The sequence below is a fragment of the Coregonus lavaretus genome, assembly GCF_964263955.1.
Source record: "Coregonus lavaretus genome assembly, chromosome: 15".
NCBI lineage: Eukaryota > Metazoa > Chordata > Actinopteri > Salmoniformes > Salmonidae > Coregonus > Coregonus lavaretus.
The window spans coordinates 46,716,079-46,860,257 of record NC_140002.1 but is presented as its reverse complement, the minus strand read 5'-3'; the positions used below and the strand labels follow the sequence as shown (position 1 = coordinate 46,860,257).

Here is a 144,179-nt window from a genome sequence, read left to right as displayed (position 1 = left end):
CTACCAATAGTGTGTTAACACACTAAACAGATCATTCGTGTCCGTGTCTGGTTCCTTTCATAACGCAGCAATAATTAAATGTTGGCTAGCTAGCACAAATATATTGTATTTAGCTGCTACAGTACAGTTAGCTGGTCGTGTTGGCTAGCTAGCAATGGCTACTGTGTTGACTTTGTTTGAAAAACGGCTAGCTAGCTAGCTTCGTGCTACACCCGGCACCGCCGAATACAATGCTAACCTACAATAACTACCCACAACAGCCCACGATGCCTAACTATGACACCATAGCTAACTAGCATGCTAGCATCCAATAACACACAGTTTAGCACCAATACTTGATAACAACAGCGCCGGGAAGATGGCTGCCGTTTTACAGCCCTCTAACCAATTGTACTATTATGTGTGTTTTTCCGCGTTATTTGTAATTTATTTTGTACATAATGTTTCTGCCATCGTCTCTTATAACCAAAAAGAGCTTCTGGATATCAGGACAGCGATTACTCACCTCGCATTGGACGAAGATTTTTTCTTCAACGAGGCGGTCGCGAAGGATATCCTACAGACACCCGACAAGGCCCAGATCCCCGTCATTCGCGTGAGGAAGAGACGGAGATATCGCGGACGCAGATCCGGGTGCCTTGTAAGGATCCGACGGCGAGCGAGTAAACTGCCTCTCCCATCAATCCTACTAGCCAACGTTCAATCTTTTGAGAATAAAATGGACGAGTTAAGATTACGGTTATCCTACCAACGGGACATTAAAAACTGTAATATCTTATGTTTCACGGAGTCGTGGCTGAACGACAACAATGATAACATTCAGCTAGCAGGCTATACGCTACATCGGCAGGACAGAACGTCTGACTCTGGTAAGACAAGGGGCGGCGGTCTGTGTATATTTGTAAACAACAGCTGGTGCACAAAATCAAATACTAAGGAAGTCTCGAGGTTTTGCTCGCCTGAGGTAGAGTATCTTATGATAAGCTGTAGACCACACTATTTACCAAGAGAGTTTTCATCTATATTTTTCATAGCTGTCTATTTACCACCACAAACCAATGCTGGCATTAAGATTGCTCTGAATGAGTTGTACAAGGCCATTAATCAACAGGAAAACGCTCATCCAGATGCAGCGCTCCTAGTGGCCGGGGACTTTAATGCAGGGAAACTTAAATCCGTTCTACCTAATTTCTACCAGCATGTTACATGTGCAACCAGAGGGAAAAAAACTCTAGACCACCTTTACTCCACACACAGAGACGCATACAAAGCTCTCCCTCGCCCTCCATTTGGCAAATCTGACCATAACTCTATCCTCCTGATTCCTGCTTATAAGCAAAAACTGAAGCAGGAAGCACCAGTGATTCGGTTAATAAAAAAGTGGTCAGATGACGTAGATGCTAAGCTACAGGACTGTTTTGCTAGCACAGACTGGAACATGTTCCGGGATTCTTCAGACAGCATTGAGGAGTACACCACATCAGTCACTGGCTTCATCAATAAGTGCATCGATGATGTCGTCCCCACAGTGACCGTACGTACATACCCCAACCAGAAGCCATGGATTACAGGAAACATCCGCACTGAGCTAAAGGGTAGAGCTGCCGCTTTCAAGGAACGGGACTCTAACCCGGACGCTTATAAGAAATCCCGCTATGCCCTCCGACGAACCATCAAACAGGCAAAGAGTCAATACAGGTCTAAGATTGAATCATACTACACTGGCTCTGACGCTCGTCGGATGTGGCAGGGCTTGAAAACTATTACAGACTACAAAGGGAAGCACAGCCGCGAGCTGCCCAGTGACACAAGCCTACCAGACAAGCTAAACCACTTCTATGCTCGCTTCGAGGCAAGCAACACTGAAGCATGCATAAGAGCACCAGCTGTTCCGGATGACTATGTGATCACGCTCTCCGTAGCCGATGTGAGTAAGACTTTTAAGCAGGTCAACATTCACAAGGCCGCAGGGCCAGACGGATTACCAGGACGTGTACTCCGAGCATGTGCTGACCAACTGGCAAGTGTCTTCACTGACATTTTCAACATGTCCCTGACTGAGTCTGTAATACCAACATGTTTCAAGCAGACCACCATAGTCCCCGTGCCCAAGAACTCTAAGATAACCTGCCTAAATGACTACCGACCCGTAGCACTGACGTCTGTAGCCATGAAGTGCTTTGAAAGACTGGTCATGGCTCACATCAACAGCATAATCCCAGAAACCCTAGACCCACTCCAATTTGCATACCGCCCCAACAGATCCACAGATGATGCAATCTCTATCGCACTCCACACTGCCCTTTCCCACCTGGACAAGAGGAACACCTACGTGAGAATGCTATTCATTGACTACAGCTCAGCATTCAACACCATAGTGCCCTCTAAGCTCATCACTAAGCTAAGGATCCTGGGACTAAACACCTCCCTCTGCAACTGGATCCTGGACTTCCTGACGGGCCGCCCCCAGGTGGTAAGGGTAGGTAACAACACATCTGCCACACTGATCCTCAACACGGGGGCCCCTCAGGGGTGCGTGCTCAGTCCCCTCCTGTACTCTCTGTTCACCCATGACTGCATGGCCAGGCACGACTCCAACACCATCATTAAGTTTGCCGACGACACAACAGTGGTAGGCCTGATCACCGACAACGATGAGACAGCCTATAGGGAGGAGGTCAGAGATCTGGCCGTGTGGTGCCAGGACAACAACCTCTCCCTCAATGTGACCAAGACAAAGGAGATGATTGTGGACTACAGGAAAAAAAAGAGGACTGAGCACGCCCCCATTCTCATCGACGGGGCTGTAGTGGAACAGGTTGAGAGCTTCAAGTTCCTTGGTGTCCACATCACCAACGAACTATCATGGTCCAAACACACCAAGACAGTCGTGAAGAGGGCACGACAAAGCCTATTCCCCCTCAGGAGACTAAAAAGATTTGGCATGGGTCCTCAGATCCTCAAAAAATTCTACAGCTGCACCATCGAGAGCATCCTGACTGGTTGCATCACCGCCTGGTATGGCAACTGCTTGGCCTCTGACCGCAAGGCACTACAGAGGGTAGTGCGTACGGCCCTGTACATCACTGGGGCAAAGCTCCCTGCCATTCAGGACCTCTATACCAGGCGGTGTCAGAGGAAGGCCCTCAAAATTGTCAAAGACTCCAAGTCTAGGTCCAAAAGGCTTCTCAACAGCTTCTACCCCCAAGCCATAAGACTCCTGAACAGCTAATCATGGCTACCCGGACTATTTGCACTGCCCCCCCACCCCATCCTTTTTACGCTGCTGCTACTCTGTTAAGTATTTATGCATAGTCACTTTAACTCTACCCACATGTACATATTACCTCAACTACCTCAACTAGCCGGTGCCCCCGCACATTGACTCTGCAACGGTACCCCCCTGTATATATAGCCTCCCTACTGTCACTTTATTTTACTGTATATATAGCCTCCCTACTGTCACTTTATTTTACTTCTGCTCTTTTTTTCTCAACACTTTTTTTGTTGTTGTTTTATTCTTACTTTTTTTGTTTAAAATAAATGCACTGTTGGTTAAGGGCTGTAAGTAAGCATTTCACTGTAATGTCTTCACCTGTTGTATTCGGCGCATGTGACCAATAAAATTTGATTTGATTTGATTTGATTTGAACAAACTACCAATAGTGTGTTAACACACTAAACAGATAATTCGTGTCCGTGTCTAGTTCCTTTCATAACGCAGCAATAATTAAACGTTGGCTAGCTAGCACAAATATATTGTATTTAGCTGCTACAGTACAGTTAGCTGGTCGTGTTGGCTAGCTAGCAATGGCTACTGTGTTGACTTTGTTTGAAAAACGGCTAGCTAGCTAGCTTCGTGCTACACCCGGCACCGCCGAATACAATGCTAACCTACAATAACTACCCACAACAGCCCACGATGCCTAACTATGACGCCATAGCTAACTAGCATGCTAGCATCCAATAACACACAGTTTAGCACCAATACTTGGTTACAACAAACTACCAATAGTGTGTTAACACACTAAACAGATAATTCGTGTCCGTGTCTAGTTCCTTTCATAACGCAGCAATAATTAAACGTTGGCTAGCTAGCACAAATATATTGTATTTAGCTGCTACAGTACAGTTAGCTGGTCGTGTTGGCTAGCTAGCAATGGCTACTGTGTTGACTTTGTTTGAAAAACGGCTAGCTAGCTAGCTTCGTGCTACACCCGGCACCGCCGAATACAATGCTAACCTACAATAACTACCCACAACAGCCCACGATGCCTAACTATGACGCCATAGCTAACTAGCATGCTAGCATCCAATAACACACAGTTTAGCACCAATACTTGGTTACAACAAACTACCAATAGTGTGTTAACACACTAAACAGATAATTCGCGTCCGTGTCTAGTTCCTTTCATAACGCAGCAATAATTAAACGTTGGCTAGCTAGCACAAATATATTGTATTTAGCTGCTACAGTACAGTTAGCTGGTCGTGTTGGCTAGCTAGCAATGGCTACTGTGTTGACTTTGTTTGAAAAACGGCTAGCTAGCTAGCTTCGTGCTACACCCGGCACCGCCGAATACAATGCTAACCTACAATAACTACCCACAACAGCCCACGATGCCTACCTACAATACCTAACTACAATCTAAATACATAATTAAGCCTTACTCGACAAAGCCCAAGCTATGTATAAAGCCAAACTTACCCGACGCCAGCTGACTGGGTGGCAGACAAGAAGACATTTGTCTTCTGCATTCAGTATGTGTAATTAAGTACAGTAGCTACTAACTACCTAACGTTGATGCCTCAGATAATGAGGTTAGAAAAACAGCTGAATGGTAGGTAGCTAGCTGGCTTAATTACAGGTACTCTTAAGCGTGAAATAGCATTGGAAACAACTATCCACCGTTGCTAAACGTTACCAGTAGCTACCCGCTAGCTAGCTAGCCTCGTGCTTCGCCGGGCTCCGCCGTATACAATACTTACCTACAATAATTACCTACAAAAACCTACAATAACTACCTAAATAAACTACCTACAATACCTAACTACAACTACCTACCTACAATCTAAATACATGGTTTAAGCTTTACTCAACACCATATAAGAAGCCAAGCTTACCTCCTGCTAGAGAAAACACAACCTCTCCCGACCACTAGTAGACCACACATTTTTAGATATGACAGAGTTGGCAGAGGAGGGGGTGTCACCATATACAATGCATTCGGAAAGTATTCAGATCCCTTTATTATTTCCACATTTTGTTACGTTACAGCCTTATTCTAAAATTGATTAAATAAATGTTTTTCCTCATCAATCTACACACAATACCCCATGATGACAAAGCGAAAACAAGTTTTTAGACATGTTTGCAAAAACAGAAATACCTAATTTACATAAGTGTTCAGACTTTGCTATGAGACTCGAAATTGAGTTCAGGTGCATCCTTTTTCCATTAATAGTCCTTGAGATATTTCTACAACTTGATTGGAGTCCACATGTGGTCAATTCAATTGATTGGACATGATTTGGAAAGGCACACACCTGTCTATATAAGGTCCCACAGTCGACAGTGTATGTCAGAGCAAATACCAAACCATGAGGTCGAAGGAATTGTCCGTAAAGCTCTTAGACAGGATGGTGTCAGTGCACAGATCTGGGGAAGGGTACCAAAAACTTTGTGCAGCATTGAAGGTCCCCAAGAACACAGTGGCCTCCATCATTCTTAAATGGAAGAAGTTTTGAAACACCAAGATTCTTCCTGGAGCTGGCCGCCCAGCCAAACAAAGCAATCGGGGGAGAAGGGCCTTGGTCAGGGAGGTGACCAAGAACCCGATGGTCACTCTAACCGAGCTCTAGAGTTCCTCTGTGGAGATGGGAGAACCTTCCAGAAGGACAACCATCTCTGCAGCACCACCAATCAGGCCTTTATAGTAGAGTGGCTAGACGAAAGCCACTCCTCAGTAAAATACACATGACAGACCACTTGGACTTTGCCAAAAGGCACCTAAAGGACTCTCAGACCATGAGAAACAAGATTCTCTGTTTAGATGAAACCAAGATGGAACTCTGTGGCCTGAATGCCAAGTGTCACTTCTGGAGGAAATCCTTGATGAAAACCTGCTCCAGGGCGCTCAGGACCTCAGACTGGGCCAAAGGTTCACCTACCAACAGGAGAACAACATTAAGCACACAGCAAAGACAACGCTGGAGTGGCTTTGGGCTAAGTCTCTGAATGTCCCTGAGTGGCCCGGCCAGAGCACGGACTTGAACCCGATCGAACATGTCTGGAGAGACCTGAAAATAGCTGTGCAGCAATGCTCCCCATCCAACCTGACAGAACTTGAGAGGATCTGCAGAGAAGAATGGGAGAAACTCCCCAAATACAGGTGTGTCAAGCTTGTAGTGTCATACCCAAGACGACTTGAGGGTGTAATCGCTGCCAAAGTTGCTTCAACAAAGTACAGAGTAAAGGGTATGAATACCTACAGTACCAGTCAAAAGTTTGGACACACCTACTCATTCTAGGGTTTTTCTTTATTTGTACTATTTTTTACTTTGAAGAATAGTAGTGAAGACATCAAAGCTATGAAATAACAGATATGGAATCATGTAGTAACCAATAAAGTGTTAAACAAATCAAAATATATTTTATATTTGAGATTCATCAAAGTAGCTACCCTTTGCCTTGATGACAGCTTTGCACACTCTTGGCATTCTCTCAACCAGCTTCACCTGGAATGCTTTCCCAATCATTGATGCCAACAATTTTGTTGTTAGATTTATCAACTTCTCAGACTACCCTAGCAACATTTTATTTTCAAACAGCACCTAGCAACAAATTTTGCTACTTTAAAAAATGTATTTGGAACTTTTAGCAACTTTTGAAAAGTGACTCAAACTGTCACGCCCTGACCTCGAGAACTCTAGTTAGTTTGGTCAGGGTGTGCATGTTTAGTTCTATGTTGTTGTATATCTATGTTTAGAGTCTAGTTGTTATACTTCTATGTTTGGCCGGGTATGATTCCCAATCAGAGGCAGCTGTCGCTCGTTGTCTCTGATTGGGGATCATACTTAAGCAGCCTGGTTGCAGTCCTTGTTTGTGGGATCTTGTTCCGTGTAGGCTGGTTTCGTGTATAGCCCATAGGACTTCACGGTTTTGTTGAGTTTGTTATTTTGTCTAGTGTTTATCCAGTTTAATAAACATGTTCGTATACCATGCTGCACCTTGGTCTGACCCGTTCTTCAACGATCGTGACAGAAGATCCCACCAAACAATGGACCAAGCAGCGTGTCCGGGAGAAGCAGACACCTTGGACACAATTTGGGACGAGTTTTTGGACATGGGAGGAGATTTTGGCAGGTAAAGGACCCTGGGCGAAGGAGGAGGCCCAGGCAGGAGAGGAACACAGAAGGCGCCGGCCGAGGAGGAAGCCCGAGAGACAGCCCCAAGATTTTTTTTTGGGGGGGCTAAAATGGTGGTCTGTGATCGATAGAGAAGAGCCCCGACCACTGCACTCGTGGGGGCTCAAGGAGGAGTCCTCACTGGAGGAGGACTGGGCGCGGAGAGTAAAAGACTGGTACAGTCGGAGATCTATAACGACAGTTCCCAGTCCGGTACACCTCGTGATCTTGTTCCATGTAGGCTGGTTTCGTGTATAGCCCATAGGACTTCACGGTTTCGTTGAGTTTGTTATTTTGTCTAGTGTTTATCCAGTTTAATAAACATGTTCGCATACCACGCTGCACCTTGGTCTGACTACTTAATCAACGATCGTGACACAAACACACAAAAACGATTTTCTCTGTCACACACTCAGTCACAACACAGGTGCCTGGATGCAAAAGTGCATTGTGAGTGATGTCAGCAGCAGGCGCTCAACTCGTGCACAGGCAGCAGCAGGCCAGCCAAGCAGCATAACAACCTGGAGAGAGCTGGAGAGAGATGCCTAGCGCACACATCATTATTTGAGTTAAGTTGCTTATTCAATAAGATAGCATATATACCTTGTTATTAGCTTGTACCTATAATTGTTGATCAGTTTGGTAGCATGTTAACTAACTACCAATACACTGCTTAAAACTATAATTGTTCAGAATGTTTAGGTTTACTAATTAATAAGAAAAGAAATAAAATGTAATTGTTCAATAATGTGTAACATGTAATTGTTCAATAATTAAATGTGTGTTTTAAAAAGAAAAATATCTGATCATATAAAATGTGTTGTGTTTGTATTACTTTTACAAATAAAAATATGTGATAATAAACAAACAAATCTAAACTAACAAATGTCAAATCATATTTGTCGCCGAGATGGCCAGTCAATTTGAGTAACGTTATTGTGTATTTTACGTAATGACACAGTTTTACATTATTATGTAATGACGTCATCACACAGTGACATCACAACGTCATTTAGCAAATTTTAGCAACAAATCGACCTGCCTCTAGCAACTTCCCTTGAAAATTAGTTGGCAACACTGTTTCCAATAGTCTTGAAGGAGTTCCCACATATGCTGAGCACATGTTGGCTGCATTTCCTTCACTCTGCGGTCCGACTCATCAAAAACCATCTCAATTGGGTTGAGGTCGGGGGATTGTGTATGCCAGGTCATCTGATGCAGCACTCCATCACTCTCCTTCTTGGTAAAATAGACCTTACACAGCCTGGAGGTGTGTTGAGTCATTGTCCTGTTGAAAAACAAATGATAGTCCCACTAAGCCCGAACCAGATGGAATGGCGTTTTGCTGCAGAATGCTGTGGTAGCCATGCTGGTTAATTGTGCCTTGAATTCTAAATAAATCACAGACAGTGTCACCAGCAAAGCACCCCCACACCATAACACCTCCTCCTCCATGCTTTACGGTGGGAACAACACATGCGGAGATCATCCACTCACCCACACCTCATCTAACAAAGACACAGTGTTTGGAACCAAATATCTCCAATTTGGACTCCAGACCAAAGGACAAATTTCCACGGGTCTAATGTCCATCTCTCGTGTTTCTTGGCCCAAGTAGGTCTCTTCTTCTTATTGGTTTCCTTTAGTAGTGGTTTCTTTGCAACAATTCGACCATGATGGCCTGATTCACACAGTCCCCTCTGAACAGTTGATGTTGAGATGTGTCTGTGACTTGAACTCTGTGAAGCATTTATTTGGGCTGCAATTTCTGAGGCTGGTAACTCTAATGAACTTATCCTCTGCAGCAGAGGTGACTTTGGGTCTTCCATTCCTGTGACGGTCCTCATGAGAGACAGTTTCATCATAGCGCTTGATGGTTTTTGCGACTGCGCTTGAAGAAACGTTCAAAGTTCTTGACATTTTCCGTACTGACTGACCTTCATGTCTTAAAGTTTCTCTTTGGTTATTTGAGCTGTTCTTGCCATGATATGGACTTGGTCTTTTACCAAATAGGGCTATCTTCTGATTGGCTCAAACGCATTAAGAAGTAAAGTAATTCCACAAATTAACTTTTAAGAAGGCACACCTGTTAATTGAAATGCACTCCAGGTAAATACCTCATGAAGCTGGTTGAGAGAATGCCAAGAGTTTGCAAAGCTGTCATCAAGGCAAGGGGTGGCTTTTTGAAGAATCTCAAATATAAAATATATTTAGATTTGTTTCAAACTTGTTTGGTTACTACATGTTTCCATATGTGTTATTTCATAGTTTTGACGTCTTCACTATTATTCTACAATGTAAAAAATTGTAAAAATAAAGAAAAACCCTTGAATGAGTAGGTGTGTCCAAACTTTTGACTGGTACTGTAGATATTCATACCCTTTACTCTGTACTTTGTTGAAGCACCTTTGTCAGCGATTACAGCCTCAAGTCATCTTGGGTATGACGCTACAAGCTTGGCACACTTGTATTTGGGGAGTTTCTCCCATTCTTCTCTGCAGATCCTCTCAAGCTCTGTCAGGTTGGATGGGGAGCGGTTTAGGTTACTTTCCTAAAACAATAATAGTTCACCTCACGGTTCAGCTGCCGGAGATTTGAGCACTAAATGTATCATGGCATTGCATGCATAGGCCTATAGGCTTAGGGGTCCACTGTATGACATAAATATGTTATTAAATATATATCTTTATGCAAAATATTCAAATCGAAAATGTACGAATTACCCTCCAACTGAATGTCTATATCTGTATAGCATACGCAGTAGCCATTTGTCACGTTCGTTGATGAACGGGACGGACCAAGGCGCAGCGTGATATGCGTACATGTTTATTTTAATGAATAAACAACCGACAAAACAATAAACAAACAAAACGTGAAGTCCAAGGTAGAACACAAAACATACCTACACGGAACAAGATCCCACAACCCACTAGTGCCAATAGGCTGCCTAAGTATGGTCCCAAATCAGAGACAACGAGCTACAGCTGCCTCTGATTGGGAACCACACCGGCCAACATAGATCTACACATAATAGAAACCCAACATAGAAATACACAACATAGAACATACACACCCTGACTCAACATATACGAGTCCCCAGAGTCAGGGCGTGACAGTACCCCCCCCACCCAAAGGTGCGGACTCCGACCGCACAACATAAACATAACAGGGTAGGGGCCGGGTGGGCATTCCGCCTCGGAGGCTGATCCGGCTCCAGGCGTGACAACCACCGATTCTCCGCCTCCCTGTTGCGCCCCTGGTCTGGTCTGGACCTCTGCGCGCTGCTTGCCCTCTCCTTCCTCCCACGAAGTACCAAGCCCTGTCTGGACCCTGGTGTGAGAGACCACGAACCTGGAGAGGGGCTGACGTCTGGGTCTGGACTAGAACTGCTGACTGGAGCTGGACCCGACGACGGTGGAGTGAACTGCTCTGGCTCCGGAGTGGATCTGCTGACCGGAGCTGGACTGGACCCCGGTGGAGCGGATTGCTCTGGCTCCGGAGTGGAGCAGCTAACCGGAGCTGGATCAGGCACCGGTGGAGCGGACTGCTCTGGCTCCGGAGTGGAGCAGCTGACCGGTGCCGGACCAGGCACCGGTGGAACAGGCACGGGCCGTGCCGGACTGGACACACGCACCACTGGCTTGGTGCGAGGAGCAGGAACAGGCCGGACCGGGCTGGCGACGCGCACCACTGGCTTGGTGCGGGGAGCAGGAACGGGCCGTACCGGACTGGCGACGCACACCACTGGCCTGGTGCGGGGAGCAGGAACAGGCCGGGCCGGGCTGGCGACGCGCACCACTGGCTTGGTGCGAGGACAGGAACAGGCCGGGCCGGGATGGCGACGCGCACCACTGGTTTGGTGCGAGGGACAGGAACAGGCCGGACCGGGCTGGCGACGCGCACCACTGGCTTGGTGCGAGGGGCAGGAACAGGCCGGGCCGGGCTGGAGCAGGAACGGGCCGGACCGGACTGCGAAGGCGGACTGGAGGTCTGGAGCGGAGAGCTGGCACAACCTGTCCTGGCTGGCTGCCCACTTTCGCACTACACGTGCGGGGCGCTGGCACAGGACGCACTGGGCTGTGCACGCGCACTGGCGATACAGCTCGTAGAACTGCCGCAGGATATGCGGGACCGAGGAGGCGTACTGGAGACCAGGAGCGTTGAGCCGGCACACCCCGTCCTGGCTGGATGACCATCTTCGCACGGCACATGCGTGGTGCTAGCACAGGACGCACTGGGCTGTGCACGCGTACTGGCGATACAGTACGTAGCTCCGCATAACACGGAGCCTGCCCAGTCACACGCCTCCTCGCGTGAGTACGGGGAGTTGGCTCTGCTCTAACACTAGGCTGCGCCAACCACCCTTTTAGCCCCTCCCAAAAATGTTATTGGGGCTGTCTCTCTGGGTTCTTCCTCGGCCGGCGCCTTCCGCGTTGCCGCTGCTCCTCTCTATACCGCGCCTCCACTGTCTCCTCCCAAGGACAGCGATCCATCCCGGCCTGAATCTCCTCCCAAGTCCAGGATCCCTTACCGTCCAGGATCTCCTCCCAGGTCCAGGCTGTCTGCTCCTGGACACGCTGCTTGGTCCTCGTTTAGTGGGATCTTCTGTCACGTTCGCTTACAGACGGGTCAGACCAAGGCGCAGCGTGATATGCGTACATGTTTATTTTAATTAATAAACAACCAACAAAACAATAAACAAACGAAACGTGAAGTCCAAGGTAGAACACAAAACTTACCTACACGGAACAAGATCCCACAACCCACTAGTGCCAATAGGCTGCCTAAGTATGTCCCCAATCAGAGACAACGAGCTAGAGCTGCCTCTGATTGGGAACCACACCGGCCAACATAGATCTACACATAATAGAAACCCAACATAGAAATACACAACATATAACATACACACCCTGACTCAAAATATACGAGTCCCCAGAGTCAGGGCGTGACACCATTTGACATAAAGAAATGCATGTCGGTGTTGTTGCATGCCACCAACATCAGCTCTCTAATATATATATACATACAGTATCTCACAAAAGTGAGTACACCCCTCACATTTTTGTAAATATTTGAGTATATCTTTTCATGTGACAACACTGAAGAAATGACACTTTGCTACAATGTAGAGTAGTGAATGTTGTCCCCTCAAAATAACTCAACACACAGCCATTAATGTCTAAACCGCTGGCAACAAAAGTGAGTACACCCCTAAGTGAAAATGTCCAAATTGGTCCAAATTAGCCATTTTCACTCCCCGGTGTCATGTGACTCGTTAGTGTTACAAGGTCTCAGGTGTGAATGGGGAGCAGGTGGTTAAATTTGGTGTCATTTGTCTCACACCCCCTCATACTGGTCACTGGAAGTTCAACATGGCACCTCATGGCAAAGAACTCTCTGAGGATCTGAAAAAAAGAATTGTTGCTCTACATAAAGATGGCCTGGGCTATAAGAAGATTGCCAAACCCTGAAACTGAGCTGCAGCACGGTGGCTAAGACCATACAGCGGTTTAACAGGACAGGTTCCACTCAGAACAGGCCTCGCCATGGTCGACCAAATAAGTTGAGTGCACGTGCTCAGCGTCATATCCAGAGGTTGTCTTTGGGAAATAGACGTATGAGTGCTGCCAGCATTGCTGCAGCGGTTGAAGGGGTGGGGGGTCAGCCTGTCAGTGCTCAGACCATACGCCGCACACTGCATCAAATTGGTCTGCATGGTCGTCCCAGAAGGAAGCCTCTTCTAAAGATGATGCACAAGAAAGCTCGCAAACAGTTTGCTGAAGACAAGCAGACTAAGGACATGGATTACTGGAACCATGTCCTGTGGTCTGATGAGACCAAGATAAACTTATTTGGTTCAGATGGTGTCAAGCGTGTGTGGCGGCAACCAGCTGAGGAGTAGAAAGACAAGTGTGTCTTGCCTACAGTCAAACATGATGGTGGGAGTGTCATGGTCTGGGGCTGCATGAGTGCTGCTGACACTGGGGAGCTACAGTTCATTGAGGGAACCATGAATGCCAACATGTACTGTGACATACTGAAGCAGAGCATGATCCCCTCCCTTCGGAGACTGGGCCGCAGGACAGTATTCCAACATGATAACGACCCCAAACACACCTCCAAGACGACCACTGCCTTGCTAAAGAAGCTGAGGGTAAAGGTGATGGACTGGCCAAGCATGTCTCCAGACGTAAACCCTATTGAGCATCTGTGGGGCATCCTCAAACGGAAGGTGGAGGAGTGCAAGGTCTCTAACATCCACCAGCTCTGTGATGTCGTCATGGAGGAGTGGAAGAGGACTCCAGTGGCAATCTGTGAAGCTCTGGTGAACTCCATGCCCAAGAGGGTTAAGGCAGTGCTGGAAAATGATGGTGGCCACACAAAATATTGACACTTTGGGCCCAATTTGGACATTTTCACTTAGGGGTGTACTCACTTTTGTTGCCAGCGATTTAGACATTAATGGCTGTGTGTTGTGTTATTTTGAGGGGACAGCAAATTCTTCTTCAGTGTTGTCACATGAAAAGATATACTCAAATATTTACAAAAATGTGAGTGGTGTACTCACTTTTGTGAGATACTGTATATATTAGCCTATATAAATAAAGAGAAGCTTAGGCCTAACCCTAGAGAGATAGAGACAACAACACCGACATGCATTTCTTTATGTCAAATGGCTACTGCGTGTGCTATACAGATATAGACATACAGATGGAGGGTAATTTGTACATGTTTTATTTGAATATTTTGCATAAAGATAAGCATTACATTGTTAGATTATAGTAGTAACTCTGGTAGGCCTGAAACAGTTCAAGTTCAACTGTCGGAGTCAGTTGGAGCGCCTTCATATCGTAGGCCTGCAGTAGCTAAAGCTTAATAATAGCCACACCATACCAAACCTTCACAAACGTTTCTAAACTTTATTAGGGTAATATGAAAAGTACGTCCAGCCTTTGTTTATAGGGAAAACACGAGCAGAAGAGTGAATGTAAACCAGGGAAAAAATGCACTACCCTCCCCAGGGCCCAATTAAAAACCACACAGCCTTCCCCAAAGCAAAAAAAAAAGTTTGACAACCTTCCCATATTTTGGAACAGTTTGGAACTCGGTAGTGAGTGTTGCAACCGAGGACAGACGGGCTACGCGCTTCAGCGGTCCTGTTCTGTGAGCTTGTGTGGCCTACCACTTTGCGGCTGAGCCGTTGTTGCGCCTAGACGTTTCCACTTCACAATAACAGCAGAAATTTGACGAACTGACTAGTTGGAAAGGTGGCATCCTATGACGGTGCCACGTTGACAGTCACTGAGCTCTTCAGTCAGGCCATTCTACTGCCAATGTTTGTTTATGGAGATTGCATGGCTGTGTGCTCGATTTTATACACCTGTCAGCAACGGGTGTGGCTGAAATAGCCAAATCCACAATTTGAAGGGGTGTCCACATAATTTTGCATATATAGTGTATCATCATTCCATGCTCAGCTATTATGGCACATTTACTTGGTCCTACAGAATGTCTTATTAAGGGGCGGTTTACCGGACAGATTAAGCCTAATCCTGCACTAAAAAGCACTCTCAATGGAGATTCTCCATTTAGTTTTATTTTTAGTCCAGGACTAGGCTAAATCTGTGCCCGTGAAACCGCCCCAAAGACCTGGGTAACCATATCAATCACAGTCAACTGATATTTGCCTAAAAGGCTAACATGGTTGTGACTGGTCATAATGTGTCACTGATGGATGACTTGAGTGGTGACCACCTTGTCCACACCTGTGGAAGGGGAAAAATGCTTTGCATGTCAGCTCTCTAAGAGACCTCTGCATAGTGGTCCAAAGACACCAGACAGACACACCAAGAGGGGAGTCCTCAGTCCGCAGATAGAACCAGAGAGAGACCGGATCAATTCAACATATCAGCCAGACAATGGCTGTTTCTGACAGGGCTGTTTCTACCTTCTCCAGACCGTCCTCATCAATACCACTTTTTTACCGAGCTCAAGACTTTGACCCAAGCGCAGAGCTACTGCAGAGAGAAGTACACTGACCTGTCCACTATAGACAAAATGGAGTATATGGACAAACTGTTGATGGATGAAAACTTCAGAGTTTATAATAAATAGTGTCTGGATAGGGCTGTATGATGATGTTGACAGCTGGAGGTTGTCTCTCAAATACTGCAACTACTACAGTGAGGGAGAGGCTGAGTTTAGAAACTGGTGCGATGGTCAACCTGGTGCGATGGTCAACCTGGCACGGTTTTGAGCACTGTGCGACCATAACAGAATGTGGTCATGGAAAGTGGTTTGATAGAAGACTGACTGACCTTCATGTCTTAAAGTGATGTTTCTCTTTGCTTATTTGAGCTGTTCTTGCCATAATATGGACTTGGTCTTTTACCAAATAGGGCTATCTTCTGATTAGCTCCAACGCATTAAGAAGTAAAGTAATTCCACAAATTAACTTTTAAGAAGGCACACCCGTTAATTGAAATGCATTCCAGGTAAATACCTCATGAAGCTGGTTGAGAGAATGCCAAGAGTTTGCAAAGCTGTCATCAAGGCAAGGGGTGGCTGTTTGAAGAATCTCAAATATAAAATATATTTAGATTTGTTTCAAACTTGTTTGGTTACTACATGATTCCATATGTGTTATTTCATAGTTTTGACGTCTTCACTATTATTCTACAATGTAGAAAATAGTAAAAATAAAGAAAAACCCTTGAATGAGTAGGTGTGTCCTAACTTTTGACTGGTACTGTAAGTATTCAGACCCTTTACTCAGTACTTTGTTGACGCACCTTTGGCAGCGATTACAGCCTCAAGTCGTCTTGGGTATGACGCTACAAGCTTGGCACACTTGTAACTTTTTTTCATTTGGGAAAGTATCTTTTTCAAATGTATTTTATTTTATTCCATGATATTGTTGTTAAAAATGTATTTGCGTTGACTGTGATTATTGCATGGGAATATAAGAGCATCTGCTAGGCTAAATTAACAATCTAGGCTTGCATAGCTCGCCGCATGATCCTCAAACCAAAGACTGGCCAAAATCGTGTTTATAAAACTAAATTCAAAGGCACTTTAGAATGACTGTACAGCATAATAAGGCATATTTAATTTCATTATTTTATTCTAAGTAATTTTAGAAAAAATGTGTGCATTCGTTTTCAAGGGGTGACAGACAAATTGAGATTTTTTTTTCCAGAAAATCACATTGTAGGATTTTTAATGAATTTATTTGCAAATTATGGTGGAAAATAAGTATTTAGTCAATAACAAACAAGCAAGATTTCTGGCTCTCACAGACCTGTAACTTCTTCTTTAAGAGGCTCCTCTGTCCTCCACTCGTTACCTGTATTAATGGCACCTGTTTGAACTTGTTATCAGTATAAAAGACACCTGTCCACAACCTCAACCAGTCACACTCCAAACTCCACTATGGCCAAGACCAAAGAGCTGTCAAAGGACACCAGAAACAAAATTGTAGACCTGCACCAGGCTGGGAAGACTGAATCTGCAATAGGTAAGCAGCTTGGTTTGAAGAAATCAACTGTGGGAGCAATTATTAGGAAATGGAAGACAAGCAAGACCACTGATAGTCTCCCTCGATCTGGGGCTCCACGCAAGATCTCTAGGCTTTGTTACTTTGGTCCCAGCTCTCTGCAGGTCATTCACTAGGTCCCCCTGTGTGGTTCTGGGATTTTTGCTCACCGTTCTTGTGATCATTTTGACCCCACGGGGGGACCTAGTGAATGACCTGCAGAGAGCTGGGACCAAAGTAACAAAGCCTACCATCAGTAACACACTACGCCGCCAGGGACTCAAATCCTGCAGTGCCAGACGTGTCCCCCTGCTTAAGCCAGTACATGTCCAGGCCCGTCTGAAGTTTGCTAGAGTGCATATGGGTGATCCAGAAGAGGATTGGGAGAATGTCATATGGTCAGATGAAACTTTTTGGTAAAAACTCAACTCGTCGTGTTTGGAGGACAAAGAATGCTGAGTTGCATCCAAAGAACACCATACCTACTGCGAAGCATGGGGGTGGAAACATCATGCTTTGGGGCTGTTTTTCTGCAAAGGGACCTGGACGGCTGATCCGTGTAAAGGAAAGAATGAATGGGGCCATGTATCGTGAGATTTTGAGTGAAAACCTCCTTCCATCAGCAAGGGCATTGAAGATGAAACGTGGCTGTGTCATGAGCCTCTCACTCCACCGGGTTACCACCTTAATTTTCTTCCACTCTGCTCACCACTCTCTCTACTCAGCCTAACTAGCTCCACCTGTCCCTGCTCTGCTCTGCTCTAATTACTCTGCCAGCTGCGCTGCATTACCCACTACCTCTCCCAGTATTTAAGGCCCTGTCTTTCAGCTCTCCGGTGTCAGATCGTCTGCAAAGCTCACTCCCGGAACCTGTTTGCTCGCGCTTCTGGCTCACCCTGGTTTTGTGACCCCGGACCTGCCTGATTTTTGGATACTCTTCTGCCCCAGGAGATCCAGACCTGCTTCTGCCATTACGACTCCTGACTACTCTTCAATCCCGGTAACTCTGACCAGCCTTCTGCCTTGCTACTACGTATTTTGGATTTCCCTTGAACTGTACTGCTGCCTTGTTTCATTCCGCCCTGTTGTGTCTGTGTCTCCCCCCCCCAGGACTTCTGGACCACCCACCACCGGCTTCATAGGACGCATCGCTGCCACTGGGGGAGGCACAGACCCAGCACATTGGACGGGATCCCTGTTACCCCTGGAGCCTTCATTCACTCCCTACTTCCCTTTTCCCTTAAGTTTTAATAAACTTTCTGGTGTGACGCAATTGTGGTCCTCTGGTCGTCTGTCTGAACCGTGACAGTACGATCTGACCATTATGGACTCAGCGCACACTTTTCCCGACATGGAAACCGATGAGCATGAGCAGCAGTTCCAGCAGCAGCAACAACAACTCGCCATGATCATTCAACTCCTCACCAACCTTACCCCAGCCAGTCTGCCCACCAGCCCTGCCCCCGAGTTACCTGCCCCGGTCATTGCAGCCGCTGCTCCGGAACCCAAGATTGGAAACCCCGAGCGGTTCAACGGCGATTCAACCCAGGTCCGGCCATTCCTGACTAGCTGCCGACTTCAGTTCTCCTTGCAGCCAAGGACCTTCGCCACGGAGGGGGCTAAAGTTGGGTATGCCATCACTCACCTGACGGGCCGAGCTCGACTCTGGGGAACAGCAGAGTTCGAACGTCAAACCCCCGCATGTGCAACCTTCGACCTGTTTGCTGAGGAGATGCTGAGGGTGTTTGACCTGGATTCACCAACCGCAGAGGCGTCTCGTGAACTGTTCAGTATTCGACAAGGCAGACGTACAGTCGCAGACCATTCCATCGACTTCCGAACCCTGGCTAGACGAAGTTCTTGGAACACACCATCGTTGGTGGACGCGTTCTTCCATAGTTTGGCTGACTATATCAAGGACGAGTTGGTCTCCCATGAACTGCCTTCCACTCTTGATGAAGCCATCGCACTGACTGTCAGGATCGACAGAAGGATACAGACCCGTCGTCGTGAGAGGGGGCGCCAAGGTCCACCTACTACCGGCATTCGGAGAGATCCGACTGGGCTCCTGTCATCTACTGCCACTCACCCAGGTCAGCTTGATCAGTCTGAGCCTATGGAGATTGGGCGAGCCTCTCTCACTCCTGCAGAGCGCCAGCGCCGCTTCACTTCAAACCTCTGCCTCTATTGTGGAGGTGATGGACATCGTGTGGTAACCTGCCCTTTAAAGGGCCGAAGCTCACCGGGCATAGGGGGAGTCCGGTTGAGTTCAATGACCATCCAGTCCTCCGACCGCAAACCCCTGCTGCAAGTTCACCTCCGCCTCTCTGACTCAACTCACACCCTGGCTGCTCTGGTGGATTCTGGCGCCGAAGCCAACATAATGGACATCAAGCTGGCACGCCAACTGGGACTGGAGAACCTCCGTTTGACACCTCCTATTCCTGCCCGGGCACTGGACGGACACTTACTCGGATCGGTCACTCATGTCACGGCCCCGGTCTCGATGGGTCTGTCCGGAAACCATCAAGAAACTATCCAGTTTCACCTGCTCCCCTCTCCAGGCCAACCCCTCATCCTGGGTTACCCATGGCTCCGCCGGCACAACCCTCAGCTCGACTGGGTGACCGGGGTGATCAGGGAGTGGGGAGAGGACTGCCACCGAACCTGCCTGCTTGCTGCCGCACTACCCCCTCGGCCAGTACCTACTAACTCCGCTCCTGACCTCTCCAATGTCCCAGAATGCTACCATGGTCTCAGAGAGGTGTTTAACAAAGCAAGAGCCACATCTCTGCCCCCTCACCGACCGTACGACTGTGCCATCGACCTCCTCCCTGGAACAGCCCCTCCAAAGGGTCGTCTTTATTCGTTGTCTGCTCCTGAAAGAAAGTCCATGGAGGACTACATCAATGGCTCTCTGTCCGCAGGATTAATCCGTTCATCTTCATCTCCTGCTGGTGCTGGCTTCTTCTTTGTGGGGAAGAAGGACGGATCTCTTCGCCCCTGCATCGACTACAGGGGACTCAACGACATCACAGTGAAAAACCGTTACCCTCTGCCTCTGCTCACCTCTGCTTTTGAGTTGCTCCAGGGAGCCACTGTTTTTACCAAGTTGGATCTCAGAAACGCTTACCACCTAGTGCGGATCCGGGAGGGAGATGAATGGAAAACCGCATTCAATACACCAACAGGCCACTACGAGTATCTGGTTATGCCTTTTGGTCTCACCAATGCTCCTGCTGTGTTCCAGGCTCTAGTGAATGATGTACTGCGGGACATGTTAAACAAGTTTGTCTTCGTTTACCTGGATGACATCTTAATCTACTCCAGAAACCTGTCTGAACACACCCGCCATGTCCAGCAAGTCCTTCATCGTCTTCTGGAGAATTCCCTCTACGCCAAGGCAGAGAAATGTGAGTTTCACGTCAAGACAGTGGCCTTCCTGGGGTACATAGTGGCAGAGGGAAGTATCCAAATGGATCCTGCCAAAGTATCAGCAGTCACTTCATGGCCAGTTCCGGAGAACAGAAAGAAGCTGCAACAGTTTCTGGGGTTTGCTAACTTCTATAGAAAGTTTATCCGGAACTACAGTACCGTTGCTGCCCCTCTCACTGCTCTAACCAGCACCAAGCAACCCTTCACCTGGACCCCAGCAGCCGACAAAGCCTTCAGTACCCTCAAGGTGAGGTTCACCTCCGCTCCCATCCTCCAGATGCCTGATGTGGACCGGCAATTCATTGTGGAGGTGGACGCCTCGGATGTGGGAGTTGGTGCTGTGATTTCTCAGTGGGCTGCGGAGGATAGGAAGCTCCATCCCTGTGCCTTTTTCTCACGTCGGTTGTCCCCCTCTGAGTGCAATTACGACATAGGGAACCGTGAGCTGCTGGCTGTGAAGCTTGCCTTGGAGGAGTGGCGTCACTGGCTGGAGGGGTCCACCATTCCATTTCTCGTTTGGACCGATCATAAGAACTTGGAGTACATCCGCACGGCCAAACGGTTGAACTCCAGGCAGTCCCGCTGGGCCCTGTTCTTCACCAGGTTTAATTTCACTCTGTCATACCGGCCTGGATCACGCAACACCAAGCCAGACGCCCTCTCCCGTCAATTCCAGAAGGATGACACCCCCTCCAAGGACCCTGTGTCGATTCTGCCAAGTCCCTGCATCGTTGCAGCTCTGACCTGGGCTGTTGAGGAACAGGTGCTGGAGGCTCTCCGTAACCAGCCAGGTCCCAGCACTTGCCCAGCTGACCGCCTTTTTGTCCCCGAAGACCTGAGGTCCCAGGTCGTTCAGTGGGGACATGACTCCCGCCTAGCTTGTCACCCTGGCTCCACCCGCACTTACAACCTGCTCGCCCAGAGGTTCTGGTGGCCCTCTCTGAGGAAGGATGTACGGGAATTCGTCCAAGCCTGCCCCATCTGCAACCAACACAAGTCGTCCTGCCAGCCCCCAGCCGGATTGCTGCAGCCCCTGCCTGTGCCCAGACGTCCCTGGTCTCACATCGCCCTTGACTTTGTCACGGGGCTGCCCCCTTCAAGTGGCATGACCGTCATTCTCACCATAGTTGACCGTTTCAGCAAGATGGCACACTTCATTCCCCTCCCCAAGCTCCCAACCGCCAAGGAGACCGCCCAGGTGGTCCTGGAACACGTCTTCCGGATCCACGGACTGCCAAAGGATGTAGTTTCTGACCGTGGTCCACAATTCTCCTCCGCTTTTTGGAAGGAGTTCTGTCACCTGCTGGGAGCCACAGTCAGTCTGACTTCCGGATTCCATCCCCAATCCAATGGGCAGTCAGAGCGGGCTAATCAGGAGCTCGAGAAGGCACTGCGATGCATGACTTCACGCAACCCCCACTCCTGGTCGCAGCAATTGACATGGGTGGAGTACGCACACAATTCTCTGACCTGCTCTGCCATCGGTATGTCCCCTTTCCAATGTGTTTATGGATACCAGCCTCCTCTATTTGCCAGCCAGGAAGAGGAGGTTACTTGCCCATCTGCACTTGCTTTTGCCCGTCGATGTCGCCGCACCTGGTCACAAGCCCGAGCCACACTCCTCAGATCCGTTGCCAGCTACACTACCGGGGCCAACCGTCGGAGAATTCCTGCTCCCACCTACCATGTTGGTCAAAGGGTGTGGTTGTCATCGAAGAACCTGCCACTCAGGGTGGAGTCGCAGAAGCTGGCACCTCGGTTCATTGGCCCATTCCCTATCATAAGAGTGATTAGCCCAACTGCTGTCCGGCTCCAACTGCCTAATTCCCTGAGGGTGCACCCCACTTTCCATGTGTCTAAGATTAAGCCCATCCATGAGAGTCCGCTGGTCCCTGCTGCGCCTTGTCCTCCTCCTCCACGGCTCGTCGATGGTGGTCTGGTTTACACCGTCCGCCGCCTGCTTCGGTCCAGACGGAGGGGTAGGGGTCTCCAGTACCTCATTGACTGGGAGGGCTATGGACCTGAGGAGAGGACCTGGGTGCCAGCTAGTCGGATTGTGGATAGGACTCTCATCACCGCTTTCCACCAACGGCATCCTGATCAACCTGCAATCCGTAGGGGCCGCCCCAGAGGGGTCCCTAACCGTCCTGCCCGCTCGGCTTCCTGTCCTGTGCCTGATCCTGTCTCGGGACCTGTCCCATCTCCCGACCACGGCCCTCCGGCTTCCTCCGAGGATGAGGACGTTCACTCGGACCGTTCGGAGGAGTTCTAGCCCTCCTCCGGCTCCCCTCCTCCCGCCCGGCGTGGTGTTGCTCTTGGGACTTCTGGGGCCGTCCCTTGGGGGGGGGGTTCTGTCATGAGCCTCTCACTCCACCGGGTTACCACCTTAATTTTCTTCCACTCTGCTCACCACTCTCTCTACTCAGCCTAACTAGCTCCACCTGTCCCTGCTCTGCTCTGCTCTAATTACTCTGCCAGCTGCGCTGCATTACCCACTACCTCTCCCAGTATTTAAGGCCCTGTCTTTCAGCTCTCCGGTGTCAGATCGTCTGCAAAGCTCACTCCCGGAACCTGTTTGCTCGCGCTTCTGGCTCACCCTGGTTTTGTGACCCCGGACCTGCCTGATTTTTGGATACTCTTCTGCCCCAGGAGATCCAGACCTGCTTCTGCCATTACGACTCCTGACTACTCTTCAATCCCGGTAACTCTGACCAGCCTTCTGCCTTGCTACTACGTATTTTGGATTTCCCTTGAACTGTACTGCTGCCTTGTTTCATTCCGCCCTGTTGTGTCTGTGTCTCCCCCCCCCAGGACTTCTGGACCACCCACCACCGGCTTCATAGGACGCATCGCTGCCACTGGGGGAGGCACAGACCCAGCACATTGGACGGGATCCCTGTTACCCCTGGAGCCTTCATTCACTCCCTACTTCCCTTTTCCCTTAAGTTTTAATAAACTTTCTGGTGTGACGCAATTGTGGTCCTCTGGTCGTCTGTCTGAACCGTGACAGGCTGGGTCTTTCAGCATTACAATGATCCCAAACACACCGCCCGGGCAACGAAGGAGTGGCTTCGTAAGAAGCATTTCAAGGTCCTGGAGTGGCCTAGCCAGTCTCCAGATCTCAACCCCATAGAAAATCTTTGGAGGGAGTTGAAAGTCTGTGTTGCCCAGCGACAGCCCCAAAACATCACTGCTCTAGAGGAGATCTGCATGGAGGAATGGGCCAAAATACCAGCAACAGTGTGTGAAAACCTTGTGAAGACTTACAGAAAACATTTGACCTGTGTCATTGCCAACAAAGGGTTTATAACAAAGTATTGAGAAACTTTTGTTATTGACCAAATACTTATTTTCCACCATAATTTGCAAATAAATTCATTAAAAATCCTACAATGTGATTTTCTGGAGAAAAAAAATCTCATTTTGTCTGTCATAGTTGACGTGTACCTATGATGAGAATTACAGGCCTTTCTCATCTTTTTAAGTGGGAGAACTTGCACAATTGGTGGCTGACTAAATACTTTTTTTCCCCACTGTATGTCCGGCCATATATATGTTTGACCCACTTTCTGAACCAGGGAAAGTGAAGCCCCCAGCGCACATTGACTGCCACTGGTCTATTCTCTATGTCCATTAAATCTCTATGTCGATTTTGTTATTTTATTACACAAGTATTTTAATTTTTCAGATATCCATAATTTGAACAGGCCAGCATCCTTCTAATTGATTTAAAAAATACACAATATATTGGTTTACATTTCCAGTGAATGTATAGATGCAGAGAACTATTATGTATGTTTTATTATAGTTCCATTAGAGAATAGTTTAATACTAATAGTAGAGATGCGTGTGTGGGAAAAAGCAATGAGACTCTTTTGACCCTTGTCCCTGTGAGAGAAGCTGTACAAATAGCCCAAATTAGGTCATAATCACTTCCCACTACAACATGACTTAGCCTAAAGGTTCAAGTTCAAGCCTAAAAGCACTATATATCCTAGGAAACGCCATACAAAAAAAATGCAAAAATGATTGAAACTACAACATAATCTGTGTGTCAGTATTGCCTGTGAGAAGCAGTCATTTCATTCAATTCAGAAAGTAAACCGAAAATTGTACGAAAAATGCTTTTCTCCCACTACCAACATCTAATTAAAACAAGCACTACAATGAAATAGTACCCTTCGCAATGGTTCTCTGCATCTATACATTGAAATTAACCCCCAACTCTGGTGTGGAGGTCAGAAAGTGGACTGCTCTATAACTGTCCCTGTATTCTCCTCCCTGAATTATGCTGGCTCTCGTTCCACTCTCCCTCCCCTCCCTGTCCCTTTGTTGATCAGCAATGGGTTACATACCAGGATTATATAACGCACCGCCTCCATATTGACTGGCAGTACAGTGTGCAGCTCACTACCGAACAGTGTAGAGCGCAACCAGCAAAAAATATATCTCTATAAAAGGACAGCAGGCTACTGTAGCTAACTGTATTCCACACACAGAATTCCTCACACAGCAGCAGCAGTGTTCTAAGTCAAGCCATGCCACCAGTAAAGCTTGAGGTCTCAGGTAAGGTTATTCTCCTTTTCTTTAAAGGTTAAACCTATATATTTGTATTCTCTTCATCTATAGCCTACAGCTGCATATTACTGTTGTATCCTAGGCTACAGTTGAATATGACCGTTTTTACATAGGCCTATTACTGTTGTTTCAAAGTCTACATATTATTGCATATTATAGCTGCATGTGACTGTTGTTTCCCTCTGTGTGGGTGTGTTTCCTGTCCCTACTGAAAACAGATGGCATATAGAAATATAGCTACACCAGCAGTCTGGAATAGCCTGTTTGACTGAACGATAAGACATGTTGGTCATAGAGGCTATAGTAACGGCTGCTGGCTGTACTGTAGGTTTACTTCTTGTTTGCAATGGGAGTATATTGTGCCTTCAGAAAGTATGACTTCTTCCACATTTTGTTGTTTTACAGCCTGAATTTTTTATTTATTAAATTGAGATTTTGTGTCTCTGGCCTACACACAATACCCCACAATGTCAAAGTGGAATTATGTTTTTCAAATTGGTTTTTTATTCATTAAAAACTAAAAGCTGAAATGTCTTGAGTCAATAAGTATTCAACCCCATTGTTATGGCAAGCCTAAATAAGTTTAGGAGTAAAACATGTGATTAACAAGTCACATTATAAGTTGCATGGACTCATTCTGTGTGCAATAATAGTTTTTAACATGATTTCTGAATGACGAACTCATCTCTGTACCCCACACATACAATGATCTGTAAGATCCCTCAGTCGAGCAGTGAATTCAAAACACAGATTCAACCACAAAGACCAGGGAGGTTTTCCAATGCCTTGCAAATCAGGGCACCTGGTGGTAGAAGGGTATGAATAAAAAAAGCAGACCTTGAATATTCCTTTGAGCATGGTGAAGTTATTACTTAAACTTTGGATGGTGTATCAAAACACCTAGTCACTACAAAGATATAGGCGTCCTTCCTATCTCAGTTGCTGAGAGGATGGAAACCGCTCAGGGATTTCACCATGAGGCCAATGGTGACTTTAACACAGTTACAGAGTTTAATGGCTGTGATAGGAGAAAACTGAGGATAGATCAACAACATTGTAGTTACTCCACAATACTAACCTAATTGACAGAGTGAAAAGAAGGAAGCCTGTACAAAATAAAAAAATATTCCAAAACATGCATCCTGTTTGCAACAAGGCACTAAAGTAATACTGCATAAAATGTGGCAAAGCAAAGCAATTGTCCTAAATACAAAGTATTTTGTTTGGGGCAAATCCAATAAAAAACATTACTGAGTAGCATTCTCCATATTTTCAAGCATAGTGATGGCTGCATCATGTTATGGGTATGCTTGCAAAGGCAAAATCCTAGAGGAAAACCTGGTTCAGTCTGCTTTCCACCAGACACTGGGAGATTAATTCAACAGGACAATAGCCTAAAACACAAGTCCAAATCTACAATGGAGTTGCTTACCAAGAAGACAGCGAATGTTCCTGAGTGGCCGAGTTACAGTTTTTACCTCAATCTGCTTGAAAATCTATGGCAAGACTTGAAAATGGCTGTCTGGCAATGACCAACAACCACCTTGGGCAAATATTGTACAATCCAGGTTTGTAAACCTCTTAGAGACGTACCCAGAAAGACTCACAATTGTAAACGCTGCCAAATGTGATTCTAACATGTATTCACTCAGGGGTGTGAATAATTATGTAAATGAGATATATCTGTATTTCATTTTCAATACATTTGCACAACATCTGTTTTCACTTTGTCATTATGGGGTAGTATGTGTAGATGTGTGAGAAAAAAATATATTTAATCCATTTTGAATTCAGGCTGTTACTCAACAGAATGTGGAATAAGTCAAGGGGTATGAATACTTTCTGAAGGCACTGTATATGTTGTAAACACTGTCTCAGTGTATGCTTTAATGCAGAAACATCTGTTCATAAAATAGAATATAGGGATGTGTACATTATTAGAATATAGGGATGTGTACGTTATTGGAATATTGGAATATCAAAATGGACATTGGTATTCGGATACTTGTGTGAGTATTCATTTTTGTGCAAAAATAGTTGTGTTCTGTGGGTGTCACCGAGTAGGCTGATACTCCATATCCTATTTCATAGCTTACGCTGTAAAGTCCAATTTGTATGTTCAATACGTAAAATAGGCTAAATGCTAAATGTGGTTCATTTCGCACTGGTTTTTTGATTCCCACAATAAGAGCTAAGATGCTAATATTTGTGTAAATGCTACATAGCTGTGTTTTGTGGGTGTCACTGAGTAGGCTGAAACACCATTTCATTTTCCACAAGCACATGGAGTAGCCAGCCAAATAGAAAAAGTAGCCAGCCAGGATCCCCATGGCAGGGGTTAAACTTTTTTTTCCGAACAAGCTCTATTTTGGCACACAAAAAAAATCAGCATCTCTACTTTCGCAAAAAAGGTAGTTGTATAATTAAGAACAGTATCCTGCAGGATTCAATAGTTGGAATTGTAAGAGTTGTTGCCCTGTCCCTTTCACTGCGATCGTCATTCTAATGGAATCCAGAAAGAACAAAACCCTGTCCTCAAACATTTACCTCAAATGGTGCAAATTTATGGGCAAAGACTCAAAACATCCACATCAAATTCAATGTTTTTCTTGATCAAATAACATAGAAAACAAGCACTTCTTGTGCAGTATTATTTTACCATCCTTACAAACCACTTAATATAAATGTACATTACTGTATTGTACATATTCTGGTCATCTAGGTTTGTACCTGTAGACTTTCCATCCCCATGAAGAAAAACAACGCACAATACAGTAATTGAGTACATTGAGACATCAAGTGGTTTGTGATAATGTGATGTGATGTGAAGATGTGGCTCAGTTGGTAGAGCATGGTGCTTACAATGCTAGGGTTGTGGGTTCAATTTCCACGGGAGACCAGTACAAAATTATGAAAATGTATGCACTTATTACTGTAAATTGCTCTGGATGAGAGTGTCTACTAAAATACAAGTTACAAATGCTGGTAAACACTCAAATGGAAATACACTTAGTTAAACAATTTTCACAAAAGTAGTGCACTGGGCCTTTAATAGTGCTGTATTAGCAGATCAATATAGACATCTGTAGCATGGGCAATTCTAATGCTTTGATTCCATCCGAACGAAATATATAGCAAAATTATGGAATCATTTATTGAGTTTACCTCCCAGATTGGATGCATTTGCTGTGGTATTGAATGTACAATTTAAATGACTGAAAATGTATGAATTTAGTGTATTGTTAGTTTTTTGGGGTTTTGTCTAGGCCAGGGTTTCCCCAAGGGGTGCACGTTTAGGTTTTTGCCCAAGCACTACACAGCTGATTCAAATAATAAACTAATCATCAAGCTTTGATAATCTGAATCAGCTGTGCAGTGTTACGGCAAAAACCAAAATGTGCACCCCTAGGAGTCCCGAGTTTGGGAAACGCTGGTCTAGGCCTATATGATCAGGACTATTTTCTAAGTAAGAGAATATTTAATTATTTTGTTTTACATTTAACCTGTCTTCTCTTGAGATTAAAGTAAGATATGAATTGCCACAATTGTTTGTTTTTCAAATTATGTATTTTATAAAAAAATAAATTAAGTAAATAGCCCAAATTATCTTGAAGAAATTAATTAAAGGTTACAAAACACATTTTGTAATGGGCACTTATTCAAATGTAAAAATGGGTCTCTAAAATAAACAGAACAGATGCTCAATTAAGTTCTGGGTCCATACCTGTTAAGACAAGATAGAACCACATCAGTTAAATTAGTGAAAGACATTCTGTTTGTGAATTGCAGTATGTCATTTTATTTTGTATTACTTGTTTAACAACAATAATTTTTTTAAGAATCTTGTAAGAGTGCTGATTTCAAGATTCCTTTTGAGGCATTTTCAGCTATCAGCAATACAGGTATGAGTGAACTTTGAAGCAGGTGTTAATCATATGATTTGCTAAACAGAAAGCAGCAGTTGACTACTCCATTGTCAACACTGATTAATTCGGTAGACCTATATCAATATCTTTGAAAGTACTTTATCATTAGCTTTTAAAACAATTACATCTGTTTTCTTTCATCATACAGTGAGGGGAAAAAACTATTTGATCCCCTGCTGATTTTGTACGTTTGCCCACTGACAAAGAAATTATTAGTCTATAATTTTAATGGTAGGTTTATTTGAACAGTGAGAGACAGAATAACAACAAAAAAATCCAGAAAAACGCATGTCAAAAATGTTAGAAATTGATTTGCAATTTAATGAGGGAAATAAGTATTTGACCCCTCTGCAAAACATGACTTAGTACTAGGTGGCAAAACCCTTGTTGGCAATCACAGAGGTCGGACGTTTCTTGTAGTTGGCCACCAGGTTTGCACACATCTCAGGAGGGATTTTGTACCACTCCTCTTTGCAGAACTTCTCCAAGTCATAAAGGTTTCGAGGCTGACGTCTGGCAACTCGAACCTTCAGCTCCCTCCACAGATTTTCTATGGGATTAAGGTCTGGAGACTAGCTAGGCCACTCCAGGACCTTAATGTGCCTCTTCTTGAGCCACTCATTTGTTGCCTTGGCCGTGTGTTTTGGGTCATTGTCATGCTGGAAAACCCATCCACGACCCATTTTCAATGCCCTGGCTGAGGGAACGAGGTTCTCACCCAAGATTTGATGGTACATGGCCCCGTCCATCGTCCCTTTGATGCGGTGAAGTTGTCCTGTCCCCTTAGCAGAAAAACACCCCCAAAGCATAATGTTTCCACCTCCATGTTTGACGGTGGGGATGGTGTTCTTGGGGTCATAGGCAGCATTCCTCCTCCAAACACGGCGAGTTGATTTGATGCCAAAGTGCTCGATTTTGGTCTCATCTGACCACAACACTTTCACCCAGTTTTCCTCTGAATCATTCAGATGTTCATTGGTAAACTTCAGACGGGCATGTATATGTGCTTTCTAGAGGAGGGGGACCTTGCGGGCGCTGCAGGATTTCAGTCCTTCATGGCGTAGTGTGTTACCAATTGTTTTCTTGGTGACTATGGTCCCAGCTGCCTTGAGATCATTGACAAGATCCTCCCGTGTAGTTCTGGGCTGATTCCTCACTATTCGCATGATCATTGCAACTCCAGAAGGTGAGATCTTGCATGGAGCCCCAGGCCGAGGGAGATTGACAGTTATTTTGTGTTTTTTCCATTTGCGAATAATCGCACCAACTGTTGTCACCTTCTCACCAAGCTGCTTGGCGATGGTCTTGTAGCCCATTCCAGCCTTGTGTAGGTCTACAATCTTGTCCCTTACATCCTTGGAGAGCTCTTTGGTCTTGGCCATGGTGGAGAGTTTGTAATCTGATTGATTGATTGCTTCTGTGGACAGGTGTCTTTTATACAGGTAACAAACTGAGATTAGGAGCACTCCCTTTAAGAGTGTGCTCCTAATCTCAGCTCGTTACCTGTATAAAAGACACCTGAGAGCCAGAAATCTTTCTGATTGAGAGGGGGTCAAATACTTACTTCCCTCATTAAAATGCAAATCAATTTATAACATTTTTGACATGCGTTTTTCTCGATTTTTTTTTGTTAATTTGTCTCTCACTGTTCAAATAAACCTACCATTAAAATTATAGACTGATCATTTCTTTGTCAGTGGGCAAACGTACAATATCAGCAGGGGATCAAATACTTTTTTCCCTCACTGTATGTTGGACCAGAGTGAGACTATAGATCAACTAGCCTACCTATTGTTCCTGCAGTGAGGAGGATTAACCATCTTCATTGAATGTTTTCATAAATTATCAGCAGATAATGGGCTCTCTTACCGATGCAATTCGGTAGATTACTTACGAGTCACTCACTTTAACGTCACTAACCAGGTTACCCTCCAACCTTTTGATTTAAGTAAAGTACATGTCGGATAAAAACAAATCCATGACACTCCTGATGGAAAAACAACATTTTTCTGTAAACTTTCCAAATGTAGACAAAACAAAATACGCAAAGTGGGATCTTTTTGTGTTGGTAAAGTTAATTAAGTTAAAGTGGAAAAACAATCACTCAATATCTCACTCTCTCTCTCTTTCTCACTTAATTTGTTCAAAAATGTTCAACTATTGTCTTTCTCTCTCTTTGAGTCAACTACTTACCACATGTTATGCACTACAGTGCTAGCTAGCTCTAGCTTTGCTTTCAGTACTAGATTCATTCTCTGATCCTTTGATTGGGTGGACAACATTTACATTTTAGTCATTTTGCAGACGCTCTTATCCAGAGCGACTTACAGTTAGTGAATACATTTTTTTTTTATACTTGCCCCCGTGGGAAACGAACCCACAACCCTGGCATTGCAAACACCATGCTCTATCAACTGAGCTACATCCCTGCCGGCCATTCCCTCCCCTACCCTGGACGACGCTGGGCCAATTGTGCGCCGCCCATGAGTCTCCCGGTCGCGGCCGGCTGCGACAGAGCCTGGATCTGAACCAGGATCTCTAGTGGCACAGTTAACACTGCGATGCAGTGCCTTAGACCACTGCGCCACTCAGGAGACATCATGTCAGTTCATGCTGCAAGAGCTCTGATAGGTTGGAGGACATCCTCCGGAAGTTTCATAATTAGTGTAAGCCTATGGAAGGGGGTGAGAACCATGAGCCTCCTAGGTTTTGTATTGAAGTCAATGTACCCAGAGGTGGACGGAAGCTAGCTGTCCCCTGGCTACGCCGTGGTGCTACCCTACAGAGTGCTGTTGAGGCTACTGTAAACCTTCATTGCAAAACAGTGTGTTTTAATCAATTATTTGGTGACGTGAATATATTTAGTATAGTTTTATTAAAAAAGGATAACTTGGAAAATGTATTTTCATGACATTCACTGAGGAGGATGGTCCTTTCCTTCCTCATCTGAGGAGCCTCCTCTGAGCACCTAAGCTAACTGGCAAATGTTGGCTAGTTTGCTAGCTACTTCGAAACACAAATGAGAGAACACCTCACTCTGACCATTTTATTCGCCATAGCAGAGCTGGTTAGGCTGTTTTCATGTTATCTAGAGAGTTGGTGACTGTAACTGTGCTGCTGGAAACAGCACAGTTGACACCAGTCATTTTCAACAGGTGTTGCGAGTTTGTAAATTCATCAGTTATTCTGCGCTTTGGCACACTCAGATGAGAGTGCTCTGAAATCGGAGTAGATAGCCAGAGTGAATTTACGAACGCACCCAGAGACAAGAGTGCTCTGAAATCAGAGTATATAGTCAGAGTGAATTTTACAAACACACCCTAAATGTCGGCCAAAATTCACTGGACAGTTGATGGAAACATAGCTACTGTCTGGCAAGTCGAAAATACAAAACAATATCTTAATTTACTTGTCCCGATGCGATACCATGAACATATAACTACGTTGTATGATTTATGAATGGCAAGGATATATGAGATTGACTTTATTCAGTCAGTTCAAATCACAGTAAGCCACAGTAAGCCTATGCGCCAGCACTTCGTAATTGCATATTCCAGAAATGTGCCAGAAAACATCCCAGTGGGCACGTGATAAAGACATATTTTACTGGTTGAAATCTGGTCGGGATGTCGTATAACCAGATCACAACCAGATTAAGACATCTTCTTCATGATGTCTTTTTTACTCATGAAAAATACATAATATTTTGCCAGATATCTAGTTTTCGGTTGAAATCAAATCAAATCAAATTTTATTTGTCACATGCCCTGAATACTGTGAAATGCTTACTTACAAGCCCTTAACCAACAATGCAATTTTAAGAAAAACAAGAGTTAAGAAAACACATACTAAATAAATGAAAGTAAAAAAAAGTAACACAATAAAAAAACAATTATGAGGCTATATACAGGGGGTACTGGTACCAAGTCAATATGCAGGGGATATAGGTTAGTAGAGGTAATTTAGGTAATATGTACATGTAGGTAGGGGTAAAGTGACTATGCATAGATAATTAACAGCGAATAGCAGCGGCATAAAAAAATAGGGGGGGGGGGGGGGGGGGGTAAATGCAAATAGTCGCTGTTCAGCAGTCTTATGGCTTGGGGGTAGAAGCTGTTAAGGGGCCTTTTGGACCTAAACATGGCGCTCCGTTACCGCTTGCCGTGCGGTAGCAGAGAGAACCGTCTATGACTAGGGTGGCTGGAGTCTTTGGCAATTTTTAGGGCCTTCCTCTGACACCGCCTGGTATAGAAGTCCTGGATGGCAGGAAGCTTGGCCCCAGTGATGTACTGGGCCGTACACACTACCCTCTGTAGCGCCCTGCCGAGCAGTTGCCATACCAGGCGCTGATGCAAACAGTCAGGATGCTGTCAATGGTGCAGCTGTATAACTTTTTGAGGATCTGAGGACCCATGCCAAATCTTTTTAGTCTCCTGAGGGGGAATAGGTGTTGTCGTGCCTTCCTCACGACTATCTTGACTGTCTCTGACCAGTTATCACAACTGTCTCTGACCAGTTATCTAAATGCTACTCAATAAACAGAAACAAATCTATATACACGTGTGCATAGTGTTTCTGGTCCACGCACCCATTGTGGTCCTCTGTAGCTCAATTGGTAGAGCATGGCGCATGTAACGCCAGGGTAGTGGGTTCGATCCCCGGGACCACCCATACGTAATAATGTATGCACACATGACTGTAAGTCGCTTTGGATAAAAGCGTCTGCTAAATGGCATATTATTATTATTATATTATATAAGATACTAGAACCATTGCAATTATAACATATTAGAGTAATGTTCTTTTTCAGAAGCATTTGCATGATTCAGCTTAGCACATTTGGCAAAGAAACTGCTGGCAGAGCACACAAAAGCAGGTTAGGGTCTGGACGCAGTCAAGACACTGGGCTCGGGCCTATTCCATTTGAGACCCGGGGGACTCGGCATGGACTCGGACTCGCCAGGGGGCTTCATGCGGGCCGAGCTCTTCCCGAATCTGGCAGAATCATATTACTCTGGGATCCGCCTAATGTACTCTGACCAAAAAATGTCTGCAGCATTGAAGGTCCCCAAGAACAGTGGCCTCCATCATTCTTAAATGGAAGAAGTTTGGAACCACCAAGACTCTTCCTAGAGCTGGCCGCACGGCCAAACTGAGCAATCGGGCGAGAAGGGCCTTGGTCAGGGAGGTGACCAAGAACCTGATGGTCACTCGAGCTCCAGAGTTCCTCTGTGGAGATGGGAGAACCTTCCAGAAAGACAACTATCTCTGCAGCACTCCACCAATCAGGCCTTTATGGTAGAGTGGCCAGACGAAAGCCACTCCTCAGTAAAATGAACATGACATCCCGCTTGGAGTTTGCCAAAAGGCACCTAAAGGACTTTCAGACCATGAGAAACAAGATTATCTGGTCTGATGAAACTCTTTGGCCTGAATTCCAAGCGTCACGTCTGGAGGATACCTGGTACCATCCCTACGGTGAAGCATGGTGGTGGCAGCATCATGCTCTGGGGATGTTTTTCAGCGGCAGGGACTATTAGACTAGTCAGGATCGAGGCAAGGATGAACAGAGCAAAGTATAGAGAGATCTTTAATGAAAACCTGCTCCAGAGATCTCAGGACCTCAGACTGGGGTGAAGGTTCACCTTCCAACAGGACAACAACCCTAAGGACACAGCCAAGACAATACAGGAGTGGCTTTGGGACAAGTCTCTGAACGTCCTTGAGTGGCCCAGCCAGAGCCCGGACTTGAAACCGATCGAACATCTCTGGAGACACGTGAAAATAGCTGTGTAGTGACACTCCCCAACCAACCTGACAGAGCTTGAGAGGATCTGCAGAGAAGAATGTTATTTTTCTTCAGCTGTGCCAAGCTTGTATCATCATACCCAAGAAGAATTGAGTCTGTAATCGCTGTCAAAGGTGCTTCAACAAAGTACTGAGTAAAGGGTCTGAATACTTATGTAAATGTGATATTTCAGTTTGTCTAAAAACCAGTTTTTGCTTTGTCATTATGGGGTATTGTGTGTAGATTGATGATGGGAAAAAACTATTGAATACATTTTAGAGTAAGGCTGTAACGTAAACAAAATGTGGAAAAAGTCAAAGGGTCTGAATACTTTACGAATGCACCACAGGTGGACTCAAATCAAGTTGTAGAAACATCAAGGATGATCAATGGAAACAGGATACACCTGAGCTCAATTTCGAGTCTTATAGTAAAGGGTCTGAATACTTATATAAATTAGGTATTTATGTTTTTTATGTATATATACATTTGCTAAAATCTTGAAAAACTTGTTTTCGCTTTGTCATTATGGTGTATTGTGTGTAGATTGATGAAGAACAAAAACAATTTAATCAATTTTAGAATAAGGATGTAACGTAACAAAATGTTGAAAAAGTCAAAGGGTCTGGTTACATTCCGAATGCACTCCATCATTCTTAAATATATACTTTAGCTAAGAAAGTAATACTAAGTGTATGTTGTGGAGTAGCCCATGTGCCTCACCCTAATAATTTGATCCCTTTCCCCGTTAAAACTTAGCCTACTAGTCTGACTTGGTGGTGCACAAGTAGCCTATAGCCTGTTTTAGAGAAATGTAATCATCGAATATTGTAAGAGCTTTCATTGTCTGCTTATATGACCCCTTTATTTATCCTACGGTTCTAACTTGGTGTACAGGGAGAATACTGTAAGAATGGCCCATGTTCTGAAATCTGTCGCTGTACTTTTCAAGAGTGCAGAACAAATAGTTATATTGACTACGTCCGTCCTAGCTCGTTCATTAATATCTTAATCGAAATTACGAATGTCCTCTTATCCGCTCGTTGTCCCCTTATGCCATAGTTTGTACATCTCAATTGTCAGTAGAAACCACATTTATTTAAGTAAGTCGTTCATATCAGCTATGTTTTTTTAAAGGCAGTAAATGAGGCTGAATGAACTGTTTCGCTGCCAGACAAGGCTCTGCTGATAGCCAGGTGTAGCAGTGATAAAGATTCACTCCATGGTGCTGAAAAGAAAGCTCTGCTATTGGGACAGCTTTATGTAGGCCAAAACAGTTTGTGGCCACTGTTTGTCACTGTTACAGTGCAATTAATGTATTGTTTAGTGTTGTGTTGTTTAGTGGCCTTGTTGGCATGCATAAAAAAAAAAATACATGTATTTGCCCCACCAAAATGTACATGCTAAAATCGCCACTGCTTGAGTACCCACAACAGCACACATTTTTGTTGTAGCCCTGGACAAACATACCTGATTCAACTCTTGAGGGCCTGAGTTGGGAACCACTGGCATACAGTATGATGGCATTAACCTTATGGGCATTTGCAATGCACCCCTTGATAGGGCTGTGGCAGTCACTACATTTTGTCAGCCAGTCTTACGGAAATGTACCGTTAATTAATATAAACACATTTAGCATCTTCTGGCTTGCACACATAGCCTACAAGCCACAGATGCAAACCTTTGGAACATCTACATTTGAAAAAGTCTAATAAATCCATGTAACATAGCCTACACCATCGCAATAAATCCATTATTTATTTTAGACAAATCTAAAGAAACATGATATGAAGAAAATGTAGTCTATTTCAGAAGAACAGACTAGCATGCTCTGAGATGTCCTTATGTTAGGCCCTGATCTGGCTATGCCATATGGCTGTGGGCTACACTAGTTCATTTAGCAGACAAGATTTGCTTAGATTTCTGTGGCAATATTTTATAGTATTTTATAGTATGAAGAATACAATTGAACAAAGAGGCTATTCTGTGTTGAGCGGTTAACAAAGAAACCCTTATTCCTATATGCTTAATTTAGAATGATTTATGAAACTTTAGTTGTGATACAAATGTTGGTCAATATGTTTAGATTTTTAATACATTCTAAGGCTGCATAATGCGACTCTAATGATGATTTGAAAAAAGTATAATGAAAGGCATGAGCTCTGCTTAGTTTTTTTGTGCAGGCTGTACACACTTCATCAAGTCTCTCATTCACAACTGCCTCGAAATTCCCGGCGGCATCCCTCTACACCCGTTGTAAAGCGGATTAATGTGATTCATTTTAAGAAGTTATTTGGCCACTTTCGTTGTGATACAAACCTTATCAAAACACATACGCCTATGGGCTAGGCTACATGAGGTGTGCATTGTTTCTTGATTTACACTGGGCATCATTCACAAGTGATAATATATAATTCACAAGTGATAGGCTAATATTGTCACCCATCAGACTACTCTTGATTTAATCTTGTTTTTACATTTACTAAATAACATATGTGTGAATTTGTTATGAGAATTATTTAACTAACTATTTCAGTGTCTCTGTGCGTCTCCCAAAAGGTTGTAATGCTTTTGGATCAAGAAACGGACAGAGTACCAGTCTGCATAGTCAGGTCTTTATTCATTGAGAATTCTGCCACAAAATGGTCGTACAATATTTTTATACGCACACGTCATACAATAATCCCACCCCTCTTTAGGCGGGTTGTAGTTTTCCACTTGAAAACTGCTCTCCTGACCATCAGGTCACACACGCACGCGCACGCACACACACACACACACACACACACACACACACACACACACACACACACACACACACACACACACACACACACACACACACACACACACACACACACACACATACACATACAGTGGGAAAAAAAGTATTTAGTCAGCTACCAATTGTGCATGTTCTCCCACTTAAAAAGATGAGAGAGGCCTGTAATTTTCATCATAGGTACATGTCAACTATGACAGACAAAATGAGAAAAAAATATCCAGAAAATCACATTGTAGGATTTTTTATGAATTTATTTGCAAATTATGGTGGAAAATAAGTATTTGGTCAATAACAAAAGTTTCTCAATACTTTGTTATATACCCTTTGTTGGCAATGACACAGGTCAAACGTTTTCTGTAAGTCTTCACAAGGTTTTCACACACTGTTGCTGGTATTTTGGCCCATTCCTCCATGCAGATCTTCTCTAGAGCAGTGATGTTTTGAGGCTGTCACTGGGCAACACAGACTTTCAACTCCCTCCAAAGATTTTCTATGGGGTTGAGATCTGGAGACTGGCTAGGCCACTCCAGGACCTTGAAATGCTTCTTACGAAGCCACTCCTTCGTTGCCCGGGCAGTGTGTTTGGGATCATTGTCATGCTGAAAGACCCAGCCACATTTCATCTTCAATGCCCTTGCTGATGGAAGGAGGTTTTCACTCAAAATCTCACAATACATGGCCCCATTCATTCTTTCCTTTACACGGATCAGTCGTCCTGGTCCCTTTGCAGAAAAACAGCGCCAAAGCATGATGTTTCCACCCCCATGCTTCACAGTAGGTATGGTGTTCTTTGGATGCAACTCAGCTTTCTTTGTCCTCCAAACACGACGAGTTGAGTTTTTACCAAAAAGTTATATTTTGGTTTCATCTGACCATATGACATTCTCCCAATCCTCTTCTGGATCATCCAAATGCACTCTAGCAAACTTCAGACGGGCCTGGACATGTACTGGCTTAAGCAGGGGGACACGTCTGGCACTGCAGGATTTGAGTCCCTGGCGGCGTAGTGTGTTGCTGATGGTAGGCTTTGTAACTTTGGTCCCAGCTCTCTGCAGGTCATTCACTAGGTCCCCCCGTGTGGTTCTGGGATTTTTGCTCACCGTTCTTGTGATCATTTTGACCCCACGGGGTGAGATGTTGCGTGGAGCACAGATCGAGGGAGATTATCAGTGGTCTTGTATGTCTTCCATTTCCTAATAATTGCTCCCACAGTTGATTTCTTCAAACCAAGCTGCTTACCTATTGCAGATTCAGTCTTCCCAGCCTGGTGCAGGTCTAAAATTTTGTTTCTGGTGTCCTTTGACAGCTCTTTGGTGTTGGCCATAGTGAAGTTTGGAGTGTGACTGTTTGAGGTTGTGGACAGGTGTCTTTTATACTGATAACAAGTTCAAACAGGTGTCATTAATACAGGTAACGAGTGGAGGACAGAGGAGCCTCTTAAAGAAGAAGTTACAGGTCTGTGAGAGCCAGAAATCTTGCTTGTTTGTAGGTGACCAAATACTTATTTTCCACCATTCATTAAAAATCCTACAATGTGATTTTCTCAATTTGTCTGTCATAGTTGACGTGTACCTATGATGAAAATTACAGGCCTCTCTCATCTTTTTAAGTGGGAGAACTTGCACAATTGGTGGCTGACTAAATACTTTTTCCCCCACTGTAGGTGAGGTTTGGTTTGATCCCAAATCTATCACACAAGAGAACATGGTCTGAGGCATAGGTGCAGTTAGAAGGGTTGGCCTACCTGTTGAACAGGCATAACAATTAGTTTGACGCAACGCCCCTGCTGTGTAGTTTTCCACCTTACCCAGATGTTCTCATTTGAAATTCCTTCTACTTCTCCTTGGTTCATTTCCTGCAAGAGGAAATGTTCTACCCCTGGTGGTTTAGTACTATTTAGGATTTCTTCTGAGGGCCTTCCAAGGGGTGTTAGACTAGTTTTTGATACCTCTGGTGATTTTATTTATTTATTTATTTATTTATTTATTTTTTTCATTTAGCAGACGCTCTTATCCAGAGCGACTTACAGGAGCAATTAGGGTTAAGTGCCTTGCTCAAGGGCACATCGACAGATTTTTCACCTAGTCGGCTCGGGGATTAGAACCAGCGACCTTTCGGTTACTGGCACAACGCTCTTACCCACTAAGCTACCTGCCGCCGTGATAACATTGGATCTACCTGCTGATCTGTCTTGGAGGTGGAAGATTCATTTCTCTCCTGAAAAATGAACCTCAAACATATATCTGCCCCGAAATCATCAACACAGGCCCAATAGTTCCTTGCTATGTCATCTTGCATAATTGACTTTACCGTTATCACCAGTTCCGTTTTACATTTATCATTGGTTTGTTTAATTCCCCATCGGTGTACTGCGTCCATCCCATTCTCATAGTATGTTCCCCAGGTATGTTTAAACACCCTTGCCCAAGGACATGAGCGTTCCCCAGTGCAAATGTATTTACCATACCTTCTAGGACCTAACTTTCTTGTACACGCCCCCTTTTTACCAAAGCCCCCAAAACCTCTTATCTCTTCATGGGAGAAGTCGAATGGTATCTTGAATCCCCCATCTTGTCCTAAACTGACTTAAACTATTAAAATAATCATTCCCCCAATAGTCTTTCTTGGTTTCAGTATTTCTACGAAATCGAATCAGTGCCTTGGAATTATTTTGTTCATCATTTCCCTGTTTAGGTTGACCTGGATTAATCCATAATATGGTTAACACGATGATGCAGCTCAGAGTCCCCCAAAATCCCCAAAACCGCCATCCCAATCCTGTCCCTAACCCACCTGCCTGGTACTTCCCCATACCCACACCTCTATAAACACCCCAAAGGGATGAAAGGTCGGGGTAGGGTTTCTTCGTTAACAGAGTTTACCCCCGGACCCTAGTGGGTCAGTTCTTCTCTTTAACTCTGTGTGTGTTCAACGGTGTTGGTATGTGGGCCTACCTTTTTGCAGTGGGTAATGTGGATCCAAGTGGCTCTCTCAGCTATTCTTATAGCGAAGGCAGTTACCAATAGGACTTGGTATGGTCCCTCCCAGCGTGTCTGCTTTCAACCCTTTTTCCTCAACGATTGGATCCACACCCAGTCTCCAGGTTATATACTATGAATCACCTTCTCCTTTAATTCTCCTGTAGGACACAAATTCTTAGAAATACGGATATGGTTAACAAACCATTTTCAAATGTGTTCTGCTAGTGTATTCTCTAGTTCTATGTCTGCCTGTTCTGGTCCTGCCAACTGTGGCATTATGTAAGGTCTTCCAAACACTTTAAAATATATATATACAGTGGGGAGAACAAGTATCTGATACACTGCCGATTTTGCAGGTTTTCTTACTTACAAAGCATGTAGAGGTCTGTAATTTTTATCATAGGTACACTTCAACTGTGAGAGATGGAATCTAAAACTAAAATCCAGAAAATCACATTGTATGATTTTTAAATAATTAATTTGCATTTTATTGCATTACATAAGTATTTGATCACCTACCAACCAGTAAGAATTCCGGCTCTCACAGACCTTATTAGTTTTTCTTGAAGAAGCCCTCCTGTTCTCCACTCATTACCTGTATTAACTGCACCTGTTTGAAATCGTTACCTGTATAAAAGACACCTGTCCACACACTCAATCAAACAGACTCCAAACTCTCCAGAATGGCCAAGACCAGAGAGCTGTGTAAGGACATCAGGGATAAAATTGTACACCTGCACAAGGCTTGGATGGGCTACAGGACAATAGGCAAGCAGCTTGGTGAGAAGGCAACAACTGTTGGCGCAATTATTAGAAAATGGAAGAAGTTCAAGATGACGGTCAATTACCCTCGGTCTGGGGCTCCATGCAAGATCTCACCTCGTGGGGCATCAATGATCATGAGAAAGGCAAGGGATCAGCCCAGAACTACACAGCAGGACCTTGTCAATGACCTGAAGAGAGCTGGGACCACAGTCTCAAAGAAAACCATTAGTAACACACTACGCCGTCATGGATTAAAATCCTGCAGCGCACGCAAGGTCCCCCTGCTCAAGCCAGCTCACGCAAGGTCCCCCTGCTCAAGCCAGCGCATGTCCAGGCCCGTCTGAAGTTTGCCAATTACCATCTGGATGATCCAGAGGAGGAATGGGAGAAGGTCATGTGGTCTGATGAGACAAAAATAGAGCTTTTTGGTCTAAACTCCACTCGCCGTGTTTGGAGGAAGAAGAAGGATGAGTTCAACCCCAAGAACACCATCCCAACCGTGAAGCATGGAGGTGGAAACATAATTCTTTGGGGATGCTTTTCTGCAAAGGGGAAAGGACGACTGCACCGTATTGAGGGGAGGATGGATGGGGCCATGTATCACGAGATCTTTGCCAACAACCTCCTTCCCTCAGTAAGAGCATTGAAGATGGGTCGTGGCTGGGTCTTCCAGCATGACAACGACTCGAAACACACAGCCAGGGCAACTAAGGAGTGGCTCCGTAAGAAGCATCTCAAGGTCCTGGAGTGGTCTAGCCAGTCTCCAGACCTGAACCCAATAGAAAATCTTTGGAGGGAGCTGAAAGTCTGTATTGCCCAGCGACAGCCCCGAAACCTGAAGGATCTGGAGAAGGTCTGTATGGAGGAGTGGGCCAAAATCCCTGCTGCAGTGTGCAAACCTGGTCAAGACCTACAGGAAACGTATGAGCTCTGTAATTGCAAACAAAGGTTTCTGTACCAAATATTGAGTTCTGCTTTTCTGATGTATCAAATACTTATGTCATGCAATACAATGCAAATTAATTACTTAAAAATCATACAATGTGATTTTCTGGATTTTTGTTTTAGATTCCGTCTCTCACATTTGAAGTGTACCTATGATAAAAATTACAGACCTCTACATGCTTTGTAAGTAGGAAAACCTGCAAAATCGCAGTGTATCAAATACTTGTTCTCCCCACTGTATGTATTTGTAATTTGTTATACCATAGGCCACAAAGTGTTTCCTAACCTGCTCTACCATCTAACCTATCCCCCCTATTGACACATTGTTTTACCCATGTGTCAATATTTCCGCATATCAAAACAGTGACTTTAATAAATGTAATAATTTATCCTTATGCCAGACATTATGTCGTAGGATTGTTCCTTTCTTTACAGTATGAAAATATATACACTCACCAACTGTAAGTCGCCCCGGATAAGAGCGTCTGCCAAATGGCCAAAATGTAAAATATAATCAAGAACATAGGAAATGTCTGTTTCCCCGTATAGTGTTCCTGTCACCCTTCTTAATGTCACATTTCACTCATTTGTCAATATAATCCCTTACTTCATATAAGTAAGCAGTGATATTTTATTCCAGGTATCTATAATTTTTTTTTAATTGATACGTTGTCTCCTACTGTCCCTTAACATATACTGTAGGGGATTTTCCTCAGTCCTGGGAAATAAAGAAACAAATGAAAATAAATCCCCCCTCAGAACACATCGGATAACTCAATGTTTCATTAAATTCACTAAACCTATAAATAACAAGCCCATAACCACCTTCCGGTAATCTACTGATTTAAACCTGTTGCATTAATTTATTAAAATATAAACCTATTGTTTAATAAATCCACTGTTTGCATTGAACACATCTCTCAGTCTCTCTAGGTATTGACTAATAGTCTCACTGTCTCCCTGCTTACACTCGTGGACTTTGGAGAAGTCGGCATGTCTGTGATAATATTCTCTCAGATTATCACAGAGTTGTGCCAATTTATCTCCATAAACCCCTCCCTCTTCCCACTCTAACACCGGCGCGTTCCCATCTCCGGGAACCCAGTTTCCCCTTACTGCCGCCCAGTCCTTCAACACTATCTGTCTGACTGCTCTCTCTAGTTCCCCTGTATTCAGCTTAAAGCTGGCGGTCAGCCCTTCCATATCTCTTCTGAACTGGTGTACCCCCGTCTTAGGGTGGGGTATCCCTTCCACTGCTCTCACTACACCTCTCTGCTTCGTTTACTAAATCCTGGCATTAGTCAATTCTATCCACACACCACCAAAAACGAATAACATATTTGCATACACATAACTAGAAAGCATGAATTTATTACCATTCTAGCTTAAACAATGCAATTCAACATTTCTCATCACCCAATTTCTATTACTTTTTTCACACAGGAAACCCTGTACAATCTCTATCCTCTATTGCTGACTTTCCATCTAACATTACTTTTCAACATTTCTCAAATCTAATTACCCCCTTCAAGCTTGACCGAAATACAATGTGTTGATGTCATATGCTCAACCCCGTACACGTGACCTTTTTCTCCAACAAGATTTCTCATATCCCTCCTATTCTTTTTTTTTTCCTTCCCCTTGTCTGCTTTTTCCTATGTTTCTGCAGTGTCGGGATTGATGCCCTGTCTTATTACAGTAAGTTTAAGGTGCCTTACACTCTCTTGCAAAATGACCCCCCTTGTTACAGTTAAAGCACTTATTCCCCCCGTTGTAGCCTTCACTCTTTCCTGGGTTTCTACCCTTACCCGCTATCTCGCCTAGTGTGGCTATTAAATACTCTGCTCGCTTCTGTTCTTTTCTTACTCGGTCCTGTCTATTATTCTCCCTTCTTTCTCTAAGATTCTAACACTTTTCACACAGTTTCAGAGTGTAATAATGAGTCACTACTAAGAAAGTACTAATCATACTTAAAACAAGAACATTTCACAACTATATTTAAGGGTGGAACATTTAGTCATTACTTTTAACCTGTATATACTTTTATTTCTATATCAGAAATTTGTTTTGATTTAGAATGGACCATTATCATGTACCTGTCTCGAAGCAGGGGGAAAAAATACATGTCATCTATGCACTTAAATAGCAAATGGAGGACTTCTGTTGTAAAGAGAAGCAATGTGCTTAGTATTAAGAAAGTTGAGAAATAAATATAGTAGGCCTACTCATCTTGTTGGCTGACAAAAAGTAAATGTGGACAGTTCTTCCAATATCTTTAATAGCACCTCGGAATTGGAAAAGGACGAGCGCAGTTGCGTCTCCGATGTGTCTGTCTTTACTTGTATCCTGTGAGAAAAACCCAATCACGTGATGGAGAGCCATGTGAGTGAGAGACACTTCGGATTGCGCAGAACTCCTGGCCGCAAAAGGCATACATTTTTAAAAGATGCATCACGGCCATAAAGGGGATGCCGCCGAAATTCGAGGCATTATCAAGTGCTTGTCAAATTGGGAATGAGAGACTTTTGAAGTGTGTACAGCATGCGCAAGAAACAAAGCATAGCTCATGCCTTTCAAGTGACTTTTTCAAATCATCATTAGAGTCTCATCATGCAGCCTTACAATGTATTAAAAATCAAATCAAATAACCCAACGATTGTAGAAATCAAATCAAATCAAATTGTATTTGTCACATACACGTGTTTAGCAGATGTTCAAATCAAATCACATTTTATTTGTCGCATACACTTGTTTCGCAGATGTTATTGCGGGTGTAGCGAGATGGTTGTGCTTCTAGCTCCGACAGTGCAGTAATATCTAACAAGTAATATCTAACAATTTCACAACGTATACCCAATACACACAAATCTAAGCAAGGAATGGAATTTAAGAATGTATACATATATGGACAAGCAATGACAGAGCGGCATGGACTAAGATACAGTAGAATATTAGAGAATACAGTATATACACATATGAGATGAGTAGTGCAAGATATGTCAACATTATTAAAGTGACTAGTGTTCCATTTCTTAAAGTGGCCAGTTGTTTCAATAGGCAGCAGCAACTTCTAATGTGCTAGTGATGGCTATTTAACAGTCTGATGGCCTTGAGATAGAAGTTGTTTTTCGGTCCCAGCTTTGATGCACCTGTACTGATCTCGCCTTCTGGATGATACCGGGTGAACAGGCAGTGGCTCGGGTGGTTGATGTCCTTGATGTCTTTTTGGCCTTCCTGTGACATCGGGTGCTGTAGGTGTCCTGGATGGCGGGTAGTTTGCCCCCGGTAATGCTTTCGGCAGACAGCACCACCCTCTGGAGAGCCCTGCAGTTGCGGGCGGTGCAGTTGCCGTACCAGGCGGTGATGCAGCCCGACAGGATGCTCTCAATTGTGCATCCGTAAAAGTTTGTGAGGGTATTAAGTGCCAAGCAACATTTCTTAAGCCTCCTGAGGTTAAATAGGCTCTGTTGCGCCTTCTTCACCACACTGTCTGCGTGGGTGGACCATTTCAGTTTGTCAGTGATGTATACGCCAAGGAACTTTAAGCTTTCCACCTTCTCCACTGCGGTCCCGTTGATGTGGATACGGGGTGCACCCTCTGCTGTTTCCTGAAGTCCACGATCATCTCCTTTGTTTTGTTGACGTTGAGTGAGAGGTTATTTTCCTGGCACCAGACTCCCAGAGCCCTCACCTCCTCCTTGTACACTGTCTCATCATTGTTGGTAATCAAGCCTACTACTGTTGTGTCGTATGCGAACTTTATGATTGAGTTGGAGGCGTGCTTGGCAACGCAGTCATGGGTGAACAGGGAGTACAGGAGGGGGCTGAGCACGCACCCTTATGGGGCCCCAGTGTTGAGGATTAGCGAAGTGGAGGTGTTGTTTCCTACCTTCATCACCTGGGGGCGGCCTGTCAGGTAGTCCAGGACCCAGTTGCACAGGACGGGGTTCAGAATGAGGGCCTCGAGCTTAATGATGAGCTTGGAGGGTACTATGGTGTTAAATGCTGAGCAATAGTCAATGAACAGCATTCTTACATAGGTATTCCTCTAGTCCAGATGGGATAGGGCAGTGTGCAGTGTGATGGCGATTACATCATCTGTGGATCTATTGGGGTGGTAAGCAAATTGAAGTGGGTCTACGGTGACAGGGAAGGTAGAGGTGATATGAACCTTGACTAGTCTCTCAAAGCACTTCATGATGACAGAGGTGAGTGCTACGGGGCTATAGTCATTTAGTTCAGTTACCTTTGCTTTCTTGGGTACAGGGACAATGGTGGCCATCTTGAAGCATGTGGGGACAGCAGACTTGGATAGGGAGAGATTGAATATGTCCGTAAACACACCTGCCAGCTGGTCTGCGCATTCTCTCTGGAAAGAAATCCTTGCCCTGAGCTCGTCGACTTTGTTATCCAGAAACTGAACATTAACGAGTAATATACTGGGAAGCGGTGGGTGGTGTGTGCCCTTGGGAGAGCAAACAAAGGATCTGCTTTGGGAAAGTAGCATTGAGGAGTACACCACATCAGTCACTGGCTTCATCAATAAGTGCATCGATGACGTCGTCCCCACGGTGACCATACGTACATACCCCAACCAGAAGCCATGGATTACAGGCAACATCCGCACTGAGCTAAAGGGTAGAGCTGCCGCTTTCAAGGAGCGGGACTCTAACCCGGACGCTTATAAGAAATCCCGCTATGCCCTCCGACGAACCATCAAACAGGCAAAGAGTCAATACAGGACTAAGATTGAATCATACTACACCGGCTCTGACGCTCGTCGGACGTGGCAGGGCTTGAAAACTATTACAGACTACAAAGGGAAGCACAGCCGCGAGCTGCCCAGTGACACAAGCCTACCAGACGAGCTAAACCACTTCTATGCTCGCTTCGAGGCAAGCAACACTGAAGCATGCATGAGAGCACCAGCTGTTCCAGATGACTATGTGATCACGCTCTCCGTAGCCGATGTGAGTAAGACTTTTAAGCAGGTCAACATTCACAAGACGGATTACCAGGACGTGTACTCTGAGCATGCATACCGCCCCAACAGATCCACAGATGATGCAATCTCTATTGCACTCCACACTGCCCTTTCCCACCTGGACAAGAGGAACACCTACGTGAGAATGCTATTCATTGACTACAGCTCTGCATTCAACACCATAGTGCCCTCAAAGCTCATCACTAAGCTAAGGATACCGGGACTAAACACCTCCATCTGCAACTGGATCCTGGACTTCCTGACGGGCCGCCCCCAGGTGGTAAGGGTAGGTAACAACACATCTGCCATGCTGATCCTTAACACGGGGTCCCCTCAGGGGTGTGTGCTCAGTCCCCTCCTGTACTCCTTGTTCACCCATGACTGCATGGCCAGGCATGACTCCAACACCATCATTAAGTTTGCCGACGACACAACAGTGGTAGGCCTGATCACCGACAACGATGAGACAGCCTATAGGGAGGAAGTCAGAGACCTGGCCGTGTGGTGCCAGGATAACAACCTCTCCCTCAACGTGACCAAGACAAAGGAGATGATTGTGGACTACAGGATAAAAAGAGGACTGAGCACGCCCCCATTCTCATCGACAGGGCTGTAGTGGAATAGGTTGAGAGCTTCAAGTTTCTTGGTGTCCACATCACCAACGAACTATCATGGTCCAAACACATCAAGACAGTCATGAAGAGGGCACCACAAAGCCTATTCCCCCTCAGGCGACTGAAAAGATTTGGCATGGGTCCTCAGATCCTCAAAAAGTTATACAGCTGCACCATCGAGAGCAGCCTGACTGGTTGCATCACCGCCTGGTATGGCAACTGCTCAGCCTCCGACCGCAAGGCACTACAGAGGATAGTGCGTACGGCCCAGTACATCACTGGGGCCAAGCTTCTTGCCATCCAGGACCTCTATACCAGGCAGTGTCAGAGGATGGCCCTCAACATTTTCAAAGACTCCAGCCAACCTAGTCATAGACTGTTGTCTCTGCTACCGCACAGCAAGCGGTACCGGAGCGCCAAATTTAGGTCCAAAAGGCTTCTCAACAGCTTCTACCCCCAAGCCATAAGAGTCCTGAACAGCTGATCATGGCTACCCAGACTATTTGCACTGCCCCCCCCACCCCATCTTTTTATGCCGCTGCTACTCTGTTAATTATTTTTGCCTAGTCACTTTAACTCTACCCACATGTACATACTACCTCAACTACCCGGTGCCCCCGCACATTGACTCTGCACCGGTACCCCCCTGTATATATAGCCTCCCTACTGTTATTTTATGTTACTTCTGCTCTTTTTTTCTCAACACTTTTTTGTTGTTGTTTTATTTGACTTTTTTATAAAAAAATAAATGCATTGTTGGTTAAGGGCTGTGAGTAAGCATTTCACGGTAATGTCTACACCTGTTGTATGCGGCGCATGTGGCAAATCAAATTTGATTGGATTTGATTGGAAAAGAAGCAGTCAGCTAGTATTCTGTCTATAATGGAGTGGCCAGCACAGCCACCGGATCTCAACCCTATTGAGCTGTTGTGGGAGCAGCTTGACCGTATGGTACGTAAGAAGTGCCCATCAAGCCAATCCAACTTGTGGGAGGTGCTTCAGGAAGAATGGGGTGAAATCTCTTCAGATTACCTCAACAAATTGACAACTAGAATGCCAAAGGTCTGCAAGGCTGTAATTGCTGCAAACAGAGGATTCTTTGACGAAAGCAAAGTTTGAAAGACACAATTATTATTTTATTTAAAAATCATTATTTCTAACCTTGTCAATGACTACATTTCCTATTCATTTTGCTATATTTCCTATTCAAACTCATTTCATGTATGTTTTCATGGAAAACAAGGACATTTCTAAGTGACCCCAAACTTTTGAACGGTAGTGTATATACTGACAAATAGCCTACATCAATGTTCCCTCTAAGCTGTGCCGTGTGCAGTCACGCAGTAGCCAGAGACTGCCACTCAGCTCCCTGGGAATGCTGTGCAGCACACAGACGAAATATCAGCCCGCTGAGAGAAGCACGAGATTGAACTTCACTCAACTTTCTAGAGTTTTCCCTGTTAGTTAATACTATTAATGTTTCCCTTTACTGTGGCAATTGTGATTGAATCAACACAATATTAGCCACTTTCAATGCAACATACAGAAACAAAACAAACTATGCAAGATATTTTGTTGTAGGCAGAACGCATCCCAGTAGGATTCTATTTATTCAACCCATACTCTACACAGACCTGTGTGGCATAACCAATCAGAGCTGCAGTAGGTCTACATTGCCATATCTGGATCTGTGCCATTTACTTTGAACTGGACTGTGTTTACAGCTGTGATCATGAGTAGATGGGCTTGTTTTGAGATCAAAGCAAGAGCTGCATGTAGCCAAGTGTGCCCATTTTGTTCATATCCTTTGCTAGTTAGTGAGTTATTAGCCCTGTTATAGATAATTTGTAGTTAGCAATAAGGGAGTGAAGAACACAAAACGTGTCCATTTCTAGACATTTTTGAAAAGCAAGTCAGGTAAAACGTATTTTTTTTGTCTTTAAGGGGCAGTGTTGTATTTTGAGACAGGCTTGAATAAGCTAAGTAGCCAATAGGCAGAGGGTAGCATAATTTGTCTGATTCTCTGTAATAATGGTATGGGAATAATAATACTTTTTATTTTGGTTTCTTGCAACATAAAAAACAATATTTTCAGTTACCTCCTTGTCTGAAGGACAAGTGGATAAACAGGTTAATGTCGAGCCCTGCATGTTTTTTTAAAAAGTCTAATGGAATGTAGGCCTACATTGAACACCACACATTGGCTGCTACTGTAGGCTGAATGATAGAACAGCTATTTCCGTGTTAAAATGTAATGGGATGCATTTTCTCCATTGTTTTCGATGGTAGGCCACTCTGGTAGGCCTACATTATGATCAAATAGCCACAGTAGCTTGCGTGGCTACTGTTAAAACTGTAACTTAAAGCGGGTACAGCCTCAGGGTTCACAGTAAATGCGTGCTGGAAGTTGCACAGAATATTCACAATGTTCAGGTTTGCGCTCAGCAGACCTGAAATTTGCTCAGTGCCTCCAAAAAATGTGAGGGAACATTGGCCTACGTCTCTCCGCCCTAACAATGGGAGTCGTTGTCCACAAAGCGGCACGACGGGCTGTCTAGCTCCCGCTTATCCTTTCTATGAATTGGTGGATATATCTCATTATTGTCCTTTTTTGAATATTCGATGAGTGTTGTTGTTCAATGGGGAGAGATGCTATGCTACTAGCCTTACACCATGAATATGCATAGCCATCTCGAGAAAACTCCGATATAAAGTGTTTTTTTCTCAAAGTTGCCGGGATGTCACGTGTCGTACTTATCAGTACACTCGAACAACTTAAGCATTATAAAACTTTAATTAGATCAAATAAACCTCATGTAGCAAATAAGCCATCAATTTTTTTGTTTACAAAATATGACACTCTCATTGACCTCCATACAAAAACTCCTTGCTTGGTGGGCGAAACAATGAAAAAATGACACCTGCTGGAGGGAGACAGTGGTGTCACACTTTTTTCTCATCCCTAGCAAACACAGCTGATTAAACTAATTGCATTCTAAAATGAAGATCATGATTAGTTGATTATTGGATTCCGGTGTGTTAGCTGTTCCTGACACCAATCAGGCCCCCGAGAGCTGGAGTTGCCCATCCATGTTCTAGCGGGAGAGGACTCTGCTGATTTTTTTTCTGACTTGCGAATTGAAAAGTAGCCTATTTAATTCATATCGTTCATTCTAGCGAGAGAGGGCTCGGCTGACTTTTTTTCTGTCTTGCGAATTGTAAAAACTTAACCTAATTAATTTAAGTGGCAAAAACTAGGCTACCTGACTGAAAATGAGTGTGTAACCTGCTGTATAGCAGACAGAAAGCACTAGTGAAAACATTGGTTAACACTGGTTAGCGTCTTAGCTAACCAGTGCGAAATTAGCCACATTAAGCATTCAGCCTATTGTGCATATTGAACATAGATATTCGACTGTCCAGCCTAAACTAGAGATTGTGCACCCATGAAATGGGGTATCAGCCTACTCAGTGATACCCATAGAACACAACTGTGAAGAGTTTTCACAAATATTAGCTTCATAGCACTTATTGTGAAATGAGTCACATTAAGCTCACCAGTCAGTCTACTATGTTTTGAAAATTCATATTGCAATGTACAGCCTTACCTATGGATCTTGGATCCATGAAATGGGGTATCAGTCTACTCAGTGACATCCACAGATTACAATTCTGAAGAGTTTACACAAATATTAGCATCGTAGCTCATAATAGTGAACTTTAACTGTGGGAAATCACCTCACTACAGACCTACAGCCTATAGTGCATATAGACATGCATATTGCAATGTAGAATCTTTCTTCTTCTTTTTTTCTGTTTTAATTTTTCTATTTATTAATTATTATTATTATTATTATTATTATTATTTTTTCTTGGGGGTAGATCAGCTTAATATTGCAGATAGATTGTAACTTCCATCAATGTAATTGTCTGCATCACTTCCAATCCCCCATGTTTTTATATATTTATATATACATATATACATACATACACACATACAGTGGGGGAAAAAAGTATTTAGTCAGCCACCAATTGTGCAAGTTCTCACACTTAAAAAGATGAGAGAGGCCTGTAATTTTCATCATAGGTACACGTCAACTATGACAGACAAAATGAGGAAAAAAAATCCAGAAAATCACATTGTAGGATTTTTAATGAATTTATTTGCATATTATGGTGGAAAATAAGTATTTGGTCAATAACAAAAGTTTCTCAATACTTTGTTATATACCCTTTGTTGGCAATGACACAGGTCAAACGTTTTCTGTAAGTCTTCACAAGGTTTTCACACACTGTTGCTGGTATTTTGGCCCATTCCTCCATGCAGATCTCCTCTAGAGCAGTGATGTTTTTGGGCTGTCGCTGGGCAACACGGACTTTCAACTCCCTCCAAAGATTTTCTATGGGGTTGAGATCTGGAGACTGGCTAGGCCACTCCAGGACCTTGAAATGCTTCTTACGAAGCCACTCCTTCGTTGCCCGGGCGGTGTGTTTGGGATCATTGTCATGCTGAAAGACCCAGCCACGTTTCATCTTCAATGCCCTTGCTGATGGAAGGAGGTTTTCACTCAAAATCTCACGATACATGGCCCCATTCATTCTTTCCTTTACACGGATCAGTCGTCCTGGTCCCTTTGCAGAAAAAACAGCCCCAAAGCATGATGTTTCCACCCCCATGCTTCACAGTAGGTATGGTGTTCTTAGGATGCAACTCAGCATTCTTTGTCCTCCAAACACCTCCTATTTTGGTTTCATCTGACCATATGACATTCTCCCAAACCTCTTCTGGATGTACTCTAGCAAACTTCAGACGGGCCTGGACATGTACTGGCTTAAGCAGGGGGACACGTCTTGCATTGCAGGATTTGAGTCCCTGGCGGCGTAGTGTGTTACTGATGGTAGGCTTTGTTACTTTGGTCCCAGCTCTCTGCAGGTCATTCACTAGGTCCCCCCTTGTGGTTCTGGGATTTTTGCTCACCGTTCTTGTGATCATTTTGACCCCACGGGGTGAGATTTTGCGTGGAGCCTATATGGAGATTATCAGTGGTCTTGTATGTCTTCCATTTCCTAATAATTGCTCCCACAGTTGATTTCTTCAAACCAAGCTGCTTACCTATTGCAGATTCAGTCTTCCCAGCCTGGTGCCAGGTCTACAATTTTGTTCCTGGTGTCCTTTGACAGCTCTTTGGTCTTGGCCATAGTGGAGTTTGGAGTGTGACTGTTTGAGGTTGTGGACAGGTGTCTTTTATACTGATAACAAGTTCAAACAGGTGCCATTAATACAGGTAACGACTGGAGGACAGAGGAGCTTCTTAAAGAAGAAGTTACAGGTCTGTGAGAGCCAGAAATCTTGCTTGTTTGTAGGTGACCAAATACTTATTTTCCACCATAATTTGCAAATAAATTCATTAAAGATCCTACAATGTGATCTTCTGGATTTTCTTTTCTCATTTTGTCTGTCATAGTTGACTTGTACCTATGATGAAAATTACAGGCCTCTCTCATCTTTTTAAGTGGGAGAACTTGCACAATTGGTGGCTGACTAAATACTTTTTTCCCCCACTGTACATACATACACATACACATATACATACATACATACATACATACATACATACATACATACATACATACATACATACATACATACATACATACATACATACATACATATCCTTTTAATAATAAAAAATATATATATTCCCCTTTATTACTTTCCAACCCCGCCACCATTTCCCCACTTGCAGTAAACTAGTGAACAACAACGCCTAGGCCTCTACTTCCAGCCCATACCCACTATCTACATTTTATGGACACAGTCAATTTTACAGTAATTACATTTTGTTTGTTCTTTCTCCTGAACTTCTTCTACTCTCAACCTATCCGATCATTTTCATGATGTCCATCTGGTTTTCTTCTATATGCCATATCTTTCTAACTGTGCTCCTTCACTAAAGCTCCCAACCTACAACCCATACACTTATTATGGACACAGCGTGCCTACATTATTAGTTATCTTGTTATTGTTTGTTGTTAGTTGTTATTAGTCCCATCCTTCAATACCATTCAACACCTCCCATCTATTTTTAACACCATCCATATAGGATTTATATTTGCCATATATACTTTAACTGTAATGTGACATCTTACAAAAGTACTGAACCTTTCTATTCTCATTGTTTCTACAGATTGTGAATTGAAAATACACATTTTTGCTAATAGTATTATTATGTTATTGATCGATTGACTATGACTTTTCAGATCACCCAGTAGTGCTATCTGCAGGGTTAGCTCCAGGTAAATATTGCAATCCTTTATCCATTCCTGGACCTGTGTCCAAAAACAAGCTACAAAAACAAATTACCAATGAGAAAAAAATAATCCATTTTATTTGGAACGGCAAGCCAGACAAAATTAATCGGGCCTATTTATATAATGAATATGAATTCGGAGGACAGAAATGATTAAATATTAAAGCATTAGACCTATCACTAAAAGCTTCAGTCATACAAAAGTTATACTTAAATCCGAACTGGTTCTCTAGCAAATTAGTAAGATTGTCTCACCCAATGTTCAAGAATGGCCTTTTTCCCTTTATTCAGAACAAAACAAATGATCTAATGATTCTGTCTCTTCGCAGCAAAATGCAGAGCTGCAGAGCTGGGAAGATTGTATCCCCCATATAAATAACATTCTATTGGTAGCAAGAATTTTATATAATAATTTAAATTGAAAGATTCTAAGTTTTGAATCCGGTGTCGTTTTGCGTATCAGTTCATAAATACTATGCCATGGGATCGGTACGTCAAAAATATCTTCCCAACTATTTTGCAATCTACAGTGGGGAGAACAAGTATTTGATACACTGCCGATTTTGCAGGTTTTCCTACTTACAAAGCATGTAGAGGTCTGTCATTTTTATCATAGGTACACTTCAACCGTGAGAGACGGAATCTAAAAAAAATCCAGAAAATCACATTGTATGATTTTTAAGTAATTAATTTGCATTTTATTGCATGACATAAGTATTTGATCACCTACCAACCAGTAAGAATTCCGGCTCTCACAGACCTGTTAGTTTTTCTTTAAGAAGCCCTCCTGTTCTCCACTCATTACCTGTATTAACTGCACCTGTTTGAACTTGTTGCCTGTATAAAAACACCTGTCCACACACTCAATCAAACAGACTCCAACCTCTCCACAATGGCCAAGACCAGAGAGCTGTGTAAGGACATCAGGGAAAAAAATTGTAGACCTGCACAAGGCTGGGATGGGCTACAGGACAATAGGCAAGCAGCTTGGTGAGAACGCAACAACTGTTGGAGCAATTATTAGAAAATGGAAGAAGTTCAAGATGACGGTCAATCACCCTCGGTCTGGGGCTCCATGCAAGATCTCACCTCGTGGGGCATCAATGATCATGAGGAAGGTGAGGGATCAGCCCAGAACTACATGGCAGGACCTGGTCAATGACCTGAAGAGAGCTGGGACCACAGTCTCAAAGAAAACCATTAGTAACACACTACGCCGTCATGGATTAAAATCCTGCAGCGCACGCAAGGTCCCCCTGCTCAAGCCAGTGCATGTCCAGGCCCGTCTGAAGTTTGCCAATGACCATCTGGACGATCCAGAGGAGGAATGGGAGAAGGTCATGTGGTCTGATGAGACAAAAATAGAGCTTTTTGGTCTAAACTCCACTCGCCATCTTTGGAGGAAGAAGAAGGATTAGTACAACCCCAAGAACACCATCCCAACCGTGAAGCATGGAGGTGGAAAATTCATTCTTTGGGGATGCTTTTCTGCAAAGGGGACAGGACGACTGCACCGTATTGAGGGGAGGATGGATGGGCCCATGTATCGTGAGATCTTGGCCAACCACCTCCTTCCTTCAGTAAGAGCATTGAAGATGGGTCGAGGCTGGGTCTTCCAGCATGACAACGACCCGAAACACACAGCCAGGGCAACTAAGGAGTGGCTCCGTAAGAAGCTTATCAAGGTCCTGGAGTGGCCTAGCCAGTCTCCAGACCTGAACCCAATAGAAAATCTTTGGAGGGAGCTGAAAGTCCGTATTGCCCAGCGACAGCCCCGAAACCTGAAGGATCTGGAGAAGGTCTGTATGGAGGAGTGGGCCAAAATCCCTGCTGCAGTGTGTGCAAACCTGGTCAAGACCTACAGGAAACGTATGATCTCTGTAATTGCAAACAAAGGTTTCTGTACCAAATATTAAGTTCTGCTTTTCTGATGTATCAAATACTTATGTCATGCAATAAAATACAAATTAATTACTTAAAAATCATACAATGTGATTTTCTGGATTTTTGTTTTCTCTCACAGTTGAAGTGTACCTATGATAACAATTACAGACCTCTACATGCTTTGTAAGTAGGAAAACCTGCAAAATCGGCAGTGTATCAAATACTTGTTCTCCCCACTGTATATGGGACGGCTGTCAATCCATTGGTCCTTAAATGAAACTGATATACCTTTTTATTTATCACAGTTTTCCTTAACCAATTATGTTATTTAATGCAAGGCCGACAGACAAGTTCCTTACTTTCTCCTCCTTCCACTTTCCTCTTCCATTTTTGCGGTAAGGCTGCAATTATTTGGTTGTAATTTTGGGTAGAGCAGACATTTCCATATGTTTTTGTTAGCTGCATTTGCGACATAACTCCACCAGTCCTACCGATGATATCATTTACAAAGATTATACCTTTTTTAAACATTTTGTCAACAAAAAAATGTTTTTTTGTCAATTAGTATATTTGAGTTTAACCACAATATTTGTTGCATTATTTGTTCTGTTGTTTCTGGAGGATTAAATTGAAATTGCAACCAACTTTCTATGGCTTGTTTTAGAAATAGTGATATCTGGGAGATTATTTCCTTTTCAAATAACTGAAAGTGAGTGGTTGTAATCTGAATAAAGGGAAAACGGCCATTCTTGAAAATTGGGTGAGACAATCTTACTAATTTGCTAGAGAACCAGTTCGGATTTAAGTATACCTTTTGTATGACTGATGCTTTTAGTGATAGGTCTAATGCTTTAATATTTAATAATTTCTGTCCTCCGAATTCATATTCATTATATAAATAGGCCCGTTTAATTTTGTCTGGCTTGCCGTTCCAAATAGAATTGAATATTTTTTTCTCATATAATTTAAAAAACTGTTCGCTAGGCGTAGGCAAGACCATAAGCAAATAGGTAAACTGGGATAATACTAAAGAGTTAATCAGGGTGATTTTTCCACAAATTGACAGGCACCCACCTTTCCATGGTAGCAAGATCTTATCTATTTTTGCTAACTTTCTATTATAATTTATTGAAGTGAGATCATTTATTTCCTTTGGGATATGTATTCCGAGTATATCCACATCACCATCAGACCATTTTATTGGTAAACTACATGGCAATGTCAAAATTGTATTTTTTATTGATCCAATACGTAATATAGTACATTTGTCATAATTTGGTTGTAATCCAGAGAGGTTAGAAAATGTATCTAGATCCTATATGAGGCTGTGGAGTGATTCTACTTGTGGATTTAAAAGAAAATATGAATCATCAGCGTTCAATGACACCTTTGTTTTTAAGCCCTGGATTTCTAATCCCCTGATATTATTGTTGGGTCTGATTTTAATAGCTAACATCTCGATGGCCACAATAAATAGATATGCCGATAGTGGACAACCTTGTTTCACTCCTCTTGACAGTTTAAAACTTTCTGAGAAATAGCCATTATTTACTATTTTACACCTAGGGTTACTATACATGATTTTGACCCATTTTATAAGAGATTCACCAAAATTGAAATGCTCCAGGCATTTATATATAAACCCCAGTCGTACTTTATCAAATGCCTTTTCGAAGTCTGCTATGAATAGCAGGCCTGGTTTCTCAGATTTTCCATAATGTTCTATTGTTTTCAATACTTGCCGTATATTATCTCGAATGTATCTTCCTTGTAAAAAACCTGTCTGATTAGAATGAATAATATCCGACAATACCTTTTTAATTCTATGTGCTATACATTTTGCTAGAATTTTTGCATCACAACACTGAAGTGTAAGGGGCCTCCAATTTTTTAAATGGACTGGATCTTTATATTTTCCACTTTATATTTTCCATCCTGTTTCAGTAATAATGATATCAGACCTTCTTCTTGAGTGTCAGATAATCTACCATTTACATAGGAGTGGTTAAAACATGCTAATAGCGGTCCTCTTAGTATATCACAAAAGGTTTGGTATGCCATCCAACCCTGTAGTTTTCCCAGACTTAAAGTCTTTAATTGCATCCAGAAGTTCCTCTGTAATTTCACCTTCACATGAGTCTTTCTGTTTGGCTGTTAATTTTACATTATAAATAGAAACAAAATCTCTACAATTAGCTTCAGTTAGAGGAGATGGAGGCGACTGAAACGAAAACATATGCTTAAAGTACCTTGTTTCCTCCTTCAAAATATAATTTGGTGAATCATGGGTTACTCCGTCAATTGTAACCAATTTCATTAAATTATTTTTGTTAGCATTCCTATGTTGAAGATTTAAAAATAATTTGGTGCATTTTTCCCCATATTCCATCCAGTTTGCTTTATTTTTATAATATATTACACTTGATCTTTCTTGAATAAGTTTCTCCATTTCTTTTTGTTTTTCCTCTAATTTATTCTGAGCCTCTATGTTAGTTTTTATTGCCATCTATCTGTTCTGTTAGACTTTCTATTGCCTTTGTTAGTATAAACTATTTTGACCTAAATTGCTTTTGTTTTCGAGATGAGTACTGAATTGCATGGCCTCTAAAGGCACATTTAAAGGTGTCCCATACAATAAGGGGATTTGCTGTACCTATGTTATGTTGGAAAAAGTCCGTTATAAATTCCTTTGTCCTAGTTAAAAATAAATTATCATCCAATAGGCTTTGATTAAATTTCCAACATCCTCGCCCACGTGGAAATTCAGTAAGAGTAATGTAAATGCCAATTATATGATGGTCCGACCACATTCTGTCCCCTATCAACACTTTTTAAACTTTTGGTGCCAACGAGAATGAGATAAGAAAGAAGTCAAGACGACTAGCTTGATTTAGTCTCCACCATGTATATCTCACTAGATCAGGATATTTAAGCCTCCATATATCTACTAGTTGTGTATCCATGACATTCACGATTTCCTTAAGAGCATGTGGGTAATTGTTTGTGGTGTGATTTCCTTTACGGTCCATTGAGCTATTTAAAACAGTATTATAATCCCCCACCATAATATTATTGTCTTGAATTGCTTGCAGGGTTGATAATTGATTATTTATATTGTCAAAGAAGTGTGGATCATCATTATTTGGTCCGTAAATGTTAATGAGCCATATCTGTTTATTGTCCAATAACATATTTCAAATAATCCATCTACCTTGCGTATCTATTTGGACAATATGCACATTCGGATCGAAATTACTATTAATTAATATCATCACCCCTTTTGAATTTCTTTGCCCATGGGAGAAGTATATTTCGCCCCCCCCCCCCCCCCCCCCCCATTCCTTTTTCCACGCAACTTCATCTAGATTTGTTGAATGAGTTTCCTGTAAACAATAGATATTATATTCCTTCTCTTTGAGCCATGTAAATATTGTTCTTCTTTTGTTATTATCAGCTAAGCCATTACAATTGTAACTGGCTATACTTATTTCACCATACACCATAATGAGATACACGTTTCAAGTCTATTTATCATTATATATGTTTGTAAATTTACCATAAAAAAAACCCGTAATGATTGAGTGTCCATATAGCTGTACCATTATATTTGCATTGCTACTAAGTATCCCTTCAATTGTTCTCCACTAATTCCCCTGCTAAAGCCCCTCCCCATCCCAAGTTGAGCCGTCAACCCAGTGATCGGCATCCCACCCACATCCCTCCGGATCCCTAGGGCCCCGAGAGTCCAGGACCCATCCATCGAAAACAGCACAGTGTGCCACGCATAAAACAGAAGCAGATTAACCGCCAAAAGCATTTCCAATGCTGTCACCTCTATATATACATTGGGGAGAACAAGTATTTGATACACTGCCGATTTTGCAGGTCTTCCTACTTACAAAGCATGTAGAGGTCTGTAATTTTATCATAGGTACACTTCAACTGTGAGAGACGGAATCTAAAACAAAAATCCAGAAAATCACATTGTATGATTTTTAAGTAATTAATTTGCATTTTATTGCATGACATAAGTATTTGATACATCAGAAAAGCAGAACTTAATATTTGGTACAGAAACCTTTGTTTGCAATTACAGAGATCATACGTTTCCTGTAGGTCTTGACCAGGTTTGCACACACTGCAGCAGGAATTTTGGCCAACTCCTCCATACAGACCTTCTCCAGATCCTTCAGGTTTAGGGGCTGTCGCTGGGCAATACAGACTTTCAGCTCCCTCCAAAGATTTTCTATTGGGTTCAGGTCTGGAGACTGGCTAGGCCACTCCAGGACCTTGAGATGCTTCTTACGGAGCCACTCCTTAGTTGCCCTGGCTGTGTGTTTCGGGTCGTTGTCATGCTGGAAGACCCAGCCACGACCCATCTTCAATGCTCTTACTGAGGGAAGGAGGTTGTTGGCCAAGATCTCGCGATACATGAACCCATACATCCTCCCCTCAATATGTTGCAGTCGTCCTGTCCCCTTTGCAGAAAAGCATCCCCCAAAGAATGATGTTTCCACCTCCATGCTTCACGGTTGGGATGGTGTTCTTGGGGTTGTACTCATCCTTCTTCTTCCTCCAAACACGGCGAGTGGAGTTTAGACCAAAAAGCTCTATTTTTGTCTCATCAGACCACATGACCTTCTCCCATTCCTCCTCTGGATCATCCAGATGGTCATTGGCAAACTTCAGACGGGCCTGGACATGCGCTGGCTTGAGCAGGGGGACCTTGCGTGCGCTGCAGGATTTTAATCCTTGACGGCGTAGTGTGTTACTAATGGTTTTCTTTGAGACTGTGGTCCCAGCTCTCTTCAGGTCATTGACCAGGTCCTCCCCTGTAGTTCTGGGCTGATCCCTCACCTTCCTCATGATCATTGATGCCCCACGAGGTGAGATCTTGCATGGAGCCCCAGACCGAGGGTGATTGACCGTCATCTTGAACTTCTTCCAATTTCTAATAATTGCTCCAACAGTTGTTGCCTTCTCACCAAGCTGCTTGCCTATTGTCCTGTATCCCAGCCTTGTGCAGGTCTACAATTTTATCCCTGATGTCCTTACACAGCTCTCTGGTCTTGGCATTCTGGAGAGGTTGGAGTCTGTTTGAGTGTGTTGACAGGTGTCTTTTATACAGGTAACGAGTTCAAACAGGTGCAGTTAATACAGGTAATGAGTGGAGAACAGGAGGGCTTCTTAAAGAAAAACTAACTTGGTCTGTGAGAGCCGGAATTCCTACTGGTTGGTAGGTGATCAAATACTTATGTCATGCAATAAAATGCAAATTAATTACTTAAAAATCATACAATGTGATTTTCTGGATTTTTGTTTTAGATTCCGTCTCTCACAGTTGAAGTGTACCTATGATAATAATTACAGACCTCTACATGCTTTGTAAGTAGGAAAACCTGCAAAATCGGCAGTGTATCAAATACTTGTTCCACCCACTGTAACTATTAAAAAATATATATCTATTCAAATATCTTGCATATCTTATTTTCCATCATTATCAATTAATATGCATAATAATGTTGGCAGTTCATACATAGGATTTTAACATATAACCCGGATTGCCATTGTATTACATTTAATTTATTGGCAAATAATAATTGTAGAATCTTACCTGTGGATCTTGGGTCCATGAAATGGAGTATCAGCCTACTGTTCATGCAGGAACCAATGGGGTGCTCGAGGGGGGGATTTCATGCAGGTATGCCCACATTCAGGAACGCCCCAAATTGCGGGCTGCAGTTGTACACTATTGCCCTCAGCAGCTGTAGCAATAGAGGGCCAGCCTCTTGTGCAGCAGTGTTCAGGATAAACACCACATGTATTTAATATATCTGTAAAAAATTACTACAGACCCTGGTTCGATTCCAGGCTGAATCACAATCCGGCCGTGATTGGTAGAACCCATAGGGCGGCGCACAATTGGCCCAGCGTCGTCCGGGTTTGGCTGGGGTAGGCAGTCATTGTAAATAAGAATTTGTTCTTAACTGACTTGACCTAGTTAAATAAAAGAGAGATCAAAAACAGATCATATGACAGGGTTATGTTTTAATGGCTCTGCCTCTCAGTCATTACATTTTTTTGCAAGGCAAGCAAGGGGCCCCAACAGGATTTGTGAAAGTATTTTGTGGTGGGGATTTTTCCAGTGGGGTAACACCATGCATCTGCTTGGTGTATAAACCGGGTTATACAAGTTCACTGTGACTGAGGCCTTGTGTGGGGAACTAAGATGTATTTACTGAGGTTAATCAGAGCAATAATCTCTTGCCAAGTCCAAACAGCCTTCATAATTACATTTGATAATTAAGCAATAAGGCACGAGGGTGTGTGGCATATGGCCAATATACCACGGCTAACGCGGTGTGCCTGGATATAGTCCTTAGCCGTGGTATATTGGCCATATAAAACAAACCCTTGAGGTGCCTTATTGCTATTATAAACTGGTTACCAACGTAATTAGAGCAGTAAAAATAAATGTTTTGTCATACATACCACGGCTGTCAGCCAATCAGCTTTCAGGGCTCGAACCACCCAGTTTATAATTATAATTATAATACCTATAGTACCTAATGTGTGTAAAAGTAATGTGCCTTCACGTGCACCAACCCCTTTAGCGTTTATCCCACCTTCTGTGTATACACTGTGTTTGAATGTTAACATTCTGTTTACCCTCAAACTTTTAACATACTGTGCCGGTGCATATGGAATATGTAGGCAAACTGATGTTCTAGAATATATAGGATGCAGTAGATGGGGGAATCATAGTACAGAGAAGGTGAGACCTGTGTAGCAAGCGTTACACATTGTATGCAAAAAAAACAAAATTCAGTTGACTAAACAAATCTCATTTAAAAACATTTATAATATTAATACTTTTGGCATATGTCCTGATACAATATGACTTAGGGCATTCATACCATCTTCTAGTTGTAGTAAAGTGGGACCAATAATTGAGTGAGGCTATGTACAGTATATACGGTGAAAGGCAGATATGATATTAATGGGCTATTAGGCTTTGCCTTTACTTATATACTTGGTAAAACAACATCCAAAACCACAGCTGTTTGTAGAACCAGGATAAATCTAACCATGAATGAAAAGTTTGACATATCCAAAGTCCATATTCATGACCTATTTTCTAAAAACAGAATGTTTCTTCATGGTTTGTATGAGCATGGTCTGGTCAACAACCAGCCTACTGCAGGTCACTGAATGTGCTGGTTTGGTTTGTGTGTCGTGGGACTCACAGCAGCCTATAGGTGACCTAGAGGTTCAAGAGATACAAAAATGTATAAAGTCTCTATTATTTTTGTGCAGATGAGACCATCACACCTTCTAGTGATACCAAGCCAAAGGAGCTCAGTAAGTGTAACCAGCTAGAGCTGAAGGGTCTGGAGTCTATCGCCCCTCTGGTGCGGTCCGTGGAGGAGACCCCAGAGCCCATCGCCACGGAGGTGTGTGGGACCATACCAAACTGGATCCGAGGCAGCCTCCTCCGCAACGGCCCAGGGAAGTTTGAGTTCGGAAACCAACAGTGAGTCACACCTTTAGCCAATTTTATTGGAACTACTTAGACCAGCAGCCATTAGATCAGTAGAATAAAACAAAATAAGCACAAGTTGGCTACACAAGGATGGGGTTCAGACACACACTACCGTTCAAATGTTTGCGGTCACTTAGAAATGTCCTTATTTTCTAAAGAAAAGCAATTTTTTGTCCATTAAAATAACATCAAATTGATCAGAAATACAGTGTAGACATTGTTAATGTTGTAAATGGCTATTGTAGCTGGAAACGGCAGATTTTTTTATGGAATATCTACATAGGCGTACAGAGGCCCATTATCAGCAACCATCAGTCCTGTGTTCCAGTCTCAACATCAACAGTGAAGAGGCGACTCCAGGATGCTGACCTTCTAAGCAAAGTTGCAAAGAAAAAGCCATATCTCAGACTGCCCATCTTAATCTTTTCTTTTTATTGGCCAGTCTGAGATACGGCTTTTTCTTTGCAACTCTGCCTAGAAGGTCAGCATCCCGGAGTCGCCTCTTCACTGTTGACGTTGAGACGGGTGTTTTGCGGGTACTATTTAATGAGGACCTGTGAGGCGTCTGTTTCTCAAACTAGACACTCTAATGTGTTTGTCCTCTTGCTCAGTTGTGCACCGGGGCCTCCCACTCCTCTTTCTATTCTGGTTAGAGCCAGTTTGCGCTGTTCTGTGAAGGGAGTAGTACACAGCGTTGTAGGAGGTCTACAGTTTCTTGGCAATTTCTTGCATGGAATAGCCTACATTTCTCAGAACAAGAATAGACTGATGAGTTTCAGAAGAAAGTTCTTTGTTTCTGGCCATTTTGACTCTGTAATCGAACACACAATTGCTGATGCTCCAGATACTCAACTAGTCTCAAGAAGGCCAGTTTTATTGCTTCTTTAATCAGCACAACAGTTTTCAACTGTGCTAACATAATTGCAAAAGGCCCTAACCTTTAACCCATAAGAGCCTAAGCCATGTCTAAGCCGGGGGGGTTACTACTAAGCTATATGGAATTGTTTTATGACCAAGGATAATTTTTGTATTTGATTTTGAATTTTAAAACAAAATGTGGAAAAAGGCACTGTATCCTTCCATAAATGTTTTCGACTGGTCCCGAGGGACCTTTATACAAGTCTTGTGAGGCATGTGGGCGTTCTAAAGCAAAACAACCAACATGTAGGTGTTCGTGAGAGTCTCACCTTTACACTGAGGGGTCATATTAGCGTGTAGCCCAAACTGTTCGGACATAATAGAAAGAAGTTGGTAGATCGGCTGTACCGATTTCAGACTAGTCCTACTTCAGACGAACTGTAGAGCAAAACGGAGAACACCATTGTGTTCGTGAGTCTCATCTTTCCATAGATGTGTCATAATAGTTTGTAGGCCAAACTTTTCGGATGCTACAGACGATTTAGTGAGAAAACCGATTTTCGGGATGTCTCATGGTCTGACAAATCACCTTTCACAGCAGATGCGGAAGTGTTACATAGGCGGCTGCGGTGGATTGAGAAAAAAATAACGTCTCTAGTTTAAATTGACACAATTTAATGGGGATATTTGTATTATGCTGATTAGATTTCCGCAGGGCCGCGGACATCGACCTTAGGGGGTTTTAACACTTGTCCTAACCTATCCCCACTGTCATTTATTCTTCAGCTACAACCACTGGTTTGATGGGATGGCCATGCTGCACCAGTTTAAGATCGAGGATGGCAAGGTGACCTATAGGAGCCGCTTCCTGCAGAGTGATGCCTACAAGAAGAACAGCGAGAGGGACCGCATCATGGTGTCAGAGTTCGGCACGGTGGCCATGCCCGACCCCTGCAAGAACTTCTTCCTGCGTTTCCTCTCTCGCTTCGAGAAGATAGGTGAGTCACAGTCACAGAAAGAGTGGAGAGTGGGTAGATATAAGCCAAGCAGCGGTACAAATGATCTATTGAGCAACACTTTACATTTGCACTAGTAGCTTTAATTATTATGGTAACAGCATTGTCATTATACATTTCATCATAGTTTTGCTATTGCATAGTAGTTGACCAGTTCCTGATTTCCTCAATGATTCTAGCTTTTAGACTGAGACATAACTTACTCAGCGTGTTGTTGTACCATTCAGTGTCTCTGTCTTCACTCCTAAAGTAAATGTAGGCTATGCATGCATTGCAGCTCAGGGTGATGTCATGGACATTGTACAATAACAAGTACAGTATGCACATACTCTGTCTAAACTGAGTTAACTCCACACAAGATTTCAGAAACTAGGCCATGTGGATCATGCGGATATTACGTACACAGTCCAGCCTCCCGTCTGAAGTGGATACTTTTATTTTGTCAAATCAACATTTGCCGATCATTCCCTTACAGGATTAATTGACACATTGTTAAACAAACATTATAATGATTCTTACAATGATTATTCCGGTGTTTTGCGCAGTGCGCACCGCATATAAATAAATAAACATTTAAATACATAATAGTAGATACGGTTATCCAAGCAATAACAATTACCCTCAAGAAGCAAAAATAAATAAATACTGATGAATAAATACAAATAAATGAAACGGAAGAAGGCTTTTAAACCCGGTTCAATGTCCAGTCTCCCTTCTCATCTGATAGTGATATATGCACAAAAACAGGATAATTTTTATTCTGAGGCAACATACAGAATAGTATGCTCTTCTTAGTCTGAACTCAGTCCAGACTTTAGTATGTAGCCACGGCTATTGAACTGGTGGCCCGTGGGCCAGATCTGGCCCTTTTATGAATTTAGACAAACCCTTTGATCAGTTCTGATCTGACGTTTCGTGCCAAAATGACAAATGCTACTAGGACTATTAGTGTGGTTTCTAGCGGTTTTAGCTGATGCTAGCGCAGGTTGACGTTTATTGTCATGAGTCTTGTCCTGGAGACAGAACTGAGCGATTTCCCCATAGATAGTCCACCTGCAAAGTCAAAATTTGCAATATTGTAAAATTTATGAAAACAAAAATTAGCTTTTTGGTCTTAATTTCAGGTTAGGGTTGGGCATTAGGGTTAGTTTTGTGGTTAAGGTTATGGATAGGTTTAAAATCAGATTGTATGCATTTGTGGCTGTGCCAGCTTGTGACCACTCTGCAGAGCTGCCTCCAAAACAAGATTCATGACAAACCTGTGGTTTTTCTTCTTCTTAATTTGGCTCTATCGTTTTAACCGTTTGGGCTATAAGCTAATATGATCCCATTCCTTAAACCCAGGACTCTCAAAAACAAATGCATGCCCTCTGTTTCACAATATGAAGCTCACAAGCCATGCAGGACTCGTTAGAAGAGAGTGTGAGAAACAATTCAACTTATGACGATGAATTCAAAGCATACTTCCTTCAGACTGAAGTCTTTGTGTATTTTATAAGTTTTATTGAGATAATGGCAATAAAGCCAGATTCAAAAGTTTACTTTAAATAATTTGTACACTTTTGTTTCCTAAAATAGAGAATCAATTAGCTTGCTGGTCCAGTATCTGTGTGTTAGGGCAGTAAAGAGAAAAGTGTTTTAGTTTTTGTATTTTATAACTACCTAATTACTTTTCGCAACATTTAACTGCTTTATATGATGTGCGCATTGTTTTTGATACAGTTCTTCTGAAGAATAATCATGTCAAAAATGTCAATGAACTTTAAAGAAATCTGAGCCCACATAAGAATATAGTTGAATAGCCCTGATGTAGGCAATCTGGATCACGTAGGTACTTCATAATTTAGTATTTAGTAGCTCCCATGAAACCCTACTGCCATTGCTCACCATTATACCATGGCATTGTTGAATACTCGTTTCTGATTGGCTTGAAGGGCATTCTAGAGCGTGCATTATTTCCCTATAATGTGTGGTATAATTCAATGGCTATGATGTTCATCATTACATGTTCTATGTTTGAGCTGCTTTTGAAAGCAAAAGTCAAATTAAAAACAATATTGGCATTGTTGAATTCAATTTTCATAGCAAGCTAGTTGGTTATCTCTGGTCGTGTTACCCGGTCCTCAACAATGTTGGAATCCATCAGGTGCAGAACCAGGGCTACCAAAGCACGCTGATCAACCAGCTATGGACTACCACTTCTGTCTTACCCTTAGCACTGAGGGTTTTTACCAAAATATACACTACCGGTCAAAGGTTTTAGAGCACCTACTCATTCCAGGGTTTTTCTTTATTTTTACTATTTTCTACATTGTAGAATAATAGTGAAGACATCAGAACTATGAAATAACACATATGGAATCATGTAGTAACCCAAAAAGTGTTAAACAAATACAAATATATATTGAGATTATTAAAATAGCCTTGATGACAGCTTTGCACACCCATGGCATTCTCTCAACCAGCTTCACCTGGAATGCTTTTCCAACAGTCTTGAAGGAGTTCCCACATATGCTGAGCACTTGTTGGCTGCTTTTCCTTCACTCTACCGTCCAACTCATCCCAAAAAATCTCAATTTGGTTGAGGTTGGGGGATTGTGGAGGTCAGGTCATTTGATGCAGCACTCCATCACAATCTTTCTTGTTAAAATAGCCCTTACACAGCTTGGAGGTGTGTTGGGTCATTGTCCTGTTGAAAAACAAATGATAGTCCCACTAAGCCCAAACCAGATGGGATGGCATATCTCTGCAGAATGCTGTGGTAGCCATGCTGGTTAAGTGTGCCTTGAATTCTAAATAAATCACAGCCAGTGTCACCCCCACACCATAACACCTCCTCCTCCATGCTTTACGGTGGGAAATACACATACGGAGATCATCCGTTCACCCACATCACGTCTCACAAAGACACGGCGGTTGGAACCAAATATCTCCAATTTGGACTCCAGACCAAAGGACACATTTCCACTGGTCTAATGTCCATTGCTCGTGTTTCTTGGCCCAATCAAGTCTCTTCTTCTTATTGCTGTCCTTTAGTAGTGGTTTCTTTGCAGCAATGCGACCATGAAGGCCTGATTCACAGTCTCCTCTGAACAGTTGATGTTCAGATGTGTCTGTTACTTGAACTCTGTGAAGCATTTATTTGGGCTGCAATTTCTGAGGCTGGTAACTTTAATGAACTTATCCTCTGCAGCAGAGGTAACTCTGGGTCTTCCATTCCTGTGGTGGTCCTCATGAGAGCCAGTTTCATCATAGCGCTTGATGGTTTTTGCGACTGCACTTGAAGAAACTTTCAAAGTTTTGAAATGGTCCGTATTGACTAACCTTCATGTCTTAAAGTAATGATGGACTGTCATTTCTCTTTGCTTATTTTAGCTGTTCTTGCCCTAATATGGACTTGGTCTTTTACCAAATAGGGCTATCTTCTGTATACCCACCCTACCTTGTCACAACACAACTGATTGGCTCAAACACATTAAAAAGGAAAGAAATTCCACAAATTAACTTTTAAGAAGGCACACCTGTTAATTGAAATGCATTCCAGGTGACTACCTCGTGAAGCTGGTTGAGAGACTGCCAAGAGTGTGCAAAGCTGTCATCAAGGCAAAGAGTGTCTATTTGAAGAATCTCAAATATAAAATATATTTTGATTTGATTAACACTTTTATTGTTACTACATGATTCCACATGTGTTATTTTATAGTTTTTAGGTCTTCACTATTATTCTACAATGTAGAAAATAGTAACAAATAAAGAAACTCTTGAATGAGTAGGTGTTCTAAAACTTTTGACCGGCAGTGTAAGTATTTTATACCCTTTTCTATGAGACTCGAAATTGAGTTCAGGCGCATCCTGTTTCCATTGATCGTCCTTGAGATGTTTCCACAACTTGAGTGGAGTCCACCTGTGGTAAATTCAATTGATTGGACATGATTTGGAAAGGCACACACCTGTCTATATAAGGTCCCACAGCTGACAGTGCATGTCACAGCAAAAACCAAGCCATGAGGTCGAAGGAATTGTCCGTAGAGCTCCGAGAAAGGATTGTGTCAAGGCACAGATCTGGGGAACGGTACCAAAACATTTCTGCAGCATTGAAGGTCCCCAAAAACACAGTGGCCTCCATCATTCTTAAATGGAAGAAGTTTGAAACCGCCAAGACTCTTCCTAGAGCTGACCGCCCGGCCAAACTCAGCAATCGGGGGAGAAGGGCCTTGTTCAGGGAGGTGACCAAGAACCCAATGGTCACTCTGACAGAGCTCTAGAGTTCCTCTGTGGAGATGGGAGAACTTTCCAGAAGGACAGCCATCTCTGCATCACTCCACTAATCAGGCCTTCATGGTTGAGTGGCCAGACGGAAGCCACTCCGGGACCACTAGCCAGCTGATTTTTGTTGTGCCTGATGCAGGACTCTAGTGCGATAGGAGAGAGACTGACTGAAACATTCACACCTCCATTAATTTACAAAAGAACAATCTAATAGCTTGGCTAGGTGTGAAACATCCCCCAATTTGTGCCACAGTTTAGACTAACGATAGATGTTGTGGTCAGTCTGAGTTGAGTCATATTGTAAAGTATAGCCTAATGGCCAAAAAAGGGCAAACTTGCAATGTATTCAATGCTTAAGTACTCTAAAGTTTTACATTTCTAGCTCAATATCGCAGACCAGATTTGCCCTAACAAAAAATACATCAACACCTACAAATATAGTAATTTATTATAATCCACATAATAATTCAAACGAAATTAGCTGTAGCTTGAGGAGAGAGACTGCATGCTAAAGACAATCAGAAATAATGTGTATTTAACCCTGCATTATAATTGTACTTATTTTGAACGAAAGCCAGGAATGAGTGAGTCACTCAGCCCTGTGCTGTTCCTGCTTCTGTTGCGTATTTGAGTGTTTGTTTAATATCCTACTGATTCTGTGATCACCAAGCCTCATGCAACCGCAAAATGTCGGATAAAGAAATTTCACAAATCCGGCTGTTTTTAAACTTTGCAAAAAAACATCATTAGAACAGACTCTCTGGTATTACTTATACTTTATTTAGCATTGTTTACACTGTTCCAAACTGGCAGATAAATTATATTGTCATCTAACAGCACCTGTTTGTCATGCAACAGTATCTCTTGCACTTTTGACAATGGTTTTATGTGAGGCCTAATTCACATGATATGCCTAAAATACTTACAGTATATTCACTAGGCTAATTAATAATCAAATTTTCACTTTTGATTATTTAATTAACCCATATCATGTTATTTCAAGTTATCCCCTTGGAGCACATGCAAAAGTGATTTGGAGTTGTTGAACAGGAGTGACAAAATGTATTACAACTGAGTTTGAATGAACTGAATGATGAGGATGAAGAAGAAGAGAGTGATTGAATTTAGAACAATAGTGTAAGAATTGCTCTTCCTCTGTCCCACACGCACACAAAAAAAAATACACTTTAGCAGCCTTTCCAATAAATTGGAATACAAAAGAAGCCATGCACTGATGATGTGCTATCAGCAGGACAATGACTCTTGCCAAGTTTAGGGACTTTAAATGTATTAATGGATGTTTGCGAGGCATGTCACTTCACCCATCTCTTTGCATAGCCCACCACATGCACTGTTTTCTAACCACATCTGGATGGATCCATAACGAATTGCTAAGGAATAAATATCACTGAATGACAGAAATATTGGAATAAAGCAGGCTAATGCAATTGAAGGCAACAAATAGTTGCTTACTGAAACACCCAAAGTCATCCAATTGTTATAATAGGATTTGAAGCAATAGTCTACCCGCGTGTGGTCAACTATTTCAGCACAGTTTCGCGCTGCTTTGAGACAAGCATGGGGACTGGTCTTGATAAATCAGTCAGACTTTTATTTTCACTGTATTTACGTTTGGGTATTGGTTAGGCTACAATTAGGGTGTGGAAATGTTAGGATTATTTTGCTCTTCACTCGCAGTCGCTTAGTATCCTAGGCCTACTCCTGACCGGTCACGTTGTACAGCGCCATATTTTCCTAACGGAAACCCTGAGGCCTACGTAGGCTACTGTAAAATGCATTTTCATTTTTCTTGGAATAGAAACACCATAATTTATTCATCAATTTAATTAAGCTACATTTCTAACAGTATAAACAGCACAACAAATAAAATAATAATTTACAAACAAATTATAATCAAACCCATATAGTCTGCTCTAACAAAAAAAGGTTTTAAAGTCTCTAGTACAGCCAATATTAAAAACAGTAAAATGCATTTGTGAATTCAGTCGTTTTAGCCGACATGTTGCGGTTTATTCATTGTTCAATTATTCAAGGCTCTCTCTGTTATTTCGTTTTATAACTAAAGTGCTTGACTGAATTTAAAGCCATGGATGACTTGTATGCTGTGTGATGACATGCACAAATGAATGAATGATTGATTGATATACTGTATATTGAAGTAGGCCTATATGCCAATAAGTAAGTTACGCTAAAACAGCTACAGTAAACAGGACTCATAGGCCTACAGCTCCATGTGTTGTGGAAAATAATCACTATACTTTATTAAAAATCAAAGTTCTTTCAGAGTTTTTGTAGAATCAAGAATGACTTTATTACAATTTCAACAAAGTCAGGCTAATCTGCAGATTAGGGCCCCCTCTCTCTCTCTCTTCCCTAGCTACAGTGCAATGAAAAAGTATTTGCCCCCTTTCTAATTTTCTCTACTTTTGCATATTTGTGATACTGAATGTTATGGAGATCTTCAACCAAAACCTAATATTAGATAAAGGGAACATAAGTGAACAAATAACACAACAATTACATATTTATTTCATAAACAAAGTTATGCAACACCCAATTCCCCTGTGTGAAAAAGTAATTGCCCCCTTACACTCAATAACTGGTTGTGCCACCTTTAGCTGCAATGACTCCAACCAAATTCTTCTTGTAGTTGTTGATCAGTCTCCCACGTCGCTGTGGAGGAATTTTAGCCCACTCTTCCATGCAGAACTGCTTTAACTCAGTGACATGTGGGTTTTCAAGCATGAACTGCTCGTTTCAAGTCCTGCCACAACATCTCAATTGGGATTAGGTCTGGACTTTGACTAGGCCATTCCAAAACTTCCAATTTGTTGCTTTTTAGCAATTTTCATGTAGACTTGATTGTATGTTTTGGATCATTGTCTTGCTGCATGACCCAGCTGCGCTTCAGCTTCAGCTCACAGACGGATGGTCTGACATTCTCCTGTAGAATTATCTGATACAGAGCAGAATTCATGGTTCCTTCTATTAAGGCTAGTCGTCCAGGTCCTGAGGCAGCAAAGCATCCCCAAACCATCACACCACCACCACCATGCTTGACCTTTGGTATGATGTTCTTACTGTGGAATGCAGTGTTTGGTTTTCGCCAGGCATAATGGGACCCATCTCGTCCAAAAAGTTGACTCAAGTTTGCCAAAAAGCACCTGGATGATCATCAAGACTCTTGGAAGAACGTTCTATGGACAGATGATTCAAAAGTATAACTTTTTGGACGACATGGTTCCAGTATTGCCTGGTGAAAACCAAACTCTGCATTCCACAGTAAGAACATCATACCAAAGGTCAAGCATGGTGGTGGTGGTGTGATGGTTTGGGGATGCTTTGCAGAGCACGTGACTTCATGCTCCAGACCAGAAACTGGGGGCATGAATATATCATGGCTAAGGGCTGTTCTTACGCACGACGCAATGCGGAGTGCCTGGATATTGCCCTTAGCTGTGGCATATTGGTCATATAGCACAAACCCCTGAGATGAATTATTGTTATTATAAACAGGTTACAAACATAATTAAAACAGTAAACAAGTATATTGTCTGATATACCACAGCTTTCAGCCAATCAGCATCCAGGAGCAAAACTAAATTTACGTCATTTAGCAGAAGCTCTTATCCAGAGCGACTTACAGTTAGTGAATGCATACATTTTCATACTGGCCCCCCGTGGGAAACAAACCCACAACCCTGGCATTGCAAGCGCCATACTCTACCAACTGAGCTACAGGGGACTACCCGGTTTATCATTTGAAATTTGATTAAGAAAGCTAAATCAAGCTACTTTTTAAGCTCTATCTCTGACTCTGCTGGTGATCCTTCAACATTTTGGAAAACAATAAATGCACTGAAGCGGACAAATTCCTCTTCTTCCCTGCCTAAGCAAGTTCTGTCTGACTCTGGCATCATAACTAAGAAGAATGGGATAAGTGATTATTTTAATCATAATTTTATCTCAGCAGGCTTTTTATTTGAGAGAAAAGGTGGTGTAGTTGACCCTGGTCAGTCAATCGACTGCTCTTCCCTCGTCCAGCCTCTAGTTGACTGGACGGTCAACCCATCAACTTCTAGTGAATCTTTATTTTCATTTCAACAATTTACTATCTGTGATGTGCTAGATGCCTTGCAAAAAAATCCACTGGAGCTGATATGCTTGATCCATTCTTGCTGCAGCTCTCTGCCCCCCTGATTGCTGAATCATTAACCCATATTATTAACCTGCCAATTTTATCTGGTACTATCTCCAAGGTTTGTAAGGCGACCCAAGTACTCCCCTTTAACAAAGGTGGTGACCCTTGTGACCTAAATAATTATCGGCCTATATCTAAACATTCTTGCCTAGCTAAAATGCACTACATTACCAAAAGTATGTGGGCACCTGCTCGTCAAACATCTCATTCCAAAATCATGGGCGTTAATATGGAGTTGGTCCGCCCTTTGCTGCTATAACAGCCTCCAATCTTCTGGGAAGGCTTTCCACTAGACGTTGGAACATTGCTGCGGGGACTTGCTTCCATTCAGCCACAAGAGCATTGGTGATGTCAGGCACTGATGTTGGGCGATTAGGCCTGACTCGCAATCGGCGTTCCAATTCATCCCAAAGGTGTTTGATGGGGTTGAGCTCAGGGCTCTGATGGAACTAAGGGGCCTAACCCGAACCATGAAAAACAGCCCCAGACCATTATTCCTCCTCCACCAAACTTTAGAGTTGGCACTACGCATTTGGGCAGGTAGCATTCTCCTGTCATCCGCCAAATCCTGATTCATCCGTCGGACTGCCAGATGGTGAAGCGTGATTCCTCACTCCAGAGAACGTGTTTCCACTGCTCCAGAGTCCAGTGGCAGCGAGCTTTACACCACTCCAGCCAACGCTTGGCATTGCGCATGGTGAATTTAGGCTTGTGTGCGGCTGATCGGCCATGGAAACCCATTTCATGACGCTCCGGACAAACAATTATTGTGCTGACGTTGATTCCAGAAGCAGTTTGGAACTCTGTAGTGAGTGTTGCAACCGAAGATAGACAATTTTTACGTGCTACATTCTTCAGCACTCGGCGGTCCCATTCTGTGAGTTGGTGTGGCCTACCACTTCGCAGCTGAGCCGTTGTTGCTCCTAGACGTTTCCACTTCACAATAACAGCACTTACAGTTGACCGGGGCAGCACTAGCAGGGCAGAAATTTGACGAACTGTGACTTGTTGGAAAAGTGGCATCCTATGACGGTGCCACGTTAAAAGTCAATGAGCTCTTCAGAAAGGCCATTCTACAGACAATGTTTGTCTATGGAGATGGCATGGCAGTGAGCTCGATTTTATACACCTGTCAGCAACGGGTGTGGCTGAAATAGCCGAATCCACTAATTTGTAGGGGTGTCCACCTACGTTTGTATATATAGTGTATTTGAATCCTTGATTCATTCTCACCTAAGATCTTTCTTATCTTTGAAATGCATTCTAAATGTTAATCAGTCGGGTTTTAGTCCAGGTCATAATACTATCTCTGCGCATTCCTAGTTATAAATTATGTGATTAACTGTATGGATAAATGGCAACATTGTGCTTCCCTCTTCATTGACCTGTCAAACGCTTTCGATACTATTGATCACTCATTGCTAATTAAGAGGCGTTCCTTAATTGGCCTAGACCAGGCTGCATGTAAATGGTTTAAAAATTACTTGACAGATAGAACTCAATGTATATCTACTGATGGTGTTAAATCAGGTTTCCTGGATATTACGAAAGGTGTCCCGCAGGGGTCGATTCTGGGTCCCTTACTTTTTACTATTTACATTAACAATATCGACTTGTCTGTCCAGATTATTTTACCTGCACTTGTATGCCGATGATACTGTTGTGTATGCCTTTGCCCCCACGGTTGACCAGGCTCTATCTGAACTATAGTCTGCCTTCATTTAATTGCAGAATAACATTATTTACCTGAAATTAGTACTGAATGCAGGAAAACTAAGTATATGTTGTTCTCTAGAGCACATAAAAACAAGTCTGATGATTTAAGCATATGTACTTTGGATGTTGTCCATATTGATCGTGTCCGTGCTTACAAATATCTGGGCATCTGGATAGTTGAAAAGCTGTCTTTTAAAAAGCAAATTGGTGAGTTAGTTAAGAAAGTGGTGAAGAAAAAAGTGCTTATTCTATAGAAATAGGTCCTGCCTCTCGTTAAATAGTAGAAAGCAGATTATTAGGTCGACGTTCCTACCAGTCCTAGACTATGGCGACATCATCTATATGAACACAGCTGCCACTTCATTAAAGCCGTTAGATGCAGTTTATCATAGCGCACTGCGCTTTTTTACAGGTGACAATTCTAGTAGTTATCGCTGCATTCTCTACCAGAAAGTTGGTTGGTCATCTTTGATGTCACATAGGTTGATACATTGCTATGTTTTCATTTATAAAGTTTGGGTAGAGCAGACATTTGCATATATTTTTGTTAGCTGCATGTATGACATAACTCCACCAGTCCTATTTATGATATAATTTACAAAGATTATACCTTTTTTAAACACTTTATCGAAAAATTATGTTTTTTTATCAATTAGTAAATTTGAGTTTAACCACAATATTTGTTGTATTATTTGTTCTGTCTTTTCTGGTGGATTAAACTGAAATTGTAACCAACTTTGTATGGCTTGTTTTAAAAATAGCTACAGTCAGGGAAAAAAGCATTTGATCCCCTGCTGATTTTGTACGTTTGCCCACTGACAAAGAAATGATCAGTCTGTAATTTTAATGGTAGGTTCATTTGAACAGTGAGAGACAGAATAACAACAAAAAAATCCAGATGAACGCATGTCAAAAATGTTATAAATTGATTTGCATTTTAATGAGGGAAATAAGTATTTGACCCCCTCTCAATCAGAAAGATTTCTGGCTCCCAGGTGTCTTTTATACAGGTAACGAGCTGAGATTAGGAGCACACTCTTAAAGGGAGTGCTCCTAATCTCAGCTTGTTACCTGTATAAAATACACTTGTCCACAGAAGCAATCAATCAATCAGAATCCAAACTCTCCACCATGGCCAAGACCAAAGAGCTCTCCAAGGATGTCAGGGACAAGATTGTAGACCTACACAAGGCTGGAATGGGCTACAAGACCATTGCCAAGCAGCTTGGTGAGAAGGTGACAACAGTTGGTGCGATTATTCGCAAATGGAAGAAACACAAAATAACTGTCAATCTCCCTCGGCCTGGGGCTCCATGCAAGATCTCATCTCGTGGAGTTGCAATGATCATGAGAACGGTGAGGAATCAGCCCAGAACTATACGGGAGGATCTTGTCAATGATCTCAAGGCAGCTGGGACCATAGTCACCAAGAAAACTATTGGTAACACACTAAGCCGTGAAGGACTGAAATCCTGCAGCGCCCGCAAGGTCCCCCTGCTCGAGAAAGCACATATACATGCCCGTCTGAAATTTGCCAATGAACATCTGAATGATTCAGAGGAGAACTGGGAGAAAGTGTTGTGGTCCGATGAGACTAAAATTGAGCTCTTTGGCATCAACTCAACTCGGCGTGTTTGGAGAAGGAGGAATGCTGCCTATGACCCCAAGAACACCATCCCCACAGTCAAACATGGAGGTGGAAACATTATGCTTTGGGGGTGTTTTTCTGCTAAGGGGACAGGACAACTTCACCGCATCAAAGGGATGATGGACGGGGCCATGTACCATCAAATCTTGGGTGAGAACCTCCTTCCCTCAGCCAGGGCATTGAAAATGGGTTGTGGATGGGAATTCCAGCATGACAATGACCCAAACCACATGGCCAAGGCAACAAAGGAGTGGCTCAAGAAGAAGCACATTAAAGGTCCTGGAGTGGCCTAGCCAGTCTCCAGACCTTAATCCCATAGAAAATATGTGGAGGGAGCTGAAGGTTCGAGTTGCCAGACGACAGCCTCGAAACCTTAATGACTTGGAGAAGATCTGCAAAGAGGAGTGACATGCGTTTTTCTGGATTTTGTTGTTGTTATTCTGTCTCTCACTATTCAAATAAACCTACCATTAAAATTATAGACTGATCATGTCTTTGTCAGTGGGCAAACGTAGAACATCAGCAGGGGATCAAATACTTAATTCCCTCACTGTATATTTTGGAGATGATTTCATTTTCAAATAACCAAAAGTGAGAGGTTGTAATCTGAATAAAGGGGAAAAGTCCATTCTTGAACATGGGGTGAGATATTCTTACTAATTTGCTAGAGAACCAGTTTGGATTTAAGTATACATTTAGGATGACTGACACCTTTAGTGAGAGGTCTAATGCTTTAATATTTAATAATTTCTGCCCTCTGAATTCATATTCATTATATAAATAGGCCCTTTTAATTTTGGGTGGCATGTCATTCCACATAAAATGGAATATTTTTTGCTCAGATAATTTAAAAAACAGGTCGCTAGGCGTAGGCAAGACCATAAGCAAATAGGTAAACTGGGATATGACTAAAGAGTTAATCAGGATGATCTTTCCACATATAGACATGCATTTTCCTTTCCATGGAAGCAAGATCTTATCTATTTTTGCTAACTTTCTATAAAAATGTATTGGAGTGAGATCATTTCTTTCTTTCGGGATGTGTATACCGAGTATGTCCACATCACCGTCAGACCATTTTATTGGTAAACTACATGTTAATGTAAAAGTTGTATTTTTTAGTGAACCAATATGTAATATAGTACACTTATCATAATTTGGTTGTTATCCAGAGAGATTAGAAAAAGTATCTAGATCCTTTATGAGGCTCTGGAGTGATCCAAATTGTGGATTTAAAATAAAACATAAATCATCAGCGTACAATTACACCTTTGTTTTTAAGCCCTGGATTTCTAACCCCTTGATATTATTGTTGGATCTGATTTTAACAGCTAACAAACTAGCTATGATTCCATTAACTTGTCGATGTTGGTAACCTGTTTAGGCAAATTGCGCATTAATAAATTGTCGACAGCCTGTTTGCCCTCTCACCTATCTGTTTCATGTCTCAGGTAGCCTGCGAAAGCCAACATAGATAGAATGCAATAATTTACGAATATTTGCCATATTCTAATAATTATTATGTGCCAAAGTATCGGCTCGATCCGTGCCATGGTGAAACTTGCACTCCTGTAGATCTGAAATAATTTGATGGTGAAACTTGCCAGCCAACCAGAAAAGGAAGGCGAAGCAATTCAGGCATTCTTGAAAGTCAGGACAATCCTTGTCCTGCAAATAAACATTATTTTTATAGTTGAAAAAATGGACTTTGCAAGCAGTAGGCGTTTAGATTTAAATGAGGAGTGGAGCATTGTAGTTACGCGGTGACATCACATGCCCCTGCGTACCTTTAAAATGAGTCGGTAATCATAATTTATTCAAAAACACAGTTTCCATAATTTGTCGCAATATAGAAAGTTTGACAAAATAAAAATGTACCCATGTTGAACGGATACAAATGTTATTTAGAGAATGTTCTTTAAATAATTTCCTTATACTGAACAAAAATATAAACACAACATGCAATTTTATTGAGTTACAGTTCATATAATGAAATCAGTCATTTAAAATAAATAAATTAGGCCCTAATCTATGGATTTTACATGACTGGGCAGGGGCGCAGCCATTGTTGGGAGGGCATAGGCCCACCCACTGGGGAGCCAGGCCCAGCCAATCATTACAGCCCCCAGCTGTGCCCTGGACACCATATGTGAATTGATTGCCCCCCATCTATCCTCAGAGTTCGTACTGCTTGGTGACCTAAATTGGGATATGCTTAACACCCCGGCCATCCTACAATCTAAACTAGATGCCCTCAATCTCACACAAATTATCAACGAACCTACCAGGTACAACCCTAAATCCGTAAACATGGGTAGCCTCATAGATATCATCCTGACTAACTTACCCTCTAAATACACCTCCGCTGTCTTCAACCAGGATCTCAGCGATCACTGCCTTATTGCCTGCGTCCGTAACGGGTCCGCGGTCAAACGACCACCCCTCATCACTGTCAAACGCTCCCAAAAACACTTCAGCGAGCAGGCCTTCCTAATTGACCTGGCCCAGGTATCCTGGATGGATATAGATCTCATTCCGTCAGTAGAGGATGCCTGGTTGTTCTTTAAAAGTAATTTCCTCTCAATCTTAAATAGACATGCCCCATTCAAAAAATACAGAACTAAGAACAGATATAGCCCCTGGTTCTCCTCAGACTTGACTGCCCTTGACCAGCACAAAAACATCCTGTGGCGTACTGCATTAGCATCAAATAGCCCCCGCGATATGCAACTTTTCAGGGAAGTTAGGAACCAATATACACAAGCAGTTAGGAAAGCAAAGGCTAACTTTTTCAAACAGAAATTTGCATCCTGTAGCACTAACTCCAAAACGTTTTGGGACACTGTAAAGTCCATGGAAAATAAGAGCACTTCCTCCCAGCTGCCCACTGCACTGAGGCTAGGAAACACTATCACCACCGATAAATCTACAATAATCGAGAATTTCAACAAGCATTTTGCTACGGCTGGCCATGCTTTCCACCTGGCTACCACTACCCCGGCCACCAGCTCTGCACCCTCCGCTACCCCCCCCCCCCCCGCTTCTCCTTCACACAAATCCAGACAGCTGATGTTCTGAAAGAGCTGCAAAATCTGGACCCCTACAAATCATCTGGGCTAGACAATCTGGACCCTTTCTTTCTAAAACTAGCCGCCGAAATTGTCGCAACCCCTATTACTAGCCTGTTCAACCTCTCTTTCGTAACGTCTGAGATCCCCAGAGATTGGAAAGCTGCCGCGGTCATCCCCCTCTTCAAAGGGGGTGACACTCTAGATCCAAACTGTTACAGACCCATATCCATCCTGCCCTGCCTTTCAAACGTTTTTGAAAGCCAAGTCAACAAACAGATCACCGACCATTTCGAATCCCACCGTACCTTCTCCGCTATGCAATCCGGTTTCCGAGCTGGTCATGGGTGCACTTCAGCCACGCTCAAGGTCCTAAATGATATTATAACCGCGATCGATAATAGACAGTACTGTGCAGCCGTTTTCATTGACCTGGCAAAGGCTTTCGACTCTGTCAACCACCGCATTCTTATTGGCAGACTAAATAGCCTTGGTTTCTCAAATGACTGCCTCTCCTGGTTCACCAACTACTTCTCAGATAGAGTTCAATGTGTCAAATCGGAGGGCCTGTTGTCTGGACCTATGGCAGTCTCTATGGGGGTGCCACAGGGTTCAATTCTTGGGCCGACTCTTATCTCTGTGTATATCAATGACGTCGCTCTTGCTGCTGGTGACTCTCAGATCCACCTCTACGCAGACGACACCATTTTGTATACATCTGGCCCTTCATTGGACACTGTGTTAACAAACCTCCAAACGAGCTTCAATTCCATACAACACTCCTTCAGTAGCCTCCAACTGCTCTTAAACACTAGTAAAACTAAATGCATGCTCTTCAACCGAACGCTGCTTGCACCCGCCCACCCGACTAGAATCACTACACTCGACGGGTCTGACCTAGAGTATGTGGACAACTACAAATATCTAGGTGTCTGGTTAGACTGTAAACTCTCCTTCCAGACTCACATTAAGAATCTCCAATCCAAAGTTAAATCTAGAATCGGTTTCCTATTTCACAACAAAGCCTCCTTCACTCATGCTAACAAACATGCCCTCGTAAAACTGACTATCCTACCGATCCTTGACTTCGGCGATTTACAAAATAGCCTCCAACACTCTACTCAGCAAATTGGATGTAGTCTATCACAGTGCCATCCGTTTTGTCTCCAAAGCCCCATATAATACCCACAACTGTGACCTGTACGCTCTTGTTGGCTGGTCCTCACTACATATTCGTCGCCAAACCCACTGGCTCCAGGCCATCTATAAATCACTGCTAGGCAAATCCCCGCCTTATCTTAGCTCATTGGTCACCATAGCAACACCCATCCGTAGTCTGCGCTCCAGCTGGTATATCTCACTGGTCATCCCCAAAGCCAACACCTCCTTTGGCCGCAATTCCTTCCAGTTCTCTGCTGCCAATGACTGGAACAAATTGCAAAAATCTCTGAAGCTGGAGACACTTATCTCCCTCACTAACTTTAAGCATCAGTTGTCAGAGCACCTTACCGATCACTGCACCTGTACACAGCCCATCTGAAATTAGCCCGCCCAACTATCTCATCCCTATATTGTTATTTATTTTGCTCATTTGTACCCCAGTATCTCTATTTGCACATCATCTCTTGCACATCTATCATTCCAGTGTTAATACTAATTGTAATTATTTTGCACTATAGCCTATTTTATTGCCTTACCTCCATAACTTGCTAAATTTGCACACACTGTATATATATGTATTTCTGTTGTATTTTTTTTGACTTTGTTTTGTTTTACCCCATATGTAACTCTGTGTTGTTGTTTTTAATCGCACTGCTTTGCTTTATCTTGGCCAGGTCGCAGTTGTAAATGAGAACTTGTTCTCAACTGGTTTACCTGGTTAAATAAAGGTGAAAAAAAAAAAAATACAAATACTCCTCACGTTCATCAGCCTTCCGGGTGGATGGTCTCAGATGATCCCGCAGGTGAAGAAGCCGGATGTGGAGGTCCTGGGCTGGCGTGGTTACATGTGGTCTGCGATTGTGAGGCCGGTTGGACCTACTGCCAATTTCTCTCAAATGACGTTTATGGTAGAGAAATGAACATTCAATTATCTGTTAACAGCGCTGGTGGACATTCCTGCAGTCAGCATGCCAATTGCACTCTCCCACAAAACTTGAGACATCTGTGACATTGTGTTGTGTGACAAAATTGCACATTTTAGAATGGCCTTTTATTGTCCCCAGCACAAGGTGCACCTGTGTAATGATCATGCTCTTTAGTCAGCTTCTTGATATGCCACACCTGTCAGGTGGATGGATTATCTTGGCAAATGAGAAATGCTCACTAACAGGGATGTAACCAAATCTGTGCACAAAATTTGAGAGAAATAAGCCTTTTGTGCGTATGGAACATTTCTGGGATCTTTTATTTCATCTCATGAAACATGGGACCAACACTTTACATTTTTGTTCAGTATATATCTGCCATTTCCATTACATATGTCGCAATATATTTTCTACATTGAATAAACCTGGAGCAATGGAAACATGCCTATTGTCAATGTTGCAGTGCTATTTCAGGGTGTAATCTCAAAATAATATTTGGTGGAGTCAGTTCGAGTGTGGTTTCCAGATTCTGCTGATCTTTTCTGTTTAACAGTGAGGAATGTGACAAATAAAGGACTTTCTTCAAGATCGTTTTTTTTAGGACTATTTCAGAGGAAGTAAACTCAATTCAATGAATAATTCCTAAATGAGATGTGCCTCTCTTCAAACTCTAACTCAAGCTGGTCTGCGGCCCGGGAAACCGGGTTGAGGCCTTGGGGGCTTGGCTACAGTCGAAGGTTTTGTAAAATTAAATTGGGGGACTGGGGGGAAGAAGAAGGGAGGCATTTGCTCTCCTCAAGGGTTTGCAAGCAGCAATAGGAGTCTTTGCAAGCAGCACAACTCTGCAAGAAATATGACTCTTTGCAAGAAATATGACTGTTTGCAAGCAACTTTAATCTTTAATTGACCTTGCAAGCCATGCACAGGCTACAGTCATTTACCAAGGTTTATAAAGAAAGAGTTTGTCCAAAAATTTTATAAGTCAATCACTCATTATTTTGTGTAGGCCTACATCAGAAAGGAAAATGAAGAAGTATCAACAGCAACAAGATGCATTTGCCCCCCATAGAAATATAATTATATTCTACATTCTATTTCTGTTTTCTCCCTGCAGAGGCAACGGACAACGCCAGTGTTAGCTTTGTAAAGTACAAGGGGGACTGCTTTGTCAGCACTGAGACCAACTACATGTACAGGGTGGACCCAGAGAGCCTGGAGACTCGAGATAAGGTACAGTGAAGACACAATAATAGGAGATAAAAGTCAGCCAAAGAAAACAATGAGCTCAGTGACCAGACACATTTCACAATCATACCCTTGCACAAATGTACTTATTTACACAACTTATGCAGTGTTTGAAATATACATTGATTCTTGGAAGTGTCCAAAGTCTTGTAGGGGTGTCCGACGTCAATATCTTTGTGGGGGGGGGGGGGGCTCACATTGATATGTTTATTCTTATGGGGGGGGTGCCCAGACACCATTTAATTCAAACCCTGATTATGTAATACTATTTTTTTGTCATTTGAATTGGAGGAACCATAGGAAATTGAGAACAGATTGTGATCTGTATTTGACTTTCTGGTCAAACTCCCACTACTCCCTGCTAGGCTATCTGCTGACACATTTGATGGTGGACTGAGCCTCTGAGACATGTGACCTGACATACATTGGTAACAGCTGTGTACTTTATCTGACCTGTTCTTCTACTACAGGTGGACTGGACCAAGTTTATTGCTGTGAATATGGCCACTGCCCATCCCCACACCGAACCAGACGGCACTACGTACAACATGGGTAACTCTTATGGCAGAAAAGGTCAGTCTACATAGAAGCTCCACTGGGCCCACATGGGCAGGGCTCTACGGTTAAACTTTTTACAAGGAGCACATGTGCTCCTAAGTTGAAAAATGTAGGAGCACAAAGAAATGTAGGAGCACAATGAAAAAGAGTAATCATATTAATGGTAAAAAATTCCAGCAATTACAAAATACAGTGTTAAGGAGCACCAGAATAAAATATTTTTAAGATTGAGATGTAGCCTACATTGGGCCTATATGAATCCTAGCTACTTTAAAAGGTAAAGAAGCTCTCCCTTTTTCTGTCTTTCTGTTCTCCCTTACTGAAGAAAATGGCTTGTGACAAACAGTTGTGGCAAACCTTTGGCCAATTCGCCGCAAGCTAATATTTTTACAAGCAAATTAGTTTTGAAGCAAACTGTTGCGGTAAATTTGCGGCAAAAAACTTAAAACTAAATGTAGTAAATATGCTAAACAACATCTATTCAATGTCTTTAACAGATAAAAAATAAATCCAATACAACTTGAATCATCAGCATGGTAATGAAGAAAATAGCAAAGACTGGATATTTCCCAAATAAATGGTTTAATCTTTTTATGTAGCTACAACATTTTACATGAGAGAAATGTGAACACTATGGGGATGTTGACCTTAGGATTTTTAAAGGGACAACTACAGAATTACACTACCAGTCAAAAGTTTGGACACCTAGTCATTCAAGGGTATTTCTTTATTTTTACATTGTAGAATAATGGTGAAGATATCAAAACTATGAAATAACACATATGAATCATGTAGTAACCAATAAAGTGTTCAAAATATCAAAATATATTTGAGATTCTTCAAATAGCCACCCTTTGCCTTGATGACAGCTTTGCACACTCTTGGCATTCTCTCAACCAGCTTCACCTAGAATGCTTTTCCAACAGTCTTGAAGGAGTTCCCACATATTCTGAGCACTTGTTGGCTGCTTTTCCTTCACTCTGCCGTCCGACTCATCCCAAACCATCTCAATTGGGTTGAGGTCGGGGGATTGTGGAGGCCAGGTCATCTGATGCAGCACTCCATCACTCTCCTTCTTGGTAAAATAGCCCTTACACAGGCTGGAGGTGTGTTGGGTCATTGTCCTGTTGAAAAACAAATGATAGTCCCACTAAGCCCAAACCAGATGGGATGGCGTGTAACTGCAGAATGCTGTGGTAGCCATGCTGGTTAAGTATGCCTTGAATTCTAAATAAATCACAGACAGTGTCACCAGCAAAGCACCCCCACACCATAACACCTCCTCCATGCTTTATGGTGGGAACTACACATGCAGAGATCATCCGTTCACCAACACCGCATCTCACGAAGACATGGTGGTTTGAACCAAAAATCTCCAATTTGGACTCCAGACCAAAGGACACATTTCCACCGGTCTAATGTCCATTGCTCATGTTTCTTGGCCCAAGCAGGTCTCTTCTTATTGGTGTCCTTTAGTAGTGGTTTCTTTGCAACAATTCGACCATGAAGGCCTGATTCACACAGTCCCCTCTGAACAGTTGATGTTGAGATGTGTCTGTTACTTGAACTCTGTGAAGCATTTATTTGGGCTGCAATTTCTGAGACTGGTAACTCTAAAGAGCTTATCCTCTGCAGCAGAGGTAACTCTGGGTCTTCCATTCCTGTGGCGGTCCTCATGAGAGCCAGTTTCATCATAGCACTTGATGGTTTTTGCGACTGCACTTGAAGAAACTTTCAAAGTTCTTGACATTTTCCGGATTGACTGACATTCGTGTCTTAAAGTAATGGTCAACTGTTGTTTCTCTTTGCTTATTTGAGCTGTTCTTGCCATAATATGGACTTGGTCTTTTACCAAATAGGGTTATCTTCGCAATTTCTGAGGCTGGTAACTAACTTATCCTCTGCAGCAGAGGTAACACTGGGTCTTCCATTCCTGTGGTGGTCCTCATGAGAGCCAGGAACACATCAGCCAGAGAGCTGTGCTTCCTCCTGTCACAGTACATACATGTATTGGTCAGTGGAAAAAACACATTCTCGCAACAGTCTTACAGCGGGGGATTCTGTTCCAGGCAGCTGATACACTGTGGTTTGTAGGAATTCCCATGCTAGGGCACAGTGGGAAAGTTGATATCAAACACATAATAGGACTTGATGCACACATCCAGTGCCCCAAGCAGTGTACCTTGCTCCAATGCCGGTCCACTAATGACTGTAAACACCTGTGAGCAGTCCCCAAGAGCCAACACAAATGGGTAGGGTCTAGTCACCTCCGCCTGGTAGTCAACCATGTTGGTCCCAACCTGTTAGAGAAATCATTTGATTTTGGATTATATGAGGACTTGTGCAAAGCATGGAGGCACACTGACAATACCATCACACACAATTTATTTTGTAAATTTTATAGCCATTTACATCAATCAACAACCAATCCCAGTTTGATACCTACATCTTCCATTCATTTGGGGCTGGGGCTCATAGGTTCATTTACATAATACTAACCACATTTCCATCCAACCATTTGATGTGGATGAATTACCTGAAGCATGAAAAAAGTCACGACCAAGCTGATGGAAACATGAAATGGTTGGATGGAAATGTGGTTAGTGTTGTGTAAATTAACCTATGAGCCCCAGCCTAGAGACAATTTGTTCATTCGACATGGTGGGGTCTTTTAGTGTCGTTAAAATTAGTTATGCTAGAAATGGCGGTGGAAACTCCTTTATGTGCAAATATTGATATAATAACCATCATATCAAAGTAAACTTAGAGTCACGAGATGATATGTTGTGTGGTCCTCCCACTACGACTCGGGAAATCATGCAATTTATTAGGCTGCATATTAAATAAATGAAATTCACAGGATGGTGAATGTGCAAGGTGATGAGCTTGATGCTCTTTTCCAATAAATACGGAGGGTCTTATTCTGGTGACATGATCGATGTTTGGCTGCCGTTTGACAAACACAAATAATGTCGCTCTTATCCATATTAATCGTATAATATAGACAGCCTGCCTCCACTGTATGTGCGAGCTGTTGGCTAGAGTGCACGTGCCAGACCAGAGTGGGCACATTTGCTATATAACGCAACAGTTTGTGACAAAACCATCAGTACAGTTGAAAATGCAATGGGGTTTAACGGCAAAAGTTATTTTTATGTGCACTATGTCATCATGCTCACACAGCCTTTACATGCAACAAGTCAGTTTGCTGGAAACATCTTCAATGGGAAAATGTGCATATAGTTTTATGTAGATTTCAGAATATTTTCATGAAAATCTGTCGCAAATTGGATTGAAACCTATCTAATGTCTTGGATTATGCAGTAATGCTTAACAGATTTTGGAATGCTGTTCCTTTCATTCAAGGTTTACAAAATGCCATCATCTAATTTCCCCATCAATCTCTTTGCCTATCCACTATTTAAAAACTTACAGGCTGCAAGTCAATTAAGGACTTTCTGGTCTCATTGAAGCTGGGTCAGAATGTCTTCCTGCCCATCTTGTAGACTGGTGTTGGGAGGACCACTGGCAGAAGTCTTAAAGCGATGCCACCTTGTGTACCTGGAGAGAAGAATGTTTAGTGAATAACTTGATTGTTTCAGGCTGAAAATAAATGAGCATCCGCAGCACCACCAGCAGGGTCATTTCAAACTATACCTGTACTTTGAAGATCTTGGGCCTGCTTCTCTCTGGGCTGGCAAAGCGATTTTTTTGGTCCTTGAAGACCGCGATCCAGTTCAGTGAGTTTCCCCGAGCAGTCCGGGTTTAAAATGTAGAAGTCCTGAGCAATCTGTGGCAAAGCAGACAATTATATATTTTGTATATTTATTTTTACAAATTTTTTTTGACAACTTAACATTAAAATGTTAATTTTACATAATGTACATATCCACAAACATGAATAACATCACGCTTGCTCAGATCCACATGTTCCCACCGTATTCACACCCAATGCTGTTTCTAATGCTTGTGAGACTCTGCCCCATATGACTTCAAATTGTGTTGTTGTAGCCAGACAAACGCTTACTTTTCCATTGCAGTTAATCAATGGTCTGGCTAACACCTAAATCTTAAAGTCCTCCTGACTTCAGAGTCTGGAATGGCTCTTTGATGTTGTTGACACGAAGCGTCGATAATGAAGGGGGCTGTGCTTTTACTGGTTGGCTCTCCTCTGTGTCTTTCTCATTTAAAAACCCACAGCCACACACAACCCCTGAGCGCCGCCCCCTTCTATTACATTGGTTGGATTTTCAAATCCAAACAATAAGATGTATTTTTTTCCTTGAGGTTGAGACATTTGAGAGAACCAAATCTAACCCCAGCCAATAATTTATTAGCGAAAATTGCATTAAAACCCCCTAGAGTCGATTGATGCATCGGTGCGTCAATCTAAGTAACATAATAAACAAATCCCCATCTAAATCTGTCAGTTTAAGCTAGAGATACACTATGCTGTATATACAAAAGTATGTGGACACCCCTTCAAATTAGTGGATTCGGCTATTTCAGCCACACTCTTTGCTGACAGGTGTATAAAATCGAGCACACAGCCATAGCAATCGCCATAGACAAACATTGGCAGTAGAATGGCCTTACTGAAAATCTCATTGTAAAATGTCTGCCCTGCTAGAGCTGCCGCGGTCAACTGTAAGTGCTGTTATTGTGAAGTGGAAACGTCTAGGAGCAACAATGACTCAGCTGTGAAGTGATAGGCCACACAAGCTCACAGAACAGTACCGCTGAGTAGTGCTGAAGCGCAAAAATCGTCTGTCCTCGGTTGCAACATTCACCACCGATTTCCAAATTGCCTCTGGAAGCAACGTCAGCACAATAACTGTTTGTTGGGAGCTTCATGAAATGAGTTTCCATGGCTGAGCAGCCGCACATAAGCCTAAGATCACCATGCGCAATGCCAAGCGTCGGCTAGAGTGGTGTAAAGCTCACCGCCATTGGACTCTGGAGCATTGTAAACGCGTTCTCTGGAGTGATGAATCACACTTCACCATCTGGCAGTCTGACGGACAAATCTGGGTTTGGTGGATGCCAGGAGAACGCTACCTGCCCCAATGCATAGTGCCAACTGTAACGTTTGGTGGAGGAGGAATATTGGTCAGGGGCTGTTATTTTATGGTTCGAGCTAGGCCCCTTAGTTCCAGTCAAGGGAAATCTTAACGCTACAGCGTACAATGACATTCTAGACAGTTCTGTTCTTCCAACTTGTGGCAACAGTTTGGGGAAGGCCCTTTCCTGTTTCAGCATGACAATGCCCCTGTGCACAAAGCGAGGTCCATACAGAAATGGTTTGTCGAGATCGGTGTGGAAGAACTTGACTGGCCTGCACAGAGCCCCGACCTCAACCCCATCAAACACCTTTGGGATGATATGGAACGCCGACTGCGAGCCAGGCCTAATTGCCCAACATCAGTGCCCAGCCTCACTAATGCTCTTGTGGCTGAATGGAAGCAAGTCCCCGCAGCAATGTTCCAACATTAGTGGAAAGCCTTCCCAGAAGAGTGGAGGCTGTTATAGCAGCAAAGGGGGGGACCAACTCCATATTAATGCCCATGATTTTGGAATGAGATGTTCGACGAGCAGGTGTCCACATACTTTTGGTAATGTAGTGTATGTTATTTTTTGCATTAGATGCTTCTCCATCCGCCAATGTCGCACTTCCACATATGCGGTGAAAGGTGGCAGAGATAGAGCAGTGTTTGTCAGACCATGAGACATCCCGAAAATCTGTCTTCTCATGAAAACGTCTAGCGTCCGAACAGTTTGACCTACAAACTATTATGACCACTATGGAAAGGGGAGACTCATGAACCCTACAAGGTGTCACAGGACTCGTCTGAAGGTGGTTTTTAAAAAAGTATAAAGATATAGTAGTTTTGTGCCTACCCCAAAAAAGGGTTAAATGTGTGTTAAAAAAACAAAAACGAGTTAATCTCCACAAACAGAATCAAATTCAAGTTTAATGCAAAAAATGTAGACACGGATACTCAGACTATCTCGACTGTCTTGGCCCCATTCTGTCTGGTCCACTGAGCCCTTTGGATCGCGGTCTGCTTCATGTACTCAGCAACCGGGTTTGCCGGCCAGATGTTGTTCAGCCACTTGGTCATTGGGATGCCTTCTCTCATTTGACTCTGATGTGACCACAGAGTATTCAATGAATGATTAATTCCTTTCAACAATCAGTTTTCAATAGACAACAAATCTTTCAACATGTACCTGGCAAGACCCGGCTACTGCTCAAGCTTGGTGTGTCCTGTTGTGGAAAATAGCCACTATACTTTATTACAAATAAGGTCTTACAGAGTTTTTGTTGCATCAAGAAATGACTTTATTACAATTTCAAAAAAGCCGATACCAGTCTGCAGAGTGGCACCCCGTTCTGTTTTCCTCAAGTCACATTATATACCATCATCCCCCACTCTTCTAGCTCTAAATCCCTCCCTCTTCAGTTTCCCGCTCTTTATCACTCCACACCCACCTCCTTTGTCCCTGAGGACGGCTGAACTATTACTCCAACCAATCACTCGCTCCCCTGTCTTGCACACACACTCATGTTTAGTTTAAACATGACAAGGCCCTAAATTACACAAACCTCACCCCCTCATGCTGTAATCAATCAAGAAGATACCAAGGAGACAAAGGTCTAGCCCAAACTCTATTCAACCCTGGTGCCACTCCCTTCACTGTGTTTGAAGAGAGAGACAAAAGCCACAAATTAGTTTCAGTCTCATCAGATAAGACAGCCATGGATTTAAGTAAGAGCAAGCACTCTGACCCTAGGGCAGATTTCCTCTCTACTTCCCCACACAGTGAAATTAAATGACCCAATACAATTCCTGGCCCAGTAACAAACATTTCTAACTTTATGCTCTTGATTAACCCAGTTCTACCTCATAGTCCATTAAACTCTACAGTTCATTAATAATAATTCACCACAGTGTCAGGTTGGTCACTGTGACAGAATATCTGTGCAAATGACCAATAAAACAAGTATGGTAAAATGAAGGCCAAACTGTCTATGGTAGCTGTGCATGTAATGTATCTAGTCCCAAAGTAGCTGCATGGTTCTTAGAGGCTCTGGTGAAGTTAAGTCTTTCAAGTTTCCAATAAGGTTGTACTATTGATTATCGATGACAATGTGGAAGTCGTAGATACTGTTTTACAAAGCTCTGTCCCCACTCTCAGAAAGACATTTCTCAGTTTTACTTACCCTCAAACTTTGGAATCAAAGAGGCCTGGTTCCACTCATTCAGCGTATCTTTTCAAAGCTGTCCATTCATTGGCCTTGACCTCTGTATTTAGGTATTGAAATGTTAGAAACATAGCTAGCTAGCTAAACTTCTTCAGTGGGGGTTATCGGTGGTTGGCATCCAACATCATGGTGCATTACTGTCACCTACTGTACTGGAGTGTGGGCCAGAGACTGGGAGAAACTAAATCCTACCTGCCAGCCCTGTTTCTATTAAAAATCTATTTTTGACCGTATCGAATGACGTGATACTCAGTATACTCTTTAAAATAATTTGCTGTATCCCCTTGTCCCTCATACTGGATCTCAGCCACTCTTTCCCTCTCATACTGCCCACACTGTATCAGTACATGCTCCACTGTCTCTGTATCCTGGCATTAATCACACTTTCCTGTTGTATGCTTTCCAATCATATTTAAAGTCTTATTCAACTGGCTTATTCACCCTTAATCTTGTAAATATAGCCTCCTCGCTGCTGTCTCTTCCTGCCGTCCTCCCCTCCCCTACTTTCCTCTGTACCTGGAATAAATGCCTGCCCTTAATGTCTCTATTGCTGCTGCCATCTCTGCACCACCACTGTCCATATCAGGCTTTTTGCCTTGCTCATCGAAAACATCAACATCCCCACTACTAAGTGCTTGTTTAGCCAGTACATCAACTGCCTCGTTCCCCTCCACCCCGACATGGGCTGGGAACCAAGTAAATATTGTCTGTATACTCATCTGTTTAACCATGCCATGGGTTTGTAGTACGTCATAATGCAGGTCTTGTCTTCTACGTGAGCTAAAGGACTGCAGACTAATCAACACTGCACATGAATCAGAGCAAATAACTACTGTGTCTGACTTGACTTCCTCCACCCAATGCAAAAGCCACCAGCGTGGCCATTTGCTCAGCTAGCAAAACTAACTTAGCTACATCAAATTGAAGGTAATCTCTAACCTTAGCTAGCTAACAGAATTTGCATCCATCCTCAACTTCACAAGTCTGACTAAAGCTGCCACTGTCAGAAACCATTGAAAACCAGTACAGTAACGCTAACGTTAGCTAACTCAATCAATCACCATGCAAGCATGAGATAAGCCTGAAAAATAGCTTGGTTGTATTAACCCAGATAGAGAATAAGTCAAATCTAGCTAATGTAAGTTAGCTAGCCAGCTAACCTAGCTAACGAGTGAAACACTGTGTCCGACAGTCCAGACGTTTTTTTATTTACCATTTTCAAATCAGCCAAAACACCATTAGTATGTCAAAATAACGTTAGCCGTTTTCCACTCGTCAGTCACTCAGTCACACTACAACTAGAATACTTGCAAGTATTCTGGTGGAATTCACACGCTGGTGGCAGGAGAATTAACCCGCTGGCTGGGTCTAATATCCATAGCCCAACCTTAATAACCCAGCACCAACAACCCAACCTTTCTGTATTTACAGAACACAACCCAACTATTGACCCAATGCCTGCAACCCAAAAATTGGGTCATGCAAACAACCCAACATATTTTAGAATGTACCTTACATCTCAAAGTTGTTTGCATGACCCAACCTGTCTGGTGCACACATTTCTCTGTCCTCAGTTTGCTTGAAGGCCTCAATCTGTATTTTTGCCTTGTAGTTAACTGATTGCAAACTAGAAAGAGCGAAGGAACAATACTTGATCAAGATGAGATAGCTACTAACTTAAAGCAAAGAAATATCTAATTGTTACAAACAATGAATGTATGAGCTACATTTATGAGAATACATGCATTTACTTACCTTATCAATCTTGAAGATGATAGATTCATTTATCACTCAAAAAAAGTGTTATGAGTGAGTGCACCACAAGCATATTTCCATGTCAAGCCTCTTCAACACCACGAGAAGGGTATCCATCACAAAAGTAAAGTTTTGCTTTGATGTCAAATATACTCAAATTGTTGAAAGCTAGCAAGATACATTAGCTGGTATACTAGCTAACATGCTACTGAAGCATGACACTAGCATATTCACATGCATATTCCTATTAAATATCAAAAATATGATAGCTAATGTTAGCTAGCTAAGCGCTAGCCAGTCAGTCAGTGGCGCTGACAGTTCGAAAATGGTATCAACAAAATGTGTTTCACTCTATCCCATAAAACATGACATTGCTAACTAGGCATCATTTAGCTAATACAATTTAAAAGTTTATTAGGAAGTTTAATAACTGTGGCTATAAATGCAAAAAAATCGACCTTCACAATAAGTGTATCCAGATCACGTATAACATTTGTAACTGGTTGCGGTGCATCCACCGCCATATCTTCTTCAGCACTGTGGCCTCTTTCCCCTTCAACTCTATACACCGCCTCATGTGTTCACCAGAAATGGCTTTTGGTAAGCTGTTTGCCACTAGTGGCAATAAATGTTGTTGCCACAGGTTTGACACAGATACAAATAGAATCTTGAGAGAAATGTCTGCCAGAAAAAAAACTCTGGCGAACTGTTTGCCACTAGTGGCAATACATATTATAGTTGCAAATGGTTTGCCGCAGATTTACCACTAGTGGCAAAAGTTTGCAAATGTACAGTGGGGAAAATAAGTATTTTTCAGCCACCAATTGTGCAAGTTCTCCCACTTAAAAAGATGAGAGAGGCCTGTAATTTTCATCATAGGTACACGTCAACTATGACAGACAAAATGAGAAAAAAAATCCAGAAAATCACATTGTAGGATTTTTAATGAATTTATTTGCAAATTATGGTGGAAAATAAGTATTGGGTCAATAACAAAAGTTTCTCAATACTTTGTTATATACCCTTTGTTGGCAATGACACAGGTCAAACGTTTTATGTAAATCTTCACAAGGTTTTCACACACTGTTGCAGGTATTTTGGCCCATTCCTCCATGCAGATCTCCTCTAGAGCAGTGATGTTTTGGGGCTGTCGCTGGGCAACACAGACTTTCAACTCCCTCCAAAGATTTTCTATGGGGTTGAGATCTGGAGACTGGCTACACCACTCCAGGACCTTGAAATGCTTCTTACGAAGCCACTCCTTCGTTGCCCGGGCGGTGTGTTTGGGATCATTGTCATGCTGAAAGACCCAGCCACATTTCATCTTCAATGCCCTTGCTGACGGAAGGAGGTTTTCACTCAAAATCTCATGATACATGGCCAAATTCATTCTTTCCTTTACACAGATCAGTCGTCCTGGTCCCTTTGCAGAAAAACAGCCCCAAAGCATGATGTTTCCACCCCCATGCTTCACAGTAGGTATGGTGTTCTTTGGATGCAACTCAGCATTCTTTGTCCTCCAAACACGACGAGTTGAGTTTTTACCAAAAAGTTCTATTTTGGTTTCATCTGACCATATGACATTCTCCCAATCCTCTTCTGGATCATCCAAATGCACTCTAGCAAACTTCAGACGGGCCTGGACATGTACTGGCTTAAGCAGGGGGACACGTCTGGCACTGCAGGATTTGAGTCCCTGGCGGCGTAGTGTGTTACTGATGGTAGGCTTTGTAACTTTGGTCCCAGCTCTCTGCAGGTCATTCACTAGGTCCCCCCGTGTGGTTCTGGGATTTTTTTGACCCCAAGGCGTGAGATCTTGCGTGGATCCCCAGATCGAGGGAGATTATCAGTTGGCTTGTATGTCTTCCATTTCCTAATAATTGCTCCCACAGTTGATTTCTTCAAACCAAGCTGCTTACCTATTGCAGATTCAGTCTTCCCAGCCTGGTGCAGGTCTACAATTTTGTTTCTGGTGTCCTTTGACAGCTCTTTGGTCTTGGCCATAGTGGAGTTTGGAGTGTGACTGTTTGAGGTTGTGGACAGGTGTCTTTTATACTGATAACAAGTTCAAACAGGTGCCATTAATACAGGTAACGAGTGGAGGACAGAGGAGCCTCTTAAAGAAGAAGTTACATGTCTGTGAGAGCCAGAAATCTTGCTTGTTTGTAGGTGACCAAATACTTATTTTCCACCATAATTTGCAAATAAATTCATTACAAATCCTACAATGTGAGTTTCTGGATTTTTTTTCTTCTCAATTTGTCTGTCATAGTTGAGGTGTACCTATGATGAAAATTACAGGCCTCTCTCATCTTTTTAAGTGGGAGAACTTGCACAATTGGTGGCTGACTAAATACTTTTTTCACCCACTGTATGGCAACATTTTGTGGTACATTATTTAGTTTGCAGCAAATTTGCCACAAACCAATAAGAAATTAATTTTTATAAGGGAGCTACTAAATGTTATGTTTGATTTTTTTTCTAGTGGCACTGGTGCTCCCAAATTAAAATTCCAGGTAGCACAGCCAAATATTTAGGAGCATATACGACCAGAATGGTAGCACCGTAGAGCCATGATGGGGTTTTCATCAAGCTCACTTAAAGGGGCACTTCACCGCTTCTTAACTTTGACAACATAGGAGGTCATTTTCTTAGGACCTTTCTTCAGAATGTAGAACATTACTGTAGACACTGGTATGGTGCAGGAGACATAAAATGGTGAAGTGTCCCTTTAAGGCAAATATCGCAATATACACAAGTCTGTGTCTATTTCTGCATCTTAAACCTCAGTGCGACTTGAGATAGAACTAATAGTGTGGATTTAAACCAGTAAAATATATTATATAAACTTTACTTATGTTTTGCCTAGCTCAGATGGGTGAGGGGGTAATTATCTTCCTCAAACATACCAAGCTGTCATGACAACCCCATAGACAACAGTGGTGTTTGTGTTGAGCAATGAGAACACACTGGGTGTTAATTTCCGAAAACATATTATATAATCTCTGTGAGATACAATTTATTTATTGTATATAAGTATTTGTATACAAATATTTCTTGTTTATATACAAGTGTGTGTTTTACGTGGCTCTGACACAATATCACAGGGTGACAGGTTGTGCAGAAACAGTGTTCCTGTGAGTTTAGGTGATTATGTATTGTATACACCAGTGTTGTGACACAATATTACAACACTGTGAGAGGTTGTGTACTAACTGTGTCCCTGTCATTTCAGGTGCCTTGTATAACATAATCAAAGTGCCCCCTATGAAGAACAACCCTGAGGAAACCCTGGAGGGGGCCAAAGTGCTCTGCTCTATTGTCCCTTCAGACAAGGTCAGGCCCTCCTACTACCACAGCTTCGGTAAACCTACCAAACACTTCAACATGTCAAGTACCCATGCAATAAGAGCCAAAACATAATCATGGCTGTGTCCTAAATATCAGCCTTGTCCCTTTATAGTGCACTTCTGTTGACCAGGGCTGGTCAGAAGTAGTGCACTATATAAGGAAGAAGGTGCCATTCGGGATGCAACACATGACTTCCCTTAGATACTGTCACTGTACGTCTCTATCATATCCGTGAGGTACAATATGTACCCTGACATTAGATTACAAACCTCACATATCATCACCCAAATAAAAGCCTACTGCCTAGCCTAACCGTTGCGCGAACAGGGTTGCCAGATTTGGTTGAAAACATTTCAGGGGTGTTTGTGGGGGGGTTCATTTAATTTGTGGGGGGGTTTCAAGTGCATGGGGGGTGGAAATGGGGGAAGGTATCGTGGAGGGATATGATGGAGGAAATATTACTATGATGGGGGATTTATCAATAAATGGGGGGCAAACACAGGAGCAGTTTATAACTGAATAAAAATAAAACCCCAGGAAAGGGGGTCTGAGCTGGCAACCCAGAGTAAACATAGTTACAATCTAAGTCCTCACTGATAGCCATTGAGTATAGAGATAATGTCCGATTTCAAAAGGAAACGGCTCGCTGATGAGGAGATACAGTGAGGGAAAAAAGTATTTGATCCACTGCTGATTTTGTACATTTGCCCACTGACAAAGAAATGATCAGTCTATAATTTTAATGGTAGGTTTATTTGAACAGTGAGAGACAGATTAACAACAAAAAATCCAGAAAAACGCAAAAATGTTATAAATTGATTTGCATTTTAATGAGGGAAGTAAGTATTTGACCCCTCTGCAAAACATGACTTAGTACTTGGTGGCAAATCACAGAGGTCAGAAGTTTCTTGTAGTTGGCCAACAGGTTTGCACACATCTCAGGAGGGATTTTGTCCCACTCCTCTTTGCAGATCTTCTCCAAGTCATTAAGGTTTCGAGGCTGACGTTTGGCAACTCGAACCTTCAGCTCCCTCCACAGATTTTCTATGGGATTAAGGTCTGGAGACTGGCTAGGCCACTCCAGGACCTTAATGTGCTTCTCCTTGAGTCACTCCTTTGTTGCCTTGGCCGTGTGTTTTGGGTCATTGTCATGCTGGAATACCCATCCACGACCGATTTTCAATGCCCTGGCTGAGGGAAGGAGGTTCTCACCCAAGATTTGACGGTACATGGCCCCGTCCATCGTCCCTTTGATGCGGTGAAGTTGTCCTGTCCCCTTAGCAGAAAAACAACCCCAAAGCATAATGTTTCCACCTCCATGTTTGACGGTGGGGATGGTGTTCTTGGGGTCATAGGCAGCATTCCTCCTCCTCCAAACACGGCGAGTTGAGATAATGCCAAAGAACTCGATTTTGGTCTCATCTGACCACAACACTTTCACCCAATTCTCCTCTGAATCATTCAGATGTTCATTGGCAAACTTCAGACGGGCATGTATATGTGCTTTCTTGACCAGGGGGACCTTGCAGGCGCTGCAGGATTTCAGTCCTTCACGGCGTAGTGTGTTACCAATTGTTTTCTTGGTGACTATGGTCCCAGCTGCCTTGAGATCATTGACAAGATCGTCCCGTGTAGTTCTGGGCTGATTCCTCACCGTTCTCATGATCATTGCAACTCCACGAGGTGAGATCTTGCATGGTGCCCCAGGCCGAGGGAGATTGACAGTTCTTTTGTGTTTCTTCCATTTGCGAATAATCGCACCAACTGTTGTCACCTTCTCACCAAGCTACTTGGCGATGGCCTTGTAGCCCATTCCCGCCTTGTGTAGGTCTTGTCCCTGACATCCTTGGAGAGCTCTTTGGTCTTGGCCATGGTGGAGAGTTTGGAATCTGATTGATTGATTGCTTCTGTGGACAGGTGTCTTTTATACAGGTAACAAGCTGAGATTAGGAGCACTCCCTTTAAGAGTGTGCTCCTCATCTCAGCTCGTTACCTGTATAAAAGACACCTGGGAGCCAGAAATCTTTCTAATTGAGAGGGGGTCAAATACTTATTTCCCTCATTAAAATGCAAATCAATTTATAACATTTTTGACATGCGTTTTTTTCTGGATTTTTTGTTGTTATTCTGTCTCTCACTGTTCAAATGCACCTACCATTAAACTTATAGACTGATAATTTCTTTGTCAGTGGGCAGACTTACAAAATCAGCAGGGGATCAAATACTTTTTTCCCTCACTGTACAATAAATATTTGGTAATTCTGATGAAGAATCTGTATATGAGAGTGAGTCGGATCAATCAGATAGTGACGAGGAATATCTGCCCCCCCCCCCCAACCTTCTGGACTGTGAGCGTGAGATGTCTGAGGAAAATGGTGCCCACACCAACCTTGCAGGCAATGAGCATCCCTCACCTCCCCAAGATGCTGGTGCTGCAGCCAATCTTATAGGCTGTGAGGGAGAAGTTGAGAAGCATGGTCCCTGCTGCTGGAGATCCTGTCACTTCACACCATCAGAGATAGACTTCAACGACACCCTGTCTGGTGTACAAAGCACCCTGCCTACCCACTCAGAGTCAGAGGGTTTTAAACTGTTCTTTAATGAGGAATTGGTGGAGAATGTGGTGCAGGAAACCAACAGGTATGCCCTTCATCATATTACAGAAAAACCCAAGGCTCTCTACAAAGTATCAAAATTCAGAATGCCTTTAGCCTACTAAATATGCACATTTGTTTGCAGGTATTCTCATGAACTGAAAGAAAAGACTGCCCCTGGTGTAAAAGGGAAGCTCTCAAAATGGGTGAACACTACCATCACTGAAATGTACTGTATACCTTCCTGGTCACGGTGCTGCTGATGGGGCTAGTGAAGAAGGGCTCTGTGAGGGACTACTGGACCACTGACTCCATGCGGCAGACCCCCTTTTTTCCCAACCCTTTTCTCCCAGTAGCACTTCCTTGTCTTGCTGAGAGCACTCCACTTTGTGAGCAACGCCACTGCCAACCTCACTGACCCCCTTCACAAAATTAGGAATGTCTAGGGCAGCTTCACCAGGGCATTTGGAAGAGTGTTTGTGCCTCACATGGACTTGTGCATTGATGAGTCTCTCATGGCTTGGAAAGGAAGACTTTCATTACGGCAATACATCCCATTGTTTTATGTGACTGTCTGACAGGATATGTACAGGACCTGATCATCTACACCGGTACCACCACAGATATAAGGCATTTTGAGGGTCGTGGCATATCTGGATCAGTGGTGATCACCATGCTGCAGCCTTACCTCAGAAAGGGGCACTGTATTTGCGGACAAATGGTACAGTAGCGCTATCCTTTTCCAGTACCATCTGAGGGAGAACACAGGGGCCTGTGGCACAATGACATTTTTCAGGAAGGGGATGCCAATATTCAAAATTAAAATGAGCAAGGGGGAGGTGGAGTTCCAAATGAACGGGGAGATAATGGCAGTGTAATGGCACGACAAACGTGATGTCCATTTTCTGTCCACTGTGCATACCTCCAAAATGTCGGACACAGTAAAAGTAGATATGTCACCAGAGAGAGGAAAATGAAGCCAGACTGTGTCTTGGAGTACAACAAGAACATGGGAGCAGTTGACAAAGTGGACATGCAGAACAGTTTTGTTGAGTGTGACAGAAAATGCCTTAAATAGTACAATAAGCTATTTTTCAACCTAATAGACATAGCTCTCCTCAACAGCCACATTATCCACTGGCAGGTCACAGGACAGGTGATCTCGTACCAGCAGTACAGGATAAACCTGATGCAGCAGCTCCTTGAGGACCACCACACTCATCGTCATCCGTCTGCTGGGGGCCAGTCTGCCTCTGACAATCCTCTACGCCTCACTGGATGCCACTTACCAAGTGATGTCCCTCAGACCAACCTGCAAGGAAAAAGCACAAGGAGGCATTGCAAGGTCTGTCTAACATCTACCCGACGACAGAAACAAAGGAAGTTGACCAAGTATATGTGTGAGCCATGTGACTGCCTTGTGTGCAGTTCCTTGCTTTGGCGAGTATCACACCCTGAAGCACTACTAAGTGGAAAGTAGGCTTATAGTGGCTGATACAATTGTTGCTTTATGCTGATATTTTAAAATATATAATTGTAAAATGTATTGAAATGTATGACTTGAGGTGTTTGATGGGGGGGCGGGGATTGGGGAAATGTTCCCAAAAAATAGATGTTGTTTGTTTACCTGAAATTAAATACTTTGTTTGACTCCTGGGCTCCATTTCTGAAATGAAACAGAAAAAGAAAAGTATGTAATCAACTTTTGTTATTCCTTGATTTGTAATGCATTCTCACAATTATGTTTTATCATTTGGCCAAATAGTTGTTGGCTAGGGAAAATATGATTTGATTATTTCAATCAGCCAACAACCTTTAGCCTAACCTGTAGACTCCTGTAGACTAAAGAGCACGATTTGAGTTGTTACATTACATCGACTTTTCCTAGAAATATACTCTAATACTTGAAGTTTATACAAATGTAACCACGTTTTGGAAGGAGAGCTAACTGGGCCACCCACGTAACATTCAGCCCGTAGATGGCGCTAAAGCATAAACCTAGATAATCCTGTTTAGCTCCATAGTTTAAAATAACCCATTATATCTACAACCTCGCTTCACTCATGCCACGGTCTCTGCATACAATTTAGCTGATTACACACACGCACCATTCAATCTGATCACCGGCACAAACTACTTCATTTTGTTGTTTACATAACTTTGTCCACCACTCTGTTCTCATTCTCCTCCGTCTCGACCAGACTAAAACCTATCCAAGCCATAATACTCATCGCATTTGATGAGAAATATCTTCCTCGCTTGGTGACGAGGCATGTATCTGCAGGCTACATGTCCAGTGGTGATAATATGTTGACATGATGATGAAATGTAGCCACCGCTGTAGCCTAGTATTTAGGATGCCAGCGTTTCCCTTCGCCATGATCGGCATATGTAATATATGCTCATACCTCACTCTCACTTTGTTTGTTCACCACTACGTTATCAAATAAACCGGACTCAGCGCCTCAGGTTTCCCGCCCTATCTCACGTGCTCAACCCCTCAGACAGGCTAATACCAAAGCCTCTTTCAGATAATAATACATGTAATATAGATGCTAATAATAATTATACAATTATCAATAATACTATACAGTAGATACTCGCTGCTACTACTATAGGAATAAAGTTTTAGAAAGCCTTAATTTGAAGCAGACATTGTGGTGTTGATACAATGAGGAGTGTAGAGAATAGTGTCAAAATGCAAAAATCAAATTCTGGAACCGCGTGCAAAAAGAACTCAAGGTGTAAGGGCCGTTATTAATATTTAGAACTTAAGCGTCAAAAGGTTAACCCTCCCTGTACCCATGTACACACAATCTCACAATGTCACTACACAACTGTATCTCAGCAATGACAATCATTGTGAAAATGCCTTGTGTATTTACAGGTATATGTATCTCTTCCTCTCTTTCTGCAGCAAAAAAAAATATTAATGAAAGTCAATTCAGGAAGTGATTTTAATTGAAAAATTTAAAAACCTTAAATTCAAATCGACCCCAACCCTGATGAAAACAATGTGTTTGACATGTATTTTCCCTTTTTCCTGTAGCCATGTCAGAGAACTATGTGGTGTTCATAGAGCAGCCTATCAAGATGGACCTGCTGAAGATTGTCACAGCCAAGCTAAGGGGGAAGGGGATCAGTGAGGGGGTCTACTGGGACCCCAAGCAAGATACTGTCTTCCACCTGGTTGACAAACACACGGGACAGGTGAGAGGTGGACAGGACAAGGCTTTTAAAGGCTTTTATAATGCAAATAAATAACTAATATGGTTATATTACGGAAGCCCTGAAGCCCAAAGCAAAAATATATATAAAAACGTAACGTTTTTAAATTATCTCGTTCAAAACGACTTATTGTCTCGTTTGAACGACTTAAGATTTTTTTTTTAACTAAGTCATTTGAACTACTTATTTGTTATTTTGTCTAATTAGGCCTAGTTTCTTATGCAGCTCTTCAGACCGTGCAAGGGTTGCTGCACCCATTAATTCACTGATTCCATCCATTGATATGATTATTCATTGACAGTTGTTTGATAGAAAGTAGAATATCAACTAGATATACAGTAGGCCACCGTGGGTGGGGTCACATTAATTAAAAGAACAGTGAAAAAGGAAATGAAAAATGCTAGGCAGAGCATGCCCAGAGCTTGTGGCTGAGCAGTACTGGAGTGAAATTGGAGCAGGAGAGAAGGCTGACACCATTGTTTAAATCTGCTTGAATTACGCTGTGCTCATAGCTCCACACTCGCCCACTTGCATGCTCTGGTATTCAAAAGCAGCCCTGCTTTAGGCTATCAAAGAACTGTCAATGAATAATCATATCAATGGATGGAATCAGTGAATGAATGGCTGCATCACCAATTACACGGTCTGACAAGCTGCATATTATAGTACTGTGAAAAAATATTTTCCCCTTTTCAAATTTTCTCTACTTTTGCATATTTTTGATACTGAATGTTATCAGATCTTCAACCAAAACCTAATATTAGATAAAGGGAACCTGAGTGAACAAATAACACAACAATTACATACTTATTTCATTTAAAAAACCGATGCAACACCCAATCCCCCTGTATGAACAAGTAATTGCCCCCTTACACTCAATCACACTACCACCACCATGCTTGACCATTGGTATAAGGTTCTTACTGTGGAGTGCAGTGTTTGGTTTTTGCCAGGCATAATGGGACCCATGTCATCCAAAAAGTTATACTTTTGACTCATCTGTCCATAGAACATTATTCCAAGAGTCTTGATGATCATCCTGGTGCTTCCAGGTGCTTTTTGGCAAACTTGGGTCAACTTTTTGGATGAGATGGGTCCCATTACGTCTGGCGAAAACCAAACACTACAATCCACAGTAAGAACCTCATACCAACGGTCAAGCATGGTGATGGTTTGGGGATGCTTTGCTGCCTCAGGACCTGGATGACTTGCCTTAATAAAAGGAATCATGAATTGTGCTCTGTATCAGATCATTCTACAGGAGAATGTCAGGCCATCCGTCTGTGAGCTGAAGCTGAAGCGCAGCTGGGTCATCCAGCAAGACAATGATCCAAAACACACAATCAAGTCTACATGAAAAAGGTTAAAAAGCAACAAATTTGAAGTTTTGGAATGGCCTAGTCAAAGTCCAGACCTAATCCCAATAGAGATGTGGCAGGACTTGAAATGAGCAGTTCATGCTTGAAAACACACAAATGTCACTGAGTTAAAGCAGTTCTGCATGCAAGAGTGGGCCAAAATTCCTCCACGGCGATGTGAGAGACTGATCTACAACTACAGGAAGCATTTGGTTGCATTCATTCTAGCTAAAGGTGGCACAACCAGTTATTGAGTGTAAGGGGCAATTACTTAATGTCACGGTTTCGGCCGAGGCTGCTCCTTCTCCTTGTTCGGGCAGGCTTCGGCGGTCGTCGTCTCCGGAGTACTAGCTGCCACCGTTCTATGTTTCTATGTTTGATTGGTTTTGTCTGTTTTGCTACACCTGTTCCTTATTAGTGTTTAATTAGGCTTCCTATTTAGTTCTCTTGATTTTGGTCAGGTGTTGTGTGTAATTGTTCTGTGTCACGTTGTGTGTTAGTTCGTTTATTCTGTTCTCTCTGACTTTTGTTGTTTTGAGAGAGAGTTCCGCACTTTGTGCGCCTTAGCTTACTTTACTGTTGTGCGTAAAGTTCGCCTGTAGCCTGTTGCCGTGTATGGCTCGTTGTTTTGGACTTTACTAAAGACGCTGTTCGAAACCTCTGTGTGTCCTGCGCCTGATTCTACACCACCCCTACACTCAACCTTGACATAATTACACACCAGTTATGGAATCAGCAGGAGCTACAGCACCCAGTGAAAATCATTGAGGAGCGTCTTCGTGGACAGGAGGACAGTATTAATCAAATCGGACACGCTCTGGATAGAGTTATGAACACCCTCCATCGATGGGAGACCAGCGGGGTACCCACGCCCCCACCTACCACACCAGCACCATCGATGAGTCCGCCTGTCCAACTTCCGGAACCCAGTGGGATTCGGCTCTCGCTCCCGAGGGCGTACGACAGCACCGCTGCCGGGTGTCAAGGGTTCCTGCTGCAAGTTGAACTCTACCTCGCCACCGTACACCCGGCGCCCTCAGGACACGAGAGCGTTTCCACCCTCATCTCCTGTCTCACCGGCAAGGCGTTGGAGTGGGCCAACGCCGAATGGAGGAGAATGGACGCCGCTACTATCACCTATGCGGAGTTCTCCCGCCGCTTCCGTGCAGTGTTTGACCATCTACCAGAGGGGAAGGCGGTGGGGGAGCGTCTATTCTACCTCCGGCAGGGGATGAGGAGCGCTCAGGATTTTGCGCTGGAGTTCCGGACTCTAGCGGCAGATGCAGGGTGGAATGAGCGGGCCCTCATAGATCACTTCCGCTGCAGCCTCCGGGAGGACGTCCAGAGAGAGTTGGCGTGTAGGGATACCACGCTGTCGTTTGACCAATTGGTGGACATGGCCTTTCGGCTGGACACCCTGCTCGCCACTCGCGGGCGTCCCGGGTGGGGGTCGCCCATTCCACCCTCCAGCACCTCCGAGCCGAGGCCTATGGAGCTCGGAGGTGCTGGCGCTAGAGAACGGAGGAGAAGGAGCCCGATCGGGGCCGTCCCCTGCACCAACTGTGGCCGTGGAGGGCACACCGCGGCTAGGTGCTGGGGAGGGTCTCCTGGTGGAAGAGAAGGCAGGCCACGCATTGGGGAGTCCTCCCAGGTGAGTAGGCGCCCCACTTACCCAGAGCTTTCTGTCGTACACATAACTATACCTGTTTGTTTTCCACAGGTTGCACCTCGTTCCCAGCATAAGGCGCTAGTAGATTCAGGCGCAGCTGGGAATTTTGTAGATCGTAAATTCTGTGTAGAGTTAGTGATCCCTCTCCTTTCGGTAAATAATCCTTTCCCGGTACATGCCCTAGATAGCCGTCCGTTAGGATCCGGGTTGATTAGGGAGGTCACAGTGCCACTTAGGATGGAGACGCAGGGGGGTCATGAGGAGACGATTCAGCTCTATCTGATCGACTCTCCTGCGTATCCGGTGGTACTGGGGCTTCCCTGGTTGATTACCCATGATCGTACTATTTCGTGGCGAGAGAAGGCTCTTAAGGGGTGGTCTGCCCAGTGTGAGTCTGGGTGTTTCCGTAGGGGTGACCTCGGTGGAGAGTCCGAACCAAATGCCCGCACTGCACACTCCCCCCGAGTATGAGGATTTGGCACTCGTGTTTAGCAAGACGAGAGCGGCGCGGTTGCCGCCTCATAGACAGGGGGATTGTGCGATAGACCTCCAGGCAGGAGCTGCGCTCCCGCGGAGCCATGTGTATCCTTTGTAACAAGAGGAGAAGATGGCGATGGAGACATACATTGCCGAGTCTCTGAGACAGGGATACATACGGCCTTCCACTTCGCCCGCGTCCTCAAGCTTCTTTTTTATGAAGAAGAAGGATGGAGGTTTGCGCCCGTGTATTGATTACCGCGGTCTCAATCAGATTACTGTAAAATATAGTTATCCTCTCCCTCTGATTGCGACTATGACGGAGTCAGTACACGGGGCACGGTTCTTCACAAAATTGGACCTCAGGAGCGCATATAACTTGGTGCGCATTAGAGAGGGCGATGAATGGAAGACAGCATTTAGTACTACCTCCGGTCATTACGAGTATCTCGTCATGCCATACGGGTTAATGAATGCGCCATCAGTCTTCCAATCCTTTGTAGATGAGATTTTCCGGGACATGCAGGGGCAGGGAGTAGTCGTGTACATAGACGATATTCTGGTGTACAGTTCTACCCGAGCCGAGCATGTAGCCCTGGTGCGCCGAGTGTTGAGGAGGTTGTTGGAGCATGACCTGTATGTCAAGGCAGAGAAATGTCTGTTCTTCCAGGAGTCGGTCTCCTTTTTGGGTTATCAGTTGTCTGCGTCAGGGGTGAAGATGGAGGTTGACCGTGTGTCAGCCGTGCGTAATTGGCAAACCCCAACCACGGTTAAAGAGGTGCAGCAGTTCTTGGGTTTTGCGAATTACTACCGGAGGTTTATCCGGGGCTTTGGACAGGTGGCAGCTCCCATAACGTCCCTTCTGAAGGGGGGTCCGGTGCGCTTGCGGTGGTCAGCGGAGGCGGACAGGGCTTTTGGGAGACTGAAGGACCTGTTTACCTCGGCTCCGGTGTTGGCGCACCCGGATCCCGCTTTACCATTCCAAGTGGAGGTGGACACGTCTGAAGCCGGTATCGGGGCCGTTCTCTCACAACGGTCCGGCACACCACCTAAACTCCGCCCCTGTGCTTTTTATTCGAAGAAGCTCAGTCCGGCGGAGCGTAATTATGACGTAGCGGACAGGGAGCTGTTAGCCGTGGTACAAGCCCTAAAGGTGTGGAGGCATTGGCTTGAGGGGGCTCAACACCCTTTTCTCATTTTGACTGACCACCGTAACCTGGAATACATTCGGGCAGCTAGGAGGCTGAGGCTCTATTTACCCACGTCTTCCGGCATTACGGGGTACCCGAGGATATAGTGTCTGATCGAGGCCCCCAGTTTACCTCCAGAGTTTGGAGAGCGTTTATGGAATGGTTGGGGGTTTCGGTGAGCCTTACCTCGGGATACCACCCGGAGAGTAATGGGCGGGTTGAACGGGTCAACCAGGATGTGGGTAGGTTTCTGAGGTCGTATTGCCAGGGCCGGCCGGAGGAGTGGGCGAGATATGTTCCCTGGGCCGAGATGGCACAGAACTCTCTCCGCCACTCCTCCACTAAACTAACCCCTTTCCAGTGTGTGTTAGGGTACCAGCCGGTTCTGGCACCTTGGCATGAGAGCCAGATCGAGGCTCCTGCGGTGGATGAGTGGGTGCGGCGCTCGGAGGAGACGTGGAACGCTGCACACGTCCACCTGCAGCGGGCCATCCGTCGACATAAGACGAGCGCCGATCTCCACCGCAGTGAGGGGCCAGTGTACGCACCTGGAGATCGAGTCTGGCTCTCCACCAGAAACCTGCCCCTCCGCCTGCCCTGCAGGAAGCTGGGTCGGCGGTTTGTGGGGCCATTCAAAGTCCTGAGGAGATTGAACGAGGTGTGTTACAGGTTACAACTGCCCATTGATTACAATAATATTAACCCCTCGTTCCATGTGTCTCTCCTCAGGCCGGTGGTAGCTGGTCCACTCCAGGACTATGAGATAGAAGAGACTCCTCCGCCCCCGTTGGACATCGAGGGGGCTCCGGCGTACACTGTTCGGTCCATCCTAGATTCGAGACGCCGGATGGGGGGTCTTCAATATCTCGTGGAGTGGGAGGGGTACGGCCCGGAGGAGCGGTGCTGGGTGCCGAGGAGGGACATCCTAGACCCGTCTCTTCTGGCCGAGTTCCATCGTGGTCATCCCACGCGCCCTGCTCCGCGTCCTCCTGGTCGTCCCCGAGGCCGGGGTCGGCGCACGGCTGGAGCCGCGCGTCAAGGGGGGGGGGGGTACTGTCACGGTTTCGGCCGAGGCTGCTCCTTCTCCTTGTTCGGGCAGGCTTCGGCGGTCGTCGTCTCCGGAGTACTAGCTGCCACCGTTCTATGTTTCTATGTTTGATTGGTTTTGTCTGTTTTGCTACACCTGTTCCTTATTAGTGTTTAATTAGGCGTCCTATTTAGTTCTCTTGTTTTTGGTCAGGTGTTGTGTATAATTGTTCCGTGTCATGTTGTGTGTTAGTTCGTTTATTCTGTTCTCTCTGACTTTTGTTGTTTTGAGAGAGAGTTCCGCACTTTGTGCGCCTTAGCTTACTTTACTGTTGTGCGTAAAGTTCGCCTGTAGCCTGTTGCCGTGTATGGCTCGTTGTTTTGGACTTTACTAAAGACGCTGTTCGAAACCTCTGTGTGTCCTGCGCCTGATTCTACACCACCCCTACACTCAACCCTGACACTTAATTTGATGTTGCATAACTTTGTAAAAAAAATATATATGTTAAGGATAAAACATTTTGTTGTGTTATTTGTAAACTCAGGTTCCCTTGATTTAATATTATGTTTTGGTTGAAGATCTGATAACATTCAGTATCAAACATATGCAAAAATAGAGAAAATCAGAAAGGGTGCAAATACTTTTTCAGGGTACTGTAAACTGCTCAAACAAGGTAATAAGTAATTCAAACAACTTAGTATCTCGTTTGAACGACTTAGTAAAAATACAAATGTTCTACTAAGTCATTCAAACGAGATACTAAGTCATTTGAACAAGATAATTCCAAGAGTACATTTATTTTCTTTTTGGCCTTGGGCTTTGTTATTTTTCATATGAAAAGATAATTGCTTGACTGTATGGGAAGTACAGAAGCGCTAATCTATGATACTATATCATAATGTGTCTAATTATCATAAAAGTAGCACATATAGCAGTCATGTTCACCAGTGAGTAATACACTGAATCAATGATACAGCTAGTAACTGAGCTACTTACTAAATTGCTAAATGACCAATAAATGATATTTTATTTGATCTAATCTTTGTCCCACACTCTATTATCTTCTCTAGACCAACACAGCAAAGTAATTTTTTTCTCTCTTTCTCTCCTCTATCTCCACCAGACCAGCTCAGTAATGTTTGTCCCCTCTCTCCTCTGTCTCCTCTAGACCAGTTCAGTAAAGTTCCACACCAAGGCTCTGTCAGTGTTCCACCAGATCAATGCTTATGAGGAGGACGGCTTCCTGATGCTGGACATTTGTTGCTCTGACAGCGGAGAAGCCATCAACAACTACCTCATCCAGAACCTACGCAAGTCAGGGGAGGCTCTCGATCAGGTCAGCATGGAAATACAGTGCCTTCAGAAAGTATTCACACCCCTTGACTTTTTCCACATTTTGTTGTGTTACAGCCTGAATTTAAAATGTATTAAATTGAGATGCTTTGTCACAAAATATTCCAAAACATGCATCCTGTTTGCAACAAGGTACTAAAGTAATACTGCTAAAAATCTGGCTAAGCAATTAACTTTTTGTCATGAATATAAGGTGTTATGTTTGGGCAAATCCAATAAAACACATTACTGAGTACCACTCTCCATATTTTCAAGCATAGTGGTGGCTGCATCATGTTATGGGTATGCTTGTAATCATTAAGGACTGGGGAGGTTTTTTTGCACAGGCAAAATCCTAGAGGAAAACCTGGTTCAGTGTGCTTTCCAACAGACACCGGGAGATGAATTCACCTTTCAGCAGGACAATAATCTAAAACACAAAGCCAAATCTACACTGGAGTTGCTTACCAAGAAGACAGTGAATGTTCCTGAGTGGCCAAGTTACAGTTTTGAATTAAATCTGCTTGAAAATCTATGGCAAGACCTGAAAATGGTTGTCTAGCAATGATCAACAACCAATTTGACAGAGCTTGAAGAATGTTGAACAGAATAATGGGGAAATGTTGCACAATCTAGTTGTGGAAAGCTCTTAAAGACTTACCCAGAAAGACTCACAGCTTTAATTGCTGCCAAAGGTGCTTCTACAAAGTATTGACTAAGGGGTGTGAATACTTGTGTAAATTAGATATTTCTGTATTTAATGTTCAATACATTAGCAAAACATTTAAAAAACTTATTTACTTTGTCAATATGGGGTATTGTGTGTAGATGGGTGAGAGAAAAATAATATATAATCAATTTTAAATTCAGACTGTAACACAACAAACTGTGGATTAAGTCAATTAGTGTGAATACTTTCTAAAGGCACACACACAAGTAAACACACACAAACACACACATGCACGAACACATTCAATCTTAGAAAAAAGGGTTCCAAAAGGATTCTTCAGCTGTCACCATAGGAGAACCCTTTTTGGTTTCTATATGGAACCGAAAAGGGTTCTACCTGGAACCAAAAGGGTTTTACCTGGAACCAAAACTACAGTATACTGAACAAAAATATACACTCAACATGCAACAATTTCAAAGAGTTTACTGAGTTACAGTTCATATAAGGAAATCAGTCAATTGAAATGAATAAATTAGACCCTAATCAATGGATTTCACATGACTGGGAATACAGATATTCATCTGTTGGTCACAGATACCTTTAAAAAAAGGTAGGGGCGTGGATCAGAAAACCAGTCAGTATCTGGTGTGACCACCATTTGCCTCATGCAGCACGATACATCTCCTTCGTATAGAGTTGATCAGGCTCTTGATTGTGGCCTGTGGAATGTTGTCCCACTCCTCTTCAATGGCTTTGTAAAGTTGCTGGATATTGGTGGGAACTGGAACATGCTGTCATACATGTCGATACAGAGCATCCCAAACATGCTCAATGGGTGACAAGTCTGGTGAGTATGCAGGCCATGTAAGAACTGGGACATTTTCAGCTTCCAGGAATTTTGTAGTGATCCTTGCGACAATGGGCTGTGTATTATCATGCTGAAACATGAGGTGATGGCGGTGGATGAATGGCACGACAATGAGCCACAGGATCTCGTCACGGTTTCTCTGTGCATTAAAATTTCCATCGATAAATTGCAATTGTATTTGCTGTCCGTAGCTTATGCCTGCTCATACCATAACACCACAGCCACCATGGGGCACTGTGTTCACAACGTTGACATCAGCAATCCGCTCGCCCACACGACGCCATACACAGGGTCTGCGGTTGTGAGGCCGGTTGGACGTACTAAAGTTCACTAAAACGACATTGGAGGCGGCTTATGGTAGAGAAATTAACATTAAATTATCTGGCAACAGCACTCTTGGACATTCCTGCAGACAGCATGCCAATTGAATGCTCCCTCAAAACTTGAGACATCTGTGGCATTGTGTTGTGTGACAGAACTTCACATTTTAGAGTGGCCTTTTATTGTCCCAAGCACAAGTTGCATCTGTGTAATGATCATGCTGTTTAATCAGCTTTTTGATATGCCACACCTGTCAGGTGGATAGATTATCTTGGCAAAGGAAATTGACAATTTATGGGATCTTTTATTTCAGCTCATGAAACATGGGATGAACACTGTTGCGTTTATATTTTTGTTCGGTGTTGTTCTTCAAAGGGTTCTCCTATGGGGACAGCCAAATAACCCTTTTAGGTTCTAGATAGCACGAAACGCACGCACGCACGTAGACACACACACACACACTAACACACACCGACACACACACATACACACAAACAACACACAGAAATCTAAACACACTCAAACTCAAAACACACCCATTGATACCACACATATTTATGCTGTGACATTGTGATGATGTGATGTTCACGTGCGCTGTATTTGTTCCTCAGGTGTACAACAACATGTACAGAGCGTTCCCCCGGCGCTTTGTTCTGCCCCTCAATGTGACCAACGACACACCGACAGGTGTGAACCTCAACACACGTCCCGCCAGCTCTGCCACTTCTTTCAAAACAGCCAATGATAAGGTATACTGAAAATTAGCAAGTTTCTGTTATCTATGTGTTGATGTTAGTGATATTTTGGTATGTTGGAAATTTGCATATTTCTGTTGTCTGTATGTGTTGTTGTTAGTGATAGTTTGGTATTTTAGAAATGTGCATGTTTCTGTAATCTGATTGTGTCCTTGTATTTCTGCGATCTTTTGTGTGTGTGAGAAAGATATGGCCAGGGGGGATGAGTGTACTGAACTGTCAAAGTATTTTGTTAGCTATTCTGGCGAGTCTGCAACTGGGGGATTGCCAGTTCAAATCCTTGTCCAACTGGAAAGATCTGTCGGGAAGTGAGCTGGCAACCGGAGGGATGCTGGTATCTAATCCTACAGTAGATGCCATTGCCTTGAGCAAGGCACTTAACCCCCCCAAAACAACAGCTCCCCGCGTGCCCAGTGTGGCAGGCCCCTGCACCACTCCAAAACCTGTATATGTACTGTAAGTATGTATGTATCTGTGTCTTTCGGAGGAGTTGGGTTAAAAGCGGAAGTCAAATTTCGGTTGGACCTTGTGTGCAATTGACCAATAAGTGATCTTTGTCTTTCCAACACCCTTTGTTCATGTGTTAGAAAGATCGAGGTGGGGTGGAATTACTGTACTTAACTGTCAACGTCTTTTATTTTTCTTATTTTTGTACATGTTTTCGACCTTCTCAAGTGTGACAAGTGTTTGTGGAGAGTTCCAGTGCACTTGTTATCTTACTGTGGTGAATGAAGTACAACCTACCTACATGCTCTGGAACTTTTCCCCTGCCAAGTCTGGTTGTTGACGACAGTTTTTTGCAACATGATAGTTGTTCCCAACATTACAGTTGTGTGTTTGGACTTATTCCAAGTACTATAGCTCTATAACATATCTGACCTACAGACAAACAAATAAATAAATAAATATATGACAAATCATGCCAAGTCAGTAATGTGACAAGACTGTATGCAGTATGGAGGAAGGTTGAATATTTTCCTGGTATTTTACAAATGTTCCATCGCGAGAATAAACCCCGTATTTCCCACCCAAACCGGAACTGTCATTCAAAAGCATTATAAAGCATATACAGTGCCTTGCAAAAGTATTCATCCCCCTTGGCGTATTTCCTATTTTGTTGCTTTACAACCTGTAATTTACATTTATTTTATTTGGATTTCTTGTAATGGACATACACAAAATAGTCCAAATTGGTGAAGTGAAATGAAAAAAAATTACTTAAAGGAAAAGTGGTGCGTGCATATGTATTCACCCCCTTTGCTATGAAGCCCCTAAATAAGATCTGGTGCAATTAATTACCTTCAGAAGTCACATAATTAGTTAAATAAAGTCCACCTGTGTGCAATCTAAGTGTCACATGATCTAAGTATATATACACCTGTTCTGAAAGGCCCCAGAGTCTGCAACACCACTAAGCAAGGGGCACCACCAAGTAAGCAGCACCATGAAGACCAAGGAGCTCTCCAAACGTGTCAGGGACAAAGTTGTGGAGAAGTACAGATCAGGGTTGGGTTATAAAAAATATCTGAAACTTTGAACATCCCACGGAGCACCATTAAATCAATTATTACAAAATGGAAAGAATATGGCACCACAACAAACCTGCCAAGAGAGGGCTGCCCACAAAAACTCATGGACCAGGCAAGGAGGGCATTAATCAGAGAGGCAACAAAGAGACCAAAGATAACCCTGAAGGAGCTGCAAAGCTCCACAGCGGAGATTGGAGTATCTGTCCATAGGACCACTTTAAGCCGTACACTCCACAGAGCTGGGCTTTACGGAAGAGTGGCCAGAAAAAAGCCATTGCTTAAAGAAAAAAAAAAGCAAACCCGTTTGGTGTTTGCCAAAAGCCATGTGGGAGACTCCCCAAACATATGGAAGAAGGTACTCTGGTCAGATAAGACTAAAATTGAGCTTTTCGGCCATCAAGGAAAACACTATGTCTGGCGCAAACCCAACACCTCTCATCACCCCGAGAACACCATCTCCACAGTGAAGCATGGTGATGGCAGCATCATGCTGTGGGGATGTTTTTCCATCGGCAGGGACTGGGAAACTGGTCAGAATTGAAGGAATGATGGATGGTGCTAAATACAGGGAAATTCTTGAGGGAAACCTGTTTCAGTCTTCCAGAGATTTGAGACTGGGATGGAGGTTCACCTTCAAGCAGGACAATGACCCTAAGCACATTGCTAAAGCAACACTTGAGTGGTTTGAGGGGAAACGTTTAAATGTCTTGGAATGGCTAGTCAAAACCCAGACCTCAATCCAATTGAGAATCTGTGGTATGACTTAAAGATTGGTGTACACCAGTGGAACCCATCCAACTTGAAGGAGCTGGAGCAGTTTTGCCTTGAATGGGCAAAAATCTCAGTGGCTAGATGTGCCAAGCTTATAGAGACATACCCCAAGAGACTTGCAGCTGTAATTGCTGCAAAAGGTAGGTCTACAAAGTATTGACTTTGGGGGGGGGGGGGGGTGAATAGTTATGCACGCTCAAGTTCTTTTTTTTGGTGTTATTTCTTGTTTGTTTCACGATAAAAAAATATTTTGCATCTTCAAAGTGGTAGGCATGTTGTGTAAATCAAATGATACAAACCCCCCCCAAAAATCATTTTAATTCCAGGTTGTAAGGCAACAAAATAGGAAAAAAGTGGCTTGCAAAAGGGGGGTAAATACTTTTGCAAGCCACTGTAAATATGTCTGGATTTGATTAGCTTTGATCAGCATGAAAATTCAAACCTGATGCTACCTGAGCCTGATGAGACTTATATTAAATACATTTTATGAGCCCTACATTAAAGGCATTTAATGAGCCCAAGCCCAAAAAAGCCCAGATGATTGTGACATTAGCCAATACATATATGATATAGGCTACTGCACATTATGCAAGACAGAAAAACATAAAATACCATATATGTAGCTAGCTATATGCTCTCTTGGGTAAATAAATAAATGAAATTAGCTCCAGCAGGCTAATCTTTTTGACTGTGAACTATATTACTGTACTTTATTGCATTATATCCTACTGTATTATGTGGACTGGAATTACACACCTTGTTCAAACCATGATAAAGCAGAAGAGAACATGCGATTCTGTTGCAGCACATTTACTTAAGTGTTTCCTTTAATTTGGCAGTTACCATTACAGTACATGTGGACTTCTGTGGGAACCGTAAATAGCCACTCAATCACTGATGAAGGAGCTTGTGTTGAAAAGTTTCAGCTTTCTTTGAATCATTGAAGGAAATTAAGTTGCCGGTTTTTACCTTTTATTAACTATTGTTCAGCCATTAATCAGTTTGGTCTTTTTGTGTCCTGGTCAGGTGGTGTGCCAGTTTGAGGATCTCCATGGAGAGGACCTTTATGAGTACGGCGGTCTGGAGTTCCCCCAGATCAACTACAGCAAGTTCAACACGCGGCCCTATCGCTACTTCTACGGATGTGGCTTCAGGCACCTAGTGGGAGACTCACTCCTCAAGATCGACCTGGAGGAAAAGAAAGTCAAGGTGAGTTTTGTAACAATAGTATTCTTATGTGTGCTTCTCTCTTGATGCTACTCTGTCACAGAGTGCTTTACTGCTGTCATACACACAGAGAGCTTTGCTGTACCCAAGTCATGGCAAGGATAATCTCAGCACCCAGAACCAAATCTCACATGCAATTGTTAAGTCTATCATCAAATCAAATCAAATTTTATTGGTCACATACACGTGTTTAGCAGATGTTATTGCATGTGTAGCGAAATGCTTGTGCTTCTAGCTCCGACAGTGCAGTAATATCTAACAAGTAATATCTAACGATTTCACAACATATACCCAATACACACAAATCTAATATCGAATATATACATATATATGGACAAGCGATGTCAGAGCGGCATGGACTAAAATACAGTAGAATAGTATAGAATACAGTATATCCATATGAGATGAGTAATGCAAGATATGTATAATAATATGATATTTAGCAGACGCTTTTATCCAAAGCGACTTACAGTCATGTGTGCATACATTTTTACGTATGGGTGGTCCTGGGGATCGAACCCACTACCCTGGCGTTACAAGCGCCATGCTCAATCAATTGAGCTACAGAGGACCACCCTGTAGCTCAGTGGCTAGTGTTCCATTTCTTAAAGTGGCCAGTGATTTCTAGTCTATGTCTACAGGCAGCAGCCTCTAATGTGCTAGTGATGGCTGTTTAACGGTCTGATGGCTTTGAGATAGAAGCTGTTTTTCAGTCTCTCGTCCCAGCTTTAATGCACCTGTACTGACCTCGCCTTCTGGATGATAGCAGGGTGAACAGGCAGTAGCTTGGGTGGTTGATATCCTTGATGATCTTTTTGGCCTTCCTGTGACATCGGGTTCTGTAGGTGTCCTGGAGGGCAGTGTAGTTTAACCCCGGGAATGCTTTGGGCAGACCGCACCACCCTCTGGAGAGCCATGCGGTTGCGGGCGGTGCAGTTGCTGTACCAGGCGGTGATACAGCCCGACAGGATGCTCTCAATTGTGCATCTGTAAAAGTTTGTGAGGGTTTTAGGTGCCAAGCCAAATTTCTTTAGCCTCCTGAGGTTGAAGAGGCTCTGATACGCCTTCTTCACCACACTGTCTGTGTGGGTGGTCCATTTCAGTTTGTCAGTGATGTGTACGCCAAGGAACTTGAAGCTTTCCACCTTCTCCACTGCAGTCCCGTCGAGGTGGATAGGTGGGTGCACCTTCTGCTGTTTCCTGAAGTCCACGATCATCTCCTTTGTTTTGTTGACGTTGAGTGAGAGGTTATTTTCCTGGCACCACACTCCCAGAGCCCTCACCTCCTCCCTGTAGGCTGTCTCGTCATTGTTGGTAATCAAGCCTACTACTGTTGTGTCATCTGCAAACTTGATGATTGAGTTGAAGGCGTGATTGTGATTTTTCTCTATACTGACGTGACTGGGGCCACGCAGTCATGGGTGAACTGGGAGTATAGGAGTGGGTTGAGCACGCAACCTTGTGGGGCCCCAGTGTTGAAGATCAGCGAAGTGGAGGTGTTCACCACCTGGGGGTGGCCCGTCAGGAAATCCAGGACCCAGTTGCACAGGGCTGCGTTCAGACCCAGGGCCTCGAGCTTAATTATGAGCTTGGAGGGTACTATGGTATTGAATGCTGAGCTATAGTCAATTAACAGCATTCTTACATATGTATTGCTCTTGTCCTGATGGGATTGGGCAGTGTGCAGCGTGATGGCGATTGCATCGTCTGTGGATCTATTGGGGCGGTAAGCAAATTGAAGTGGGTCTAGGGTGGCAGGTAAGGTAGAGATGATATGATCCTTGTCTAGTCTCTCAAAGCACTTCGTGATGACAGAGGTGAATGCTATGGGGCGATAGTTGTTTAGTTCATTTACATTTGCTTTCTTGGGTACAGGAACGATGGTGGACATCTTGAAGCATGTGGGGACAGCAGACTGGGATAGGGAGAGATTGAATTTGTCGGTAAACATACCAGCTAGCTGGTCTGTGCATGTCTGAGGACGCAGCTAGGTATGCCGTCTGGGCCAGCAGCCTTGCGAGGGTTAACACGTTTAAATGTTTTACTCACGTCGGCCACGGAGAAGGAGAGCCCACAGTCCTTGGTAGCGGGCCGCGTCGGTGGCACTGTATTATCCTCAAAGCGGGCGAATAATGTGTATAGCTTGTCCGGAAGTAAGACGTCGGTCTCGGCGACGTGGCTGGTTTTCCTTTTGTAGTCCGTGATTGTTTGTAGACACTGCCACATAGGTCTCTTGGCTGAGCCTTTGAATTGTGACGCCACTTTTTCTCTATACTGACGTTTTGCATGTTTGATTGCCTTGTAGAGTGAATAACTACACTGTTTTTATTCTGCCATATTCCTAGTTAACTTGCCATGGTTAAATGCGGTGGTTCGCTGCCATCTATCCACGGTTTCTTGTTAGGGTAGGTTTTAATAGTCACAGTGGGTACGACATCTCCTATACACTTCCTGATCAACTCTGTTACCGTATCAGTGTATTCGTCTAAATTATTTTCGCAAGCTACCCGGAACATATCCCATTCCGCGTGATCAAAACAATGCTGAAGCGTGGATTCCGATTGGTCAGACCAGCGTTGGATAGTCCTTAGCACAGGTACTTTCTGTTTGAGTTTCTACCTATAGGAAGGGAGAAGCAAAATGGAGTCGTGTTCAGATTTGCCAAAAGGAGGGCCGGGGAGGGCCTTGGAAGCATCCCGGAACAATTTGCCGCAAGCTCATACAGTGGGGAGAACAAGTATTTGATACAATCTCGATTTTGAAGGTTTTCCAACTTACAAAGCATGTAGAGGTCTATAATTTTTATCATAGGTACACTTCAACTGTGAGAGACGGAATCTAAAACAAAAATCCAGAAAATCACATTGTATGATTTTTAAGTAATTAATTTGCATTTTATTGCATGACATAAGTATTTGATCATCTACCAACCAGTAAGAATTCCGGCTCTTACAAACCTGTTAGTTTTTCTTTAAGAAGCCCTCCCGTTCTCCACTCATTACCTGTATTAACTGCACCTGTTTGAACTCGTTACCTGTATAAAAGACACCTGTCCACACACTCAATCAAACAGACTCCAACCTCTCCACAATGGCCAAGACCAGAGAGCTGTGTAAGGACATCAGGGATAAAATTGTAGACCTGCACAAGGCTGGGATGGGCTACAGGACAATAGGCAAGCAGCTTGGTGAGAAGGCAACAACTGTTGGAGCAATTATTAGAAAATGGAAGAAGTTCAAGATGACGGTCAATCACCCTCGGTCTGGGGCTCCATGCAAGATCTCACCTCGTGGGGCATCAATGATCATGAGGAAGGTGAGGGATCAGCCCAGAACTACACGGCAGGACCTGGTCAATGACCTGAAGAGAGCTGGGACCACAGTCTCAAAGAAAACCATTAGTAACACACTACGCCGTCATGGATTAAAATCCTGCAGCGCACGCAAGGTCCCCCTGCTCAAGCCAGCGCATGTCCAGGCCCATCTGAAGTGTGCCAAGGACCATCTGAATGATCCAGAGGAGGAATGGGAGAAGGTCATGGGGTCTGATGAGACATAAATAGAGCTTTTTGGTCTTAACTCCACTCGCCGTGTTTGGAGGAAGAAGAAGGATGAGTACAACCCCAAGAACACCATCCCAACCATGAAGCATGGAGGTGGAAACATCGTTCTTTGGGGATGCTTTTCTGCAAAGGGGACAGGACGACTGCACTGTATTGAGGGGAGGATGGATGGGGACATGTATCGCGAGATCTTGGCCAACAACCTCCTTCCCTCAGTAAGAGCATTGAAGATGGGTCGTGGCTGGGTCTTCGAGCATGACAACGACCCGAAACACACAGCCAGGGCAACTAAGGAGTGGCTCCGTAAGAAGCATCTCAAGGTCCTGGAGTGGCCTAGCCAGTCTCCAGACCTGAACCCAATAGAACATCTTTGGAGGGAGCTGAAAGTCCGTATTTCCCAGCGACAGCCCCGAAACCTGAAGGATCTGGAGAAGGTCTGTATGGAGGAGTGGGCCAAAATCCCTGCTGCAGTGTGTGCAAACCTGGTCAAGACCTACAGGAAACGTATGATCTCTGTAATTGCAAACAAAGGTTTCTGTACCAAATATTAAGTTCTGCTTTTCTGATGTATCAAATACTTATGTCATGCAATAAAATGCTAATTAATTACTTAAACATCATACAATGTGATTTTCTGGATTTTTTAGATTCCGTCTCTCACATTTGAAGTGTACCTATGATAAAAATTACAGACCTCTACATGCTTTGTAAGTAGGGAAACCTGCAAAATCGGCAGTGTATCAAATACTTGTTCTCCCCACTGTATATTCACATCCACATTCTGTTTGTTGCAAACCCAGTATGAATATGCAAATTAGATCAGGTTTTTGGTTACTGTGTGTTAACACCATTGAAATGTTGTATCTCCACTACCGGTCAAAAGTTTTAGAACACCTACTTAAGGGGTTTTCTTTATTTGTACTATTTTCTACATTGTAGAATAATAGTAAAGACATCAAAACTATTAAATAACACATATGGAATCATGTAGTTGTATCGAAGTGGCGTGAAGTGTCTCCCAGTAATGCACGTTGAAACTGAAAATGTAAAAAAAAAATTGTTTGTGTGGAATTCAAATGTATTCAAAATTATTTTGAAAGTCGATGTTTGCTTACAATTTTTTTTATTTGGTCAAACAAGTTATTTTCACTCTCGGTTCTTGTCCTTGCGATGACCATTTTTTCAAGTCATCTTTTCTCTCCACCAAGTTTTGGTACTCTATTGATGTGGGGTTAGGGGGAATGGGCGTGTCCAATAAGCCACCGCCTTGGAGTTACAGCATAACCTATTGCCTCGGGCTAATCGGTGATCGCGATTGGGCCTCATTGGTGACATGGGAGACCGGAGAAAATGCTCGCTTGGGGGTTGTGTTGTGGCGTGCAAGATTTGAGTTTTGTTTGAATGACTTCATGTCTGGAGAATTCAGAGTGCGGAGTCCGAACTGGGTGAATGAGTTGTTGGTGCGTGAGAAGTGTTGAAGTTGACAGCCGAAATTGCGGCGAGTAGTGCGGATGAAATGGAGAAAAGGTTGGAGAAGCAACAGCTGTGCTGGAATACAAACAGCATGGGTGTCAGTTCTGGTGATATGGAGCGGGAGGCTCAGGTTCAAGGACCGGAATGGTCTGTAGTGGAAAGACATAGGAAGAAGAGAGATCATAATACTGAAAGCGGGGGAGCATCTAGTAAAGAAAGCATGAAGAAGGTTGGTGTTTGATGAGACCACAGGGCCTCATTTACACCCTATCCGACTAACCAATGCTATAGAGAAAGAGATAGGTGAAGTCAAATTAGCCAGGTTCATTGGAAATGGTAGATTATTCATATTTTGTGGTAGCCGGGCTAAGCAAAGGAAGATTCTGCAAATGGAAAAGCTTAATGGAAAGAAGATTAAAAGCCATGTCCCTGGTGCTTATGCTATGTTGAGGGGAGTCATCACTGGGGTCTCAATATCTATACTGAACAAAAATATAAACACAACATGCAACAATTTCAATTGTTTTACTGAGTTACAGTTCATATAAGGAAATCAGCCAATTGAAATAAATTCATTAAGCCCTAATCTATGAATTTCACATGACAGGGGCACAGCCATAGGTGGGCCTGGCAGGGCATAGGCCCACCCACTGGAGAGCCAGGCCCACCCACTGGGGAGCCAGGCCCAAACAATCAGAATGAGTTTTTCCCCACAAAAGGGCTTTATTCCAGACAGAAATACTCCTCAGTTTCATCAGCTGTCTGGGTGGCTGGTCTCAGATGATCCCGCAGGTGAAGAAGCTGGATGTGGAGGTCCTGGTCTGGCTTGGTTTCATGTGGTCTGCGGTTGTGAGGTCGGTTTCTCTAATTCTCTAAAATGACATTGGAGGTGGCTTATGGTAGAGAAATGAACATTATATTTTCTGGCAACAGCTCAGGTGGACATTCCTGCACTCAGCATACCAATTGCACGCTCCCTCAAAACTTGAGACATCTGTGGCATTGTGTTGTGTGACAAAACTGCACATTTTAGAGTGGCCTTTTATTGCCCCCAGCACAAAGTGCACCTGTGTAGTGATCATGCTGTTTAATCAGCTTCTTGATATGCCAGACCTGTCAGGTGGATGGATTATCTTGGCAAAATATGAAATACTCACTAACAAGGATGTAAACAAAGTTGTGCACAAAATCTGAGAGAAATAAGCGTTTTGTGCATATGGAACATTACTGAGATCTTTTATTTCAGCTCATGAAACATGGGACCATCACTTTACATGTTGCGTTTATATTTTTGTTAAGTATATGTTCTACTTCACACAGAGTAGGCTCAAAGAAACCAACCCATGCAATATCATTGCAACATGTAAAAAAAGAAGTGTATATGAATATAAAATAATCCAGCCATGATATATATATATATTTTTTTAATGCTTTACAAAACAATGTGTCAATGCCCACTATATGCACATTAATAATCTCATCTTGGAGAGTAATATCCTTTATGACCATTCATGAGAAGATCATTGTCAGGAGATGAAACATTTTCAAATGAATAGAAGGCAGTCACATTTCCATTGAGTTACTGCATTGGAACACTGCATTGACATGGAACAGTAATACTTTCTTCAGTCTGTGAGTTTTAGACTCCATAACTCCAGGAGTAAAGGTGGCCAACAATTCCAAGATAAGGTCAGCCTCAGGACATAAGGGTACTATGTAACCGTTAGACAAGAAATACATGGGCTTGTACAAAGAATGATGGAAGCATTACTTGAGAATGAATAACAGCATTCAAGTCGAACTGTGACCATTTGAATTACTAATGTAAAATGTTCTAATGAAGAGAAGGCAAAGAGCCTTCCCATTTCCCATGAATTCAACACATTATATAGGCACGGAAAGATAATACTCTCTTCAGGCTGTGAGGTTTAGACCAGGTAATTCCAGGGCCTGTATTCAGAAACGTCTCAGAGTAGGAGTGCTGATCTAGGATCAGTTTTGCCTTTCATATCATAATGGATAAGATTATATGGACAGGGGGTCCTCGATCAGCACTCCCACTCTGACGCTTTCTGGCTATTTGAGACTAGAGGGCCATGTGAAAATATGGTGTAACGGTGGCCAACATTACCAACATCACTTCAACCTCAGGACATGAAAGCAGTGTGTAGCCTCTCGTGAAATGAACAGACTTGTACAAAGAACACCATAGGTTACTAGTGTCTCATAATACAACTCATTTAACCCCTGCTGAGGTCCTGGACCTCACATTTCAAACAACACTGTGATAACCCCTAACCATCTTTATTGCTCTGAATTCATCATAGGTATACATATGTACTGCAGGAAATGTGATGGTATTAGTACATGCACTAACAAGGGGGTAACAGACGTGATGCACTGGCATCCGTTCTTTGCATCCATGATCGAATTTGATAACAATTTTGAAATGTTGTTGTTCGGAAATAAGAGGCTTTTGCCCTTGGCCAGTAATGCACTGCATTACTTTTGGGACAGACTGTTGGAAGGCCTCTTCTTTCTTGTCTTCTGGTTTTTCTTCTTGGTCCAGACATGCGTATTCTTCCCATTTATCTTGTTCCTGCTTTTCCTCTTGTACTTGGTCCTCAGCATTCTCTTCCTCTGAATCAGATACATAATCCAACAGTCAGACACAACTCAAGTCCACATCCCATGACATGTGATAGGGAAGGCAGAGCTCTGTCCTACCTATGGATGTCACTCTTCATCTGCCGCCTTTTGGCGGTTCAGTTTGTTTTACTGCTAGTTAAAAGTAAGCTGATCAGGATGGCTAACATATAGCATCTGAAACAGTTAAAAGTTGGATTTTCTAGCGAAACGGGGTGATAAGGAATGGAAGACCAGCATCTGAGCTTAGGGACCTACATCAAAGGAATGGACAGAAAATAACATGATCATTTCAATCTGAGTGGTATCTACGGAAAGACTGGCTCTGTGGACAAGTCAACAGAATCCGTTGAGAGGATATTTTCTGCGCTGAAACGGATACTGATCACGGTCGACTCTCATCCCTTTTGAAGGCCCTGGGATCAATTCCCCCCCCCCCCCCCAACTCAGTCGGGATCTCAACTTTTGATTTTGTTAGTCAATCTCACTCAGATATCATTAAAAACTGCAAACATTTCTCAGTCAGGGTCTCGACTTGTTGTGAGTTAGAATAGTAGAATACACAAGGTGCAATTTCGATATTTGCTTGTGTATCAGCAGTTTCTCTTATGTCAGTCAATGATAGTCAGTCAATTAGCCCATGTACGCAAAACATTTTTTTCATTGATACATTTGTTTAGAGGCCAGCTATCTAAACTTGTTATCATGGTCGAATTTGATTTTGTTAGTCAGTCTCATTCAGATATCATATTAAAAACTGCAAACATTTCTCTCCACCCTATGGTCCTGCGTAGCTCAGTTGGTAGACCATGGAGCTTGCAACGCCAGGGTTGTGGGTTCAATTCCCACGGGAGACCAGTATGGAAGTCACTCTGGATAAGAGTGTCTGCTAAATGACAAACATTTTAAAAGAATGTGTTAAATTGCAGGAATTATGCTGTGAAACAGCTAATTATTTTCTCTGCCCCATGGCAAAATGTGTACAATTGCACGAAATTAACTCTAAAACATTTTTTTTTTCAAGAAGCTAATTAAACAGCATGATCATTACACAGGTGCACCTTGTGCTGGGAACAATAAAAGGCCACTCTAAAATGTGCAGTTTTGTCACACAACACAATGCCACAGATGTCTCAAGTTTTGAGGGTGCTGAGGAGTATTTTTGTCTCTAATAAAGCTCTTTTTTTTGTGGGGAAAACTCATTCTGATTGGCTGTACCTGGCTACCAAGTGGTGGGCCTATGTCCTCCCAGGCCCAACCTTGGCTGCGCCCCTGCCCAGTCTTGTGAAATCCATAGATTAGGGCCTAATGAATTCATTTGAATTGACTGATTTCGTTCTATGAACTGGAACTGAGTAAAATCTTTTAAATTGTTAGGTGTTGCGTTTTATATTTTTGTTCAGTATAATTGCAAGTATAAACAGATTAAACGTGCTCAAATCAGAGTCTCCAACACCAGTCAACATTTATTTATTTAAAGCACCGGTGCCAATTCCTGCTTTACCGATAAAGGACACCTCAAGTTTGTTAATGGGGGACCCTTTATTCTGCCTCTGCCACTGTGTTAGACCTCTTTGGACAATGTTGGCCCTGGTGATGCAGATCTTAAAATTTTGGTGTGCTTCCACCTTACCAGCTAGCCACCGGAGCACATCATCATCAATGTCTACAACACAAATCCTGTAGCCATGAAGTGCTTTGAAAGGCTGGTCATGGCTCACATCAACACCATTATCCCAGAAATCCTAGACCCACTCCAATTTGCATACCGCCCCAACCAGAGCATATGAGCGGAGTGGAGCGTGAGCGAGCGTGGAGCGTGAGCGGACGGATTTTGAACAGAGCGCAGAGCGGCATTTTTAAAAGGACGGAGCGTCGCCCTATTTCCCGCTCCAATTTCGCTCGCTGACACCACGAGTCTGAAGCATGCTCAAGCCTGACCCAGAATCCATCTGTTTAATTTAATTTGTGTCGTCCATGAATTTGTATTTTATAGAGCGAGAGGAGCAGCAGCAGCAACAAGAGAAAAGGGTTGAAGAATTCAAAAGTGTATTCACTGCACGCAAAGGCCCAACCATAACAAGGGAGAGAAAAAGAGAGCTGGATGTAGCATTTTTTGAATTGATTTTCATGGACTATGACCCGCTGAGTAAAGGAGAACGCGAAGGGATGCAACACTTCGCCAGCGCAGCTCAACCGGGCTACACCCCCCCAAGAAACTATGATAAATCAGTACTTTACTTTGTCAAATTTACATCTGAGATGCCCCATTCACATGCTTCAGCTGGCGATCAAAAACGCCGTTAACAAGCACGACAACATAAATAGGCTGTTAGTGAAAGTCGGGCACCTGGTGAAAAGTGTACGCAAGAGCACAGAGGAAACCGACCAATTAGGTGTCCGCCCCACAAATGCCTGTGCCATTCGATGGAGCATCCAGCTGCGGTTGATTCAGTCGTTCATCCGGTTGTTCCAAAAAGACCCGTTATGGTAAAACAAAACTTAAGTCTAATGTTGCTAACATCACCCTGAATCAAGTACGGCAGCTGACGCACCTTGTCAGTGTGCTGACACCACTAGCAGACCTCACAGACAAAATGCAGAAGGAGCTGGGGAACCTGGGGATGATCCTCCCTGCTGTCACAGAAATCAAATCCCTGCTCACCGATTACACTCACGCTGCACTTCCAATGGGCATCGCTGCTTTTGCAGAAACATTGGCAAACAACGTGTCAATTCGCTATGGAATATACTATACTGATTAACATCTCATTTTAGCGTCAGTGTTAGATCCCCGTTTCAAGACAGAATGGATAATCCGAGATTAGTCTGTATGCAACAAATTCGGGGAGATAAAGTAAGGCTGTGGTTTAAGCTAAAAGTGAAATACATGCAGATTTTGTTCCTTTTTTGGAGTGAGCGGGGGGCGATTTGAGTGGAGCGCGATGCAAACTGCGTTGAGCGCTGAGCGATAATGAGCGGACTGGCCTGATGTGGCTTTGAGCGGGGGGAGCGGAGGGGTGAACAGCTCCGTGAGCGAGGAGCTGAGATTCTCACCGCTCCACTCCGCTCATATGCTCTGGCCCCAACAGATCCACAGATGATGCAATCTCTATTGCATTCCACACTGCCCTTTCCCACCTGGACAAGAGGAACACCTACGTGAGAATGCTATTCATTGACTACAGCTCAGCATTCAACACCATAGTGCCCTCAAAGCTCATCACTAAGTTAAGGACCCTGGGACTAAACACCTCCCTCTGCAACTGGATCCTGGACTTCCTGACGGGCCGCCCCCCAGGTGGTAAGGGTAGGTAACAACACATCTGCCACGCTGATCCTCAACACGCGGGCCCCTCAGGAGATGATTGTGGACTACAGGAAAAAAATGGGGACTGAGCACACCCCCATTCTCATCGACGGGGCTGTAGTGGAACAGGTTGAGAGCTTCAAGTTCCATGGTGTCCACATCACCAACGAACTATCATGGTCCAAACACACCAAGACAGTCGTGAAGAGGGCATGACAAAGCCTATTCCCCTCAGGAGACTGAAAAGATTTGGCATGGGTCCTCAGATCCTCAAAAAGTTATACAGCTGCACCATCGAGAGCATCCTGACTGGTTGCATCACCGTCTGGTATGGCAACTGCTCAGCCTCCGACCGCAAGGCTCTACAGAGGGTAGTGCGTACGGCCCAGTACATCACTGGGGCCAAGCTTCCTGCCATCCAGGACCTCTATACCAGGTGGTGTCAGAGGAAGTCCCTAAAAATTGTCAAAGACTCTAGCCACCCTATTCATAGACTGTTCTCTCTGCTACCGCATGGCAAGAGGTACCGGAGCGCCAAGTCTAGGCACAAAAGGCTTCTTACCAGCTTCTACCCCCAAGCTAAAAGACTCCTGAACAGCTAATCATGGCTAACCTGACTATTTGCACTGGTACTGTATATATATACAGTGAGGGGAAAAAGTATTTGATCCCCTGCTGATTTTGTATGTTTGCCCACTAACAAAGACATGATCAGTCTATAATTTTAATGGTAGGATTATTTGAACAGTGAGAGACAGAATAACAACAACAAAAATCCAGAAAAACGCATGTCAAAAATGCTATAAATTGATTTGCATTTTAATGAGGGAAATAAGTATTTGACCCCCTCTGAATCAGAAAGATTTCTGGCTCCCAGGCATCTTTTATACAGGTAACGAGCTGAGATTAGGAGCACACTCTTAAAGGGAGTGCTCCTAATCTCATTTTATTACCTGTATAAAATACACCTGTCCACAGAAGCAATCAATCAATCAGATTCCAAACTCTCCACCATGGCCAAGACCAAAGAGCTCTCCAAGGATGTCAGGGACAAGATTGTAGACCTACACAAGGCTGGAATGGGCTACAAGACCATCGCCAAGCAGCTTGGTGGTAAGGTGACAACAGTTGGTGTGATTATTCGCAAATGGAAGAAACACAAAATAACTGTCAATCTCCCTCGGCCTGGGGCTCCATGCAAGATCTCACCTCGTGGAGTTGCAATGATCAAGAAAATGGTGAGGAATCAGCCCAGAACTACTCGGGAGGATCTTGTCAATGATCTCAAGGCAGCTGGGACCATAGTCACCAAGAAAACAATTGGTAACACACTACGCCGTGAAGGACTGAAATCCTGCAGCGCCCGCAAGGTCCCCCTGCTCAAGAAAGCACATATACAGGCCCGTCTGTTTGGAGGAGGAGGAATGCTGCCTATGACCCCAAGAACACCATCCCCACCGTCAAATATGGAGGTGGAAACATTATGCTTTGGGGTTGTTTTTCTGCTAAGGGGACAGGACAACTTCACCGCATCAAAAGGACGATGGACGGGGCCATGTATCGTCATTTCTTGGGTGAGAACCTCGTTCCCTCTGCCAGGGCAATGAAAATGGGTCATGGATGGGTATTCCAGCATGACAATGACCCAAAACACACGGCCAAGGCAACAAAGGAGTGGCTCAAGAAGAAGCACATTAAGGTCCTGGAGTGGCCTAGCCAGTCTCCAGACCTTAATCCCATAGAAAATCAGTGGAGGGAGCTGAAGGTTTGAGTTGCCAAACATCAGCCTCGAAACCTTAATGACTTGGAGAAGATCTGCAAAGAGGAGTGGGACAAAATCTTTCCTGAGATGTATGCAAACCTGGTGGCCAACTACAAGAAACGTCTGGCCTCTGTGATTGCCAACAAGGGTTTTGCCACCAAGTACTAAGTCATGTTTTGCAGAGGGGTCAAATACTTATTTCCCTCATTAAAATGCAAATCAATTTATGACATTTTTTACATGCATTTTTCTGGATTTTTTTGTTGTTATTCTGTCCCCCCTACCATTATAATTATAGACTGATCATGTCTTTGGCAGTGGGCAAACGTACAAAATCAGCAGGGGATCAAATACTTTTTTTTCCCCTCACTGTATATATTTTCTTTTAAATATGTATATTTTGTACAAAAGTAAAGTAGTGGGCCCTTTACTTGTCCTGTATTAGTGGACCGATATAGCAGTATGTAGCGCGGGAAAAGTGTGGTTACGAGAGTGAAAGTCCGAAAAAAATCCCAAACAAAACAGACAAAAGGTATTTTGGCAAAAGAAATAACAGATGTGATTGTGCCTTTTGTATTACTGTATGGGAAGACTGAGATTATCGTTACATGTCATAATAAACCTTAAACGCAGACCAAAGAGCCCAACTCCCCCCTACCCCAGGACACTATTTTCTTGGTCTATTGTGGTTTGGAAAGTTAGGAGTATTGAGATTAATAAAATGTGTATTATGTACTTGTTATTCTTTGAAAATAGGCAACTTTTTTTTCTTCCGCTTTACAAAGATTCTTCCATGTTTACCTTTTTGGATCCTCACCAGTTTGCATCCTTGCTGTCTCTCTGTCTCAAGGTGTGGTACCAGAAGGGTTTGTTCCCCTCAGAGCCTGTGTTTGTTCCCTCGCCGGACGCCGTGGAGGAGGACGATGGGGTCATCCTGTCCGTGGTGGTCACGCCCACTAAGGTAAAGGTCATGGGTCATTCTATCGCCCACATGACTAGCTAAATTATAAAATATGATCTTACAGTGTTAAGCTTTCACAAGGTAATTCAGAGAAGCAGATTGTAATTGTGGTGTGCATAGAATGGAGTCATGAGTGTATTCTGATGTGTGGCCCACAGCAAATGTTATTCACAATACAACAAACATAGGCTGTTCTGTTCAGGACAACCCAGAGATAACATCATCTCATCTTGTAACTGTACATCAAAGGTAGTGATCATCAATGTTGACACTATGTATTACTTGAGTTTTATAATATGGAAATGTGAAGTGCACATTTGGACTCAGTTGTTTGGCACATGCTTGTATGACATCAACGCTGTATTTATTATAATCCTCAACATCTCATCTTCCAAAATGCACAGAATCCTTGTAATTTACAGCATTCCCCTCACTCAGACAAGAAAATTAGAGCCCAATCGATTTGGGATTTTAGGGAGGCAAAAGTCGCCAATTACCAATACACCTGCCGATATAAGATTTTTTTAGACATGGAATGCATAACAAAATGTTTTTATTACACAACATCTGCTCCAAATTATGATTTATTAACTAAATATTAAAATGTACATTTAAGAATATTTTATTTGTGGTTTACATGATAACCACTAAAAAGCAACTACAGTGCCTTCAGAAAGTTTTCAGAACCCTTGACCTTTTCCACATTTTGTTGTGTTACAGCCGGAGAGGTTGTGTCATTGGCCTACACACTATACCCCATAATGTTACAGTGAAATTCTGTTTTTAGATTTTCTTTTACAAATTAATAAAACATGAAAATGTCTTGAGTCAATAAGCATTCAACCCCTTTGTGACGGCAAGCCTAAATAAGTTCAGTAGTAAAAATGTGCTTAACAAGTCACATAATACGTTGCATGGTCTCACTTTGTGTGCACTTATAGTGTTTAACGTGCTTTTTGAATGACTACTTAATCTCTGTATCCCACACATAGAATTATCTGTAAGGTCCCTCAGTCGAGCAATGAATTGCAAACACAGATTCACCCACAAAGACCAGGGAGGTTTTCCAAAGCCTCGCAGAGAAGGGCACCTCATAGTAGATGTCACGCTGCTGTGGATTGGTGTGGTGTAGAATCAGGCGCAGGAAGCAGAGGATAAGTCCAACAAGACTTTACTAGAGCACACAAAAATAATCCAAACAGCCCGGAGGCAAAAGGACGCACACAGGCGTAAATAAGCGAGCGCACACACAGTTGCGAAAATACTCTCCTAAACACAAGGAGGAAGCTATGAAAATAGCGTACCGACACGGGTAGCGCAACAACACGACACGAACAATTACACACAACACTAAACTAACAACAAGGAAACTAAATAGGGTGCTAAATGAGACATAACACAAAACAGGTGTGACTAACAGACAAAACCAATCAAACAAGAAACATAGAGCGGTGGCAGCTAGTACTCCAGCTAGCCTCCGGCCTCGGGGACGACCAGGAGGACGCGGAGCAGGGCGCGTAGGATGACCACGATGGAATTCGGTCATCAGGGACGGATCCAGAATGTCCCTCCTCGGCACCCAGCACCGCTCCTCCGGACCGTACCCCTCCCACTCCACGAGATATTGGAGACCTCCCATCCGGCGTCTCGAATCCAGGATGGTCCGAACAGTGTACGCCGGAGCCCCCTCGATGTCCAACGGGGGCGGAGGAGTCTCCTCAATCTCAAAGTCCTGGAGTGGACCAGCTACCACCGGCCTGAGGAGAGACACATGGAACGAGGGGTTAATATTCTTGTAATCAATAGGTAGTTCTAACCTGTAACACACCTCGTTCAATCTCCTCAGGACTTTAAAAGGCCCCACAAACCGCCGACCCAGCTTCCGGCAGGGCAGGCGGAGGGGCAGGTTTCTGGTTGAGAGCCAGACTCGATCTCCAGGTGCGTACACTGGCCCCTCACTGCGGTGTAGGTCGGCGCTCGTCTTCTGTCGACGTATGGCACGCTGCAGATGGATGTGTGCAGCGTTCCACGTCTCCTCCGAGCGCCGCACCCACTCATCCACAGCGGGGGCCTCGATCTGGCTCTCATGCCACGGTGCCAGAACCGGCTGGTACCCTAACACACACTGGAAAGGGGTTAGTCTCGTGGAGGAGTGGCGGAGAGAGTTCTGTGCCATCTCGGCCCAGGGCACATATCTCGCCCACTCCTCCGGCCGGCCCTGACAATATGACCTCAGAAACCTACCCACATCCTGGTTGACTCGTTCGACCTGCCCATTACTCTCTGGGTGGTAACCCGAGGTAAGGCTCACCGAGACCCCCAAACGTTCCATAAATGCTCTCCAGACTCTGGAGGTAAACTGGGGGCCTCGATCGGACACTATATCCTCGGGCACCCCGTAATGCCGGAAGACGTGAGTAAATAGAGCCTCAGCGGTCTGTAGGGCAGTAGGAAGACCCGGCATGGGAAGGAGACGACAGGCCTTCGAGAACCGATCCACAACGACCAGGATGGTGGTATTCCCCTGTGAGGAGGGAAGATCGGTAACAAAATCCACCGAGAGGTGAGACCAGGGTCGTTGTGGAACGGGCAGGGGCTGTAATTTCCCCCTGGGCAAGTGTCTGGGCGCCTTACACTGGGCACACACTGAGCAGGAGGAGACATAAACCCTCACATCCCTGGCTAACGTTGGCCACCAGTACTTCGTACTAAGGCAGTGCACTGTCCGGCCAATACCTAGATGTCCAGAGGAGGGGGACGTGTGAGCCCAATAAATCAGCCGATCCCGGACCTCGAGCAGGACGTACGCCCGACCCACCGGACACTGTGGAGGACTAGGGTCGGTGCGTAACGCCCGCTCGATCTCCGCATCGACCTCCCACACCACCGGTGCCACCAGACAAGACTCCGGTAGTATGGGAATGGACTCCACGCACCTCTCCTCCGTGTCATACCGACGGGACAGAGCATCTGCCTTCCCGTTCTGGGACCCAGGGATGTAAGTGATCTTGAACACAAACCGGGCGAGAAACATAGTCCATCGAGCCTGGCGAGGATTCAGTCTCCTAGCTGCCCGAATGTATTCCAGGTTACGATGGTCGGTCAGAATGAGGAAAGGGTGCTGAGCCCCCTCAAGCCAATGCCTCCACACCTTTAGGGCCTGTACTACAGCTAACAGCTCCCTGTCCCCTACGTCATAATTCCGCTCCGCCGGACTGAGCTTCTTAGAATAAAAGGCACAGGGGCGGAGCTTAGGTGGTGTACCGGATCGTTGAGAAAGAACTGCCCCGATACCGGCCTCAGACGCGTCCACCTCAACTTGGAAGGGTAAAGTGGGATCCGGGTGCGCCAACACCGGAGCCGAGGTAAACAGGTCATTCAGTCTCCCAAAGGCCCTGTCCGCCTCAGCCGACCACTGCAAGCGCACCGGACCCCCCTTCAGAAGAGACGTTATGGGAGCTGCCACCTGTCCAAAACCCCGGATAAACCTCCGGTAGTAATTCGCAAAACCCAAGAACCGCTGCACCTCTTTAACCGTAGTTGGGGTTTGCCAATTACGCACGGCTGACACTCGGTCCACCTCCATTCTCACCCCTGACGCAGACAACTGGTAACCCAAAAAGGAAACTGACTCCTGAAAGAACAGAAATTTCTCAGCTTTGACATACAGGTCATGCTCCAACAGTCTCCTCAATACCCTGCGCACCAGGGCTACATGCTCGGCCCGAGTAGAACTGTACACAAGAATATCATCTATGTACACCACTACTCCCTGCGCCTGCATGTCCCGGAAAATTTCATCTACAAACGATTGGAAGACTGATGGAGCATTCATTAACCCATATGGCATGACGAGATACTCGTAATGGCCGGAGGTAGTACTAAATGCTGTCTTCCACTCATCGCCCTCCCTAATGCGCACCAAGTTATATGCGCTCCTGAGGTCCAATTTTGTGAAGAACCGTGCCCCGTGTAATGACTCCGTCATGGTCCCAATCAGCGGGAGTGGATAACTATATTTCACAGTTACCTGATTGAGACCGCGGTAATCAATACACGGACGCAAACCTCCATCCTTTTTCTTCACAAAAAAGAAGCTTGAGGACGCGGGAGAAGTGGAGGGCCGTATGTATCCCTGTCTCAGAGACTCGGCAATGTAAGTTTCCATTGCCCTTTTCTCCTCCTGTGACAAAGGATACACATGGCTCCGCGGAAGCGCGGCTCCTGTCTGGAGGTCTATCGAGCACCAAATCCTCATACTCAGGAGGAATGTGCAGTGCTGGCATCTGGTTCGGACTCTCCACCGAGGTCGCCCCTACGGAAACACCCAGACATAACCCCTCACACTGAGCAGACCACCCTTTAAGAGCCTTCTCTCGCCACGAAATAGTAGGATCATGGGTAATCAACCAGGGAAGCCCCAGTACCACCGGATACGCAGGAGAGTCGATCAGATAGAGTTGAATCGTCTCCTCATGACCCCCCTGCGTCATCATCCTAAGTGGCGCTGTGACCTCCCCAATCAACCCAGATCCTAACGGACGACTATCTAAGGCATGTACAGGAAAGGGCTTTTCGACTGGAAGGAGGGGAATCCCTAACTTAACACAGAATTTCCGATCTACAAAATTCCCAGCTGCGCCTGAATCGACTAGCGCCTTATGCTGGGAACGAGGTGCAACCTGTGGGAAACAAACAGGTAATGTAATGTGTACGACAGAAAGCTCTGGGTAAGTAGGGCGCCTACTCACCTGGGAGGACTCCCCACTGTATGACCTGCCATCTCCCTCACCAGGGGACCCTCCCCAGCACCTAGACGCGGTGTGTCCTCCGCGGCCACACTTGGTGCAGGAGACTGCCCCCCTCGGGCTCCTACCTCTTCTCCCTCTAGCGCCAGCACCTCCAAGCTCCATCGGACTCTGCTCGGAGGCGCTGGAGGGTGGAATGGGAGGCCCCCACCTGGGACGTCCGCGGGTCGCAAGCAGGGTGTCCAGTCGAATGGCCATGTCCACCAGCTGGTCAAATGTTAGTGTAGTGTCCCTGCATGCTAACTCCCTGCGGACGTCCTCCCGAAGGTTACATCTAAAGTGGTCTATGAGGGCCCTCTCATTCCACCCAGCATCAGCCGCTAGAGTCCGGAACTCCAGCGCAAACTCTTGAGCGCTCCTCATCCCCTGTCGGAGGTGGAATAGACGCTCCCCCGCCGCCTTCCCCTCTGGTGGATGGTCGAAGACTGCACGGAAGCGGCGGGAGAACTCCGCATAGGTGACTGTGGCGGCGTCTATTCCCCTCCATTCGGCGTTGGCCCACTCCAACGCCTTGCCGGTGAGACATTTGATGAGGGCGGAAACGCTCTCGTATCCCGAGGGCGCCGGGTGTATGGTGGCAAGGTAGAGCTCCACTTGTAAGAGGAACCCCTGACACCCGGCAGCGGTGCCGTCGTACGCCCTCGGGAGCGAGAGCCGAATCCCACTGGGTTCCGGTCGATGGACGGGCTGGCTGTCCGGTGGTGATGGTGCGATAGGTGGGGCTGTGGGAACCCCGCTGGTTTCCCATCGACGAAGGGTGTCCATGACGCCCTCCAAGGCGTGCCCGATCCGGTTGATTCGGTGCTCTTGACCAAGGAGACGCTCCTCCATGATGTCGACGGGTGCTCCTGCTGATTCCATGTGTGGTGTATAATTCTGTCACGCTGCTGTGGATTGGTGTGGTGTAGAATCAGGCGCAGGAAGCAGAGGATAAGTCCAACAAGACTTTACTAGAGCACACAAAAATAATCCAAACAGCCCGGAGGCAAAAGGACGCACACAGGCGTAAATAAGCGAGCGCACACACAGGTGCGAAAATACTCTCCTAAACACAAGGAGGAAGCTATGAAAATAGCGTACCGACACGGGTAGCGCAACAACACGACACGAACAATTACACACAACACTAAACTAACAACAAGGAAACTAAATAGGGTGCTAAATGAGACATAACACAAAACAGGTGTGACTAACAGACAAAACCAATCAAACAAGAAACATAGAGCGGTGGCAGCTAGTACTCCGGAGACGACGACCGGCGAAACCTGCCCGAACAAGGAGGAGGAGCCGCCTCGGCCGAAACCGTGACAGTAGATGGATAAAAATATAAAAAGCAGACATTGGATATCCCTTTGAGCATGGTGAAGTTATTAATAACACTTTGGATGGTGTATCAATACACCCAGTCACTCCAAAGATACAGGCGTCCTTCCTAACTCAGTTGCTGGAAGGAATGAAACCGCTTAGGGATTTCACCATGAGACCAATGGTGACTTCAAAACAGAGTTTAATGGCTGTGATAGGAGAAAACTGAGGATGGATCAACAACATTGTAGTAGTTACTCCACAATCAAGGGAAATGGTGGCTGCTTTGAAGAATCTCAAATATAAAATATATTTTGATTTGTTTAACACTTTTTTGGTAACTACATGATTCCATATGTGTTATTTCATAGTTTTGATGTCTTCACTATTACTCTACAATGTAGAAAATAGTAAAAAGAAAGAAAAACCCTTGAATGAGTAGGTGTGTCCAAACTTTTGACTGGTAAATTAGATTTCTTTGTTTAATTTAATACATTTGCAAAAATGTCTAAAAAACATGTTTTCACTTTGTCATTATGGGGTATTGTGTGTAGATGGGTGAGAAATGTATTCAATCCATTTTGAATTCAAGCTGTAACAACAAAATGTAGAATAAGTCAAGGGGTATGAATACTTTCTGAATGCATTTTATATCCTCTATAAATACAAAAGTAAATACAAAACACTTTTTTAGAAATATTTTTAAGTTGTACCTATTTTTGGAAGTGGATAAGAATGCAGAATTGTTTATGTTGAAGCACCACAAGCACACTAATAAACAAGAAGGGCTGAATGAATTGAACTTTGTCTATAAGTAAATCTGAAACTGCACTGTTCACAAGTTCGTAAAGTCACCACTAGATGTCATCATCAGCATTATAGATCTGTGCCAGATAGCAGATTTCTGAAAACTAACTAGTAATATCTGCGCTTTATCTGTGGAATAAAGACCGATACACATATTTCTGTGAATGGCAAATATCAGCTGATAATATTGGTCACCCGATTTATCAGTAGGGCTCTAAACAAAACATTTTCCAAAAGTAGCCCAATTACCGGGAGAGATGGGGGCAACTTTCTTGTAGCCCGCGGTGCTCAAGTTCAGAACAGCTGTCAGTCAAAACCCATACAGAGCTGTGAAGCAGAGACTGAGCTCTAACATCATGTAGAAAATGTGCATTTTTATTTTAAACATGGTGGTTTTGACAACCATTGTCAATTTAAAAAAAACTTGTCATCAATCATATTCACACCTGTTCAGGTTGTTCACCTTTTTCCCCCATTCATTAGGGTCATATGGTGACATTCACAGGGCATCAACCTCAGTTATTTTAGACACAAGTTACATCATTTCAGAACCTTGCCATACTGATATGATATTAATAGAGATTCATTTTGAATGTTTTAGAGTGTTGATAGAGGTTATTCTAGAATGTTCTACAGTGTTGATGTAGATGCATCTTGAAGGTTCTATCTCTCTGTGCAGGATAAGAGTACATTCCTCCTGGTTCTGGATGCCAAGACATGGGAGGAGCTGGGGAGAGCCGAGGTGCCTGTCAACATTCCCTATGGTTTCCATGGGGCCTTCAACCCCACCGCCTAGATCTGCATTACTGACCTACCAATCACCCCCTTCCCTCCAAGGAAATGAACGTCCTAAATATGATTAGGCTATAGTTTACTCCCATATTATTGATCACCCATATTTCTCTCCGTTTGAAAATCATCCTGCTCCTGAAAGATGGGCTATAAAACATAGCTCAAGAGCAGTGCGTCGCCCATATCGCCCTATTGAACACACCGCCCCTGCCTATAGGGTGCAAAATGACTGGGAAAATGACTGGCAAGCGAGCTGTCACATACGCCTAAAATAACATTGAAGGACTGGGTTCGGGACCAGTTCTTGGTAGCAGGTCGGAGTCAGACAGAAATCCAACGGGAGCGGGCGAGTGCAGTATGAAGTAAATCAGACCGAGCCACTCTTCATAATATTAAAATGACTGTAATTAAGTGACATGTTCAGTAGAAGAGATTCCACAAAGCGCTGATGCGCTTTACAAAGATTCAAAAAACATGCATAATCTTTTGTCTCTATTCGCACACAGACCGGACAGAAGATTGTTAAATGTGCCTGTATGATAATAATATGCCAAATTATGCCAGTCAGAATGTCGACTGTAGGTTGCTTAAAGTCAAAAGACTGCAGTAGTATCAGAACAAATACAACAACTATACAACAATGTTATACATTATTGACTAATACTTTTCCTTACATTTTTCTAATGATTTTTGTATTATATTTTATTTTACCTTTTTTTAAACAGGGAGTCACCATTGAGACCAGGGTATCTTTCACAAGGGAGCCTTGCATATACAATTAATGAGACAAAATCGAATTAAAATGTAATACAATGTAACAAACTAAAATACAGCACAACACAAATATTCAAGAAAAACTGTTATATTCCTCAGTAAGAAATTCCCCAATCAATATTGTAAATTGCCAGAGCGTCACCAGAACATCCAATTGTAATATATTTTGAAGTTTGATCCAGCAATGGCAGATTTACCTAGCTTAGTGGAGAGCCGAGGAACCTCAAGAGTTAACCAACCCTGTGAACAGGTTTGATATATCATGTTTTTATACTTTAACAATGAAGTTAAGTAAGTTGGAAGCTTGTGTAGTATAGCTTTATAAACAAAAAGGGAGTAATGAAGTGATCTACGGGACTTTAATGAGGACCAGTCAACCTTTTGATACAAGATGCAGTTGGTGAGTGTTAAAACTGTGACCTGTGATAAAAAACGAATGGTGCTATGATAGACGGCATACAAAGTTTCAAGAGTAGTGGCTGCTGCAATCTGGTAAATGGTGTCACCATAGTCAAGAACTGGCCGCAAAATGAATGTACCATCTGCTTCCTGCTATTTAGGAAGAGGCAAGATCTATTTCTAAAAAAGAAGCCCACTTTAAATCTTAGCTTTTTAACTGGCTCTTCCATATGTTTTTAAAACATGAAATCTTTGTCAATCCAAATGCCCAGATATTTATAGGCGGGAACCCGATCGATGGGAGAACCATCCAATGAACAACATGTATTTAGTCTTGCCCTCATTAGGTACAAGTTTTAAACCAACCATGGCTTTCTGTAAGGTAACAATGTCAGATTGCAGCTCTTACATAGCCTGGTCAACAGTTAGGGCAATGGCATACAGATGAATATTACACGTTAACAGATAGACTAATATAAATTATATAAAAAGTAAAGAGAACAGGTCCCAATACCGACCCCTGCGGTACACGTTTTGTAATATCCAGGTCCTGTGTCCTGTCTGACAGATCATTCTCAAACCACTTGTAAGAAGCCTGATCCAGGCCTATTTCAGTCAATCTTTTAATGAGAACGTGATTTTCAACAGTATCGAAGGCCTTGGAAGGTCTATTAATAAGGAAGCACAATGATTTTTATGATCTAAGAAATTGAACACATAATCTAAAACAAGTGTAGCAGCTGAAACGGTGCTATGTCCAGGTCTAAAACCCGACTGGTATACATTAAGAATAGAGTGAGACGTTAAAAATGTTATTAGCTGAGAGTTGGCCAGGGATTCAATAACTTTGGAAAGGCAAGATAATTTGGAAATTGGACGGTAGTTATCTATACTGAACAAAAATATAAAAGCAAGGTGTAAAGTGTTGGTCCCATGTTTCATGAGCTGAAATTGAAGATCCCAAAAATGTTCAATACACACAAAAAGCGCATTTCTTTCACATTTTGTGAACAAATTTGTTTATATCCCTGTTAGTGAACATTTCTCCTTTGCCAAGATAATCCATCCACCTGACAGGTGTGGCATTTTAAGAAACTGATTAAACAGCATTATCATTACATAGGTGCACCTTGTGCTGGGGACAATAAAGGGCCACTCTAACATGTGTAGTTTTGTGTCACAACGCAATGCCACAGAGGTCTCAAGTTCTGATTGAGCGTGAAATGATAGAATGACTATGAGGTTAAAGTGTAGACTGTCAGCTTTAATTTAATGTTCATCCGTATTGGGTGAACCGTTTAGAAATTACAGCACTTTTTTGTACATATTCCCCCCATTCTAGGGGACCAAACGTATTGGGACAAATTCACTTGTGTAGTAAACAGTTAAGTATTTGGTCCCATATTAATAGCACGCAATGGCTACATCAAGCCTGTGACTCTACACATTTGTTGGATGCACTTGCTGTTTGTTTTGGTTGTGGTTAGGATTAGAAATGAATGGTAAATAATGTATTGTGTCACTATGAAGTCACTTTTACTGTAAATAAGAATATAATATGTTTCTAATCACTTCTACATTCATGTGGATGCTACCATGATTACATATAATGCTGAATGAATCTAGAATAATGATGAGTGTGAAAGTTAGACGCACAAATATCATACTCCCCCCAAAGAAAATGATAACCTCCTCTGTTATGGTAATGGTGAGAGGTTAGCATGTCTTGGGGGTATGATATTTGTGTGTCTGTAACTTTCTCACTCATCATTATTTATGATTCATTCAGGATTCTCCGTATTCATGGTACCATCCACATTAATATACAATAGAAGTGTTTAGAAATATATTATATTCTTATTTAAAGTAAACGTGACTCTATAGTGACACAATACATTATTTACCATTCATTTCTATTGGGCACAAAATAATCTTAAACACAACTAAAACAAATATTAAATGCATCCAACAAATTTGTAGAGTCACAGGCTTGATGTAGTCATTGCGTGCTATGAATATGGGACCAAATACTTAACTTTTTACTACTTTAATACACAATAATAATAGTGAATTTGTCCCAATACTTTTTGTCCCCTAAAATGGTGGGGCTATGTACAAAAAGTGCTGTAATTTCTACACGGTTCACCCGATATGGATGAAAATACCCTCAAATTAAATCTGACTGTCTCCAATTTAACCATTGTATCATTTCAAATCCAAAGTGCTGGAGTACAGAGCCAAAACAACCAAAACATGTGGCACTGTCCCACTACTTTTGGAATTCACTGTATTTCTCAAATGTATGGACTGTCAATCAGACTTAGAATAAGTCAGTCTAGCCTTAGCTCAAACCACATTTCTTTCCTGTAATTTCTCAGAAAATTAATGTGTGAACCAAGAATTAGACCTGTCTTTTACCCTAAGTTTTTAGTATGGTGCATGTTTATCTGCAACATAGTTAAACAGGAAAATAAAACAATTAAGGCCTGATATGAGTCAGTGATAATTGACACAAACCCACCAGTTAGTCAACCCCAGCTCAGACAAAAAATTGTTCTCATTAAAATTCCTAGAAAATAATTTTGTAATAATGCGTGAGCGAGATTTAGGTAGTTTAACGTCTTTTATGCAGGCAACAGGACAATGATCACTGAACTCATTAGCAAAAATCCCATTGGCTGTAAACTTATGAGGGGCATTTGTTAGAATAATAACTAAAATAGTAGATTTTTCAGGGAGTTTAAAGTTGGGGCGAGTTGGTTTAGTTAATTTAGCTAAATGAGATTAAGCTCAATACAAATATCCTTCAGCCCATCAGATACTGGCATCAACCAATCCAGATTAAGATAACCCTCTATTAATAATTCGGATTTAGCACAGTTATACAGCAGGTCAGACAATTTGCTAAGATCACATATGGAGGCAGAGGGAGGGTGATATATTCCCACTAGCGTCAGATGGGCATTATTACCAAGTCAACATTTAGGACTAGATATTCAAATTGCTTAGGGAGAGAGGTGGTAATGGATACAGAAATATTTAAATTGCTCTTTATGTATACAGTGACACCCCCTCCTCTGTCAACTCTGTCAGATCTAAAAACATAACCAGTCAGAGACACATCAGAGTCCGGCATATATTTTTTTTATTAACCCACTTCAGAGGACTCATATCTTTTTGAGTTTTTACAGCTTTTCTGCTACATACAGTGCATTCGGAAAGTATTCAGACACCTTACTTATTTCGAAAACAAATTATGTTACAGCCTTATTCTAAAATGTATTAAATCGTTTTTTGTCCTCATCAATCTACACACAATACCCTATAATGACAAAGCAAAAGCAGCTTTTTAGACATTTTTGCAAACTTATTACAAATAAAAAACTGAAATAATACATTTACATAAGTATTCAGACCCTTAACTGAGTACTTTGTTGAAGCACCTTTGGCAGCGATTACAGCTTCAAGTCTTCTTGGGTATGACGCTACAAGCTTGGCACACCTGTATTTCTCCCATTTTCTGCAGATCCTCTCAAGCTCGGTCAAGTTGGATGGGGAGCATCGCTGCATAGCTATTTTCAGGTCTCTCAAGAGACGTTCGATCGGGTTCACGTCCAGGCTTTGGCTGGTCCACTCAAGGACATACAGATACTTGTCCCGAAGCCACTCCTGTATTTTCTTGGCTGTGTGCTAAGGGTCGTTGTCCTGTTGGAAGGTGAACTTTCGCACCCAGTCTGAGGTCTTGAGCGCTCTGGATCAGGTTTCCATCAACGATCTCTCTGTACTTTGCTCTGTTAATCTTTCCCTCGATCCTGACTAGTCTCCCAGTCCCTGCCGCTGAAAAACATCCCCACAGCATGATGCTGCCACCACCATGCTTCAATGTAGGGATGGTGCCAGGTTTCCTCCAGATGTGACGCTTGGCATTCAGGCCAAAGAATTCAATCTTGGTTTCATCAGACCAGAGAATCTTGTTTCTCATGGTCTGAGAGTCATTTAGGTGCCTATTGGCAAACTCCAAGAGGGCTGTCATGTGCCTTTTACTGAGGGTTGGCTTCCGTCTGACCACTCTACCATAAAGGCCTGATTAGTGGAGTGCTGCAGAGATGGTTGTCCTTCTGGAAGGTTATCCCATCTCCACAGAGGAACTCTTGAGCACTGTCAGAGTGACCATCGGGTTCTTGGTCACCTCCCTGACCAAGGCCCTTCTCCCCCGATTGCTCAGTTTGGCCGGGCGGCCAGCCCTAGGAAAAGTCTTGGTGGTTCCAAACTTCTTCCATTTAAGAACAATGGAGGCCACTGTGTTCTTGGGGACCTTCAATGCTGCAGAAATGTTGGTGCCCTTCCCCAGATCTGTGCTTCGACACAATCCTGTCTCAGTGCTCTACGGACAATTTCTTTGACCTCATGGCTTGGTTTTTGCTCTGACATGCACTGTCAACTGTGGGACCTTATATAGAAAGGTGTGTGCCTTTCCAAATCATGTCCAATCAATTGAATTTACCACAGGTGGACTCCAATCAAGTTGTAGAAACATCTCAAGGATGATAAATGGAAACAGGATGCACCTGAGCTCAATTTCGAGTCTCATAGCAAAGGGTCTGAATACTTATGTAAATAAGGTATTTCTGTTTGTAGTAATTTTTTTGTTGCTAAAATGTCTAAAAACCTATTTTCCCTTTGTAATTATTGGCTATTGTGTTTAGATTAAAGAGGATTTTTTTTTATTTCATGCATTTTAAAATAAGGATGTAACAAAACAAAATGTTGAAAAGTGAAGGGGTCTGAATATTTTCTGAATGCACTGTACACATTTTACATATACATTTTACATACATGGTACTTTTATATACAGCAATCACATAATAATAATACATGACCAAACATAAACTCTTTAATCCCACCCCTCAGCCACTCTCAGCCCAATTCCCTTATCACCATAGACCACCCTCAGTTTAGTATGGCTTGTTAAAGAAAGGACGATACTTTTAAAAAAAGTTTCATTTTCAATTAGTCGGAAATGAGAAGGTTTAAGTATAATTTATGTACGAGTGAAGCTTTTAGTGAGAGGTTTAATGCTTTAATATTGAATAATATTAGTCCTCCAAACTCATATTCATTATATAAATAGGCATGTTTAATTTTGTCTGGCTTAGCATTCCAAATAAAGTGAAATATATTTTGCTCATATGATTTAAAAAAAATTGTTTTCTGGAGTAGGCAACGCCATTAGTAAGTAGGTAAACTGTGACAGGACCAAAGAGTTAATCAATGTGATTTTTCCATAATGAGACAAGTATTTACCTCTCCGTGGTTGCAGAATCTTATCTATTTTTGCAAACTTTCTATTGAAATTGGTTCTGGTAAGTTCATAATATTTTTTTAGATATAAATACCAAGTATGTCTACTTCACCTTCCGCCCATTTTATTGGTAAACTACAAGGTAGTGTAAACACTGACTTTTAACGATCCAATACGTAATATGCTACACTTGTCATAATTAGGTTTTAGTTCAGAGATCAAGATCTTCAATGAGACAGGGATCCAGATTGCAGACTTAAGAAAAAACTTGAGTCATCGGCATACATTGACACTTTTTGGTTTTTAACCCCTTGATGTTCTTGTTGGATCTAATTTTAATAGCTAGCATTTCGATGGCCATAATAAATAGATATTGAGACAACGTACAGCCTTCTTTTACTCCTCTTAAAACATCAATACTTTCTAAGTAACCATTATTTACTATTTTACACCTGGGGTTGCTGTACATATCTTTAACCCATTGTATAAGAGATAAAAGTAATTAAAGTAATCCAGGCATTTATATATAAATTCTAGTCGTACTTTATCAAACGCCTTTTCGAAATCTGCTATGAAGACCAGGCCTGGTATCTTTGATGTTTCATAATGTTCAATTTTTACAAGTAATTGTCGTATATTATCTCCAATGTATCGTCCATGTAAAAAACCTGTCTGATCACGATGAACAATATATGGTAAAACCTTTTTTATTCTAGGTGCT

At 43.3% G+C, this 144,179-nt stretch overlaps 1 protein-coding gene across 1 annotated transcript; it reads left to right on the top strand.

Annotated features, from left to right (window-relative positions):
- Window positions 1-24,757: 24,757 nt before the first annotated feature.
- On the top strand, window positions 24,758-139,512 carry bco2a (beta-carotene oxygenase 2a). The gene is made up of 12 exons (XM_084178438.1): window positions 24,758-24,943; window positions 63,256-63,472; window positions 65,126-65,337; window positions 83,480-83,595; window positions 84,081-84,183; window positions 96,426-96,554; window positions 102,185-102,345; window positions 109,253-109,420; window positions 111,887-112,024; window positions 115,357-115,539; window positions 129,161-129,271; window positions 136,871-139,512. The coding sequence occupies exons 1-12, from the start codon at window positions 24,916-24,918 to the stop codon at window positions 136,985-136,987; spliced, it is 1,683 nt and encodes a 560-aa protein (XP_084034564.1). The 5' UTR covers window positions 24,758-24,915; the 3' UTR covers window positions 136,988-139,512.
- The last annotated feature ends 4,667 nt before the right edge of the window (window positions 139,513-144,179 follow it).

What these genes read in the sequence shown, in the direction of transcription:
- bco2a (XM_084178438.1), top strand. Translation starts at nt 24,916, where the DNA reads ATGCCACCAGTAAAGCTTGAGGTCTCAG. An exon ending in CTCTCGCTTCGAGAAGATAG is followed by an intron (nt 65,338 to 83,479) that starts GTGAGTCACAGT and finishes TTCTCCCTGCAG; the next exon opens with AGGCAACGGACAACGCCAGT. An exon ending in CAGGGGAGGCTCTCGATCAG is followed by an intron (nt 109,421 to 111,886) that starts GTCAGCATGGAA and finishes TTTGTTCCTCAG; the next exon opens with GTGTACAACAACATGTACAG.